Source organism: Gossypium hirsutum, chromosome A11, assembly GCF_007990345.1.
Source record: "Gossypium hirsutum isolate 1008001.06 chromosome A11, Gossypium_hirsutum_v2.1, whole genome shotgun sequence".
Classification (NCBI taxonomy): domain Eukaryota; kingdom Viridiplantae; phylum Streptophyta; class Magnoliopsida; order Malvales; family Malvaceae; genus Gossypium; species Gossypium hirsutum.
In genome coordinates, this window is record NC_053434.1 from 40698583 (window position 1) to 40842761 (window position 144179).

At 34.8% G+C, this 144179-nt stretch overlaps 2 protein-coding genes across 3 annotated transcripts; both read left to right on the plus strand.

The window, feature by feature from the left end:
- The first annotated feature begins 40299 nt into the window (after positions 1–40299).
- LOC107898358 (uncharacterized) lies at positions 40300–49293 on the plus strand. 2 transcript variants are annotated; one of them, XM_016823868.2, is made up of 12 exons: positions 40300–40719; positions 40821–41522; positions 41962–42063; positions 43554–43682; positions 43768–43920; positions 44025–44102; positions 45546–45638; positions 45723–45842; positions 46771–46848; positions 46990–47169; positions 48545–48646; positions 48732–49293. In XM_016823868.2, exons 1-12 carry the CDS (start codon positions 40642–40644, stop codon positions 48963–48965), a joined length of 2049 nt encoding a protein of 682 aa, XP_016679357.1. In that variant the 5' UTR covers positions 40300–40641; the 3' UTR covers positions 48966–49293. The 2 variants fall into 2 exon arrangements, with proteins under 2 accessions (XP_016679357.1, XP_016679361.1); XM_016823872.2 differs by lacking the exon at positions 41962–42063.
- Positions 49294–91046: 41753 nt separating this feature from the next.
- Positions 91047–101261, plus strand: LOC107898377 (protein CELLULOSE SYNTHASE INTERACTIVE 1; the record flags this gene model as incomplete). The annotated part of the gene is made up of 7 exons (XM_016823876.2): positions 91047–91175; positions 92036–92109; positions 92723–95780; positions 95968–98512; positions 99286–99740; positions 100553–100669; positions 100782–101261. Coding segments are annotated over 7 exons (6519 nt in total), but the record flags the coding sequence as incomplete, so codon positions are not given.
- Positions 101262–144179: the final 42918 nt, after the last annotated feature.

Sequence of the window (144179 nt, forward strand, 5' to 3'; positions counted from 1 at the left end):
TTCATACACAAAAGATCAACTTAGCCAAAGGCCGGTAGCTCATTTATCGACTGAGCGAATACAGATTTGTAAGGGATCAACTAATTCAAAGCACACACGAAACATACCTCATCGCTGGGATTTTACGAGCGTATTAATTTAAATTTTTACAGCAAGATCGCTCGTTCCCAAATCAAGCATCTTCGGGGTTTAGCCGGATATAACCACTCGCACAAGGCCTTCGGGTCTTAACCCGGATATGGTCACTAGCATAAATGCCTTCGGGACTTAGCCCGGATATAGTCGCTAGCATAAATGCCTTCGGATCTTAGTCCAGATGTAGTCGCTTAGCACAAAAGCCTTCGGGACTTAGCCCGGATATCATTCGAGTAACCATGCACATATATCAATAAATCATGACACATTCATATTTCATTTTCATTACCAAAGCTCAAACACAAGACACTTATCACATTTACAATTTCGGCTCAATAGCCACATACAAGAGCATGATTTTGATTTACTTAAGACATAGTCTAATCGAATCATAATTTAAGTCCCATTACTCGAAAACTTACCTCGGATGTTGTCGAACGATTCCGATGGCTATTCGACCACTTTTTCCTTCCCTTTATCGGATTTAGTTCCCCTTTGCTCTTGAGCTTAATTTAACAAATAAATTGATTTAATCATTTGAGCATCGAAAAGAGGAACTCAAGGCACTTGGCCCACATATATCCATTAGACATTAAAGTCACATATATACGGAATCATGAATCAAACTCAACACATTAGTTAATACTCTCCTTAGCCGAATTTTCTAAGTCAAGATAAAGCCTTCAATATGCTTACCTATGGCCGAACAACACATCAACCTATGTTCTCATTCATGTGGCCGATTATGCATGTCTATGTTGAGGCCAATTATATACTCAATACCACACACAAATGGAATACCTTTTACTAACTAATGCATTACATATTATAACTCAATACGCATCCATCATGTACTCCATAACCGAAACACCATCATATGTAAATATATACCTTGAGATATTGTATATGTCATACCAATACGTCATGTGCAAACATATATATATGTGCAAGAGCCGAATCTCAAAGTTGATTATAACTAAACATGAACATAAATCCAAAACACAAATCTTACCTACCATGCAATAAGCATAAATCATACTTATGGATATACCATGGCCGAATACATCACAACACCATACCATTTCAATTTTGGTCATGGTTAAACAAAGAACTTAATGTCTCACTCAAAAATGCTAAAAAGAAGATTCAAGAATCATCAATCCACCATCACATGCACCATTACAAAGCTTCACTTTTAGCATGCAAATGATATCAACACCAATCCACCTTGGTCGAATATCATCTCCATGACATAGTAAAGATTTGAACCATGGGCTATTTAGAACTCAAGCTAACTACTAAAACATGCATGCATCTCATGGAACATCATCAAACATACCTTAGTCTATCAAACCACCATGGCCGATTTCCTCAAAGCTCTTTTTCCTTCTTTTTCTTTCTCCTATTCAGCCAAGAACAACATGAGAGCTTTTTTTTTCTTTTTTTTTTGGTCATGCATGAGAATGATGAACACATTTTTTTCTCTTTGTTTTCTTCCTTCAATTTCTTATTAGTTTATTGCCCATGCTTCTTATTTTATTCTTCCATTAACACAACATGTTTCATGACATGTTTTGCCCATCATCCCTTGTCATGGCCGGCCACTAGTACTTAAATGGGGGGGGAAATTGACATGCAAGTCCACCCCTTTGATTACATGCACTATTAGGCCACTTGCATTTGCCTAGCACATTTCTAAATTTTCTCACATAAGTCCTATCAACTAAATTCACATGCAATTAACTAAATCGAAGCTTAAAACTTTCACACATTTATATTCACATATTTTAGGCAATAATTATCACATTCAAATAATTTGGTGACTCGGTCTAGCAGTCCCGAGACCGCTTTCCGACTAGGGTCACTTTAGGGCTGTCACAAATATTACTGAGGTTCGGAGCTTTTTGGGACTTGCCGGTTACTACCAACGGTTTGTAAAAGGTTTCTCGATGATAGCCACACCAATGACGAAACTACTTCAGAAAGATGTTAAGTTTGAATGGACAGAAAAGTGTCAGAAAAGTTTCGATCAATTGAAAACTCATTTGACGGAAGCTCCACTACTAGTGCAGCCCGAGTCAGGCAAGGAGTTCGTCATTTACAGTGATGCATCCTTACTTGGTTTGGGTTGTGTATTGATACAAGAAGGTCGAGTTGTAGCTTATGCGTCGAGGCAACTGAAGCCACATGAGAAAAATTATCCAACCCATGATCTCGAACTGGCTGCCATCGTATTCGCTTTGAAAATATGGCGACATTACTTATTTGGTGAGAAGTGCCATTTATATTCGGATCACAAAAGTCTCAAATATTTGATGACTCAAAGGGACTTGAATCTGCGACAAAGACGTTGGCTTGAGTTGTTAAAAGATTATGAGCTTGTCATTGACTATCACCCGGGAAAGGCTAATATGGTTGCGGATGCTTTGAGTCGTAAATCACTGTTTGCTTTACGAGCGATGAATGTACACTTGTCTGTTCTATCCGACAATGTGTTAGTAGCAGAATTAAAGGCTAGACCATTGTTGATTCATCAAATTCGTGAAGCTCAGAAGGTCGACGATGAATTGGTTGCAAAACGGGCTGAATGTGTTTCGAATAGGGAATCAGAGTTTCAAATTGATGACGACGATTGTTTGAGGTTCAGAAGTCGTTTGTGTGTTCCAAGAAATTCAGAACTTATTTCGATGATTCTGAACGAAGCTCATAGTAGCCGAATGTCAATTCACCCGGGGAGCACAAAAATGTACAACGATCTGAGACGTCAGTCTTGGTGGCATGGTATGAGACGAGACATTTCCGATTTTGTTTCGAAGTGTTTAATATGCCAACAAGTGAAAGTGGAACATCAAGTGCCTACGGGTTTACTCCAGCCGATCATGATACCTGAATGGAAATGGGATCGAGTCACGATGGATTTTGTGTCTAGGTTGCCATTGTCGACAAGTAAAAAAAGATGCGATTTGGGTTGTTGTTGATAGACTGACTAAGTCGGCTCATTTTATTCCCGTACGTACAGATTATTCACTGGATAAACTAGCTGAATTGTATGTTTCTCAGATTGTGAGATTACACGGGGTACCCATTTCTATTGTGTCGATAGAGATCCAAGATTCACCTCGCGATTTTGGAAGAAATTGCAAGAAGCTTTGGGTACCAAGTTGCACTTTAGCACCGCTTTTCATCCCCAAACCGATGGTCAATCCGAGTGGATAATTCAGATACTCGAGGATATGTTAAGATGTTGCATCCTTGAGTTTAGTGGTTCATGGGAACGGTATTTACCTTTGATTGAATTCGCTTACAACAATAGTTTTCAATCAAGTATTAAGATGGCACCTTATGAGGTTTTATATGGTCGTAAATGCCGTACACCATTGTTTTGGACCGAGCTCTGTGAAAGTAAAATTTTCGGAGTTGATTTGATTAAAGATGCTGAGCAGAAAGTAAAAATAATTCGTGAAAGTCTGAAGGCAGCATCCGATCGTCAGAAGTCGTACGCGGATTTAAAACGAAGAGATATTGAGTATCAGGTGGGAGACAAAGTGTTTCTTAAGGTTTCACCTTGGAAAAAGATACTCAGATTTGGTCGTAAGGGCAAACTGAGTCCGAGATCCATGGGCCGTATGAAATCTCCGAACGAGTTGGTCCAGTTGCATATAGGTTGCTTTTACCCCCTGAACTTGAAAGGATTCACAACGTTTTTCATGTTTCGATGCTTCGACGTTACAGATCTGATCCTTCGCACATAATTAGTCCATCAGATGTTGAAATTCAATCTGACTTGAGTTATGAAGAAGAACTGATTCGTATCCTAGCTCGTGAAGTGAAAGAGTTGTGAAACAAAAGGGTTCCGTTAGTAAAGGTGTTATGGCTCAAACACGGAATCGAAGAAGCTACTTGGGAAACCGAGAACTCCATGAAAGAACGATACCCAAACCTATTTGCCAGTAAGATTTTCGGGGACGAAAATTTCTTAAGTGGGGGAGAGTTGTGACAGCCCTAATTGACCCTAGTCGGGAAGTGGTTTCGGGACCACAAAGCCGAGTCATAAAAATAATTAGCTGTCATATTTGATGCTTATTATATGTATATATGCATGTGTGAAAATTTCATATTTGAATTTTGTTAATTGTAGGTGAATTTTAGTAAATAGGACTTATGTGAGAAAATTTAGAAATGTGCTAGGCAAATGTAAAGTGGCCTATTAATGCATGTTATAGAAATGATGGGTTTGCATGTCAAATTGCCCAAAATTTGAGCTAGTGGCAGGCCATGCTATGGGTCATAGCATATTTTAAGCATGGTGTGTTAATGTTTCATGTTGGAAAGAATAAAATAAAAGAGTTAGTAATAAAATAAGGGGATGAAGGATGAAGAAAAGAAAAAAGGGTATCACCTTGTTCTTCTTAGCCGTACAAGAATAAGAAAACGAGGGGGGGCATTCGGCCTTTTGAATGAAGAGAAGGTTAGTAAATTTTGTTAATCTTTCTTTTGAAATCTTAGTTTGTTCAGGTTAATCATCATGTTTTTCTTACCTAGCCATACTAAAATTTTGAATTTAGAGGGTTGGATGGAACTTTCGGTTATGGTATGTGTGAGAAGAACTTGATTTTTTTTCTTTCTTACCCTTAAGTTTTGATGGATAAAGAAACAAAAAGATTGTTAATGAAAGAAATTAATCTTGTTAAAACTTTAAACTAATAACACCCATGTGTGTGATAGCCGAACATAGACTTTGTTTAAAGTCTTGATCAAAGGCCGGTTAAGTGGTTTGAAATGGATATCTAAGGTGTTAAATAATAAAACTCTTGATGACTTGGGTTAAATAGCATTCGGTCATCTTAGGTTGATATTAAGGTAATGATCTTATACTAGTGATAGCCAAATTAAAGAATGCTTGATGTCATGAGTAAATGTTGTTCATGTTATTTGGATGAGAAATGGTAGTTAGGTGACGTAGAGTCTAGTAAATGAGCACATATGTGCATTAGTTGCTAAATGGAGAAAAATCGGCTAACAAGTGTGTACTAAGGCCGAATATGACTTGGAATATTATTGAGTGATGTATGTGTTTTGAATTGATGGAATGGAGAGGATGCTTTAATTGTGTTATGAACAATTATATGTTAAACTAAGGTTTGCTAAGCTAGCTATTAAGGTGAAGTGCAAATGTTAGTATTTGATTACTAGTGTATATATATGTGTATTCGCCGAGTTTTGAACTTGAAACAAAATGGTATTTAGTCAATACAAGTAACCATATTTGTGGAATGTATTAAGTAAATAATCGGCCTCAACATAGACATGCATATTCGGCCACATGAATGAATACATAGATTGATGTTGTACGTTCGGCTATAGGTAAGCATATTGATGGCCTTATCTTGACTTAGAAAATCGGCTAAAGGAGAATATTGGCTAAAATGTTGAATTTGATTCATCATTTCATACATATATGACTCTAATACCTAATATATATATGGGCTAAGTACCTTAAATTCCTCCTTGATGTTCAGAATGATTAAATCAATTTATTTGTTAAATTAAGCTCAAGAGCAAAGGGGGACTAAATCCGATAAAGGAAAGGAAAAGGTGATCGAATAGCCGTTGAAATCGTTCGACAGCATCCGAGGTAAGTTTTCGAGTAATGGAACTTAGATTATGACTCGATTAGATCATGTTATATAGCGAATCAAAACCATGCTCTTTGTATGTGGCTATTGAGCCGAAAATGGTAATGGTAGATAAGTGCCTTGTGTCTGAGTTCTAGTAATGATAACGAAATAAAAATGTGTTATGATTTGTGGACATATGTGCATGATTATTCAGATGATAACCGGGCTAAGACCCGAAGGCATTTGTGCGAGTTGCTATATCCGGGCTAAGACCCGAAGGCATTTGTGCGAGTTGCTATATCTAGGCTAAGACCCGGAGGCATTTGTGCAAGTTGCTGTATCCGGGCTAGGACTCGAAGGCATTTGTACGAGTTGTTATATCCGGCTAAATCCCGAAGATACTTGGGTTTGGAAGTGAGCGATCTTGCTGTAATAATTTCAATTAATACTCTCATAAAATCCAAACGATAAGGTATGTTTCGTACATGCATCGGAAAAGTCGATTCGTTTTAAATAGTATCCGTTAAATTGATTAACGAATTTTTGGCTTTTAGATAGGTTTGATACCTTGTGTATGAATATATTGGTTGAAGTGTAAAGTAAGTATGATTATGAAAATATGCATATATGAAGTTATTCATTTAGCTATATGAATGTTATACCTTAGCCGAAACTAATTTCATTATTCAAAACTTACTAAGCATTAAATGCTTATTCCGTTTCTTTGATTCTCTGTTTCATAGATTTTGGTTCGTCAGCTATCAGACTCGGGACTGTCAAAGTCGAAGTCGTCCACACTATCAAAGTCCTTGTGGTACTCTTTTAGTTGAACTCTGCTAATGGCATGTATAGGACTACCCTTTTGTTGTTAGTCAAGTACTTTGGTGTTGTATATATTTGGATAGCCATGCGAAAATGGCTTATATATTTTGAGCATAGTGTTATAATCATTTTGTATGTATATGGTTAATGAGAGGTGTGGATATGCTTGGCAATGATTGGCCATTGGAATGGTTAATCATGATCATATTTTGTGCTATATTTGCTAAAGGGCTAGTTGAATCATGGAAACTATGAAATAGGTAAAGTCTACCTTAAAGGCAGATGCAGACAGCAGCAGTGATGTAAATTTGAAATATCACTAAAAATAGTAGGAATGGAATTAAATAGTGAATAAATTTTGTAATATAACCTTGATGAATCTACTTTCATATGGAAGAAACGAAACGATCATATGAGTCGTAATTTAAGAGATATTTAAGTTTTCATGGAACAAGGCCAGAGCGATTTCTGGATCCCCTGATCTGACTTTGGAAATTCACTATAAATTAACCAGAGATAATTAGAAGACATGTCATATATTTATAGATTCCTTTTTGAGTCTAGTTTCTTTAGAAACAAATGGCATAAGTATTGAAGCCCTGTACAGGGAGATATATAAGTCGTAATGCATGAAGGTCAGAGCAGTCGAACCCTGAAACAGGGGAGACTTTAACTAATAAACTGTACTAATTGGCCCGACCAAAAATTTTAGAAAACAATTTGTAGATGGACTTATGGGTCTAGTTTCAGAAAACAATTACGGAACTGGTTTTCGAGTTTTGGAACTCGAGAAATGATTTTTAAGGTGACAGTGACGCAGTTAGTCAGCTTGTCTGGAAATTTTAAATGAACTGTGTTTTACAATGAAATAAGTCTGTTAACACCTCGTGTTCGACTTCGGCAACGGTCTCGGGCACGGGGCGTTACAATCCTCAATTATGATACAAACATATCATTTACCTATCAACATGCATGTGTTACACATTCCCACATTAAGCCAAGACTAGCCATACCATAGTTATCTTCGTGTCAATTTATTTCAACTTACCATCAAACTTCCATGTTCAAAGCATTATTATTTATCTCCATATTACACATTTAATTCATGGTCATAAAACATGCATTCAACACACATGACATATTGCCAACCATGCATGACAAACAAACATAATCATATCTTCACATCATAAGCAATAAATGATAACTTGACTAGCTATACTTACAAGCCATAATCAATATGAGCCACATCTCATGGCCATATACAATAGCTCAAAATAGGCCAATACATTTGGCCAAATCATAATAACACATTTCATAGAACTAGGTCCCTATACATGCCACTTACTTGATAATTCTAACATATGTAACAATATTCCAAAGGTATTGGCTTGATAGTGTGATGCTGCCTCCGACAATCTCTAACCCCAAGCTGACCTAACAACACTAAAAGAAACAGAAAAGAGGGAGTAAGCTTAAAGCTTAGTAAGTCCATATGAAAATAATAAGCAAATTATCAATATGATTCCATGGAAATATAATCATAATTAAACTTTTACTTATTTTCTGTTCATGTTGTTTTCTCTAGTCATAGTTACTAAATTATTTATAAATGGAGCTAAGAAACTCCAAATTAAGATCCGTAAATTTTCTCTGAAACTAGACTCATATATCTTTTTACCATAAAATTTCCAGAATTTTTGGTGTAGCCAAAAAGCACAATTTATTCTTTAACATTACCCTTCTTCTTCTGCTTGACAGCTTCAACCTTTCTTTACTAAAAATTGATTATTTCATAGTACAGGTTTCGATTAATGTTCTCGTCTATTTCTCTTGAAAATAGACTCATTAAGGATTTTAAGAATATAAATTATAACCCATAATTATTATTTTTTACAATTTTAATGATATTTCCAAGTCAAAATAGAGGATTTCGAAATCATTCTGACCCTGTCTCACAAAAATTCAAATATCTCATAATATGAAATTCTTTTGCTTACACAGTTTCCTTTATATGAAAATAGACTTTTGTTTACAAAAATAGACTCAAAAAGCTTTAATTTAACATCTTATTCAACCTCTAATTCAATTTCCACGATTTTTGGTGATTTTTTAAAGTTACACAACTGCTGCTATCCAAAACTGTTTTATTACAAATTTCACTCTTACATAATTTCACTTACTCCATTCCATCTTACCAAAAGTTCGCTCAACTATCGAGCACATTGCTCATAAATTTCCACAAACATATACTGTGACAGCCCTAAATTGACCATAGTCGGAAAGTGGTTTCGGGACCACGAAACTGAGCCATAAGAAAATAATTAACAGTCATATTTAATGCTTATTATATATGAATATGCACGTGTGTGACAGCCCAAAATTAACCCTAGTCGGGAAGTGGTTTCGGGACTGCTAAACCGAGTCACCGAAATGTTCGAATGTGATATTTATTGTCTAGAATATGTAATTATGAATGTGTGAAAATTTCAAGCTTCGATTTAGTCGATTGCATGTGAGTTTTAGTAAATAGGACTTATGTGAGAAAATTTTGAAATGTGATAGGTCAAAGCATAAGGACCTATTAGTGCATGTTGAAAAAGGGGGGACTTGCATGTCAATTTCCCCACTCTATTAGTAGTGGCCGGCCATGACAAGTATGGTAGACCAAGTGTGATGGGCAAGACATGTCATAGACATGTTGTGTTGGTGCATCATGGGTGGAAACAATAAAATAATGAGCATGGTAATTAAATAATGAAAGGGAGGAGTGATGAAAAAAAAGAATGGTCTCATCCATGCCCCCCATTGCCGTGAGTTAAAGAAAAGAAAAGAAAAATTTTGTTCATCCTTTTTCATCTTCTTTTGGCCGAAAATTCTAAGGAAGGAGGAAGGAGTTCTTGCTTCATGTTTGGTTTGGAAGAGGATTAGGAGGAGGTTTGGCCATACTTGTATCTAGATCAAGGTATGTTTGAGGTTGTGCCATGAGATTCATGCATGTTTTTAGTTGCTAGCTTGAGTTCTAATTAGCCCATGGTTCAAATCTTTGCTATGTCATGGGGATGATATTCGAACTAGGTGGATTTTGTGTTAATGTCATTGCATGCTAAATATGAAGCTTGTTAATGATGCATGTGATGGTGGATTGATGATTCTTGAATCTTCTTTTTAGCATTTTTGAATGAGCACATATGTGCATTAGTTGCTAGATGGAGAAGAATCGGCTAGCAAGTTGTGTGCTAAGGCCGAATATAATTTTTGTATATTAATGAGTAATGCATGTGTTAAATTGATGGAAAGGGAGAGGATGCTTTACTAGTGTATATATGTGTGTATTAGCCAAGTTTTGAACTTGAAACAAAATGGTGTTTAGTCAATACAAGTGACCATACTTGTAGAATGTAGTAAGTGTTGCAATCGGCCCCAACATAGACATGCATATTCGGCCATAGGAAGGAGATTGGTGTTGCATGTATTCGGTTAGAGGCAAGCATATTGATGCTTTTGTCTTGGCTTAGAAAATTCGGCCAAGGGGGAAAATTAGCTAAAATGTTGAGTTTGATTCATGATTCCGTACATATGTGACTTTAATGTCTAATGTATAAATATGGGCTAAGTGCCTTGTGTTCCTCTTTTCGATGCTCAAATGATTAAATCAATTTATTTGTTTAATTAAGCTCAAGAGCAAAGGGGAACTAAATCCGATAAAGGGAAGGAAAAAGTGGTCGAATAGCTATCGGAATCGTTCGACAACATCCGAGGTAAGTTCTTGAGTAATAGAGCTTAAATTATTATTTGATTAGATCATGTTTTAAGCAAATCAAAATCGTGCTCTTTGTGTGTGGCTATTGAGCCGAAATGGCAAGAGTGATAAGTGTCTTGTGTTTGAGTTTTGCTAATGAAAATGAAATACGAATGTGTCATGATTTATTGTTAAATGTGCATGGTTATTCGAATGATGTCCGGGCTAAGCCCCGAAGGCTTTGTGCTAAGTGACCATATCCGGACTAAGATCCGAAGGCATTTGTGCGAGTTACTAAATCCGGGTTAAGTCCCGAAGGCATTTGTGCGAGTTACTAAATCCGGGTTAAGTCCCGAAGGCATTTGTGCGAGTTACTATAACCGGGCTATGTCCCGAAGGCATTTGAACGAGTAGCTATATCCGGTTAAATTCCGAAGGTACGTGATTTGGGAATGAATGATCTTGCTGTAAAAATTTCAGTTAATACGCTTGAAACATCCCAACATTGAGGTATGTTTCGTATGTGCTTTGAATTAGTTGAGCCCTTACAAATAAGTATTCGCTCAGTTGATAAATGAGCTACCGGCCTTTGGCTAAGTTGATCTTTGTGTATGAATAAAAGGGTTGGTAATGTGAAGTAAGTATGGTATTGAAAAATTGTGCATATGAAATTATCCGTTTAGCTACATGAATGCTATACTTTTGTTGTGCTGGAATCCCTTGCTCAAAACTTACTAAGCATAAGTTGCTTACTCCGTCTCCTTGATTCTCTGTTTTATAGATTTTGGTTCTCCAGCTATCGGACTCGGGATTTTGAAGTCGAAGTCGCCCACACTATCAAAGCCCCCCCTTTTTGGTACAATTTTGGTTGAACTTCGAAATGGCATGTATAGGACTACCCTTTTGTTGTGGGTCATGGACCCTTTGGACTTGTATAATTTTGGATAGCCATGCGAAAATGGCTTATATATGTTTGAGTATAATGTTATAATCATTTGGTATGGATATGCTTAACAAGGATTGGCCATGGGAATGGTTAATCACTATCATAAATCGTGCTATTTATGCTAAAAGGGCTAGTTGAATCATGGAAACTATGAAATAGGTAAAGTCTACCTTAAAGGCAGATGCTGACAGTAGCAGTGATGTAGATTTGGAAAATCACGAAAAATAGTAGGAATGGAATTAAATAGTGAATAAATTATGTAAACGAACCTTGATGAATCTATTTTCATAGGAAAGTAACGAAACGATCATATGGACAGTATGTTAAGAGATATTCAGGTTCTCGTAAGACAGGGCCAGAACGGTTTCTGGATTCGATGTTTCGACTTTGGAAATTCATTATAAATTAACCAGAGATAATTAGGAGTCATGCCATATATGTATAGATTCCTCTTTGAGTCTAGTTTCTGTAGAAACAAACGACATCAGTATTGAAGCCCTGTACAGGGAGATATCCAAGTTGTAATGCGCAAAGGTCAGTGTGGTCGATCCCTGTAACATGGGAGACTTTGACTAATAAACTGTACTAATTGGCCCAACCAAAAATTCTAGAAAAAATATGTAGATGGGCATATGAGTCTAGTTTCAGGGAAAATTTATGGAACTGGATTCCGAGTTTCTGAACTCAAGATATGATTTTTAAAGCGACTAGTACGCAGATTGGCAGTGTCTGGGAAATTTTTTTTATAAGTGGTTTAAAGTCTGTTAACACCTCGTGTTCGACTCCGGTGACGGTCTCGGGTTTGGGGTGTTACATTTGATTGGTATCAGAGCTACGGTTTAGTCGATTCTAGGACTACCGTAATGCGTTGGGTCTAACTATACATGCCATTTTATGTGATCAATTGATAGTGTGGTGATTTCTGACATTTGCAAATGTGTTTATTTATAGTAATGGATCCCGATCCCGACCGAGCGGTAGCTGATGATCTTGAGAGTGTAGCGCCTGCTCCCGTACAAGGGACAGCGCCGGCGGACTCTCAACCTAATGCTAGTAACCCGAATGATGAAGCTAGACAAGCTTTCTATAGCGTGATGAATGATTGGTTCAACCAATACATTCGAACTAATACGGCTGTTCCACAACCTCCATTCCCGACTAATGCCACCCCCGCACCTACAATACCTCCGGAAACTGACCAAATAAGGTCAAATAAGCCCCAGTTGACAGAATCCGAAAACATGGGGCTACTGAATTTAAAGATACGGATAGCGACGATGCCAAGCAAGCTGAATTTTGGTTGGACAACACTATCCGGGTACTCGATGAGCTATCTTGTACACCCAATGAATGCCTAAAGTGTACTATCTCCTTGCTACGCGATTCTGCCTACTATTGGTGGAGTACTCTGACTTCTGTTGTGCCCCGAGAGTAAGTAACTTGGGAGTTTTTCCAAACTGAGTTTCGGAAAAAGTATATCAGTCAGAGATTTGTTGATCAAAAACGGAAGGAATTTCTTGAGCTAAAGCAAGGTTCTATGTCAGTTACTGATTACGAGCGAAAATTTGTTAGACTTAGTAGATACGCTCGGGAATGTGTTTCGCCCGAGGCTATCATGTGTAAACGCTTCGAGGATGGGCTGAATGAAGATATAAAAATGTTCGTTGGCATTCTTGAAATACGAGAGTTCGTAGTACTTGTCGAGCGAGCTTGTAAAGCCGAAGAGCTTAGAAAAGAAAAACAAAAAGTTGATGTGGGAACTGGAGAGTTTCATAAAAGATCCTCGGGAAAGTCTCTTCAACAGGCATCGAAGAAATTTTGAGATGATGTGGGCCGGTCTAGAGGCACTTCGGGCCTTTTTAGACGAGATCGTGATCGACCCCCTGTGGGTACACGAGGCACTTTGGTCGCCAGTGTTGGGAATGAACGTCGAGACAGAACGGAATGTCGATATTGCGGTAAATGGCATTCGGGGAGTTGTAGATTCCATGACCGCTCCTGTTACAAGTGCGGATCAGTTGACCACTTCATTAAAGATTGCCCGAGGTTGTCTGAACAGAATGTAAATCAGAGTGGGAAACCGGGTGCTACCACTGCTCGAGGTAGACCATCTAGAAATACGGGCAATGCTAGTGGTGGTCAGAGAGGATCTAGAGATGCTACGACCAGATCCGAGGCTCGTGCGCCTGCTAGAGCTTATGCTATACGTGCCCGCGAGGATGCTTCTTCGCCCGATGTTATTATCGGTACTTTTACTCTCTTTGATACTAATGTAATTGCTTTGATTGACCCCGGTTCTACTCATTCTTATATATGTGAAACCTTAGCATCCAGTAAGACTTTACCTATTGAGTCTACTGAGTTCGTAATTCGGGTGTCAAATCCCTTGGGTCGTTACGTGCTTGTCGACAAAGTGTGTAAGAAATGTCCCCTAGTGGTTCGAGGTTCCTGTTTTCTGGCGGACTTGATGCTTCTGCCGTTTGATGAATTTGATGTTATTCTCGGGTTGGATTGGTTGACCATGCATGATGCGGTTGTGAATTGCAAAAGCAAGACTATTGATTTGAGGTGTGCAAATAACGAAGTAATCCGAGTTGAGTCTACGGACTTGGATGGGTTGCCAACTGTAATATCCTCAATGTTGACTTAGAAATATGTAAGAAAAGGGTATGAAGCATACCTTGCGTATGTACTTGATAACAAGGAATTAGAAAAGAAACTTGAGTCGGTACCAGTAATTTGTGAATACCCAGATGTTTTTCCCGAAGAATTACCGGGTTTACCACCTGTTCGGGAGGTAGAGTTTGGTATTGAGCTTGTACCTGGAACTACGCCAATTTCGATAGCTCCGTATCGTATGGCACCAACTGAGTTAAAAGAATTGAAAGCTCAGTTGCAAGAGTTAACGGATAGAGGTTTCGCTCGACCAAGTTTCTCACCTTGGGGAGCACCAGTATTGTTCGTGAAAAAGAAGGACGGAACCATGAGGTTGTGCATTGACTATCGTCAGCTGAATAAAGTGACAATAAAGAACAAATATCAGTTACCGCATATCGATGATTTGTTCGACCAACTGAAGGGAGCCTCAGTGTTCTCAAAAACAGATTTGAGATCGGGCTATTATCAGTTGCGAATTCGAGATTCGGACATACCCAAAACTGTCTTCAGAACGAGATATGGTCACTACGAGTTCTTAGTGATGCCGTTTGGGCTCACTAATGCCCCTGCGGTATTTATGGATTTGATGAATCGGATCTTCAGACCATATTTGGATCGGTTCATAGTTGTGTTCATTGATGACATCTTGGTCTATTCTAGAGATGAGACCGAACATGCTGAGCACTTGAGACTAGTGTTGCAAATTTTGCGGGATAAGCAGTTATATGCTAAGTTCAGTAAGTGTGAGTTCTGGTTAAGAGAGGTTAGCTTCTTGGGTCATGTGGTATCTGCATCAGGTATTCGAGTTGACCCGAGCAAAATTTCAGCCATACTTAACTGGAAGCCTCCAAGAAATATTACCGAAGTTCGGAGCTTCCTGGGGCTCGCCGGTTATTACCGACGATTTGTCAAAGGTTTCTCGATGATAGCCACACCAATGACGAAGCTACTTCAAAAGGATGTTAAGTTCGAATGGACGGAGAAATGTCAGAACAGTTTCGATCAACTGAAAACTTATTTGACTGAAGCTCCAATTTTAGTGCAACCCGAATCAGGCAAAGAGTTTGTCATTTATAGTGACGCATCCCTACTTGGGTTGGGTTGCGTATTGATGCAAGAAGGTCGAGTGGTGGCCTATGCGTCGAGACAATTAAAGCCACATGAGAAAAATTATCCGACCTATGATCTTGAACTAGCTGCCATCGTATTTGCTTTAAAAATATGGCGACATTACTTATTTGGTGAAAAGTGCCATGTATTTTCGGATCACAAAAGTCTCAAATATTTGATGACTCAAAGAGACTTAAATCTGCGGCAAAGACGTTGGCTTGGGTTGTTGAAAGATTACGAGCTTGTCATTGATTACCACCCGGGAAAGGCTAATGTGGTTGCGGACGCCTTAAGCCGGAAATCATTGTTTGCTTTACGAGCGATGAATGTGCACTTGTCTGTTCTACCCGACAATGTGTTAGTAGCTGAATTAAAAGCCAAACCATTATTGATTCATCAAATTCGTGAAGCCCAGAAAGTTGATGATGAATTGGTTGCAAAACGGGCTGAGTGTGTTCCGAACAAGGAATCGGAGTTTCAAATTGATGATGATGATTGTTTGAGGTTCAGAAGTCGTTTGTGTGTTCCAAGGAATTCGGAACTCATTTCGATGATTCTGAACGAAGCCCATTGTAGCCGAATGTCAATTCACACGCGGAGTACGAAAATGTACAATGATTTGAAACGTCGGTTTTGGTGGCATGGTATGAAACGAGACATCTCCGACTTTGTTTCGAGATGTTTAATATGTCAACAAGTGAAAGCAGAACATCAAGTGCCTTCAGGATTACTTCAGCCGATCATGATACCCGAGTGGAAATGGGATCGAGTCACAATGGACTTTGTGTCCGGACTGCCATTGTCAGCAAATAAGAAAGATGCGATTTGGGTTGTTGTCGATAGACTGACTAAGTCGGCTCACTTTATCCCCGTGCGTACAGATTTTTCATTGGATAAACTAGCTGAATTGTACGTTTCTCAGATTGTGAGATTACACAAGGTACCTATTTCTATCGTGTCGGATAGAGATCCGAGATTCACCTCACGATTTTGGAGGAAATTGCAAGAAGCTTTGGGTACCAAGCTGCATTTTAGCACTGCTTTTCACCCCCAAACCGATGGTCAATCTGAGCGGATAATTCAGATACTTGAGGATATGTTGAGATGTTGCATCCTCGAGTTCAGTAGTTCATGGGAACGGTATTTACCTTTGATTGAATTCGCTTACAACAATAGTTTTTAATCAAGTATTAAGATGGCACCTTACGAGGCTTTGTACGGTCGTAAATGTCGTACACCATTGTTTTGGACCGAGCTCGGTGAAAGTAAAATTTTTGGAGTTGATTTGATTAAAGATGCCGAACAGAAAGTAAAGGTAATCCGTGAAAGTCTGAAGGCAGCCACAGATCGTCAAAAAATCGTATGCGGATTTGAAACGAAAAGACATTGAATATCAGGTGGGAGATAAAGTGTTTCTTAAAGTTTCGCCTTGGAAAAAGGTACTTAGATTTGGCCGTAAGGGCAAGTTGAGCCCGAGATTCATTGGGCCGTACGAAATCTCCGAACGAGTTGGTCCGGTTGCGTCTAGATTGATTTTGCCCCCTGAACTTGAAAAGATTCACGATGTCTTTCATGTTTCGATGCTTCGACGTTATAGATCCGATCCGTCACATGTGATTAATCCCTCAGAAGTTGAAATTCAATCTAACTTGAGTTATAAAGAAGAACCGATTCGTATCCTAGCTCGTGAAGTGAAAGAGTTGCGAAACAAAAGGGTTCCGTTAGTTAAGGTGTTATGGCTCAAACACGGGATCGAGGAAGCTACTTGGGAAACCGAAAGCTCGATGAAAGAACGATACCAAAACCTCTTTACCGGTAAGATTTTCGGGGACGAAAATTTCTTAAGTGGGGGAGAGTTGTGACAGCCCAAAATTGACCCTAGTCGGGAAGTGGTTTCGGGACCGCTAAACCGAGTCACCGAAATGTTCGAATGTGATATTTATTGTCTAGAATATGTAATTATGAATGTGTGAAAATTTCAAGCTTCGATTTAGTCGATTGCATGTGAGTTTTAGTAAATAGGACTTATGTGAGAAAATTTTGAAATGTGATAGGTCAAAGCATAAGGACCTATTAGTGCATGTTGAAAAAGGGGGGACTTGCATGTCAATTTCCCCCTCTATTAGTAGTGGCTGACCATGACAAGTATGGTAGACCAAGTGTGATGGGCAAGACATGTCATAGACATGTTGTGTTGGTGCATCATGGGTGGAAACAATAAAATAATGAGCATGGTAATTAAATAATGAAAGGGAGGAGTGATGAAAAAAAAAAAGAATGGTCTCATCCATGCCCCCCCTCCATTGCCGTGAGTTAAAGAAAAGAAAAGAAAAATTTTGTTCATCCTTTTTCATCTTCTTTTGGCCGAAAATTCTAAGGAAGGAGGAAGCAGTTCTTGCTTCATGTTTGGTTTGGAAGAGGATTAGGAGGAGGTTTGGCCATACTTGTATCTAGATCAAGGTATGTTTGAGGTTGTGCCATGAGATTCATGCATGTTTTTAGTTGCTAGCTTGAGTTCTAATTAGCCCATGGTTCAAATCTTTGCTATGTCATGGGGATGATATTCGGCCTAGGTGGATTTTGTGTTAATGCCATTGCATGCTAAATATGAAGCTTGTTAATGATGCATGTGATGGTGGATTGATGATTCTTGAATCTTCTTTTTAGCATTTTTGAGTGAGCACATATGTGCATTAGTTGCTAGATGGAGAAGAATCGGCTAGCAAGTTGTGTGCTAAGGCCGAATATAATTTTTGTATATTAATGAGTAATGCATGTGTTAAATTGATGGAAAGGGAGAGGATGCTTTACTAGTGTATATATGTGTGTATTAGCCAAGTTTTGAACTTGAAACAAAATGGTGTTTAGTCAATACATGACCATACTTGTAGAATGTAGTAAGTGTTGCAATCGGCCCCAACATAGACATGCATATTCGGCCATAGGAAGGAGATTGGTGTTGCATGTATTCGGTTAGAGGCAAGCATATTGATGCTTTTGTCTTGGCTTAGAAAATTCGGCCAAGGGGGAAAATTAGCTAAAATGTTGAGTTTGATTCATGATTCCGTACATATGTGACTTTAATGTCTAATGTATAAATATGGGCTAAGTGCCTTGTGTTCCTCTTTTCGATGCTCAAATGATTAAATCAATTTATTTGTTTAATTAAGCTCAAGAGCAAAGGGGAACTAAATCCGATAAAGGGAAGGAAAAAGTGGTCGAATAGCTATCGGAATCGTTCGACAACATCCGAGGTAAGTTCTTGAGTAATAGAGCTTAAATTATTATTTGATTAGATCATGTTTTAAGCAAATCAAAATCGTGCTCTTTGTGTGTGGCTATTGAGCCGAAATGGCAAGAGTGATAAGTGTCTTGTGTTTGAGTTTTGCTAATGAAAATGAAATACGAATGTGTCATGATTTATTGTTAAATGTGCATGGTTATTCGAATGATGTCCGGGCTAAGTCCCGAAGGCTTTGTGCTAAGTGACCATATCCGGACTAAGATCCGAAGGCATTTGTGCGAGTTACTAAATCCGGGTTAAGTCCCGAAGGCATTTGTGCGAGTTACTAAATCCGGGTTAAGTCCCGAAGGCATTTGTGCGAGTTACTATAACCGGGCTATGTCCCGAAGGCATTTGAACGAGTAGCTATATCCGGTTAAATTCCGAAGGTACGTGATTTGGGAATGAATGATCTTGCTGTAAAAATTTCAGTTAATACGCTTGAAACATCCCAACATTGAGGTATGTTTCGTATGTGCTTTGAATTAGTTGAGCCCTTACAAATAAGTATTCGCTCAGTTGATAAATGAGCTACCGGCCTTTGGCTAAGTTGATCTTTGTGTATGAATAAAAGGGTTGGTAATGTGAAGTAAGTATGGTATTGAAAAATTGTGCATATGAAATTATCCGTTTAGCTACATGAATGCTATACTTTTGTTGTGCTGGAATCCCTTGCTCAAAACTTACTAAGCATAAATTGCTTACTCCGTCTCCTTGATTCTCTGTTTTATAGATTTTGGTTCTCCAGCTATCGGACTCGGGATTTTGAAGTCGAAGTTGCCCACACTATCAAAGCCCCCCCCTTTTTGGTACAATTTTGGTTGAACTTCGAAATGGCATGTATAGGACTACCCTTTTGTTGTGGGTCATGGACCCTTTGGACTTGTATAATTTTGGATAGCCATGCGAAAATGGCTTATATATGTTTGAGTATAATGTTATAATCAATTGGTATGGATATGCTTAACAAGGATTGGCCATGAGAATGGTTAATCACTATCATAAATCGTGCTATTTATGCTAAAAGGGCTAGTTGAATCATGGAAACTATGAAATAGGTAAAGTCTACCTTAAAGGCAGATGCTGACAGCAGCAGTGATGTAGATTTGGAAAATCACTAAAAATAGTAGGAATGGAATTAAATAGTGAATAAATTATGTAAACGAACCTTGATGAATCTATTTTCATAGGAAAGTAACGAAACGATCATATGGACAGTATGTTAAGAGATATTCAGGTTCTCGTAAGACAGGGCCAGAACGGTTTCTGGATTCCCTGCTTCGACTTTGGAAATTCATTATAAATTAACCAGAGATAATTAGGAGTCATGCCATATATGTATAGATTCCTCTTTGAGTCTAGTTTCTATAGAAACAAACGACATCAGTATTGAAGCCCTGTACAGGGAGATATACAAGTCGTAATGTGCAAAGGTCAGTGTACTCGATCCCTGTAACATGGGAGACTTTGACTAATAAACTGTACTAATTTGCCCAACCAAAAATTTTAGAAAAAAATATGTAGATGGGCGTATGAGTCTAGTTTCAGGGAAAATTTACGGAACTGGATTCTGAGTTTCTGAACTCAAGATATGATTTTTAAAGCGACTAGTATGCAGATTGGCAGTGTCTGGGAAATTTTTTTTATAAGTGGTTTAAAGTCTGTTAACACCTCGTGTTCGACTCCGGTGACGGTCTCGGGTTCGGGGTGTTACAACGTGTGAAAATTTCATGCTTAAATTTCGTATATAGTATGTGAAATTTATCAAATAGGACTTGTGTGAGAAAATTTAGAAATGTGCTAGGCAAATGTTAAAGTGGCCTATTAAAGCATGTTAGAAAATGCTTGTACTTGCATGTCAAATTAGCCAAAATCTAGATGGTGGTCGGCCATGCTATGGGTTAAAACATATTATAAATATGTTATGTTAACATTTTGTGTTAAAAATAATAAAATAAAGGATATGGGTAATAAAATAATAGTGGTTAGTAGGAGGAGAAACCAAAGTTAGCTTAGGTTGCTCCTCCATTACCGTAACTAGAGGAAGAAGATGAAGAAAAATTCGGCCAAGGTGGTTCTCTAGATTAAGGTATGTTCAATGTTACTTTTGGAAGTTTATACATCCCTTGGATGATTAGTCTAAATTCTATCTAACTCATGGTTGGATTTAGGGTTGTTGGAGAGTTAGGATTCGGCTAAGAAGCTTAAAAATTTTAGTTTATGCCTTGATGCTATTAGCATGTTAGATATGTGGATGTGTTAAGTTGCTGGTTATGTTAGCATGAAAGTTGAGATTCTTAACTCATTTTGTTTGGAGGTGCCGAATTTAGATTTAAGAAGAGAATGGGTAATCGGTTGTGCTTGGTAGAATGGTGGATGAGTTGCCGAATGTGGTCTTTGGTTTGGGCATAAGAAATAATATTATGCATAGGTTTCGGTTTTGGTAGTACTTATATAAATATAATTAGTTCATTTTGATGGTTTGGCATGAGGTGATAAGTAAAAGTTTAAAGGTAGCTTAAGTTAATTGATACTCGCTAATTATTTCGAATTGAAGCTTTGTTAAGTTGTGAAATGAGTGGCCGAGAAAGAGCTATAGACTATTGCCAGATGTATGTTCGGTTAATAGAGTCTCCAAATTGATTATATGTGTGTGTGCTATTGGAAATTCAAAGGATTTTCGGCAGAATGTGGTTAGGGGTTAAGTCATGAGAACTTGGGGGTATTCATAGTTGGACCTTAAGATTTTGTACACTATGGCTATGTGAGTTAGGTGTTAAATAACTTAATTATGTGTATGTATGACCAAGTAAAATCGGCCACATGAGTAAAATGAGTTTGATATGTGATTGCCGAATGTGATTAACAAGTAAACCTTATTGGTAAAAATATTTAATACTTCTACTTGTATATATATTAAGCTCCAGGGCAAGGGGGATCAAAGTTGGATCGGGGAAAAGAGAAAGCAATAGAGTAATCAACCCACAACCGTTCCAAGATACCGAGGTAAGTCTTTGAGTAATGGAACTTAGTTTATGATTTGATTATGTCATGACATATAAGCATAACAAATAAACGGTGACATAACGATCCTACTTGAATTGTATATCGGGGTAATTAGTTATACTTATGACTAGTAGCCGAATGTGCATAGAGATCATGTTATAAAGCCAATCAAAATCATGCTCTTTGTATGTGGCTACTGAGCCGAAAATGGTAAGGGTTGATAAGTGTCTTGCGTTTGAGTTTTAGTAATGAAAATGAAATATGGATGTGTCGTGATTTATTGATATATGTGCATGATTATTCGGATGATAACCGGACTAAGATCCGAAGGCATTTGTGCTAGTGACTATATCCGGGCTAAGTCTCGAAGGCATTTGTGCGAGTTACTATATCCGGGCTAAGTCTCGAAGGCATTTGTGCGAGTTACTATATCCGGGCTAAGTCTCGAAGGCATTTGTGCGAGTTGCTATATCCGGCTAAATCTCGAAGGTACTTGGGTTTGGAAATGAGCGATCTTGCTATAATAACTTCAATTAATACGCTCATAAACCCAAACAATAAGGTATGTTTCGTATATGCACTGGAAAGGTTGATTCCTTTTTAAATAGTATTCACTTAATTGATTAACAAGCTTCCGGCCTTTAGTTAGGTTCGATTCTGAGTGCATGAATATAATGGTTGAAGCGTGAAGTAACCATGATTGTGGGAATATGCGTATATGCAATCATTCATTTAGTCTTACGAACGCTATACTTTAGTTGTAAATAATTTCATTACTTAAAACTTACTAAGCATCAAAATGTTTATTCTGTTGCTTTAATTCTCTGTTTTATAGATTTTGTTCGTCAGCTATAGGACTCGGGAGTGTCAAAGTCGAAGTCGTCCACACTATCTAAGCCCTTTTGGTACTCCTTTAGTTGAATTTTGATAATGGCATGTATAGGGCTGACTCTTGTTGTTATTTAAGTATCTTTTGGTAATGTATATTCGTATAGCCATGCGAAAAATGGCTCGTATATTTTGAGTATAACATTATGGTTATTTTGTATATATATGGTCTTATGACATGGTTATTAAGTGGTGTGGAAATGCTTGGTAATGATTAGCCATTGGAATGGCCGATCATGGTCCTATTGGTGCCACATACGTCATGGCTAATCGTGATTATACTTGAAAATAATGTATGTCAATTTACTAATTGATTCTTGGAAAATTATGAAATAGGTAAAATTTACCTTAAATATATGCTGACAGCAGCAGTGATGTGAATTTGAAAAATCACTAAAAATAGTAGGAATGGAATTAAATAGTGAATAAATTATGTAATCGAATCTTGATGAGTCTATTTTCATATGAAAGAAACGAAACAACCAAAAATTCTAGAAAAAAATTTGTGGATGGACATATGAGTCTAGTTTCAGGAAAAACTTACGTTTCGAGTTTTGGAACTCGAGATATGATTTTTAAAGTAACTGTGATGCAGTTAGCCAGCTTGTCTGGAAATTTTAAAATAAACTGTGTAAGTAAATGAATTAAGTCCGTTAACACCTCGTGCTCGACTCTGGCAACGGTCTCGGGTACGGGGTGTTACATATAAATGCACTTATTCATCACATGGTCTTGTTCACATGTATTTTCACTTAGTCGATTTCCCGTTGAACTCATCGGAATAATAACAGATACACAGTTGCCTACACATATTACCACCCTTGTAACTGAAGCTATCTAGTACTCATAGTAGCCTGCATTTAGTACTACACATGAGACCAATAATTCAATACACGTAGTAGCCTGAAGTTAGTACTACACACGTGAGCTAACCATCTGATACACATAGTAGCCTGCACTTAGTACTACACACACGATTGAAGTTGTCGGGTACGCATAGTAGACTGCACTTAGTACTACACATGCCACCTAACTATCTGGTACACGTAGTAGTCTGTACTTAGTACTACACATGTGACCTAAAACCATCTTCAACACATAGTAGCCTGCACATAGTACTACATATGTGTTCTCACAATGGATAATTTGTATCATTTCTATTCCGAATGTTCAACGGGGAAATTCCTCACTTTTCAACTTTTAACAAACTCATTCATAGTCTATTTCGATTACTAATTTACATCAAATGATCATTCTATAGGCAGACACATCTCATATAATAACGAAATATAATAACATGAAAAGAATTGATATATTATTTATATACAAACTTACCTCGAATGCGAGCACGGGTATTTATTTTGATTTAGTCCATAATCTCATTCATTCCCAATCTATGCCCGAATCTCATTTTCCTTGATCTATAATATCACATTTAGCTTAATAATTAGTCACATTATTCATTTGGGTGCAAAAATCATATTTTACAAATTTACATTTTGACCCCTAAACTTTCACATATTTGTACTTTTTCCCTAAGGCTCGTAAAATGTTTTTTATCCAATTTCCATACATCTTAAGCCTAGCCAAATCATTTTCATAACAATACCAGCCCCTAATTTCCACTAAAACCACTTTTATGATAAATTTTGTAACTTTTGCAAAACGGTCCTTTTGACAATTTCACCAAAAATCACTTAGTAAAAATTGTTTATTACACACTGAGCATTCATTTTATACCATTAGACATCAAAACACATGTATTTCATCGATGGGAAAATTTTTAAACACAAACCCTAGCTCAAAATATGGGTAGAAATGAGTAGGTCTTGTTACGAGGATTTCAAAAACATAAAAATCTTTAAAAAAAGGGCTAGAACGAACTTACAATCAAGCTTGGAAGCTTGAAAAACCCTAGATATGTCTTCTCCATGCAAGTTTCGGCCACGGGGTAGAAGATGGAAAAAAAATCGCTTTTAATTTGGTTTTTACTTCATTTTAATTACTAGATTACCAAAATGCCCTTAACTTAAAATATTTTCACCCATTTCATATCCATTTTTGTCCAAAACATTATCCAATGGTCTAATTACCATTTAAAGGCCTCCAATTTAAAATTTCATAACAATTAGACACCTCTAACATGTAAAGCTCAACTTTTGCACTTTTTACAATTTAGTCCTTTTGACGAAATTGAGTGCCCAAACGTCAAAATTTTTGAATGAAATTTTCACAAAATCATTCGGCGAAATTTTAGACCATAAAAATATAATAAAAAAATTTACCATGTCGAATTTGTGGTCCCAAAACCACTGTTCCGGCTAGGCCCTAATTCGGGATGTTACATTGAAAGGTTGTATGATTTCATGTTTTACAATCCTTCAAATGTATCCTATTTTGGAGACAATGAATATTAAGTTTATTGGGGATTTTAATTACAATAATAGAGATCAAAATAGGCAAATTGTGTTTGAAGAGGAATTATTAACATTCTTGCTACGATTATAGCTAAAAGTGATCAAGTAGCTTTACCTAACATTTTTCAATAGCCTCAAGTTTATGTGCCTAGGAAAAGATTAGTCAAAGAAAAGGGAAAGGTAATTTCGAATTAATATGTCATTTATCTCCACAATCATGAATCTTATAAGGGACTAAAAGATAATCCTATCACTTTTAGTCAAGTCTAGTCATGTCAAAACTCTAACAAATAGATTGAAGTCTATGGAGGACAATGACATTTTGGATCTTGTGCAGTTACCATATGGGTCAAAATCGATTGGTGGTATGTCACATCCTAAAATTCATGTTAGTGGACCAGATTCTGAAATTAGGATCATATTAATTAAATAAAATTATTATAAAACTAATCAAGATTAAAATTTAGGTTGGAAAATTAAAATTATGTGTTCAACTATTAATTTTCTAAAAACATATTTTAGAAATGAAATTAGATTTGAAAATAATTAAAGAAATGGGTTTTAATTTGAAATAAGGATTGATTTGAAAAGAGGTGAAAACTAAAAGTTTTTAAATGGTAATTTTTCCAAAATTTAAAAAATCAGTTTTCCCACTTGCCTATTTAAACCCGCAATCCTATTTTTCCCTTTCTTCTCATCATCAATTTGAAATTTCTCTCAAATCTAAATTTGAGTTTTTCTCTCGAAATTAACTCATCCATATTGATTTTCTAGCCTTCCAAACACCAATTCTTCCTTCAATTTTAAAGAGAATCCATGTTTTCTTTATCAATTTTTTCATTATTCTTCAAACTTTTTTTATCGAATTAGATCTACACTTCGTCGTTCTTCTCAAATTGAGGTAATATTCTGATTCTTAATTTAAATCTAAGCTTTCTTCTTCTTCTTTTTATAATTCAAAATTTGATTAACTATTACGAGATTTTAATAGATCTAAACCTTCCAAACCAAAAATTGGCTTAAAATGGTGAAACTGGAAATATTAAGTTACTTACTGTTTTAAATTGATTTTCAACTTATTTTTAACTAATTAGAAGGTTTGTAAACTCAATTTTATAAATCGTTAAAAGATTTTTACGAATTTAGACTTTTCCCTCTTTAATTGATCTTGTATGCTTAAATTTTTGAAAAAAATTAGATATAATACATTAGGTGATTTTGACATCTTAGATCTATAATAATATGATATTTAGGATCTCAAGAAACAATTTAGGGATTAGAAACAAAAATTGAGTGGGGAAATATCTTATTTTGGTTAACAAGTTAGATTTTGGTATTAGGACGGAAAATCATAGATCTACAATTTTGCTATAGATTGAATCTGATTAAGACTATAAATGATAAGTTTTTAATTTGTTTAATATGTATGCAAAGTGTCGGTTATCGGTTGGACCAGTAGCTTATCAGGTCGTATGAGATCATTGAGAGAGTTGGACGAGTAGCTTATTGGTTGGCTTTGCCATTTGAATTAGAAAAGATTCATAATGTATTTCATGTATCAATGTTATGATGGTATCGATCAAATCCTTCACATGTGATTTCACCCGCAGATGTTGAGATTCAGCCAGATATGACGTACAGTGAAGAACCGATTAGAGTTCTAGCTCGGGAAGTTAAAGAATTGAGGAATAAAAGTATATCTATAGTTAAAGTTCTCTGGCAACGACATGAAATTGAATAGGCTACCTGGGAACCGCAATAAGCTATGAAAGTGTAGTACCCAAACTTTTTCTCTGGTAAGATTTTCGGGGACCAAAATTCCTTTATGGGCAGAGTTGTAATAGTCCGTTTTCAATTAAATCAGAACAGTGGTTTCGGAACCACAAATTTGGCTAGTAAATTATTCTATGGGATTATATTAAGGTATTATTAAAATTTCATTAAGAAATTTTGGTGTTTGCATGATTAATTAAGTAAAAAAAGACTAAATCGTAAAAAATGTAAAAGTAGAGTTCTATTAGTTAAAAGGGTCAAATGGTTATGAAACCTTAAACTAAAGGACTTTAATGGTAAATAGACCAATTGATGTGGTAGTGGATGTTTATGGACATGGTTTTGATAAAATTATTAAAGTTTTTAAAGGTTAAAATTGTAACCGAGTAAATTAAGCTTAAACTAAATAAAACAAAATTTTTTATGTTCCCCATTCAATACCCTAAACTTATTTTAGCCATTAGAGAAGAGGGAGCATTCAGTCAAGCTTTGGTTGAGTGCATGGTGAGTTTTCAAGCCCCGTATTTAATGATTTTTATGTTTTCGGGATCATTTTAGCTTAGTCTAGCTAGCCCGAGGGTCAATTTGTAAAATTATTAAAGTTTGAGGGTTATACCATGAATATTCTTAAATGGTTTTTGATGTTGAGTGATAAACAAGTTTTACAAAGTGATTTTTTATAAAATTTAGAATTAGGGACTAATTTGTTAAAGGTATAAATTCTAGGGTTTTATTGTGAAATGTTGATAAATATGAGTTGTTTCAAGGTGTCTTGCATGTTTAGTTAACATGGATTTAGATTAAAACGGTCAGATTTTAAGTTGTAAGTCTAAGGACTAAATTGTGAAAAAGTTAAAATGTTAGGGGCAAAATAATATTTTTTTATAAATATGAAATGTGGGTTAAATTGAATACTTAAAGTGCTTAATTGAATATAATTATCTATTTAGATAAAGATAAACCACGTACGGACCTAGATCGATGAAAAGCAAAAGCTTTGGATTAGCTTGATTTAACTTCTATGCCCCTAATCGTCGAGGTAAGTTCATATGAATGATTATCGTCCTTATGTATTTAAATTGAATGTTATTATGTTATTTATAATGCAAATGATCAATGTATAAACCTATCAATACTATGATGAATTGACGGATATCGAGTCTCAGTTGAACCTTAGGAATTCGTAGGATACAAATGACATGTCATTAGGGATTTCATGTTTCGGGTGCTGGTCTTGAATGTTCTACTAATGGCTAAGGTCTTGCATTTGTTATGGAAATTCCACAGCTTGTGTGAGAAGCATCGTGTAGCTTACATTCTGACCCACAACTGGTGTAAGTAGGCCCATTTCACAACTTGTGTAAGCAGGCCCATTTCACAGCTCTTGTAAGCAATGATGTAAAGGAAAGGTTACGGTTATGTATGGCCACACTTTGTGTGAGCTTTCCCGAGTATCTGATGAAATTCTGGATGGTTCAACTGGTACGAAAAGGAAACGAAATGGTAAGTGTTCAAATGGAATGTATCATGAACTTATGGAAAGGAATTGTGATTTAAATTATGTGAATACATGTGTAAATTACCTGATATGGATGAATTCATTTGAACCATGTACAAAAATACTAACTTGTGAATCTGATGATGCCTTATAGGCATTATGCCAAGCTTATGGTTTTAGTTAGTATTACAATTATGCTATATGCATTATGTAAGAAATGGTAAGTTGTGTTTAAGTTTATACGAGCTGACTAAGCATTAATTGCTCACATAGTTTCTTTCCTATGTTTTATAGATTATTGAAAGCTCAATTTGGCTGGAAGCACATTTGAGATCTATCACACTATCCAACATAAATATCGGCAGTTTTTTTAATGTTTTGGCTAAAGTTATAATGGCATGTATAGGTTGAATTGTAAAGGTATTTTGTTGATGTTTAGTTGGTGTTTGGCTTGTATAAGTTGTGGAAGTTAACTTGGTTGGTACCATTTGATGCCATGTTAGATTATGTCATTTTGGTTACTTATGATGCATGTTTTAGATGACTCTTATGGTAAGTTTGGAATGATACGATAATGGTCATGCTTGTGGCATGTTTTGGAAGGTTTTGAACTAGAATTTGATCATTGAAATGTAGTAAAATTTTCATGATTAGGTAAGTGTTATTGTGTGCATTTATGGTGCCTTTGAAAGGCATATTGGTTAGTTGATTTAAGACTCTTGAAATGACAAATGTATGTATGTTTTGATAGGGTTTTGATGCCTTGAAATGTGTACAAATGATCCAAATGTTTATGCATGAAATGGTGTTGGAAACGGCTTGATTTTAGGTAAATTTGCGTCCACACAGCCTGAGACACGAGCATGTGACTTAACCATGTGAGACATACGGCCTAGCAACACGGCCATGTGTTATTTGGTGAATTCCTTAGGTTGCAAGTCAATGAGTTACATGGCCTAACACACGGCCTGGCACAAAGGCATGTGACCCTACTCGGAGAGTTACACGGGTGAGGACACGGGCTGGGACATGGCTGTGTGTCCCTAGTTTAAAGGTTACATAACTTGAGACACGAGCATGTGTCTCAGCTGTGTGAGGCACACGGCTTGGCCACAAGCCTGTGTGACCCCTATTTCCAATTTTTTATGACTTTTCTTAGACTTTTCAAATGGTTTCAAATTGGTCCCGAATTACTTCTATGCTATTTCTTGGGCCTCGAGGGCTCGATTTAGGGTCGACATGAATGTTTATGATTGGTTTTGATTTGAATATGTTATTGAATGATATTAAGTTTAAATGTTCTCAATAGTACAATAATACTCCGTAAGCCTAATCTAGCGATGGATACGGATATTGGGATAGTGTGGGGTGTTTGGGGCGTGTTAGCATTCGTGCTACACTTATATGGGATAGCGTTAGATTCTTTGAGTCATTTGGAGTATTTGAAGATCTGTTTATCCAATGCTTTATGTTTCTACATGTTTCATGGTCACAAAATGCCAATATATCAATATGAAATGCTATGAGTATGTTTAATGCAATGCCATGATTGATTGACATAGTATACTTTCTTTTACTTGGAGTATGTGTTTAATTGTGGCAATCTTTGAGCACTCACTGAACTTAAATAAGCTCACACTTTGTATGAATGTTTTGCAGCGAGAAAGCTATATTTAAGGAGGAGAAGTGACCAAGCTAAGTGATCCAAGCAAGGCATTCCTCTTGAGTATGTGTTATGACTTTTTGGCTATGAAAATAAATGCAATGTAGGGCCATACTTGAGGGAATGGGACCATACTTGAGGGAAATAAACTTTTTCATTTCATTGGTTTGTAAATAGACTTTTAATGACTGTTTTTGTAACAGTTCGTTTTTCAGTGATGTCGGAAATAGTAGTTTCAGAATCACAATCTAGATGAGTGAGACCGTAAATAATATTTATTAATATTTTTTTAGTTGATTATAGTGTTAATATGTCCCTAAAGTTAAGTGGTTTTAGAAATTAAGGTATCGGGACATCACTTCTATAAACCGAGCCCATAAATATTGGTTATATAGGGGTATTGAAATTTGGTTCAGAAATTTTAACATTTGGATAAATAATTAAAGAAAAAGGATTAAATCATAAAAGTTGTAAAACTTAATTTCTATTAATTTTTATTAACTAAAAAGCATAATTAAATATTGTTAAAGGTTTTAAATGGTAAATATACCATTTTTAGTAGTGTTGGTGTAACAGCCAGTTTTTAGTCAAATCAGAATAGTGGTTTTAGGGCCACAAATCCAAAGTTGAAATAATAGTTTTATTATTTTAATGTCTACAGTATGATAGGATGATTGTGTGAAATTTTCGTTAAGAAATTTTATCGTTTGAATGCTTAATTTGATAAAAAGGACTAAATCGCGTTAAGTGCAAAAGTGATGTTTTAATTAGTTAAGGTATTAAATGGCTATGATATTAAATAGTGGAGGTCTTTATGTGGTAATTATACCATTGTTAAATTGAGTGGACAAAGATGGACATTATTTAGATGATCTTAATGTTTTACCATTAAGGTTAAATTTGTAATTTGGTTATTAAATGTTAACTAAATAAAACAAAAACCAAATTTTTGATGTTATCATCTTCCTTAGCCGAAATTTGAAGAGAAGAAAAAGCCATAGTTAGGTTTTCATTCGGCCAAGCTCATATAGCTAATTAAGGTACAATTTTTGTCCCGTTTTTAATGATTTCTACGTTCTTGAGATCGTTGCAGCTTAATCTAGCTAGCCCAGGGACTATTTTGCAAAATTGTTAAAGGTTTAGGGTTTTTCCATTGATGAATGTTGGTCTATTTTGATGTTTAAAGATAGAATATGCATGCTTGTTGATAGATAAACAACATTTGTTAAGTGATTTTTAGTAAAATGTCCAAATAGGGATTAAATTGTGAAATGTGTAAAATTTAATGTTAATTTGTGAAATAAATGAAAAATATGGGCTACTAGGGACCTAATTAAAATTCAGATAGTATGGGTTTAGGTTAAATTGCATGAATTTTTATTTTTATGAAATAAGGACTAAATTGTAAAAATGTGAAATATTAAGGGCAATAGTGTAAAGTTTCCATAATGTGTATTTTGGACTAAATTGAATAGAATGATAATTAAATAAGTTAATTTTGATTACATTTAGATCAAGAAAAGCTAAATACGGATTTAGATTGAGGAAAGAACAAGGTTTCAGACTAATCGACTCGTTTCGTCTCTTTTTGCAATCGAGCTAAGTTCGTATGTAATAAGCATTGTTATAATTATGTTTTTAAATGCTTTAATATTGTATAAATTGTGAATATGACATTACGAACATGTTCGACGATGATTCGGCAAGTGTGAAATCTCGGTTGAACCTTAGGAATAGATTAGGATACAAATGACATGTCATTAGGGATTATGTGATTTGGGTGTTAGTCTGTATGTCTACCGGTGGCTTAGTTATCCAGCATGTGTTGCGGATACTCATCAGCTTGTGTGAGCAACACTGTGAAGCTTCGTCATGACCGTCAGCTTGTGTGGGCAGACCCATTGATAGCTCGAGAGTGAGCATTATATGTGATACGAGATTGAGATAGCTTCAGCTATATATGTGGCACTTAGGGTGCGAGATTCCCGAGTATCCAATAGTATTCCGAATGGTTCAACGGGTATATCAGAGATGTGGTTGAGTATGAATTTGGTACGAGATAGTACAGGTATGTACATGAATTGTACAAGCTTTGAAATGAGAAAATTTATGAAATTGATAACTAATTTGGTGAATGAAAATGTGGAAGGTTTGTGAATCATTGAGATATGTTATGTTGTGTTTTAATTGTTTATATTGTGCATATATGGTAAGTTTACTTTAATGCAATACGAACTTACTAAGCTTTATAGCTTACTCTGTTTATTTTTCCATATTTTATAGTGAAATCAAAGCTAGCTCGAATTCGAGAATCGTCGGAGACCTTATCACACTATCAAGCTATCATTTTGGTATTTTTGAATCTATGTTTTTGGTATATAGCATGTATAGGAAGTGTGGTCATTTTGTTTATGTTTTGGTAATGAATTTAGCCATTTGAGTTGGCTTGTAAATGTTAAGTGTTTGATGTGTGTATAGCCATGAGACTTGTCTTATTTTGGTATATTTTTTGTGTATATGTATATATGTGCAAATAGCTCTTGTTATGTGCTTGATGATGGATTGTAACTGCTTATGGTGAATGTTTGATATTTGAGATTAGTTTGCTTGTGAATTAGGTAAATTAAAGTTTATTGGAAAGCAACCATTTAAGTGATGTGAAAATGTAGAATTTGGCATAAATAGAATAACTTATTTATATACTTGTGAGTATTGTGGATAATGGTATAAAATTAGTATAAATTAAGCTTATTTGAGATTGGATGAAGGCATATTTATGCCACGTTTTGGTGCCACTTGTTTTGATATAGGTATATGCAAATTTGGGTGGCAAGATGGCTTGGTAAATAGCCTATTTTTGTCCACACAGACAGAGACACGGGAGTGTGCCTCACCTGTGTATAACACACGGTCAGGTTACACGGCCGTGTGTCCTCTGGTGCTGAATTAGAAATCAAGTCAGTATGCTCCACATGGCCTAACACACGGGCGTGTGACTTGGCCGTGTGGCATAAGTCACTATACCCTTCAGGTTTGGCACGGACTAACACACGGCCTGGCACATGGGCATGTGTAGCCATTTCGAAGGGCACACGGGTTGGTCACACGAGCATGTGGTTGGCCGTGTGACCCAAGTCAGAGAGTTACATGGGGTAGGACACGAGCTGGGACTCGACCATGTTATCCTATTTTGAATGTCCACACGGCCTGTGACACAAGTGTATGTCCCCTGTATTTTGTAAAATTTTCTAAGTTTTCCAGAAATTTCATAAGTTATCGGTGTAGTCCCAAACCACTTTTAAAGCATGTTTTGGGCCTCGTAGGCTCGTATTAGGGACAATGTGGTTGATGTTGAATGATGATTACATGGAATTGAAAATTTTATGTGAAATGTATGTTTAAATGTGTTATAAGCCCGGTAATGCTCCGTAACCCTATCCAACATTGAATATGGCTGAGGGGTGTTACAGTTAGACAGTTAATGGGGATTATTTAGTTAAAAAGTGATGCTATTATAATATAAAACATTATATTATATGTTAAAATAGTAAATAAAATAAGAATAGAAATTAAAATTATAATTATTCATCTTCTTCATCTTAACCGATTTAAAAAAGAGGGGAGAATGAGACGTAGCTCATGTCTAGCTTCAAGCTTCAATTGCTAAGTCATTTTTTATCGATTTCTAGTAATTTTTATGTTTTTTATATCGTTGCAACTAGGCCCAGCTAACCCATACCCTCGTTTTCAAAATTGTTTAAGATTTTGAAATTTACCATTGATGAATTCTAGGTATTTTTGAAGCTAAGTGATGAAATTGTAGTCTTGGTTAATGTTTAGAACTATTTTGAAAAGTTATTTTAGTTAGTTTTTAGTTAAATGATTAAGTTGTTAAAATATTAAAATTTACATGAAATTCTTATGAATTTTGAGTAATTTTGAACTGTTCTAAAATAAAAATAAATTTGGTTAGCATAATTGTTTGTGAAATTTTGTTAAATTTGGAAATTTGAGTTTAGGGATTAAATTGAAATAAATGTAAAAGTTTAAGGAAAATATGTAAATATTGAAAACTTAAGGGTCATATGCATAAAAGTGAATTGGAATATGTATTTAAATTTGAATTTAATTGTTATAGATCAAGATTTGATTCATAAGGAGGATAATTGAGGAAAATGAAAAATTGCATATTAGTCCTTCTGAGTCAACCGTTGGTAGGGGTGACGACTCAATTTAAAATTTTCTCAAATCGAGTCAAGTAAAATGGAATTTGAATCGAATTCAATCAAATATATTTGTTCGAGTTAAATTGAAAAATGATTTTGGTTTTTTTTTATTTTTATGTAATCTTTTTTTAAAACCTCTTTCTATAAAGTTTTTAAAAATGATCATACAAAGAAAAAATGAAGTAAACAAATAAAAGTAACTGATTAAAAAAGAATTAGAGGATTTTGATTTTTGGGGTAAAAGGGGAGAAATAAAATATTTATGGGGGATTTTGATTTTTGGAGTAAAAGGGGGAGGGAAAGTAAAAATTTTTGGAGGTGAGGGGGATAAAAAAATTGTGGGGATTTGATTTTTGGGGTAAAAGGGGAGGGAAAGTAAAAAAATTGAAGAGAAAAGGTAAAAAAAATTGAAGAAAAAGGGAAAGCAAAAAAAAATGATGAGAAGAGTTGGGGGAAGGGGTTGGGGGTAGGGTGGGGTAGTTTAATATTTAGTTTATTATAATTATTCGAGTTATTCAAATTCAAAAATTCAAATCGAACTCGAAATTCGAAAAAAAATTAAGTTGACTCAGTTAACTCGATTAGAATAATTCGAAATTTGAAATTTTTTCGATTTTTTCGAGTCGAATCAAATTTTGCTCACCCCTAACCGTTGGTATATATTAGGTAAGTTCGTGTTTTATTTTAAAATATTACATTTGAATTTATAAGATTAATTGTTAGCTTTATATATGTATTTATGTATTGATGATTATGATTGTTTTGATTTGAGAAAAGGAAAGGACTATTATTGAAATACATCATGGTATTATAATCGAAAATGAAAAGACCATGGTTGAAAGACACCATGGCATTACATTCAGTATTTATGAATCCACAAAAAGGTTGAAAAGGATGTATCCGAAAAGGATATCAAATGAAAAGGTTGAAAAGGATGTATCCGAAAAGGATATCAAATGAAAAGGATGAAAAAGATGTATCTAAAAAGGATATTAATGAAAAGGTCGAAAAAATATCAATGACAAGGTCGAAAATGATATTAATGAAAGGTCCGTATCTCATCTTCCAACCATTTGCTATTCAGGTAACATGTTTCAGGTGAGATATGTATTATAAGTTTGAATATGAGATAAATGTTTTGATTAGTATAGTTTGATAATGAATATTAATGTCTTGGTGTAATTATATGTTTCATATGTTTATAAATATGATATCTAGTTATGTTTGGAGTGTGTTTAGAGAATTAAATGGTGGATATATGATGTAAGTTTAAAGTATGAAATTATGGCATTGAGTTTGAGTTAATTTGGATGTTAACTTGTGGTACTAATGAGGGTACATTGGATAGACATTTAGATTAATTGATATATGTATGTTTTAGCATGTAATAGGGCTTGAATGTTGATTTGATAACTTGGTTTGTTTTGAGTTTGAGCCAAGCTTATATGTGTCTTAATGTCCTTAGTTGATGAATTGCAAATGAAAGTGAACATATATGGTATGACATTTATGTATGCTCTTACGAAAGTAGGTAAAGTATGGTTGAATGGTATGCTTTGAAATGGTTATTTGGTATATTTGATTTATGCTTATTGAGTCAAGTTGAGGTGTTAAATTGTGGTATCAATTGAAATTATATTGGTTAGGCTCCTAAGTTGGTTGATTTTGGTATGTTCTAGGTATGTTTTAAAGTGTTTTGGCCATATGAAAATGAATGGAAATGTTATGTTTGTTGTGCAAAAAAAGGTTAATGTTTTGGCTAGTTTTAAAGGAAACTTATGTTGCACTGGTTTGGGACACAGGCTGTCACATGGCCGTGTGCCACACACGATCACCTCACACGACCATATGTTTCAAGTCAGTATGCCACACAGTCTGGCACACAGTCTGCGACATGGCTGTGTAGCCCTGTTTCGAATACCCACATAGGCGGTCACATGGGTTGGGACACGACTGTGTGTCTAGATTTCAAATGTCTACATGGCCTGGGCTATGTCACACGGCCTAGCCGCACGACTGTGTAACCCTTGTTTTCAAGTTCTTTTTTTCCAAATTTTTCAATTTTGTTTCACAATGACCCCAAAATGTTTTGAACTATTTTTAGGGTCCCATAAGCTCGATTTAAGGCTTATAAGTGTATGTTTACTATAATTAAATTGTGTTATTGAATGTTATTAATTAAATTTCATGATTTTTTTATAGTAAGATAAATGTGCCGATTTGTACTATAATCTCTATAACCCTAATCTAACGTCGAAGACTGGTTAGGGGTTTTACAGATTTAAGGATTTTTTAACTTGATTTTATGTTTGATTGATGCTTGAGAATAATGTTTGAACATGTTTGATTTTGGTGGTGTTTGTATGGTATTGATATATATGTCTCTTAGTTAAGTACTTGATGTAAATGCTTAGATCGTAGGTTGGATGTCTTGATATGTTTATAATAGCCAAATGGTATGAAATGAACCTATATTGCACTTCAAAATGCATTATTTGCATATTTGGCATGTTGAGTAAATGAAATGAAAACTTAGGTTTACATGCTAGCATAATCTTTTACTTAGGATGTTTAAAATGTATTGATAGATGTTGTAGTGTAACTGAGACCAATTTATATGATCTATGTATGCCATATGACATGTTAAGATAGATATTTTTTATCAAATGCATGAGATGGTATGATAAGTTGGATGCCAAAGTGTTTCTGTAGAAACTGCTGGTGACATCACGACGATATTTATATGATGTTGCGATGAGGGATTGACGTTAGAACGCCCTTTTTTGTGTCATCGTGATGAGGGGCAATGTCTAGGTCGCATCATGATGAGGGGTTCGCGTGGTCACAACGTGGCAAACTGTCGGCTTTGGGAAAGTTTACTAGTCTTGCAGTTTAGTCTTAGATTTTATACAATGAAATTGGAGTCCTTAAATGTCATGAATTGCTAAGAAAATTTTCATGATGATATTTATATGTTTAATTTCATAAATTTACTTTTAATTTTGCAAAAATATTTTTTGAATATTTTGCCAAATTTTACAATTTAGTCTTTAAACCTTTGTTTTAAAAATTACTTGGGTTTTACTTGCCGGTTTTAGTTGATTTTTTTTTCAAATATTGTTTTAATAATACCTTATAAACTAAATGCATGTTTAATTTAATGCTTCACAAATGATTTGTGTGTCATATGTAAAACGATGATTTTACCCCTGATTGTTATTTTGATGATTTTTGCTAGAAAAGCATGATTCAAGGGTCTATATGTTTATTTTTACTTGATGATTGATTGCTATGCATGAATATTGTATAGTGTAAATGGTGGTTTTGTGGTGTGATCAATGGTCAATAAGGAGGTCACGTAAGTGACTAATGTGACGTTCCGGATTCGGGTTGATCCATCTTAGTTGGGTTTGAGGCACCACATGATAAATGGATTTTCAAAACCATACGTAATTGAAACGATAACATCACAAAAAAATAAAGCATGCCTAGTTACCAAGGGATTCACTCAAAAGGAAGGTATAAATTTAAAGAGACTTTTTTTTCTGATATTGACGAATGGCTCATTTAAAATCATCTTGAAACTTGTAACTTATTATGGTTTAGAGTTATAACAAATGGATGTAAAGACAACATTTTTCAAGGAAGACATTGAGGAAACAATATACATGGTGCGACCAAAGAACTTTGAGTCCAAAGATTTAAAGCACCTTGTATGTAAACTTAAGAAGTCCATTTATGGTTCAAATAGGCATCTCGATATTGGTACAAAAAATTTGATAAGGTGACAACTTTTTGGGGTTTAAAGAAAAAATCATTGATTAATGCATTTATATCAAGTTACTGGGAGCAAGTTCGTTATCCTTGTGATACATGTAGATGACATTCTATTGGCAACCACTGATGTAGGCGTATTTCACAATGTTTTTAGAACCAGAATTACTGGGTTCAACCACCGGTTCAAAATAATAATAAAAAAACTAATATAAATATATTTTAAATAAAATTAAAAGACCATTCCTTTTTTTTTATTATCTTAGAAATGTTTTTCATTACCTTGATTCCCGTGCAAGCTTTCTCAATTCGATGTTTTTCAAATCAACCAATTCACTTTAATTTTCTAATTTTCTAATTTCCAACCCAATTTAAGACTATCAATTTTTAATACTTAAGAAAAAATTCCATTTTTAGTTATTTATTATTTTAAGTCTTTAACTTGTCAACTCTTATTTATTCTCCTTTTTTCCATTCTCCAGATTGTTTTTCTTTTCTTACATTATTCTTATTATTTTTTTTGTGTCAATTCATCATCATCTTCCTTTCTCTTTCGCCTATTTTCCTTACCAATGATGAAGCCAAGAAGAGTTTCATTATTTACCTATTTTTTCAAATCTCTCAAAATATAAAAATATAAAGATTGTTGTGGTTTCTTAGTTCATAGTCATTCTTTCTTTTAAGCCACTTTAGAAAATGGAGAAGACTTTTGACTTCTCGGTTTATCGATATCACACTGCTTAGATTAGAGTTTTTTAAAATTCTTTTTTAAATTAATTTTGGGCTAGCTAAAGGTTGGGAGTTATTTTTTAGGGACTAGTTGGATTGGGTAATAGTTTTTTTTTTTCTTTTTCAGTTTGGGCTAGATGAAAATGGCTCTAATTCAACCGATTTTTTATCAGTTTGTGGTTGATGATTTAATAACGATTCAAAGCTGTTTGCATTTCAAACAACTTAATAATTATCATTAGACCGGTGTATTAATCAGTTCTGAGTCTAGTTAGTTCAATCAGCTGATTCAATTTAAACAACATTGATATTGCATGAAACAAAGAGATTGTTGTCTAGCAAATTTCAAATGAAAGATCATGGTAAGGCATTTTATGTTTTAGGTATATAGATTCATATGTATTGTACCAAAAGTATACTTAGACTACTGCAAGAGGCTTTATATTAATAAGCTGCTCAATAGATTTTACATGCAAAATTGTGCACTAAGAGATACAATGGTGATAATTTTATTTTGCTCCAATGTCCAAGGACAGACATAAAGAAGAAAGAGATTAAAAAAATCCCATATGTATTAGCACTGTAAAGTTTCATGTATGCACAAATTTATACGCATCCACATTGTGGGAATGTTAGGCAAATATTTAAGTAATCCAGGAATGGAACATTAGAAAGCAATAAAATGGCTTATAAGATATCTTCTAATAACTAAAGACGACATGCTTGTTTATAAAAAAAAATTATTTAGAGATCTTGAGGTATTCTAATTCGGATTTGTATTCGGATTTGTTGGATGTTTATATAGTATGAGACCGATATCAAGTAATATTCTTATGATGGCTGGAAAAGCTATTTTTTGAAAAAATGCCAAACAAATAGTTAAGGCTTCTCCAACATAGAAGCTAAAGTTACTATCTGATGTAAGATATCAAATCAAGGAATATGACATTGGAAATTTATCATAGGGTTGCATATAATTGATGGTATAAAAATGCCATTATAAAAAGAAAGACTTTAAGAGACATATACACATCAAATTCTAGTTGTGAAAGAAAGAGTTTAAGAGACATTTAGTGTCAATAGAGCATATTAATAAAAACTCAATGATTGCGGAAGATTTGCCACCTAAAGTATTTTATGGGCATGTGGCTCATGTGGATGTTAAACCATTTGACGAGTTATTTCATCGAGTTTATTGTTTTACTTACGCTTTTGACATGTTTACCTTTTTTCTTTTCTTTTTTTTTTATAAACTAAGGTTTTATTGAATATTTTGAAAAGCAAAAAAAAAAAATCATTTCTATCATGGATTTACATAAAGTATTAGGAAGCGTATGAGTGTTCAACCATAAGGCAAGATATAAAAAAGTTTCCCATGAACTTTTCATATTATATATCCATATTTGATTCACATAATTAATTTGATTAATATTGTGAACCATTGATGGATTTAATTATGAATATATGTTATTAAGACCACTTTGGTCCTATATATATTAGTAAAATTAATGGATTAGATTGTTTTGGAATATTTCAATTACAATAACAAATGTTTTTGCACACTAAAATTTTAGCTATGTACAATTCTTTAGAGATTGATAGCAGTTAATGGATTCACATATTGTAATAGGTTAATTGTCAATTTAAAAGAGTTCGATTATTTGACCTAATATGGTGTTAAATAATTTGAGGTTATAGAAATATGATTTGATTTGGTATGTTTAAACATTCAATATTCTTTAGTTATAGTTGATAGACCCATAACTCAGAAGATTTTGATTACTTCAACGATTTCTCGCATGGATCAAAAATAAGTCTTTTATTATTGTCTATTTATTCACTTTTATTTTAGTAAAACAAATAATTCCATGAATGTAGTTTTTTTTTATTATCATAAAATTCAAAATTTTAATTGTAAAATAACAAAAAATAAATCTAATTTTGATCCAAAATCCAAGTAATAAATGGGACAACTAAGATTTTTAACTCCTTATTTCAATCTACAAATTACACATATCATGCATATTCAATTTTCACATAATGGGAGCAAGAAAAATGTCTCTGTATTATGAAAGGGAGACTCTGCTCGGTAAAATAAGATAGTTCCACCCTGTAGGTCGCACGCTACCATACTTTCAATTTCGGACTCCGAGTTCCAAGCCCCCAACGGCGATTCCCATTTGGCACCCGCCTTGGCTCCCCGATTGGATTGGTCGCTACCCACAACAAATTGTTTCAATGCCAATTCCCTAACTCCTCCTTTCTAGCCCTCACTTCCTTTTTCCGTAATTTTCACAAACACCTTACCTAATATTAGATTCAAAATCCCAATTAGAAAAAGGGAAAAACCAACAGCATGCTTCGAAGGTCAATTTTGGAATTATCACGTCACCGAGGGTCTCCTCGGAAAATACCAAGGCAGATTATATCCCAGGTAAATTCAACTGTTTTTCGGTTTCATTATGAATTTTCTAGTTCCAATGGAGTTCCCTTATCTATAATTGTTCGGTTTTATAATGTATGGTTAAAATGTAGTGTTCATCACCGTTTCTTTATTCGAGAAAGCAATTTTCGACCTCTCCTGGAGAAAATCCTACTCCAAAACCTGGTTCATCTGGTGGTCCGCCTGAATCAAATAGTGGGTTTTCAAGAGTTGTCCTTGGCAGTGCTGTTATTGTTGGTGCTGCGTTGGTTGCTTACCAAGCTGGATACTTAGATCAATATTTTGGTCAAGTGCCCAATGATTCTGTTGATTCAGCGAAAATTGGTTTTGATGGTAAAGATGAAAATGATGTGCAAGTTGTTACTTCTCACGATGAAGAAATTAAAGGACAATCTAATTTAGACTTGCACGAGCAAGAAGATGCAACGCGTATCAGTCTTCCTCCTCAGCTTGAAACTTCGAGTGAAACCCCTAGTGTAAACCACCCTAATGTGGAAGTTAAGGTGGAAGTTAAGTCGAATGACTCGAATGAAACACTTGGAAATAGCTCAACGTCAGGACCAGAAAAGCCGTTGCCAGAATATTCTCAGAGCAGCTTGCCATCTGCTGATCACAGTGCAGATGCTGCTGTATCCGCTGAGGGGAATGTTGAAAAGGCTGGGTCTGAAACTGCACCAATACCAAACAAGGAAATTCGCGATATTCAATTGGATACCCAATCAAGTGCATCCCTTGGGGAAAAGGAGACAAAAGCTGTAGAACCTCATTCTCATGCTACTGAAGACAGACCGCAGGTGCTCTTTTCTGTGCATTCTATATTTATGTTCACACTGATTGCTTGGGCTTATAGATGTTATGAAAGTTTGAAGAATGGCTCAGCATCCATGCTTGGTTTCTATCTTTTTCGGTATAATTTGAAAGCAAGTGATTAGTCTTGTGTTAAAGGTGGATCAAATGCACTTTAATATGAACTAAATATAGATTGCCCTGTTATTGCTAGTACGTTTTTGCTGCTAGATTACTGCCTCTCATTAAACCAATCATAACAGCTACACTCCTTACAAACATCACGGGCACATCACATGTGTATCTATGCTCATTCTTATTTCTTCCAATGTAATTTACTTGGATCTTCAAATTTGAGAGCCTTTGTTAAGTTTTTGCATGGGTGCATAAAGAAATGCTTCAGTATGTTAGACAACCACAGTCAATTTTGGTGGCCTGTTGTTGCAGGATGAAATAAGTAAAGGTACAGAAGCACCTAGTTTTGCCCTTGAAGAAAGCCAAATAAAAGCTGTGCCTTTTCTGCATCCCAGTATAGCAGACATATCTCAGGCATCTTTCTTTTTCTCTTCGGTTTCTCTTCTTAGCACTCTACATTTCAGTTGCTTCTGATTTGTAAACTCATGGAATTTCAGTATGAGCCATTGTTATTTTTTGAAGGCCGTTAAATGAAACTTATTAAGACTCTCCTTGTCTCTATGACTTTTCATGTTTTATTGTCTGAGTTTCATAGAAGGTTTGATCTTCCAAGAAATTGGCTTAGGATTGCGTATCTGAGTAATTAAAGCTTATTTTATGTCTTTGTGCTTGGGAATGACTGTCAACGGAGGTGATAAAGCGCAAGCAGATCCTATTCTTTGTATTAATATATATACAGATACACATAGTACTATTGCTTCAGGATGACAAAGAACCTCTTAGTCAAGGAAAAGGCTTTATAGGGAGGTTTTATCCCCTAAGAAATTGGCTTAGGGTTGCAGAATCTCTTTTATGTCTCTGCTTATATGGGGGAATACTGTGCCAGCCTTTTCTAGGCTTTCTGTACATTCCTGTAATCAATACTGAAAGAATAATCTCTTTATCAAGGTATATTTGTCCTGCACTGGCTCAATGTAAGACCCAATTTTGGTGTTCTACTGTTGCTGGATGAACAAAGTAAAGGCGCAAAAGCGTCTAGTTTAGCCCCTGAAGAAAGTCTAATAAAAAATTTGCCATCTTTGCATCCCACTATAGCAGACATTACCCCAGATATCTTTGTTTCCCTCATTGGTTTCTCTTTTTAACACCTGACCTTCATGGAATTCCTATGTGAACCATTGTTATTATTTGAAGGCTGGCTAGTGAAACTTATTAAAATTTCCTTATCTCTTTGGTTTTTCATGTTTCATTGTCTGATTTTTCTTAACATTGGAATCCACCTCGTTCTTATTATGTTCTTCTGCACATTGTTGGTTTAAAGGATAGAAAGAAGTATGATTTGACAGCTTCTTGCTTCTTTATGTATGTATAAGTATTCTGTATTTTAGATGCTGTTAAGCTTATTGATATATAGCCAATGCTTCAAGACGACAAAAAAACCACTTCATTTCCTTGTTTGGTTTCTAGGCAGGGAAAGGCTCTGTATAGGGAGGTTTGATCCCCCAAGAAACGGCTTATAATTGGACATCCGAGGATTAAAGCTTCTTTTATGTCTTTGTGTTTAATTGGGGAAGACTGTTAATTGAGATGTCGAAAGCACAGTTGTGCTTTTCTTTTGTATTGGGTTATATATCTTCAGGATGGCAAATGGCCACTGCATTTCCTTGTCTATCTTCTAGGCTAGGAAAGGCTTTGTGGGAGGTTTGATTCCCTAAGAAGCTGGCTTAGGGTTTCAACATCTTTTCATGTTTTTCTTTAAATGGGGAAGACTGGGCATGTGAGAGTCGCAAAAGCACGAGATATTCTTTGTAATTCTGTTAATATATATATGTATGTATATGTACTTTCTTCCTAATCTTTACCAGACTTGATAGAAGACCTCATTATGTGCTCCTTCGCTGCAGGCTAAACCAACTGAAGATAAAGGAGCTCCAAGTTCTCTTCTTGATGCCTATCACCTTAGGGACAAGGCAGATGAAAGCTATTTATCTTCTCTAAATAGAAAATATGAGCAGCTTTCTAAAGAAACAGAGGTCGTTTACCTACTTATTATTTAAAGCATATGATAAAGGAGAGTGTAAACTATCACTAAGTTTTCATTTCTTTTTAACATGTTAGGGTTTTGGTACAGCAGTTGAGGAACTAAATGAGGGATATTTATCGAAGGATGGAAAATTAATTCTCGGTTTCCTCCAAGCCATTCATGCTGCCGAAAAATGGCAAGCTGAGCTGGATGCACATGCTTTTGCTCAAGAAAAAGAAGTATTGAAGGTCTGAAGTTTGAACTATCTTGGTTCCTACATCTTAATTTCTGCAACTTTATCTTGGCCATGCCTTACTATTTATTCATACTTTTGTTTCCCTTCCCTCTTTAGGAGAAATATGAAAAGGAATTAAGGAATTCAAGAACTAGGGAACTAATGCGTACAGAAGAGGCAGCCATATTGGATAAGGTTATAGCTGTTTTTCATATTTTTATTGTTTTTATTTATGTTACTCGAACTTGGGTGTGTGCTGGGTATGTGTTACAAGATGGGTATGTTCAATTTTTTTCTCAATTTTTCCATGCATTTGAAGGGTTGTAGTGGGTCATATCCAAGATCATGTCCCAATATATGTTGAGCACTGGTGTCAATATGGGTACTTCAAAAAATGAAAAGTTGAGGCAGCGTAGTCTTTTACTATGTTAAATTTCTCATGATTGATTGCTATGCTCTTTGTCACCGCTTCTCAGCTTTATGCCATTGCCTGATCAATTCATGATCCTGCTTCCTCTTTTCTCTTGCTCTTCCTTTGCAAATCAATCACTTATGTCATTACTCGTGACTCATTGGGGCTCTTGTTTTTATTATATCTTTCAAAATGAATTTTTTCTCACCACTAAAACTTGGTCAGTTCTGAGATTGGCCAAGGTGCCTTCCTTTCTCCATTTTTTTGTTGCTATGTAAAAATAGCAAGTTAAGGTCTTCCTTGGGTTTGTCATTACAAGAATTTCTTTCATGGCTTTTAGTGAATGAGGAAATAATTACATAATTATTGTCTCTTTTTATGGTGCTTGTTTTTCAGACTTCTTCTGTGCTCTTTGTAAATTTTTTTTCTTTCTTTTTGCTCCATTATGTGAATTCAAATGAACTCTTCCAGGAATATTTCTTTTTGAACTTTTTACTGATACCCTGGATCCTATTTGGTCTGTAGTACCTTTCTTTTTAATGCTGCTACATAGTTCTCCCATCCACAGCTTATGCTTTAATCATATGGTGAATCCACTTGTTCTTTGTGTCTGTAGAGTCTGTATGTCTGGATTGAATATGAGGCAGACTGGGTCGGTTGTCACTCTGTCTAAACACAAACAAGTTGATTAAAAGTTTAGTTTGTTATAGTACTTGCTGACCAGCATTGTAGAAATGTGCATCCTAGGTAGTAATTTATAGGTGAAGCTCTAAGATTTCCCATCTTAAAGAAGATAATTATCCCATATAACGGAGACAATGTAATTTTTGTTATAGATGTCTATGAATTTGGATTTCCTGTCTTGAGTGTCATATGGCCAGAAGAAAGTGTTATTTGTATCAGTTTGGAACAATGTCAATCTGTTTGTAAGGCTTAAGTAAAGCTAAAACTATGAATTAACCTGGGACAATCCGTCTTTATCAGTTCTCTGAATTATTATGCTGGTTAGGGAAATTACACAAGTACCTTTATCAATCAACTTAAGCTAATTCTTTAAGCGTATGCTTCTTTTGTGGTGATTACCTTGGAAAGTCACAGTTTAGTTCAAATGGAGTATACTTGTCTTTTGCCCTCTAAAGTGGTAAAAAATGAAGTAAAAAAGAAGAGAAGTTATTCTATTATTTTGTGGATTCAAGCTGCTAAGAATTTCAGTTTATCACTTCCAGGAATTAAAGAGAGAAAGAACAAAGGCAGCAGCTGCTCTAAAATCACTTCAAGAAAAAATGGAAGAGCAGCTGAGGATGGAACTTGAAGAAAAGGTAAGTAGTTTTGTGTTAACAAAGAAGTTCTGTTGCATAATTTCATAGTCATGAAATCAAGTTCTTAGCTCTTGGTTGTTGCAGGAAAGGGAAGCTGAACTGAAGTTACAAAAAGCTCAGGAGCTTGGAAAAGCAGAACTAGCTGCAGCAATTGCAAACGAGAAAGCAGCACAGATTGAAAAATTGGCAGAAGCAAATCTTAATGTAAGCTATCTCCTGGTGGATAATTTTATGAAAAAAACTGCACAGAAACCAACATTTCTACTGTTTAGAATGAAAAATGAACTACAAAATAAATGCTTTTTAGTGATATTAGATATTGACAGCACAAGGAAATTTTAAGTTACGATGCCAGGTCTCAATTGATGGGTTGGAAATTTAAACCTCTTGGCTTGTACTTTGCAGCATATGGCATGCAGGGGATGGGTGATAATCCAAATGTCAATACATGATATATTGATGCTTTTAGCTTTGTTTGCTGCTGTATCAACTTCCATACTTTCTGTCTTATGTATGGTGATGCTCCTTGTGTTTGATAGACATTCTTGTGCATTTAAATATATTTAAATCATTCATGAAAAATGAAGATCCATTGTTTTGAAAATTGAATTCATTAAAAGTAATTATTAACCACAAGCTAATTAAAGAGCCTCTTATGCAATTTCTAGCTGAAAATCAAAGATTTGGCCATTAAAATTACCTGAATATGATCTTTTTATGGAATTTGTTAATTGATGATCCAAACGGTAAATGAAATTTCCAACATTATAGATACCAAATGAAAGTTTGAGTAGTAATACATATTTTTGGAGGAAGATTTAAAAGCTAGAATACCTTCTAATATATTCTTTGAATTCTTTTGAGGATGAATGAGCTTGAGTTCAGTTAAAAAATAGTCTTCTAAATGGGAAGCTGCTTCTAGTTTATCAGTTAAAACCGTTCACATAAATGCATTTCTCAGTTTATTGGTTGTTGGTTATGAAGATGAATCTGATATTGGAGCCATAAACATGTTTTATTATGCTTCATATATGCTCGACTAGTTATTTTCTTAATCCGTATTGTTTATTACTATTCAGCACTATGGATGTGATTGGAGGTGCTAATCATGGCATGGGTTATTCTTTTGTAGATAAATGCCTTATGTATGGCATTTTATGCACGATCTGAAGAGGCGCACAAAAGTCATTCTGTTCACAAGCTTGCTCTGGTACCTTCCCAACCTTAACTGTTCTTATCTTCTAGTTTTAGTTGGAGTCTGCGTCATGTTATATAGTGATTGACTCCTAGTTGTAATTTTCTGAACTCATAAATTATTGGCACATAAATTGAATGCTCTTGGGTCCTGCAGGGAGCACTTGCACTAGAGGATGCACTTTCTAAAGGATTACCAATCCAAAAAGAAATAGATGCTCTGCGCACCTACCTTGAAGGTACTGAAAAGGATTCAGTGTTGGATTTGGTGCTTTCGTCTCTTCCAGAAGAAACACGGTACCATGGTACCCACACTGTACTACAGTTGAATCAAAAGGCAAGTGTTTCCGTAAATTTAGAAATATATTTAATGAATTCTGAGTCCTTTTGAATGATCAAATCTATACTTTTGGCTATATGGTTGATAGTTTGCTTGCTGAATTTTTTGTAGGAACTGTATGCTTTACTTTTGGCGATATTTTCATAGAATGAAACAATTTGATTTTAAATGATTTTATAGAGGCAGGCTAAAAGTATGTAAAATAATAGTTTTTTTTTTCCAAAAATTAAAAGCTTGGAGGAAGAATATGCCTGACATTGTTCACATACACCCCTTTAGGTGTTGTAGATTCTTTTTTTCCTGATGAGATCCTAATAATCCCCCATTGCTCTAGAAAACAAGTATTTCCTTTAAGATTGTTTCATTGTTTTAACTAGCAAAAAATTATCTGAAAGTTGAAAATTGTTAAATAAATTTATCAAAGATGCTCTGTACCCCCTTTTACTTGCGTATCCATTTCTCAGTTTCCTCCTTGTTATTGTTACTGAAAATTGCTCCTATTTAATTAGGATTGGTTTGTAATCATATTGCATTGAGAAATAGAGACTATGTAGGTTGGTTGGCAGACAAATTTGCCAAGGTCTGAATTTTTAATCCTAAATTTCTTCAATCTTTAAAGAGCACACTATTGCTAAGATGTTATTCTGGATGGTCAACAAGAGAGGCTTCTTGCTGGAACTCCTTCATTGGGATCTGTACACTATAACAACATTAAGAATCCACTTCAGTTGGGAGGCTTGGCGCTGGTTAAAGAATTACACCCCACAAAAAGGGGTGGGGGAAAAATATGGTATTCATATAAAAGCAACCTGGAAGGAGGTTTGCTTCTTGTTTCAGAGTTGCCGGTTCATTTTTATTCTGAACATGCTCAACCTAACATCAAATGGAAATAAAGGATTTTATGAGGATTCAGAATTGAGACTAATCTTGAAAAGCTAGCCAAGTATGAAGAGATAGGAGTGGTTTGATTCAATGGGTTAAGACCTGATGAGCAAAATGCTTGTCAAGAAATGCTTTTTCATGGTTGGTCTCATTTTGTATAGGAAAAAAAGGAAGTATTACTCCTCTTAGGCACCACATGATCTGCCATTCGGACATAAATCGTCTTACCTAGATCTCTGATGCATCTAAGTGGCATCAGCCTATCACTGGTCTGCTGGAACTTCCTAAGTTATCTTCTCACTAGCACCTTAGCTATGGTATGTGTACTGAGGCAAAAGTTTGAGGTTTCATCTAGTTAGTTTTATGAGTTTATTTTGATGATTGACTAGAATACTGTAAAAGTTGCTAAAATTTAGTTATTGATGTGACTAACATTTCAAGTTTTTGTAGCCTCAACCATGCTGTTATCTGACATATGTTCTTTTTGCAGTTCAATGCATTGAAAGGGACCCTAAGGCACTTCAGCCTAATTCCACCAGGTGGTGGTGGCATCTTGACACATTGTTTAGCACATATTGCATCCTGGTTAAAGGTATAAAACAATAGGATTTATCTTTCAATAATTATAGATATAAGCCACCAAAACAATCTCATGCTTGCCTTTGACCATCTTTTAGGTGAAGGAAGTCGACCAATCTGGTGAAGGGATTGAGTCTTTAATCGGTAGAGTTGACAAATACTTGGCTGAAGGAAAGCTCGCTGAAGCGGCAACCGTCCTTGAGCAAGGTGTCAAAGGTAGCCAAGCAGAGGAGATTGTCAATGATTGGGTGAAGCAAGCGAGGAATAGAGCCATCACTGAGCAAGCTTTAACTGCACTCCAATCATATGCTACTTGCATTAGTCTTACCTAATCTCCAGTCCTCAACACATGGCTCAAACAATATCTTGGGTTTGGAATTTACAAATCTCACAATGCATATTATTTTTCTTAAAAATTGTGTAGATTGTCCGTGGCCCTCTAAATAAAAAATTTTGGCTGTCTTTACCGAGAAAGGTCCATATTTTTTCATCTCTTCATAGATACTGTTAGTAGGCCTTTGTGGTGGAATGTTGAAATAAACTATAGGATTATTGGGAGCAAGAGGGTCAATATAGAGTGAATTTCTTGATATCTTTTGAAGATATTGCAACATGTATGGTTGATGATGTATCATTTTCTTGAAATATTTTTCTCAACTATTTCTAGTTTTAATCAGAATTTTCTTATTTGCAGCTCAGTTGACATAAATAAATATCCATCGTAAGTTGTAACAACCTAATACTGATTCAACATATTTTGCTTCAGTTATGAGAATGGCCATTGCAACCAACAGCTTTTCCAAGTGGAAATTTCAGTTTTCTTTATGTAGAAGATATATACCTTTCAACTAAATTGTGAAAATATTTGGTATAGTACAAGTCGAGTTTTTATACTCTGAAAACAGAGCTAAAAAGTTGACAATTGTTTGATAGGTGAAGCTAAGAAATAGTCATATATCATTAATTGATATTTAAAAAATAAAAAATAAAAAAAATAAATGAGACACATGGTGACTTTTTAACCTCACTTAAAACTCATCCTCTTCTATCAAATAATAATCCATAGGGAATATTTAAAAATAATTTTTTACATCTTAGCCCCCTTAATCAATAAATGGATCCTGTGTATTATAAGAACTACATACATGCAGAGGTTCTTTTATTCTTTTTGGGTCGAATTATAAAAATTTTAATGTTAATAAAATAGTAAAAAAAATGTTAATGGTGGATACTATATGTACTATAATAGGAACTGAATTATTTCTTCCAAAGTGCTTTTAAATGAATTCCAGTTGTTCCTTGCCTTCCGCTACCAAGTCCATCTGTCCATGTGCTTCAAGATTCTACAACATGGGTAGTTTTTATTTCTTTTTTTTTTTCTTTAGCTTACATCACTGAAGTAAAATTGATGAGCATGTCCTCATTTTAATTTAATAACTTTTTTCTTGTTCCAAGAGTGATAAAAAAAATTTAATACTAATTAATTGTTCGTGTTATTTAAATAACCATTGTTCCAAATAATTCTTAATTGCTCAATTAATTAGACGCAAGTTTATGGGTTTGGTTCTTCTTACATGTATACGAAAATTCAACTTGAAGAAACCACTGCCATACATGCATTCTTAAGTCCTAACAAGACTCATCCACTGATTGACAAATACAAATTTTCAACTAAAATATGAAATGATGTGGGTACCATCTTAATCAAAATTTAATTATTGCAGTCCCAATCATTAAAGGTGAGAAATCAACTTCCATGAAAGAAATATTAAACAAAATTCGAGTTAAAAAGAATATTAATTTAGAACAAGGGTGTCCTTAAGCCAAAATCCCAAAGGATGTCACAACTCAACCAATTTTAGCTATGATTTCGATGTTTCCAACAAACAACCTTTTCTAGTGAATGTTATAATGTCCCAATTTTTCAAAGGGCCCATCCATCTTCCCATTTGAAAATTAAAATAACAATGAAAAGAAAGAATGATCTTGGCTTTAGAAATAAGATTTTAATACCATCATGCTTTGTGCTTTTCCTCCCACTAAGTTAAAAATATTACAATAAGTTTTTATGTTAAAATTTTTAAAATTTTATTTCAATTATTTTAAATAATTTAATTAATTAAATTTTATAAAAATATATTTAGATTAAATTTTAAAAATTTTATTTATAGCAAAATTTTAAAAAATAAGAGATCAAAGTTAAAAAATTTTAAATCACAATAGATGTAATGGGGCAAAGAGATTATTATTAAATATAATACATATATTACTTATATGTTAGAACAAGATAAATGTTACAATGTAACATACACAGAAGTATTGCATGATGTTGCAATACTATGAAAAACACTAGGAGCGATATTGCATGAGCTAATCAATTAATAGTGATTATGACTTGTATTTGTTCTGATTAAATTATTTACTTATATACCTGTTAATATAGGATTTATTTGTAGTGAGAAGCTAGATGATTTAGAATGTATAAAATATATGAGTCTTTCTTTTCTCCTTAGTATTGATTGAGATAATTGGAAGAATTATGAATGTGAACTAAGGGATATATTTGGTAATGTAATTTTTATTATTAGGAGTGAATTTTGTCAAAGAGGTTATTTAAAGGGAAAACATTTTCCATTGAAGACATGGTTTTGAGTGAACAAAAATAAGTTTTTGGAGAAACAATTTCTTAAATGCATTTGAAAAATTTGTTTATACTTTTAGGAGTGTATTTGTAATCTTTATTAGGAAAGATAAGAGTGCTTAAGAGAGTACACTAATAATGTGCATCACTAGAGCTACAATAATTCTTGTATTAATCGGGTTGTAATTAATAGTTGTACTGTTGACTTGTTAGTACACTCGATCTTTAGGTAGGATCACACAAATGTAGCTATGTTCACCAAACTATGTAAACAACAATTGGTGTAATTGTGTACTATGCTTTCAGTTGTTTTTCAATGTTACATGTAGTGTTTCAACCGTCACAACAACTCAGTGTAAAACCTCACATAACCAAACAATTTCACTTGGTATCAGAACCTATCACCAAAAGTATTTGGATTGATCGTGTCTAATTGACTATAGATAGAGTCCCACCTTTCAAAGAAAATTACATATAGAGTTCCTAAAAGAAGGTAGTTCAATCTCATGTCTCCTTTTGTTGAATGGATCCAATTATACACACTAGAAAGGTCAGACAAAAGCTTTTATTAAAGCCATTAATGATAAGGCCTAGAGAGTTGTCTTAAAAGGTTAGACAGTACCTAAAACAATCAATATAGATGGCACCAAACCATAAAAAAATGAAGAAACTTGAACCTCCTATGAAGAAAAAATTGCAAACTAAAATTCTAATACCTTTAATGAAATTTTTAATGTTGTGGATACTTATCAATTCAAACTTATTCCAAAGTTTGTGTCAGCAAAAGAGGCCTAACACATTCTAGAAAACCTAACATGAAAGAATCTCATTTTTCAAAATGCCTAAGTTGTAAATGCTTACTTCTTGGTTTGAAAGTCTTAGAATACTTGGAGATATGAATTTGACACAAAACTTGGTGACATTTCTAATGAATTTTGCTCTGGGTGAACAATATTTTGAGGTAAAAGTTGGTTTGAAAAGTGCTAAGATTTTGTTAGAAAGATTTGTTATCGAGTTTGTAGCTATAAAGGAACCAAAGAATCAACACCATGAAATTGGATGAACTATTTGGTTTATCACAAACTTTTGAAATGAACTTAGAAGAAATTAGAAGAGAGAAGGTGAAGGTTGGAAACAATGTTGCCTTTTAATGTTAAAAGCTCTATTGCAACAGATGCCCAACCTCTACTTCACTTGAAGATCTAGAAGAAACTTTAGTACTTCTCACCAAAAACTTTAACAATGCTTTCAAAAATTTCTCTAAGAAAGGGAAAATCAGATGCGATAGCTTGGCAACATGAACAAATGGAGATTTGTGGTAATTGAATAGAAGCATCAAAAGAAGAAAAAAGGGAGTCCAATTTCATGAATGTGAAGGATTTGGTTACATTCAAGCAACGTGTGCTAACATGTTCAAGAAAAAAGAAGAAAATTTTCAATGTCACCTGTGACAGAGATACAATGAGTGAAGAAGGAGAAAATGAAGAGCATGTAAGCAATTATGTTGCTTTTATAACCAAGTAAAAAATTCTCGTTTCAAATGTTGCAACATTATTTGAAACAGAATCAGAAGATACAAGTAACAATGATGATGACACTTCTGGTGTAGAGTTGGAGGAAAGATACATAGTCATGCTAGATAAGTAGGATAGGGTATGCAAAGTTAACAAGTCCTAAGGGAGGAAATCACAAATCTTAAGAAAGAGAATGCTAATAGATACAATAAAAAAGAGAGATACTCTTTTTGTTGACCGAGAAGGTTAATTGAAATACATAAAGAAAAACCTAAATGCAGCACAATTCATCTTAAATAAGTATGATGAAATCCTTATAGTATGAAGGTCATAGAAATACCACATAGTACTTGATATATTGGAGAATCCTTCTCATCATAGTACTTGATATATTGGAGAATCCTTCTCATCAAGGGTAAATAAGTTGTTGAACTTTTTTAGAATTCTCAAAAGAAGAGGAAAAAGGCTAATTTTTCATTGTTGTGAAGTTTCTAGACACATTAGGCTATGATGTTACAAGTTTTAAAATGACTTGAGATGTGGATGTCATATTGCACAAAATGTTTTGACAGGGAGAATAATGAGGACTTAACAAGAAAATTATAGGTCAGGAAAAATCATAACTGTTTACTGGTTAGACATTTTTTTCACTAAAGGCAACTACTAACAATAGATGGTATTTTGATATTGGTTACTCCTTACACACAACCAGAGATACAAAATTCCTTTAAGGAAATTTAGAGTTACAATGAAGGAAGGGTTACCTTTGAGATAACATGAAAGGAAAGAATCTTGAAAAAAAATACTATAAATATTGAAAGGCTTACAAAACTAAAGAATGTGTTCTTGGTGAAAGGTCGTAAAGTTAGTCTTATTAGCAATAGTCAACTTTGTTATCAAAACCTACTTATCAAATTTACAAAGGAATGATGTGAAGTTTTAGATCATTCAAATAAACAAGATATGGAAAGAGCTAGAAATTTTGACAAAATTTATGAGGTGAATAATATGGTAAAATGCCTTAAAGTCACAAACGATGGTATAGAGATTTTGTAACACCCCTAAACCGTAACCGTCATCGGATTAAGGTTACGAGGCATTACCAGATAGACAGAACATTTCAGATCAATTTAGAATCACTGATATCACATACCATTAATACTTAGGCAATCATCAACAATTCATCTCTTACGAAGGTCTACGAGACCTAAAACATACTTTTAAGGATAGTCGGGACTAAATCGAACACATTCATAAATTTCAGAACTCAAAAAATTTTTCAATTCTGTTGAGGTCACACGTCCGTGTGACCAGCCCGTGTGTCTCACACGGGCACCAGACATGCCCATGTGAACCAGTCGTGCCAAAACAAGGCATACATACTGACTTTCACCCACTGCCAACAGACACGCCCGTGTGCTATGGCCGTGTGATACTTAGCTAGCTACTGACTTAAGTCCACAGCCATATGACACGCCCATGTGTCTTAACCGTGTGGTCATAGGAGGTTACTGCTTTGCATACACGGCCACAAAGCACGCCCGTGTGCCTTGGTCGTGTGGCACAATGCAGGCTTGGTATAAGCCAAATGGCCACCCCTATTTGGGTCATTCTTACCAGCAATATTAAACAACATTCATGCCAAAATTTTCAACCAATTCCATGCTTAAAATGACCAAATCATATTAGATCATAAAACATTACAAGCATACACTATTTGGCATCACCAACCAAATACCAAAACTATGCACAAACATAACATTTGCTTGCCAACTCTCATGGCATAACATATATACATATCAAAGCTTAAATATATAAACATTCTAGCCTATACATGCCATACTTAAAATATTTAAACTTTTAAAAGTACCAAAATAAGTTCGATAGTGTAGCGACAATCCTCGACTATCCCCAAGCCTTCAGTAGCTACGATAACTGTAAAACAGACAGAAATCACACAGAGTAAGCTACAAAGAACTTAGTAAGCCATTTCATAGAATAGTTCATGAGCCTAACCATGCCCATTTACTCGCATACATGTCATGCTTCATTTTCAAATTCCATACATACTTCACATTCATTATTTCACAGAAACAGAGTCTTTCATATTCAGAAATTTAGTACGATACAAACGTACCTGTATAGATTATACATTTCATATATTCATTTTGATATCTCGTACTCTATCATCAGACAGTTTAGAAACGATACAGATACTCATAAATAGGTACAATGCCGACATCCCAGACTTGGTCTTACATGTAATTTAGTATCGATGCCTCTGTCCCAGACAGGGTCTTACACGAAATCAAATACGATGCTTATGTCCCAGACATGGTCTTACACGTAAATCTCAAATCGAGGCCTGTGTCCCAAACACGATCTTACACAATATCTCAGATTAATATTCACATTCCTTTAAATACATACAGAGCTTTTCAGATACTAGCATATTATCAGAATTTAATCGAAATTCATTTATCAAGATTTCAAGGCCTTCCAATACAGATTACAGTTTGTATGCGTAGAATTTAGTCAATTTAACATGTAATTGTAATTTGACTTACCTCGTACGGATTTTGGACGGAACGAGTCTACTATTCAACTATTTTGGACTTCCCTCGATATAAGTCTGATTTTCTTTGTTCTTGATCTATTACAATTCAAATTCAACCATTCAATCATTCATTTCATTCAAAATAATCCATGAACACATATTTAGGGCACTTTGCATTTTAACCCTTACATTATGACACTTTGACAATTTAGTCCATTTTTCACAAAATCACAAATATGCAAAATTCACCAAGACTATAGCTTGGCCGAATATACATAGCTTCCATACAAGCCCAAATAACATATTTAATTCACAATTTAGTCCTTCAAAACCTCATTTTTACAAATTAGCCCAAATATCTCTATTCCATAAAAAATTCAAGAACAAAGCATGATAATCTCACATATATCTTTCATAATTCATATAACAACATTACAAAGCTCATATAATCATCAATGGCACATTTCATGATATTCAACAAAAATAGAAATACAGACATGGGTTTTGAAGGACACGAAGCAACGATCACAGAAACGTAAAAATTATCAAAAACCGAACAAAATAGACTAACCTATTCACCATGCAATGGCAGAATACTTTAAAGCTTTAATGGCTTTTTTTTTCTTTTAACTTTTAGCAATACAAGATGACAATGGCCATTTTTTTATGTTTTGTTTTATTATAACAACTTTAATAAACATTTTCCCATTTTGCCTTTGACTAATAAACATTAAACTTACCAACTACATGTCCATATTTGTCCATGCATTAGTACAATGGTCCAATTGCATCATAAGGACTTTATACTTAAAAATCCACTTCACATAGGCACTTTATCAATCAGCACACAACTTTTACATTTTACGCGATTAGATCTTATTTCATAAATTAACACAGAAACAGACAAATTAAATCACAGAAACTTCGCAGATATAAATTCACATATCACAGACACAGAAAAATAATATTAAAATATTTTTCAAAATCAGTTACGTGGTCTCAAAACCACTGTTCTGACTAGGTCTAAATCAGACTGTTACAGATTTAGCATGAATAATTAAAGCATGTGAATTATAGATGCCTTAAGAGAATGATTAGGTATGGTACAGTTTGAGGATTGTGCAAATTTTCTAGAGCAATAACTTGTCCTTATGGAGATTTCCTTATGGGAAGGTATATCGAGTATCTATAGGGCCTATACAGAATGAAAGCCTTAAATAAAAAGAGGATGTGTTTGTTTGCATTGGTTATTTCTCTAGTTTCACTTGAGTTGATTTTTAAAGGAGAAATGAAAGGGTTTTAATGTGTTCAAAAAGCTATGCATCAAATTGATGAATGACATGGAGAAAATGCTTGAAAAGGTTTGTAAAATAAGAAGTGATCATGCTATGGAGTTTAAAAATAGCCAGTCTCTTGATTTCTACAACCTAGTAGGTTAGTTACAAGTTTCTCACCAAAAATTCCTTAACACAACGGAGTAGTAGAAAGGAAGAATATGATTGCTCAAGTCAAAGGGGCTATCTTATTGATTATAGGTAGAAGTAATAAACAGTACCAATTCTGTTGCAAATAATGCCATTCTTTGACTAAAAGCTAGGATAAACCCTTATAAATTTGGAAAGGAAGGAAGCCTACTATAAGTCAAAACGTTCCAACATTTTGGAATAATCTAATGTAGAGGATAAACCCAATTAGACAACAAACAAAGTGAAGAAAATAAGAATTGGAAAGATCGAACACATACATTGTACGCAGAAAAACTCCTCAAAAGAGGATAAAAAACCATGAGAGAAAAGAGATTTCATTATAATAATGAAGGGTACAAAAGATAAACATAATTAAAAGAAAAATTCGAAGCCCCACAAAAAAACCCTTTGAAACAAAGAACAAAGTTCTCTCAATCTAAAAAATTTTTGTTGTGTAAAACCTAGAGTAACTAAGGCCTATTTATAGGTTAAAATTCGTAGCATATATGACTAAAACAACTCTAGGTTATTCAAAGTTTAAGTGAAAAACTAAAAATAAAGTTTAAGTGGGAGAAGAAAAGCCAAAATAAACTCTAGTAAAAATAAGAGGCATTCTCCCACATCTAATGTCTCTAAGAAGATCTTAAAAATTGAAGGGTTGACACCATCTATTGTACTAGTTGAAGTAATAATTGAGAGGCAAGCTACCAAGAATAGTATTCTAGATGAACAAGATGTTATTATATTGACTTTTCTTGAATTTAAATTGTCAAAAAATAGTGAATGAAAAGGGAAAAAGGCTTATGAAGACTTCTACAATTAAGATAAAATAGAAGAAATTGAATGAAGAAAGGGCTAACAAATTCAAGGTTATATTTGAACAAACTCTTAATGGTAAATGTCCTTCTTATTATGTAGTTCTCTCTTAAGAACTAAAATAAGTATGAAGTATGCAAGCTTGCACAAGATTGTTTTAAATAACTAGTGCATTCTCTCTACTTTACCACATTGAACAATAATTTAGGTGTGTTTATGCATAAGAGTAACATGATAACTTTTAATCTTGGCACTACAATCATTAACCAAATTATTGCCGACTTAGAATCTAGTTTAGTGTTTCAAATCTTTGTCTTTCTATTCCCTCATTTGCAAAGTTATAATAAAGCAACATTGTGTTAATACTAAGTATGATCATCTTGAATGATCTACTCCTCTAATGATAATATCTGATAAGTGAAAACATGACAAGCAGGTGGATGATACTGCTCGAACATATGCTAAAGAAAATGTTGACGTAGACAAGGTTCTCTGGATCATGCTGATCAAAATGTCATATTTAATGTCCAAAAGTTGGTCCACTTCGAAACGTTATTGTTGCTAATAAGGCTCGAATGATATCTTATGTGGAAAATCATATCAAAATTATCAATCTTGAGTTATAAAGGCTAGCCAAGGCCAAGAAAGAAGCACTTAAGTTCTTCATAAATCTAAATGGGCACACAAATAAGGAGGAGCCTCTTAGATTTTCGGAAAAAAAAAGAAAGGTAGAGATGGAGTTGAGGAAGAGGATATATTGTATGATATTTTTTGCATAACGTTTAACCACTAGTAATTCTACTTATATTATTTTTGGTTTCTATTGTAATGAAAATTGTTATCGTTAAATGTTGTTTGATGATACTTGTAGATGCAACTTGATAGAGGGACTATGTTATTTTTAATGATTGACATGGATTCATATGCTACATCTATCTAGTTTCCTTAGTTTCTTTATTTTTTTTCTATGGATTATGTTTGTATTTGCTATAGAATTTTTCTTTTCAAAAATACCAACTAAAGAGATTATTAGAACAAGACAAGTGTCATGACAAAGTGTTGCATATAGCATTACAATATCATAAGAAACACAATGAGCAACATTGCTAGTGCAAATAATTTGTTGGTAAAATTTGACTTGTATTTTGTTTGCTTAATTTATTTATTTATATAGTTGCAACAAATAACTTATTTGTAATGAAAAAATAGATTATTTAGAATCCAAAAAATATTAAATTTATTCTTTTCTTTTCAAAAGGATATAGTTGGAAATAATTTGAAAGATCAGGGATATGATCTGAGACATATATTTGACATCCTAATTCCTATTATCAAGGGGATGGCTTCTATTAGATTAACCATTTTTTTTCGAAAATATTGTTTTAAGGAACAACATCCTTCATTGAAGACATGATTTTAAATGAGCATAAATAAATTCTTTGAAGAACAGTTTGTTAACTGCATTTGATAAATTTGTTTACTCCTTTATGAATTCATTTGTAACCTTCAGTGTAACACCCTATACCCGTAACCCACGCTGGGCGGGGTATAAGGCATTACCTAACTTGATCTCATGCATACAACCAATCTCAAATTACCGAGACTTAGTCCAAATTAAAACTTTTTCGATTTCTACTTTAATCTTCTTATTATGGGCCTACGAGTCTCAAATCGATCGTTGAAAACTATTCAAAACCATTCCGGGTCTTTAACCCAACATTAAGAAATTCGCCTTTAAAACAGGGCACACGCCCGTGTGGGAGGGTAGCACGCCCGTGTTACCATTTCGACATGGTCCTGCTGATAGCCTGTGTGGCTCAGACAGCCTAAGCACCCTGGGACACACCCGTGTCCCACACCCGTGTAGAATTAATTTCTAATTCTCACCTACAGGGATTTTCACACGGCCAGACACATGCCCGAGTTAATGGCCCGTGTCCCTCACACGACCATGACACCCCTGTGTCCTAGCCTGTGTGTAAAAACATGGACATTCTGTTTCTGACGTCAGCATACTCAAGATGTCACACGACCAAGGAACATGCCCGTGTGCTAGGTTGTGTCCTTTACACGGTTGAGACAGACGACCGTGTCTCTGCCCATACATTTATTACCATGCATACTGACTTGAAATTTTTACGTGCAGGGGACACACAACCGGCCTACATGCCCATGAGGCAGACCGTGTGTCACACACGGCCTAGACACATGTCTGTGTGCCTACCCATGTGGACAATATAAGGCTATTTACCTAGCTTCATTGCCACATTTACATACCTAGTTTCATACACATGTCAACCAATACCAACACGAGCATAATTTCTATAATCAAATCAGCCACAATAGACATTCATTCAACCATGATCATGCATCTTTTGTAAATTCTAAATGAAGGTTAGCTATCATTCAAAGCTTAATACAAATTGAAGTGTTTCCAACCTAAGCCGACACAATTGGCCAATTCTCAAAGATACAAAATCATAAAGTCTAAGTCCTATACATGCCATATTCAAAAATATAAATCCAATTATACCGAATACTTCTGTTGATAGTGTGATCGATATCTCTGACTTCAGTGATCCTTGAGCTAGTTAGGCAGCACTGTAAGAAAAGTGAAAGAAAAGGGAGTAAGCATAAAAGCTTAGTAAGGTGCAAATAAATAGATATACAACAACAATTTATCAATAATCAACATGCTCATAACACAAAGGTAGGCATAAGCACAACTTACTCATTACCATCCATACAAGTCACACATTATATATTGAGCTCACATCTCATAGTACCAAATAGGTACCTGTACCACTCACCATAAAGTTATACTTTTCTTCATTAACTTAAAATCAGGACTCTCACTGTTGAACCATTCAAAACGCTATCGGACATTCCATAAGCCCCTAACATGGGGTAAGTTGCAGATGCCATGTCCCAGACATGGTCTTACACTGGCTATCATCATCTAGGCTGATGCCATGTCCCAGACATGGTCTTACACTAGCTCTCACATATCCATGTCGACACCATGTCCTAGACATGGTATTACACTGACACATCTCGTAGCCGATGCATGTCCCAGACATGTCTTACACTGGCTTACATCTCGAGGCCGATGCATGTCCCATGAACTATTCGGAACACTATCAGACATTCCATAAGCCCCTAACATGGGGTAAGTTGCCGATGCCATGTCTCAAACATGGTTTTCCACTGACTATCATCATCTAGGCCGATGCCATGTCCCAGACATGTCTTACACTGGCTTACATCTCGAGGCTGATGCATGTCCCAGACATGTCTTACACTAGCACTCGTCTTAATGACGTTGCCATGTTCCGGACATGGTCTTACACTAGCTCTCATAATGTGGCCGATGCATGTCCCAGACATGTCTTACACTAGCTCACGTACGTGACCCAATTGTCATGGCATGAATATCCGATTTACTTCCTAAGATTCCAACATGAGTCTTAATATCTCAATTTCTATATACATTCTCAGTTCCACAATTAAGCGATTTATGCTATATTGATTTTTTAATAATTCAAACACATATGGCAACAATATAGTTGTATTATTTACATACAATAATATAGTTGTACCTCAGATTATAAAAGGTACATGACTAGTCGGTTTAGTCGATTTGCTTAGCTTTTCTCCGGTCTAGGTTTGGATTTAGAAATTCTTGATCTAAAATAGCAAAACATACTTATTTAATCACTAAATAAAATTAAGCAATTAAAAGTTCACATCTTCGGTAAAATGACCATTTTACCCCTATTCTCAAACATCGATTTTTATCGAATTTCTTCGCATCTTAAGCTTAGCTAAACTCTTTTTACTCTTATAACAACCCAAAATTCTCTCTATTTCACACATTTATCACTTATTTTACAACTTGTGCAAAATAGTCCATTTTGGTGTTTTCATGGTAACACCTTTCACAAAAGTTGTCTATTACACAACTAAGACTCATATTCTTCCATAAAATTTCAGAAAACCCCCTAAATGCTCTCATGGAAAAACCCTATACCTTCAACCATTTTTCAAGATAGTCCCCTCATTTGAAAGCTCATGCTTCAAGGGTATCAAAAATGCAAAAATCATCAACAAAGGATATGGAAATCACTTACTTGTGAGTGCTTCAAGTTGCTGAAAATTTTTAAGCTCTCAAACCCCCTTCCATGGCTAATTTTCGGTGGAGAAAAGAGATGAGTAAGGGATGATATCATTCTTCTTTTTTTTTATAATTCTATTTTAGTCAAAATTGGTCACCTAGCCCAACAAATTTTGAAAATTTTGACCACATATGTCTCCTATGGCTGGCCACTCTATTTCTAGGGGTCTAATTGCCCTTTAAAATCCCCCAATTTTAGTTTCTAATAAAATAACACATTTAGCTTTCAAATTAGGACTTTTGCACTTTATGCGATTTAGTATTTTTTCGCAATTGTGCTCACAAACGTTAAAATTAGCTCACCAAATTTTTCATGCACTATTATAAACATGCTATGAATCCATTTTAATAATAAAATAATCTCTCTGATTTCGGATTTGTTGTCCCAATACCACTATTCTGACTAGCCCCAAAATCGGGCTGTTACATACAGAACAAAAGTCAAAATGTTTAAGAGAGTTAACTAATAGTGTGTGACACTAAGGCTACAATAATTATTGGATTCATTTGGTTGTAAATAAGACGTGTGCTATTTACTTGTTGGTGGATTCAATCTTTGGGCAATACCCTACAAACATAGGTGTGTTTATTGAGTTGAGTAAACAATATGTGGTGTGCTTTTGCATGTTTTAAACTATTGTTTTTAGTCTTACAAATAGTGTTTCATAGTTAGAGCAACTCATGTAACAATTCATATTTGTTGATGGTAGAAAGTTGGAGGAGACTAGAGAGGTAATTCACCTAGTGGGCCAAGAATCATAATAGAGGTTCTAAGATATAGAGGAGCTTGGTGTCATCAGGGAAGGTGGATGGACAAGTAAGTGAAGTTGTTGTCTTGGATCTATTAATTGTAGAGATGTATTTAAGAGAGACATTTTAGGGCACTTGTCCTTTTTTGTTTGGTAGGTCATTACTTGAGCCGTTAGCCTAAGTCTCCTTATTAGCTCGATGATGCAAATAGATGTGACACAGTTACATGGTATGTCAATGACAAGTAACAACTATCTTGTCAAACAGAGCCCACAAATTGGTGAAGTGGTTGAGCTTGGTGTAGCCTTGCTTCTTAGTGAGGTGTAGTATGTTGATAAAATCAGTTTAGAAAATTATTATTATTATAGTTACAGTGAAAATTTCAAAATTTTTATAAAATTGAGCGCTTTTATAATATTTATTGTAGTAACCCCTAACCAGAAATATACATCTGTTTTGTGCGAGGCGAACTCAAGTCAATATTGACTTTCAACTGAGTGACCTTCTCCGCTATCCTTACACCACGAATCACGTCGAGTGTAGGCTCGAGCAACAAGAAAAAAACACAAAAAATAAATTATTTACTTACTTTTAGTAGGAAAGTAAGTTCTCTCTATAAATTGGTAAAACTCGTAATTCGTAGAAAATATAATTCATTCTATGTAAATAAATTACTACTATTTTCTGACAGAATAATGATGTTTGAATGTTGTGTATTTAGCTCAGTCGATGCTCTATATTTATAAGGAGAAGTATAAGAGTTTTGGTTGAATAATTCATTGATAAATAATATTAATTAAATAGGAAATACAATCCTACTCCAACTAGAGTTTTGGTTGAATAAGTGCTTGTGTTTCCTATTAGGGTTACCCTCCTCGTACTTCCTACTAGGGTTACTTCTCTTCATACTATTATGAGGGCTAATTCGGCCTCCCATGTATCGAGTCTAATTATATATTCCTTTTAGAATTTTTACCCATCACTTTATAATTTAATCCAACCCAATATTTATTTTCTATTTCCTAAAATAAATATTATTTAATCAATTAATTAAATTAACTGAATTAATTTATAGAGTAAATAATTTTCTCAACCTAATTCTAATTCTGTTAAAGTCATAACAACTTTACTATAACAGAATCTATGAGGAAATATATTTAATTTCCTTATTCAACAAATATCATAATGACTAATTAATTTAATTCCATCTTCGAACTTCAATTATTTAATTATAATTAATTAAATAAAAATTCGATGAATCTTAAATTAATTCTCAAGTCATTTTCGTACTTAGTGTCACCGCAGATTGTGATTCATGGGATCTATTTTCTTACTTCATCACTTCTATTCATTTCCATCTATTGGTTCTACATGTAATTCATTTTTTGTTATCTCGGGCTAGCGAAGGAACCAATTGGACATATATAATTAGGTATTAAATAATTTATAATTAAGTTTTGGTTTTTTGCCTATTAATTATCAAAATTATTTAGTCACAAAGTTATTCCACTAAAATATTGTGACTGGGCTTTCCCTTATTATATACCATTACAAAAGCTATGCAATAAGTGCTCATCCAATGACCTTGTCATAAGTGTGTTACCCTTATAGGGTATCCTTGATCTCTTTGGGATAAATTTATTTTTCCAATATGATCTTATTTTGTCTCATCATAATCATTACATTTTCTTTCATGAAAAGTTAATTACTATCAAATAGTAATCAAATCATTTATCACAAAGATAAATGACCTGTGACAATGTTTACTTTTCATCTATCATGTAATGTCGATGAGAGGGTATCATTTACCCTTTAGTTTAGCTTTGAATTTCACTATTGTGGAATGATGCTATATACTGCAGAAGTCCTAAACTCAATGGACCAAATTTTAGTTTCTTATCTTTTTGAACCTAAGCTTTTATTTACATCAAAGTATACGAGTCACACATATGTAGTCCATCACTTGCTCAGGATAAATGTATGTAACACTATGAATGTCACAAGTGAATAAATCCACAAACAGATCTAGGATCTATTCTACTTGGGCCATATCTAATGTACTGTCAATCTAGTTAGTCACATCTATGTCTATATCTTCTAGGAGTCATTCGCTCCAATACCCAAGACAATGTATCTCTCCAATGGGAATCGAGAAATGAAAAATTAGTCATTCAAATAATTTTCTCATTTCTGGTTAGACTAAGGAAATGTTTAAATTATGTATTAATACAAGTTGTTTTTCTATATTATAATCTAACCACGTAATACCGCTTAGTGTTAGTTAAACGTTAGATAAGTAGTGAGACAAATTTTTTCTCTTATTTTGCTTAACATGCAAAAACCATTGAGGACAATATAAAAATGAGATTAATTTAATTAAAATATATTTTATTAAAAATATTATTCAAAAAAGACAAGTATACATAGAAAAAAATGGTACACTAAGGGCACTAGACCCCAACATAGTACTTGGTGGAGTAATCTCCTTAGGGTGTATATCTAACATTGTTTTGAATTTTAGTATGCCTAGGAATTGCCTCTAGTCAAAAGGGAGTTTTTAAAGTGACATCCCATAAGACAAAGATATTTAAGTGAGGTACTTTACTTGTGTGGTACTGTGTAGGATGGGTTAGTTTTGAAAAAAAATTTAATTTTGAATTTGTAACTATTGATTTAGTGGGGATGTAACTTAAGGAAATGTGTGCTAGATGTTACCTAAGAAGTACATGTTATAGCTGTTATGATAAGTTATGGGCTATATAGAGGATTGTGGTTGGCTTTTATTTCCATTATTAAGGAAACATGTGCATGTTGTGTGCAAAATGCATATGTGTGGTGTAAAAGAGAATATTTGAGCATATCTTATAAATAGGGGCACTTCCATTCCTTTCTTTACAAATATCATAAATTTCTTTTGCAAATTTGTTCTTATAGTCTCTTTCCTTCCTTTGTTTGTTCTTTAAAGGTTTTTCGCTTCTTTGTAACATTTGTGTTAGGTGAGTTTTCTTGTCCTTTCTTAATCATATTTTTTTATGTTGTGTCTGTAACACCCAATACCCATAACCCACGCTGGGGTAGAGTACAAGGCATTACCTAACGTGATCTCATGTACACAAACAATCTCGAGTCACCCAGGCTCGGTCCAATTTAAATCTTTTTCAATTTCTACTTTAATCTTCTTATTATGGGCCTACGAGCCCCAAATCGACCATTGGAAACTAATCGGGACTATACCGGGTCCTTAAACCAACTATGAAAATTTTGTCCTTAAAACATGGCACACGCCCGTGTCCTTTACTCGTGTGAAATTAATTTCTAATTCACACCTACAGGGGTTTTCACACGGCCAGACACACACCCGTGTTGATGGCCCGTGTCCCTTATACGGCCAGGACACGCCTGTGTGTTAGCCAGTGTGCAAAAACCTAGGTATTCTATTTCTAACGTCAGCATTCCCAAAATGACACACGGTCATGGAACACGCCCGTGTACTAGGCCGTGTTCTCCACACAACTGAGACACACAGCCGTGTCTCTGCTCGTGTTTTTATTACCATGCATACTAACTTGAAATTTTTACGTGCAGGGGACACATGGCCGGACTACACACCCATGGGGCAGACCGTGTGCCACACATGGCCTAGACACACACCCGTGTGTCTATCCATGTGGACAATATAAGGCTATTTACCAAGCTTCATTGCCACCTTTACATACCTAGTTCCATGCAAATACCAACCAAAGACAAAACAAGCACAATTCATACAACCAAATCAGTCACAATAGACATTTGTTCAACTATGAAAATGCATCTTTTATAAAAATCAAAATGAATATTAGCCATCAATCAAGGCTTAATACAAAATGAAGAGTTTCCAACCCAAGCCAACACATTTGGCCAATTCTCAAAGTCATAAAATAATAAAGTCTAAACCCTATGCATGCCATATTCAAAAATATAAATCAAACTATACCGAATGCTTCGGTCGATAGTGTGATCAATATCTCTGACTCCTGGTGATCCTTTGGCTAGTTAGGCGGCACTATAAGAAAAATGAAAAGAAAAGAGAGTAAGCATAAAAGCTTAGTAAGTTGCACATAAATAATTATACGACAACAATTTATCAATAATCAACATGTTCATAACACAAGGGTGGGCATAAGCACAACTTACTCGTTACCATCTATACAAGTCACATATTATGTAATGATCTCATATCTCATACGTACCAAATAGGTACCTGTACCACTCACCACAAGGTTATACTTTTCTTCATTAACCTAAAATCATGCCTCTCGTCATTGAACCATTCAGAACACTATCAGATATTCCATAAGCCTCAAACAAGGGGTAAGTTACTGATGTCATGTCCCGGATATGGTCTTACACTGGCTATCATCATCGAGGCCGATGCCATGTCCCAGACATGGTCTTATACTAGCTATCATCATCGAGGCCGATGCCATGTCCCAGACATGGTCTTACATTGACACATCTCGTAGCCAATACATGTTCTAGACATGTCTTACACTGGTTTACGTCTCGAGGTCGATGCATGTCCCAGGCATGTCTTACACTAGCACTCGTCTCAATGTCGATGCCATGTCCCAGACATGGTCTTACACTGGCTCACACCAATGACTCAAATGTCATGGCAAGAATATTCGATTTACTTCCTAAGGTTCCAACGTGAATTCTACTATCTCAATGATCATTACACATTCTTAATTCCTTAATTAAGCAATTCATGCCATATCTATTCAATGAAAATTTAAACACATATAGTAGCAATGTAGTTGTATTATTTACATACAACTTACCTCAGATTACAAAACGTATATGACTAGTCGATTTAGTCGATTTGCTTGGCTTTCCCCCGGTCTAGGTTCAGATTTGACAATTCTTGATCTATATTAGCAAAATACACTTATTTAGTCACTAAATTCAATTAGGCAAATCAAAATTCACATCTTCGATAAAATGACCATTTTGCCACTAGACTTTGACAAAAATGACTATTTTACCCCTATGCTCGAAAATTAATTTTTATTGAATTTCTTTGCATCTCAAGCCTAGCTGAACTCTCTTTACTCTTATAAAAACTCCAAATTCACTATATTTCACACATTTATCGACTATTTTACAACTTGTGCAAAATAGTCCCTTTAGGTGTTTTCATGCTAACACTTTTCAGAAAAGTTATCATTACACTACTAAGGCTCATATTCTTCCATAAAAACTCAGAAAACATCATGAATCCTTTCATGGAAAAACTCAAAACCCTTAACCATTTTGCAAAATGGACCCCTCATTTGAAAGCTCATGCTTTTAGGGTCTCAAAAATGTAAAAATCATTAAGAGAAACTATCAAAATCACTTACTTGAGAGGGCTCAAAGTTGCTAAAATTTTTGAAGCTTTCAAACCCCTACAATGGTTGATATTTTCGGCTAAGAAGAGAGAAAATATAATAGCTTTTCCTTTTTGTTTTATTAAAAATACAACTAGTCAAAATTGGTGACCTAAGCTTCACCTAATTTTGACCTTCTCTCCAATTTGTCTCCCATGGCCGGTCAAGCTATTTTATAAGGGTCTAATTGCCCTTTAAAGACCCCCAATTTTGGTTCTCTAGCTATTTAACATCCTTAGCTATCAAATTAGGACTTTTGCACTTTATGCGATTTAGTCCTTTTTCGCAATTGAGCTCACAAACGTCAAAGTTAACTTACCAAATTTTTCATGCATTCCTAAAAACATAATATAACATTAAAATAATAATAAAATAATTTATTTAAATTTAAATTTGTGGTCCCGAGACCACTATTATGACTAGGCCCTATATCGAGCTGTTACAAATCTCCCCCTTAGGGATTTTCGTCCCCGAAAATCTTACCGGTGAATAAGTTTGGGTATTGGTCTCTCATAGTCTCCTTAGGTTCCCATGTGGCTTCCTCGACTCCATGTCTATGCCATAAGACTTTCACAAGTGCTATACTCTTATTCATTAACTGTTTGACTTTCGGAGCCAAAATCTTGATTGGCTCTTCGCGATAAGTCATGTCCGGAAGAATTTCAACCTTTGTCGACTCACTCACATGCGAAGGGTCTGATCTATATCGACGTAACATGGATACATGAAGCACGTCCTGAATCTTTTCCAATTCTAGTGGTAAAACCAACCGATAGGCAACTGGTCCTACCCTTTTGGTAACCTCATAGGGTCCTATGAAACAAGAACTCAACTTGTCTTTTCTACCAAATCTAAGGACCTTCCTCCACGAGGATACTTTCAAAAATACCTTATCATCGACTTGAACTTAATTTCCTTTCATTTCAAGTCCGCGTAGGTTTTCTGTCTATTCGAGTAGACTTTCAAGTAGTCACGAAACACTTTAACTTTCTTTTCAATATTTTTGACTAAATCGACCCCGTGAATCTGGTTCTCTCTCAGTTCAGTCCAGTATAAGGGTGTTCGACACTTTCGCCCATAGAAAACCTCATAAGGTGTCGTTTTCAGACTTGTCTGATAACTGTTATTGTAGGTAAATTCAACCAATGGTAAGTACCTTTCCCAACTTTCTTGAAACTCGAGAACACAACACTGCAACATATCTTTTAAAATTTGAATCAATCTTTCTGATTGTTTGTCAGTTTACGGGTGAAATGCTGTGCTAAAGCTCAATTTGGTTCCCAATGCCTCTTGTAACTTCTTCCAAAACCTCGAGGTAAATCTAGGGTCTCGATCTAAGATAATCGACAATGACACTCCATAAAGCCTCACAATCTCAGAAATGTACAAGTCGGCTAATCTCTCAAGGGAGTAGTTGGTACGTACTTGTATAAAATGTGCCGACTTAGTTAGCCTATCCACAACAACCCATATGCATCCTTTTTCTTCAGGGTTATTGGCAAACCCATCACAAAATCTATAGTGATCCGATCCCATTTCCACTCGGGGACTATGACAGGCTGAAGTAGACCCGAAGGTACTTGGTGTTCAGCCTTTACTTGCTGACACACTAGGCACTTAGACACAAACTCTGAAATGTCTCTTTTCATTCTTGACCACCAATACATTTTCTTAAGGTCGTTATACATTTTCACATTACCCAGGTGGACGGACAAAAAACAACTATGTGCCTCTCGAAGAATCTTTTGAATAAGCTCATTGTCCTTGGGTACACAAACTCTGTCTTTAAACATTAAACATCCATCGGTACAAATACAAAACTTGGACTCATTTTCCGTCTCGCACTGAGCTATCTTAGCTTGCAATTCCTTATCACCTTTTTGTGTTTGGCAGATCTCTTGTAGAAATGTCGGTCTAGCTCTCAACTGTGCTAAAATTGAACCATCGTTAGACACGGTCAACTGAGTATTCATAGCTCTCAATGCAAATAATGATTTTCTACTCAAAGCGTTGGCGACTACATTCGCCTTTCCCGAATGGTAGTCGATAATCAACTCATAATCCTTTATTAACTCTAACCATCGATGTTGCCACAAATTTAAATCCTTTTGAGTCATCAAATACTTAAGACTCTTATGATCGGTAAATACTCAACATTTCTCTCCATACAAATGGTGTCTCTAAATTTTCAGCATGAACACGATGGCGGCCAACTCTAAATCGTGCGTCGGGTAGTTTTTCTCAGGTGGCTTCAGCTATCTTGAAGCGTAAGCTATGACTTTAACTTCTTGCATAAGCACGTACCCCAAACCATTCAAGGAGGCGTCACTATATAACACAAACTCCTTGCCCGACTTTGGTTGCACTAAAACTAGGGCTTCGGTCAACAAAGCCTATAACTTCTCAAAACTCTGTTGGCACTTTTCTGTCTATTTGAACTTGACATCTTTTTGCAGTAGTCTTGTCATCGGGGTAGCTATCATAGAGAATCCATTTACAAACCGTCTATAGTATCCGCCCAAACCCAAAAAGCTTCAGACCTCTGTCACATTCCTCAGGTGTTTCCATTCCACAATAGCCAAGATCTTGCTTAAGTCAACTCTTATCCCGTCACTCGACACAATGTGTCCTTCAAACCCGACCTCATTAAGTCAAAATTCACTCTTACTAAACTTGGCGTATAACTTCTTGTCTCTTAAGGTTTGCAACACAACTCTTTGATGCTCCGTGTGCTCGCTCTCATCAAGTATATAAATCAGTATGTTATCAATAAAGACGACGATAAACTTATCCAGATATGGCCTGGAAATGCGATTCATCAGATCCATAAAAACCATCCGGGCATTAGTCAACCCAAAAGGCAGAACGAGGAACTCAAAATGCCCATATCTTGTCCAAAACGCTGTCTTCAGCATATCTTGCTCTTTAACCCTTAGCTGATAGTAGCTAGACCTCAGATCGATCTTGGAAAATACAGTGGCCCCCTTTAACTGATCAAACAGATCATCAATCCTTTGCAAAGGATATTTTTTCTTCACTGTTACCTTGTTGAGCTGCCTATAGTCGATGCATTACTTCATTGATCCATCTTTTTTCTTCACAAAGAGTACTGGAGCACCCCACGGGGAAAAGCTCAGTCTCGTGAAGCCCTTGTCCGTTAACTCTTGCAACTGTGCTTTCAACTCCTTCAATTCCATTGGAGCCATCCTATACGGAGCAATTGAGATAGGTACTATTCTAGGGACCAACTCAATTCCAAACTCGACTTCACTCACTGGAGGTAATACAGGTAATTCCTCTGGAAATACATCTGTAAACTCACGAACCACTGGTGCTGATTCAATTTTTAACTCAGACACTTGAGTATTCAGCACGAAAGCTAAGTAGGACTCATATCCTTTTATGAAATACTTCTCAGCGGTCAACAACGATATTATTACAGGCAGATTATCTGGCTCACTTGGCCTAACCCGAAGAACATTCCCGTCTTCACATTTCAACTTAATAACTTTCCTCCCACAGTCCATTACAACACTATGAGAAGTCAACCAATCCATTCCAAGAATTACATCAAACTCATTAAATGGCAATAACATCAAGTTAGCTAGAAAATAATGACCTCTGATTGTCAAAGGACAATTCCTACACACTTGGTCCACTAGTACATATCTGCCTAAAGGGTTAGACACTTTGATCACAAACCCAGTGGACTCTACTAGCATGCTCATATGAGGTACCAATTCTATAAAAATATAAGAGTGGGTAAATCTCGGGTCAATTAATGCAACAAAAAATATATCATGGATAGAAAAAGTACCCGTGATCACATCGAGAGACTCTGCCTTTTCGTTGGCACGAACAGCATAGGTCATTGCAAGCGCTCTGTCCTCGAACCTCACCGTAGCATCTTTTGTCGCACCCCTACTGCTAGCCCCACTCCCAGGATTTCTTTTCTGTCTACCCCTCAACGAAGCACTACTTGCCTTTACTTTTTGCTTCTTTTCTCTTTCTTCCATCTCAAGACAATCACGGATAAAGTGGTCTAGTGATCCACAATTGAAGCAGCCCCTCTTGTTTCCTCGACACTCGCCAAAATGATGCCTACCACATTGCGAGCATTTTGGCCTATTTGGTCGAGCGCTACCGACGCTTGCGACCGAAGTGGTCTAGGCTCTCAAAGTTTTGTTCTGTTGATTCTTGTTTCTATTCGAAAACCCCTCCGAAGCATTCGATTGGGTAGTGAATTCCTTCGATCTCTTAGACGAGGACTGATGTGATTTCCCCATCTGTCTCTTCTTTGAGTCTCGAGACTCTAAAGCCGTTTTCTGTCTTTCCTTAATCAACTCTTCTGCTTTACAGGCTCTTTCAACAAGTGCTACAAATTCTCGTAGCTCTAAGATGCCAACAAACACTCGGATGTCTTCTTATAATTTGTACTACACTCTCATTGAGTTAGTTAAAGTGATGTCAAATGACATTATATGGCTATGTGTTGGTATGATCTCATGAATCCTATACTAGTTGAGATGAGGAACTTCACTTTCAATTTAACAATTACTATTTTTTCCATCCAATTGATGGGTCTACCAAAAATAGTATTATAAGCTAATGACTGTACTAGCAAAAATTCCACTATCTTAATAGTTGTGCGCTAGCCATCGCTGATTGTAATTGGATGGGCAATGGATCTTTTGACCTTAATAGGGTGATTGGAAAAGATGTAGGTAGGGTTTTCCTTTTTAATACTGATTCTTTAAAACCTATTTTTCTAAATGCTTCCTAATGGAAAACCTTTATTATGCTTCCAATATCTATTTGTATTCTTTTCTATTTAAATTAAATGACAGTTGTCACGACTATCAAAGAATAATTGGTTTCCATATCAAGAACACTAGTTTCATCTCTTTCATCAAAACCCACTTATCAACATTGTGTTGGGCAGAGTTTCTTAAATGTGGGTATCGGTAGACGTCACTCTTTAAGTACGTTTTTTCTCTTTGGATTGGACATTGCCCATTCCTCATTAATGCCTAGCATAACATTTATCACCCATTTGACTAGTTGCTTACTCCATGCTCTTTCTTCTTTTGATTTAAGAGAAGTGCCAACTTTTTATTATCCATGTAATGAAAGGATTATGTTACATATTCCTTCAACCATTTGCAGCTTTTAAATAAAAAAATTCTTTAGATTTATGCTTGGTACGTTACAAAAGTGGCATCTATAGAATCTCTTTTATATTGACCAAGCCTCACGACGAGCTTACCAAAAATAACATTATAAGCTTATGGGTGTACTAACAAAAATTCCACCATCTCAATTGTTATGTGACGGCCATCATCGATTGTAATTGGTAGGGCAATGGATCTTTTGACCTTAATAGGTTGATTGGAAAATATGTAGGTAGGTTTTCCTTCTTGATATTGATTCTTTAATACCCATTTTCTAAATGTTTCCTAATGTAAAACTTTTATTGTGCTTTCAATATCTATTTGTACTCTTTTCAATTTAAATCCAACAATAGTTGTCGTGACAACCAAAGAATCATTTTTGTCCACATTAAGAACAGTAGTTTCATCTCTTTCATCAAAACCCACTTATTAACATTGTGTTGGGTAGAGTTTCTTAAATGGGGGTATTGATAGACATCACTCTTCAAGTACATTTTTGTGACATCTTGAATTAGAGCCTAGTCAGAACAGTGGTTTTGAGACCACAAATCTAAAGTAGAAATAATTATTTTATGATTCTTATGAGGTCTATGATATGATTGCATGCTTGTGTGAAAGTTTCATGAAGAAATTCTATTGAGAAAGTGTCCAATTTGATATTTACGACTAAATTGCAAAATGTGAGTTCTAGAAGCTTTAAACATAATGTGTGTCCATCTTCCTCCTCCGTAGCCAAAATTCTCAATGAGCCATAGCTATGGTTTTTTTCATCTTTTCAAGCTCGATTGTAAGTACACCCTAGCCTCGTTTTTTAATGTTCTTTATGTTTTTGAGATCTTTGAAGCATGATCTAGCTATTTATACCATTATTTTGAGCTAGGTTTCATGTTCAAAAACTTACCCATGTGTGACATGCATGTATTTTGGTGTTTAATGGAGGAATATGAAAGTTTGATGCATGATAAACATCTTTTACTAAGTAGTTTTTCATGAAAAAACACCTAAAAAGGACCTTTTTGTAAAAGTTACAAAATAGGTGGTTAAAAATCTAATTTGATAGAAAATGTGGGTTGATATGAGTATGATATAAGTTCGGCTAGGCTTGAATATCAAAGAAAATGAACACATTTCATTTTAAGAGCCTAGGGGCTAAGTTGTAATTATGTGAAAGTTTAGGGATAAAATTGTAATTTTTCAAAAGTATGATTTATGGACTATTTTGAACAATGTGATAATTAAATAAGTGAAATTTACTGTTATAGATTAAGAAAAACGGAGTCCAGACCTAAACTGAGGAAAGAACAAGGTTGTGGACTAAATCGAATAGTAGCCATATTTTGGGTGCCAAGGTAAGTTTGTGTGTAAATAATGCAACTTTACATTATTATGTATTTAATGCTTTAATATTGCATGAATTGTATAATTGTCTTTATGGATTTAATTAATGATGACTCGATGACGATTCAATGAGTTCGATACCTCAAAATCCCGGTTGAACCTTAGGAATAGTCAGGATACAAATGTCATGACATTAGGGTTATGTATGATCCCATGTAAGACCATGTCTGGGACATGGCTTTGGCATCAATATGTAATTTCGTGCGAGACCATAGCTGGTTATTGGCATCGATATGTGATCCCATGTCAGACCATGTCTGGGACATGGCATTGGCATCGATATGTGATCCCATGTAAGACCATATCTAGGATATGGCATTGGCATACTACCATGTGTCTGAGAGTTCCCAAGTATCCTTTAGTATTCCAAGTGGTTCAATGGGTAATCCAACAATTATGTCAAGGAGATGACAATGTATGATCATGTTGAAAGAATACAGGTACGTACACAAAGCTCATAAACATTGAGATTATGAATCGATGAGACCTCAAAAGAAGTGAATGAATGAATTATGATCCAGAGTTTTATTGTACATTATGTAAATGGCATGACTTAAAATGCACCAATGATACTTGATGAGATTGTGATAAATATTATTGTGTTATGTGTATAATATTTCATGGTTAATGTTGTTTAATTATTTACATGCAAACTTACTAAGCTTTATGCTTACTCCATTTTCTTTTCCATTTCCTTATAGTGTCACCAAGCTAGCTCGAGGATCAAAAGACATCGGAGCTCGATTCACACTATCAAACTAATCTTTTGGGTATAGTGAATTTAAGTATTTTGATTATGGCATGTACAGAGACTTGGTATTTTTATTGTATGTCATATTGGTTTAGCCAAGTGTGTTGGCTTATAATGATTTGATGATTCATTTTGTATATGGCCATGAGATATGGCTCATATTAATTAAGGGGATGTAACCATATTCATAAATGCATGTATGTGCTATGTTCACTCATGTTGTGGTTAAATCCATTTGGCATTGATGAATTATGGATATGATTATATATGTTTGATGATGGAAATATGAGTAAATGACATAATAAAAACTAGGGCATGAATGTATGAAATGGAAGTAAATTGATGTTTCATATTGCATGTGAATTTAGTAAGCTTGGTCTAAATAAAATATGAAATCTTAAGCAAGTATAAATTGATAATAAGTTGACTTGCATGAGCCATGATTATGAATGTGTAAGTGAGAATGTGTCATTAAGGGTGACAAAAGGCTTGGAATATAGCCTTAAAGTTGTCCACACGGGTAGACATAGGGCATGTGTCTAGGCTGTGTGTGACACACGGTCTGCCCTATGGGCGTGTGCTCTGGCTGTGTGTCCCCTGCACCCTATTACATGCAAAACATAATGCTAAGTAGTAAACAAATAGGTAGAGACACGGCCGTGTATCTCAGCCATGTAAAAGACACAGCCGCAGGACATGGGCATGTGCCCAGGTCGTGTGAAATTTGCACTTAATTTTTGGAATTTAATTCGCCACATAGCCTAAGCACACGGGCGTGTGTCTTGGCCGTGTGACCCTAATTGTATTGATGACGTCATAAATAAAGAGTTACACGGGCTGAGGACAAGGACATGTCCTAAGCCATACGGGCGTGTGTGACCACATTGCCTACCCACACGGGCGTGTGACCCTATTTCATGATAATTTTCTAAGTTTTCTCAAAGTTTTCTAAAGTTCTCAGTTTAGTCTCGAACTATACCCGATGTATGTTTTGGGTCTCGTAGGCCCATATGAGGGACAATTTGCATAGGTATGAATGGATTTAATTTGAACGAAATTTTTATGACCTGATTTTGTATGCTGCTTGTGATTAAGTCTGGTAATGCCTCATATCCTGTCTCGGCGTCTGGCACGGGTAAGGGGTGTTACAGTTTTTTCTTTTAGGATTGGACATTGCCCTTTCCTAATTAGTGCCTAACATAACATTTATCACCCATTTGACTAGTTGTTTGCTTCATGTTCTTCTCTTGATTCAAAGGAAGTGCCAACTTTTTATTATCCATGTAATGAAGGGACTATGCTGCATATTCTTTCAACTATTCCTTGTACAATGTTGATTCAATTGTATCTTTTAAATAAACACAATATTTAGTTTTGTGCTTGGTGTATTACAAAATTAGCATCTATGGGCAAAATGTCTTTTAGATTGATCGACCCTCAATGACAAAAGGGCTTTAAAATTCCTTAATTCTCTCTATTTCACTAAGGATATATGTTGACGAAGCATTAAAAGGGTTGTCAGTTTCAAACTTGTTATAAGGTGCTTTATTTACTTTCCTTTTTGGCTATTAGCATTGGATTTGGTGCCCTAAGTGTAGTATTTTTGTCTATGTATACTTGTATTTTTTTCGAATAGATTGGTTTAATAAAATTATGTAGTTGCCCGTTTTTAGTGAAATCGAAACAATGGTTTCGAGACCATAATTCTGACGAGTGAATTATTATTTTATTATTATTTTAATGTCTATGGGATTATAGTAAGGTTGTATTAAAATTTCATTAAGAAATTTTGATGTTTGCATATTAATTAAGTACAATGGACTAAATCATAAAAAGTGTAAAAGTAGAGTTCTATTAGTTAAAAGGGCTAAATAACTATGGAAATAGAAGTAAATGGACTTAAATGGTAATTATACCATTCATAAGGTTAGTGGATGTGCATGGCATGGTTTTATTGAAATTTTGGAAGTTTTTAAAGGGTAATAATTATAGCCTAAAGTGAATAAAACAAAATTGTTCATATTCTTCATTCATCAAAACTAGACCAAATTTAGCCATTAAAGGAGGGGAGGATTCGGTTAAGCTTTATTCTCTTGCATGGTATGATTTTGAGTCCTATTTTTAATGATTTTAGGTTTTTGAGTTTGTTGTAGCTTAATCTAGCTAACTAGGGGTTAATTTGTAAAACTATTAAAGGTTGAGGGTTATTCCATGAAATTTTTTTAAGTAGGTTTTGATGTTAAATGATAGATTATGCATTTTTGTTGAAAAATAAACTAATTTTGTTAAGTGAATTTTGATGAAAATAGTAATTAGGGATTAACTTGTTAAAATGTGAAACTATAGGTTTTATTGTGAAATTATGGTAATTATAAGTTGTTTCAAGGTCCTTTGTATATGTGATTAAATTGGATTTAAGTTAAAATGGTTAAATTACAAGATATGAACTTAAAGACTAAATTGTGAAAAGTTAAAATATTAGGGACAAATTGGTAACTTTGCATAAATATGAGTTATGGATGAAATTGAATATTAGAAGTACTAAATTGATTGAAATTACTTATCTAGATCAAGATAAGCCATGAACGTTCCTAGATCGAGGTAAAGCAAAAGTTTTGGATTAGTTCGATTTAACTTCTACGCCTCTAGTCGTCAAAGTAAGTTCGTATAAATGGTTATCGTATTACTTTTATTTAAATTGTATGTTATTATGTTATTTATAATGTGAATTGGTCGATGTAGAAACAAATCAATGGTATGACGGTTATAGAGTCCCGGTTGAACTTTGGGAATTCGTAAGATACAAATGACATGTCATTAGGGATTTCATGTTTTGGGTGCTGGTCTTGAATATCCTACTGATGGCTGAGATCCATCATTTATATCAGATTCTCCACAGCTTGTGTGAGCAGTATCATATAGCTTATTTCGACCCACAGTTCATGTGAGCAAACCCATTTAACAGCTCATGTGAGCAATGATGTAAATGAAAGGTTACGATTATATGTTAAGGCATACTTTGTGTGAGCTTTCCTGAGTATTCAATAAAATTCTAAATGGTTTAACGAGCAAGAAAAGGGTTTGAAATGGTAAGTCTTCAAATGGAATTATGCATAAGTTTATGGAAAGAATGCATGAATCAAATGATGTATTTTATATGGAAAATGACTTATCATATTGTTGGTTCAATTGAGATATGTACAAATGTGCTAACTTGTGTATTGATGGTGACGTATAGGCTTATGCCAAGCTTATGGTTTGGATTATATTATGCTTATGCTTTATATTATGCAATTGAAATGGTAAGTTATGTTTTATTTGCGAGCTTACTAAGCATTAATTGCTTACGTAGTTTCTTTCCTATGTTTTATAGATTATTGGAAGCTTCAGTTTGGAAGCTCGTCGAAAATCTATCACACTATCCACCAATTATATTGGTAGATTTTGAATGTTTTGGCCAAGGTTTATAATGACATGTATAGGTTGACTTGTTATGTTATTTTGGTGAATGGTTCGTTGGTGTTTTCCATGTATAAGTTTTGAAACTTATCTTGGTTTGGTACCATTTGATGCTTTGTCAAATTGTGTCAACTTGATTATGCTACTATGCATATTTAAATGGATCTTATGGTATGTTTGAAATGATGTGTTAATGGTTAAGTTTGTGGCATTATTGGGTAAATGTTGAACTAGATTTTAATGATTGAAAAATGGCATAATTGACTTGTTTAGATATGTAACATTTAGTTGTTGATTGAGGTTCCTTTGAATGGCAATATTGGTTAGTTGTGTTAAGATTTTAAAATGACATTTTGATGTGTGTTTAGGTGATGCTTAGGTCCCTTTATTGTGTGCAAATTAGTTTGAGAAGTTAAGCATGATATGGTATGGAAATGGTTTGATTCTAGGTGAATTTTAGGTCCACACGGCCTAAGACACAGACATGTGACTCAACCGTGTGAGACGCACAACCTGGTGACATGGCCATGTGTCACTTGATGATTTCCTTAGGTTGCAAGGCAATGAGTTACATGACCTAGCACACGGCCTGGCATACGGGTGTGTGGAGCAACTCGGAGAGCTACACAACCTAGCACATTGGCGTGTGACATGGGCGTGTAACCTTACTCAAAGAGTTACAGGTGGAGATACGGGCTGGGACATGGCCGTGTGTCCCTCGTTCGAAGTTTACATGGTCTAAGACATGGGCGTGTGTCTCAACTGTGTGAGGCACACAGCTTGGCCACACGGCCGTGTGACCCCTATTTTCAAAATTTTGTGACTTTTTCCTAGACTTTCCAAATGAATTCAAATTGGTCCCAAATCATTTCTAAGCTATTTGTAGGGCCCCGAGGGCTTGATCTAGGGACATTGTGTATGTATATGATTGGTTTACCATTTGTTTATGTTAATGAATAAGGTTAAGTTTAAATGTTTTCAATTGTATGGTAATGCTCTATAACCCCAATCTGACGACGGACACGATTTAGGGGTGTTACAAATTATCCATGAATTACATTAATACCCTTCATATATTGTCCTCAATGGTTTTTGCACGCAAAGAAAAATAAAAGAAAATATTAGCTAAATGATTTTCTAATGTTTAACTAATACTAAGAGATATTACCTGGTTTGATTGTAATATGACAAGACAACTTATATTAGTAGATGAAACTAAACATGTCCTTAGTCTAATCGAAAATGAGAAAACCAATTGAAAGACTAATATGTCATCTATCAAGTCCGATGGGGAGATGCTTCATCTTGAGCATTGGAGCGGATGACTCCCAAAAGATAAGAGACATAAATGTGACTAACATTAAATCGTATAAGATCTAAGTAGAATAGATCTTAAATTCGTTTATGGATTTATTCACTTGTAACATTTATAGTGTGACATACCTTAATCTTGAGGGATGATGGACTCTATGTGACTCATATACTTTGATGTAATTAAAAACTTTATTTGAAATAGATAAGGAACCGAAAGTTGGTGCATTGGGTATATGACTTCTGCAATATGTTGCATCATTCACAATAGTGAAATTCATAGTCCTAGGCATGGGTAAATGATATCCTCTCATTGTCACTACATGATAGATGAAAAGTAAAATGTCGTCACAGGTCGTTTGCCTTTGTGATAAACGACTTAATAACTATTTAATAATTATTAACTTTTCATGAAGGAAGATGTAATAGTTACTATTAGATAAAATAAGATCAAATTGGGAGAACGAATTTATCCCAAAAAGATTAAGGATATCCTATGAGGGTAACACACTTATGACAAGGTCAATGGACGAGCATTGGTCGAGTAGCTTTCGTAATGATATGTAATCGGGGAGAGCACGGTCAAGATTCTATAATGGAATAACTTTATGACTAAATGAATGATTAATAGGTAAAAAGGAAAAAATTAATTATAAATCATTTAAGCCCTAATTATATATGTTGAGTTGGTCCTTTTACTAGCTCATTGAAACCATAATGAATTGCATATAGAATCAAATGCATAGAAATGGATAGAAATGATAAAGTTAGATAAATAAGTTACATTAAAAAATGAATTCTGTTTCTCACTAAGTATGAAAATGACTTGAAAATTAATTTAAGTTTTTTGAATTATTATTTAATCAAATAGTTGAAGTATGAAAAATGGAATTAAATTAATTGGTCATCATGAACCCATTGAATATGGACAGTGAATATATTTTTCATAGATTCTTTTACGGTAAAGTTTCCATGAGTTAATGGAATTAGAATTGGGTTGAGAAAATTATTTAATTAGAAAAATAATTTAATAAATAATATTTATTTTGGGAAATATAAAAATTTATATTGGGTTGGATTAAATTATAAAGTTTTGGATTAAAAGTCTAAGAAACATATAATTAGACCCAATACATGATAGATCCAATTCTACCCCCTTATTCCTTGTAGAACTAAGGTACTAAAAGTACTAGTTTTTCTATCAAATAACTATTATTTGTATTCTACTAATTCAACAACGATTTTTATCTCTCCCTATAAATAGATGACATTGGTAGGGCAAAAAATAACTATTTTGAGATATTGTTATTCTGCCCAGAAATAGTAAGAATTAATTTTCTAAGTATAAATTCTATTTTCTAGGAATAACAATTCTACTATTTTCTATTAAAAGAAATTTACTTTTCTACTGAAAGTAAGAAAATTATTTCTAGTTTTGTGTTTGATTTGTGATTGTTCGTGCCCACATTCGAAGCGATTAATGTTACAAGAATAACAAAGAATGTCATTCAGTTGAAAGTTAGGAACATCAAGGATCCGTCTCTAACGAAGCATAGGTATTTTTCGAGAAAGGTTTATTACTATAAATATCATAAATCGTCCAAGTTTTCAAATTTTTATTTTTTCACTATTATAGAAAATCGTTTTTAAACTGGGAATTTTTGTCACATCCCAAAACTGGCCTAAAAGTTTCAAGGGTAAAATATGAATTTTAGCCCATATGTGTTCAGAATTTCATAATCATAGTACCCGTTAGTGTTTTCAACAATGGCTTTTAGAAAATTAATTAAATCAATTTTTGAGAATGAGATTTAAATACCTTTAATTTTGAAAATAGGATAGATTTGTAAAAAAGAGTCAAACTTGTGAGTTTTTAAAGGCAATTAGACCAAAATTTAAAATTCAACCTAAAACCCCTTATCTCCAGGTTTTATTTTCACGATAGTTTTCTCCAACTATATGCTCTTGTTCTCCCTTGCTCCCCAAGCTCCTTTCTTACACTTTTTGTTTTTTAAACCTTAATTCTATTGATTTTTTTCATCCTCATAGCATTAATCTACATAATATTTCAAGAAAACACCTCAAAATCTCATTGATTTCATTATCTTCCTCACTTGTGAGTTTTCTCAGATTCGCGTCAAAAGTTTATTTTTCTCCCATCAAAGGTGACTGTTGATCTTTCTATTGATTTTAGATATTATATAGCCTTTAAAATTGAGCTTTCACTCATTAAATTGCATGTTTTGATAAAAAAAAGTCAAAAATTGGGTCGTTAATGGAAAATCTCAGATTTTTGAGCAAAAACATGATGTCAAAGTGTTATTCAATTAGTTTTGACATGATTAGAAGGTTTCCAAAACAAATTTAAGGTTCCGTTAAAGATTTATCAAGTTTTAATGAATTTTCGTCATAGTAGCCATTGTAGTCAATTAATTTCGATACTATGAATTTAGAGATTTTGTGTAGTTTAAAGGTTGGGAATTACTTGTAGATGAATATGTAGATCAATGAAATTCGCTTCATGCAAAAAGATTAAGCTTAGATCGAGATATTAGAATTCTAAGTCTTCTATGTCGAAGGTGTCGGTTACAAGAGAACTTAGCTTAGGCTTATGTTTTTGCCTGTTTGAGGTAAGTCATTAGCTGATTGTTGGTTGTGTATTTGTGTGGTTTGACTTGTTAAAGCGTCAAAGTCGATATGACCTTCAACGAGTAGAGACAAAGGCAAGGAAAAGCTTGTTTAAGAATTAGGCTACTTGGCGAAAGTATATTCGATGAGTATTTTGGAATTGCTACTCATAAATGATTCATTGTGTTAATTGAGAGTTTAGAGGTAGCCTAAAACCCTATTCTAAATTTCGAGTGTAAGTGTTCTCTTACCTATGCTTAACATGTGATAAATGTGCTTATGTGGTTGTGATAAATGTGCTTAACTGAGATATGTTCGGTGTGATAGAGAGTGTTAGCTATATGCTTCACTTATGGGACAGGTTCAACTCTATGAGTCATTTGGCATGTTGGAGATCCATGTATCCAATGAGTGGTGATAGTGCCCACTTTTATGTTTCATAACCTCAAGTGCCAAATTATCATTATTTATGACTGCTATATAAAGTGATATATGCTTAAATGCTTATGTAATTACCATGAAAATGAACTAATATGTTTTGTATGAGTAAATATAATATGACAGCAAAGTTAAGACTGTTATAATTATGCTATTTAGTTGTTGTTAATGCATAATGATTTGTTTGCGTGGTAGTTATTCTGCGCATTCACTGAGCTTGTTAAGCTTATCTACTCCTTTTAAACCCTTGCAAATAAGAAGTGTTGATGCAAGCAGTGTGGCCTTCAAGGGGTGATCCAAACTAAAACTTTAATAGCTATTTGTAGGTGTTTATTTGATTATTTATGTTTTGGGGAATAAAAGCAATGTGGTAGACTATATGCTATGACTATTAAGTTGATTACATGTTTATCTTGCTTAGAACTTATGGACTTAAAGTATGTTTTATTATTTTCTTGCTTCTTCATGATTATGATGTTTTTGGTGCCCATTTTATGAGGTGAATAATACATGATGTTTGTGGTTAAGTTGGTATGGATTATATGCTTGAAACTGTTGTATTATTATGGTCTGGAGTGAATGTATCAATATTTTTGTTTTAAAAACAATACTTCAGTGATTTTTGAAAGTGCAGGAAATTAGTTTTGTATGTTGGTATCGATATTTTATCACAATTATTGATACTCGAGGTAAAATTATCGGTATTTTTCTAGTGGTACAGATAATTTTCGAGTATTTGGTTTTTAAACGAGAAACAGTAAGCAGTTTTGGTATCTATTTTTCAAGCGGTATCGATACCACTTGAGAGAAATATCGATACCACGCCTTCAATATTGATACCTACGTAACTATTTTGGAAATTTTGCTAAGTGGTCCTAATGCATGTTAATTTTATTTATATGTTCACTCAATTTATGCTTAGCATATTTTAATTAAAAGCAAAGATTGTATGACTTATAATTCGCATGAATTTTAAATAAAGAAGACGTTTGGTTAGTCATGTGATAGTGTGTAATATTTATGATGCGTGACGGTGGTGTAGCGTCCTAGTATTAAGGCTCGGTGATCGGGCTGGTTATAGGTTGTTATAATTTTTCCAACAATTGGTGCTACGAATCATGCCTGTCAGATCTTTAGCGTTGGGGGAGTTGGTAGGGCTAAATAAATGTTGCCCTCCATGCGTATTCAAAGCTAGGATTCTCTGGTGGTCATACAAAAGGGGATGTCCTTTGTGTGGCATATCAAATCTATGCTAGGGGAGTTGATGAAGGATTTAAACGCCTCTATGTTAGTCGATTTCATTTTTTTAGTTTATGTGTACCTATGGGCTTTCTCGTAAAGGGTGAATAACTTGTTTGATTTTATCATCTATTAAAGCGTACTTGAAATGTTGCGATCAACACCTACGATAAATGCTTGAATAGGCCACTCAACTGTAAACCATTTGACTTCAGTGTTTGTAATGCCTTCAACTCGACCCGATTCACCAAATTCGGATTTTAGGTGTTACTTCACAATACTAGACATAATTTTCAAAATAATCTTCTAGTACTCTTGACTTAAAACATTTTTCTTATTACTTCATCTAAATTTGAGTATCTAAAGAAAAAAAGAAATGTATTTAAAAGTAATATAATACATTAAACTTGTCACTATATCTTTTACAATGTAAATGTTTACTAAAGACAGACTCTTTAAGGTTTAATCCTACAATATGCTACTTTTCTATATAGTCCATTATATGCATAATAACTCGATCTGTAGCTTCCTTGGCGTATTCCTGGCATCGTCCCTTTTGACTAACTTATCCATCCAATAATACTTGAAATATAAATGTCACACTTATAAGTTACACAAACTTAGTGAATTTGAAATACAAATTACCTTTAAACCTTTCATGTTGAACTCTTTATCCTGATTATTTAGATTACCCATGTTTGTCTTTGGCGGATACCTTCACATCATCAGAAAAACACATGCTTATATGCCACATACTTCCTTAACATGTTATCTTTCGTTTAACTAAATGGCTAACTCTATATCTTACCAAACAATACTACATTTTTTCCTCTTAAAACATCAAATATACTTCTTAAGAGAATATCTCTATAGCACCCACTTTCCACAGATTTCCTTTTTACATATCCGTAAACAATTTTCCCAAAACGGTCGTTCACAAACATTTGTTCACTGGTGGACACTTACTATCTGAACTCTCATTTGGCAGATTCCTATGTTGATGTTTGATATTATCAGACTATCAATCAAATCATTTCACAGTTCAATACCCAACATATGCTTGTATGGATAGTGGACTATCCAGACCATTCAGATGAGATCTATAAGATCCTCGAACAAAACACAACACTATTCAGATATGGCGGGTTCTAGATAACTTGAACTTAACCCTACATAGTATAGACAGCTTAGACCAATAGATACTTATATCTTTCATAATTGCGAATATGCTTGATTCTAAACTAACAGATTACCATGGCGGATACCTTCATTGAATGTATAGATACATACTTCTTTTCAGGAAACTTCCCTTGAGACTCATTCAATTGCAGCACAAAACTAATCAAACCAACATAAATTTAGACATATCATACCTTATCATAGAAATATCTATCAAAGAACACTTAGAGTGTACCCAAAACTTACTACAAAGGTGAAGCATAATTCACCATATAAACTTATCAGAGTATGTCATAAAGGCAACATACATGAGTACTCCATAAAGGCCAACAGAATGAGCCATAAAGGCTAAAAAAAATGTGCCACAAAGGCCATATAGATTATGGCACAAAAGCTATACAAAATGCGCCACAAAAAGCTATACATAATGCGACCCAAGTGCCCCACGTACTGTCATGTTTGCGATATGGATTTGCCTAAACTCACATAGCATGAGGTTACCCATCATTACCTTAGGACATGTAAAAAACCCTAGTAGATAAATACAACTCATTCGCTCTTTCCAGAATATGCCATGTCCATGAAATTTTTTTAGAATTGTCATACCCAAATTCGTGTTTACTATCCCGACAGACTTTATCGAATACCACTACGGTGTCAAGACTCACATCACATCATCTCCCAACACTCCATTACACCTCAATTCTCCCACATTTTCAATTACGCATCATATATCTAATATAAGTACACATTACGGTAAGCTATACTCATTTTCTTAACCAAATCATACTTCAGTGCATGTTTCACACACATCAACATGATCATAAATCATAATATACATCCTAGACACCTACACATAGTTGCTTCATAGAATCACATACACCTATGCATACAATTCGTAACATACTTGACTCACAAGGACGCTACATCAAGATTACATATATATCTTTAGGAGTTATTCAAGTACTCATGCATCGTTACTAGAATATCGATCTCAAGGGAACTATCTAGAAGGACTTGTAGGAGTTGATATTAGAAACTCACCTAATAAAGTTTGAAGCTCCAAACTCAGACATCCTTCTCGACCCAACGATAACAATTGCTTAAAGAACACAATTCACCATTAAAACCCATTTACATACATATTGCTAATATTTCAATCACAGATAACCCCCATGCAAGGTCTTGTATTCATAACTTATTATTTATATAATTTTTAATAATCTATTCTTTCAAAAACTTATAGGCAAAGCTATAATACTTACCAGGAAGTGGAATAACCACTGATTAAATCAAAACCTTTAACTTTCAGTTTAATAGAGAAAAGATACAATTAGATTTAAGAAAAAAATCAATGAGTAATATTGAAGAAAGAAGAATCTTTCTCAAAACCCTTCACACACACACCAACACACACACACACACACACACACACACACACACATATATATATATAACCCATTCTCGCTTAGTAGAACTTAACAAGTGTCACTTAATTTAGAATTTTTCCTTTTTTATAGCCTACAAATTTTGAGAGAAACATAAATGAAAATCCTACATAATGGATATTAGACAAGTCAATCTAGTTACTCCCTAACCAGGTCACTTTACAACCCAAGTAGCACAATACTCAGACAAATAAGGCATACTATACATTTGACGGTAACTCATACCATAGTTACCTTATCTCTTACACATTCTTTTTCTTTAAATAGTAGAATAACCTGAAGTAGAATCTTTACTTACTTACACAATGGTTACTATACGCCCACATATATTCGCCAGCAAAAGCAATTAGGCGGATTACGCTTCTCCAAATAGATAATTTCACTATTACATGCCTTAAGCTTAGATCCGCTAGACTTGGGGTGTGATAGTGTTATTACATTAAATCTGTGAATAAACTCACTGAGCGACTCACCCTTCTTTTTTTGATAGAAAGTGACTGTACTAGGCTTTGCAGTAATGTTTTGTTAGTGAGGAGTCTATTCATGAATAAGTTAGATACCACGACCTTGCATGGTCATTGAGTGTCATGGGGAAGGCTCAACACTTTAAAGTATCAAAGGCACTCAAAATATTCTTGTAACTATTGTATTAGACAAGGTGGTCTTGATTGTCATTCTAACCATCATATACCTCTTTCAGCATTTTAAAGGTTGGAGACATGTATTCTACTGCTATTTCTAAGGTATAAGGTTTGTTGAAGAAATTTTATTCCATATTTATCAATTTTGACTTATTGAAAGATTGTGTTTATTTTCTTAAAGCTTGTATCTAGTAGCTATTGGGGGTTCAACATATGTGGTTGGTATTGTGGGTATGTAATTGGATTTATTTGCTTATAGGGAAATGACTAGGCAGTGTCTTCATTTTGTACTTCTGGTTGTGAGGCATGTGGTTGGGGGTTCTAGTTTGCTCTTAATTTTGCAATGATTTTCTCATTGTGTAGATTTATTTCTTATTGTTGTTGATAGAGTTGTTCTTGTGTCAAGAGATGTTCTTCAAGGATTTTCATTTTCTTTTTGGATTTCTTTGAGTGATTGAGAACTAGTGTTGGTGTTTTGAGAGGTTTAATCCTTAAGGAAAGAGTAAGGGTGGGTTTGGGAGGGATATGGCTACTGGTTTGGATAAGCAACATAGTACCTAGGTGGTGAGTGGTTCGAGCAAGCCATGTAGTAAGGATAATATGGGTTATAAGGGTTGTACAGACCGTAATGATGACTTGTGTGAGATTAAGGCTATGATTGTTGATAGGATAATCAAGTTTAGTCCAGGGTTGTTTGAGTTTGAGGTAGAGGTTGTAGATTCAACCTTTGATGTTCTTTTTTGTTGGTAAGGATATCATAGTTGGAATAAGTCATGTTGTCTATGCTTACTAAACCAATTGTTTATGAATGAAATTGGAGGGGGTTAGATAGATTATTCACCTAGCGGGCCAATTGCCGTAAGTGATATTCTAAGAGATGGAAGAGCTTAGTGTTGTTGGAAAACAGGGAGAGATTGGTTGGTGGAGTTGTTGTCTTGACTCCGGTGACTTTGGACATGTATTTAATGGAGATGTTCATAGGCTACTTACCACTCTTAATTGGTAGCCTATCACTTGAGTCGCATAATGTAAATATCTTTTTTTAATAAACTCATTATAGGTTCTAATTTTTTTGGCACAATAAATTGAACTACCCATAGCCCATCCTTAACGCATAAATGGGAGGATAATGTGCTTTAGCGCAATCGAACCCATAACTTCATGTATTGACAACAATATTTATATCAATTGAGTTAATAGTCAATCGACACGTAAATATATATTTTTATTAGATGGACAATATAACTTGATGTGATGCGCTTGTAGATTGACAAAATGGTTGAGGGTGGCTGTACTTGGTAAAGTATGTCTAACACACATAAGACAAATCCATTTTCATATATTTATCATATTTATTAATTAATTAATTTTCGAGTATTTTTCCTTTATATCATTTTAAAATTAAAAAATTATTTGTGACCATTTTCATTTTGTTCCGTAAGCCCTTTGTTTTACTTTTATCCCTTTTCTTGATTACAAGGTTAGTTCTCACTTTCCTTCGAGTCTTCCAAAAAAGAAATTTGAATTTCTCATATGATATTACTGTTTTTAGTAAATATATTTGTAAACATGATATATTATATATCTAATAAATATATATTTGATTATATTATCCAAAAAATTATTTTCTGATATTTATGTTTAGATTTATACCTAAACTAGTAATATAAAAAAATAGTACAATAGAATTTGCCTCTGGTGTAAAAATTAGAATCAATATGCTGAACTTAAATCAGATGAATTAATTGCAGTAGAGTAGGATTGTTCTTCCATAGCCAATTGTTTAGTAAATTACTGATCAAGCCAAATGGTTTTATTTTTCCTTTAATTTTTAATCATAAATTTAAAAAAAGGTTAAATATCTGACAGTCTAACTATTACTTACAAAAAAAGAAAAGTTGATTAATGTGTTATTCTTTTATTGTTTTTATTCAATAATATATAAAAAGAAAAGTAAGCAGGAAAGGGTATATTGGTAATTGGAATAAAATTTCTGCTGTGGTAGTAACAGAATAACAAGGAATATTATTAGGAACAAATTAATAATAATTATAATTAGGTGTATCTTACTGTTTACCAATAAGACAATGAATATTTTGGAAAAGAAAAACAACAACAAACCAATGAATATCCATTTCCAGCCAACTAAGAGAGAGAAAAAGATGCTGGCTTACCTACTTGGCCGCTTGGGTTGCTTAAACTGAAGCTGCATGGTTTTCTTATTATCTTTTTCATTTTAAAATAATATTTTAAAGTTTTTGTCTTAAACAATTAAAATTTAATAACAATAAAATATAACATAAGTAACACATTTAAAAATTTTATGCAATACAAATCATTATACTACCAAATTAATAAATATATAAATATTTTAAATAGGTTTACTGCATTAATATATATAAATTATTGAAAATTTTATTTAAAAAAATTAATTATAAACTGAACCTATTTTTTTTTTGTAAAATCATGATTTACACTCAAATTATTATTGAGAAAGATGAATACCCAATAATAAACCATAATTTAAAATTTTATAGGTACTTTTATTCTTTTAATTTTGATAATTAAAATCTATTCAGCTTTAATTATTAAATAAAAAATTAAAAATTAAAAGTAGAATAATTATAAAATGGGAGCATAAGTATACCTTTTAAAAAAAAAAAAGCTCTTTAGAGTTTAGAAGAGAAGAAGCTGAGCCGAGAAGCAGAGCTTTCAAGTTGTCGGTGGTCCAGTGAAAGCGTCGGCTGTGTGAGCTGTGAGTGAACTGAAAACAAAACACAACCTCCGCTCTTTTTTCTTTTCACAGAAAAAAAATAAATTAAAAACGAAAAACAGAAAGACAAGAAGAAGTAGAAGAAGCATTACCCAAAAAAAAAAAAAAAGGAAAATCAATTTCTCTCTCTCTCCGTCTTTAATATCTCTCTCATCGTTGGCTTCTCTTCTACGAAATTGATAGATAGAAGCACTCCAAATCAAGGAGACTAAGCTCATTCTTCCTTCATTTCTCTCTCTTGAAGGTTTGCCTTCACTTTCTCTTTCTTTTTTCCATCTACATTTCTATTTTCATCATTCGGTGTCGTTTCTTCCAAATCTAAGCTCCTCATTTTTTTCTCCTTTAATCCCTCTTCGATCTGCTATCTACTGACTTTCAATTTGGTAAAATTTCAGTTGATTTTAATGGAAAATGATACAAAATCAGTGCGATGGAAATGTGATCTTTTGCTCTACCCCTTTTTGAACTTTCAGTTTACTAGTATTAGATGTATTGGTTTATTGTTCTTTTGAAGTCGAATGTTTTGTTGAATTATCATGATTTTTGCTTGATCTGGACTTTTTTTTATTTAGAAATTCGTATTTAACTTATTTCTTTTACTTTTTGGCAGGGGATTTTAATGTTTTGACGACGCGTAGCGGCTGGATCTGACAAGGGGCTAAGGTTTATTATTTTTTCTTTCAAGATTCAGCGAATTTTGCAATAAAAGCAAAGCTGGCGGCGACAGTGTCTTGGAGGTTCGCTGCCAACAATGGCAGCGGCCTTGCTGCTAATGATGTGGTGTGTTTCTAAATTTTCATGCTTAGTTTTGGGATGATTTAAAGGATATGGTTTGTGAATGTATTGATATGATACATTTATGAAGTTTAAGGTGGTTGATGTGTTTTGATCTCATTTTCATCATTGTTAATAAATAAATGCGTCCTTTTAGTAGAATTTGTTTTCTATAAGATTGGAGAATGATTGCTTCTTTCCTTCGATATGGAAATGCGGTCTAACAATGATGAAACCTAAAATAGATTTGGATTTGGACACTCGGAAATTTTATTGCCAATTTGTTGGCTGAAGATCACTTCTATTTGAAATTTATCAAGAGCCACTTATTCCGAAATTTAATATGTGATTTTCAAATATACGTTCTTCAAAATAATATACTTTGAGGTGAAGGTGTCATTAATATGCATTAATGCTACACCTACCGGTTCATTTCATTTCTCTAAAAGTTTGCCATTAGCAATGGAGTTTAGTTCAAAGACATATGCTGAGCAACAATATGACAATGTGTATTCTCTGGTTTTCTCATACTAGAATGTGACAGGTAATTACCAGTATCTCTGTCCCCAAAACAACGAACAGAGGAATGAAATGCTGCATGTCTACTTTCAACTTTCTCTAAGCCCTAGAATAATCGGCCGAGTTGGGAATATTTTTTGATTGTTTCAGAACTAAATTCTGCAATGCTTTCTTGTTAATGATTTCCATACACTTTCTTAAGTATAGCTTCTCACTATAATCATATAGCTTGTTTTTATTATTTTTACATGGCTACTTTCATTCACCTGTTGATGACTTGTTATAATCAATTGAATAAATTTGAATTTTTAACATCGTTACCTTTTTTATGTCTCTCATGGTTGCAGGACAAAAATGGGGATGCAAAACTTCAAGATTCCGAGCCGCCAACTCCACATTCAGTTATAAAAATGGGTCTGAGGTTAGTGTGAGCTTTATTGTAACATACTTTTATGCAAGGACACAAGGTGCATTGCATTGAAGAGTTTAGAACAATGTGGATAAGTCTGGGCAGGGAGCTGCTTACTAGATTTAGAGCAGTCCGAAATTTGCAAACAGCATAAAGTTTAGCTAACTGTTTAGTTAGAACATGGCAGTCTTGGCACGAGAGAGAGGGATAGGAGAGCACTGGTACCAATTTCCACCAGCAGAGGTGTTGAACCTCCTTTAAGTTTTTGTTCAATGTCCCTGTATTGCTCACCAGTTGTTTTTCTTTTATTACCAAAAAAAAAAAATGCTTATCACTGTCTTTGAATTGGATTCTATTTTCATAGGCCTCATTAGCTTTTTATTTGAGTATTTTGGTTTGCTGTCATAGGCCTTGTATTCTTTTCCTGTTGCTTCTGAACTATAACTGATGGAGAGTATCTACTTTAGCACCACTCCATTTGTTTTGGTAACGTTTAGTACCAGTTCATTGATGTACAAGATAATATTATCTTTCCTCATTCTTTTATCATTTACTTATTTTACATGCTATGATTATTAGCTATTATAATTCTTTATAGACCATCTTATGCTTAAATCATCTGTAGGGATCGTACTAGTAGCATGGAGGATCCAGATGGGACATTGGCAAGTGTTGCACAATGCATTGAGCAGTTGCGGCAGAGTTCCTCATCTGTACAAGAGAAAGAGAATTCTTTGAGGCAGTTGCTGGAACTCATTGATACACGTGAACATGCTTTTAGTGCTGTTGGATCTCACTCTCAGGCTGTTCCAGTTCTTGTCTCTCTTCTCCGATCAGGATCTCTTGGAGTGAAGATTCAAGCTGCAACTGTTTTGGGCTCGCTTTGTAAGGAGAATGAGCTAAGGGTTAAAGTTTTGCTTGGGGGCTGCATACCACCGTTGCTTGGTCTCCTCAAGTCCAGCTCAGCAGAAGGTCAAATTGCAGCAGCAAAGACCATCTATGCTGTTTCACAAGGTGGTGCCAAGGATCATGTTGGATCAAAGATTTTTTCAACTGAGGGAGTTGTTCCAGTGCTTTGGAAGCTGCTAAAGAATGGGCTTAAGACAGGAGAATTGGTTGATAACTTGTTGACTGGAGCATTAAAAAATCTCTCAAGCAGCACTGAGGGATTTTGGTCGGCGACAGTTCAGGCTGGAGGAGTTGATATACTTGTAAAGTTGCTCATAACTGGACAGTCAAGCACTCAAGTTAATGTATGCTTTCTTCTTGCCTGTATGATGATGGAGGATGCATCTGTTTGTTCCAAGATATTGGCTGCTGAAGCTACTAAACAGTTGCTTAAACTGTTAGGGCCTGGTAATGAAGCCACTGTTAGAGCTGAGGCTGCAGGTGCTCTTAAGTCTCTTTCTGCTCAGTGCAAAGAAGCTAGAAAGGAAATAGCTAACTCCAATGGTATTCCTGCTTTAATAAATGCTACAATTGCTCCTTCAAAAGAATTCATGCAAGGTGAGCATGCTCAAGCATTGCAGGAGAATGCTATGTGTGCTTTGGCAAACATTTCTGGTGGTTTATCATGTGTCATCTCAAGTCTTGGTCAAAGCCTTGAGTCATGTTCTTCACCTGCTCAGACTGCCGACACACTTGGGGCTTTGGCTTCGGCTTTAATGATTTATGATGGAAATGCAGAATCTACTAGAGCATCAGATCCTCTGGTTATTGAGCAGACTTTAGTTAATCAGTTCCAACCTCGCTTACCATTCCTTGTGAAAGAACGTACAATAGAAGCGCTAGCTAGTTTGTATGGGAATAGTATACTCTCACTTAAACTAGCAAATTCTGATGCCAAAAGGTTGCTTGTCGGATTGATCACAATGACAACCAATGAACTTCAGGAAGAGCTTATAAGAGCTCTCCTCGCACTTTGCAACAACGAAGGAAGTCTATGGCGTGCTCTTCAAGGTCGTGAAGGTGTTCAGCTGTTGATATCACTTCTTGGTTTATCATCAGAACAACAACAGGAATGTGCGGTTGCGCTGCTTTGCTTTCTATCTAATGAAAATGATGAAAGTAAGTGGGCCATTACTGCTGCCGGTGGCATTCCTCCTCTTGTTCAAATTCTAGAAACAGGTTCCGTGAAGGCCAAGGAAGATTCTGCATTGATCCTCAAGAATCTATGCAATCACAGTGAAGATATATGTGCATGTGTTGAAAGTGCTGATGCTGTTCCTGCACTATTATGGCTGCTTAAGAATGGGAGCTCAAATGGGAAAGAAATTGCGGCAAAGACATTGAACCATTTAATTCATAAATCTGACACTGCTACTATCAGTCAGCTCAGTGCATTATTAACCAGTGATCTACCTGAATCTAAAGTGTATGTTTTGGATGCTTTAAGAAGTATGCTTTCAGTGGTCCCCTTCCATGATATATCACGTGAAGGTAGTGCTGCAAATGATGCAATTGAGACCATGATTAAAATATTGAGCTCAAGTAAAGAAGAAACTCAAGCAAAGTCAGCATCGGCTTTAGCTGGGATATTTGAAACCAGAAAGGACCTGCGTGAAAGTAACATTGCTGTAAAAACTCTCGGTTCAGTCATGAAGCTGCTAAATGTTGAATCGGAAAACATCTTATTAGAGTCGTGTCGCTGCCTTGCTGCAATATTTCTTTCAATTAAGGAGAACAGGGATGTGGCTGCTTTTGCCCGAGATGCAATGTCTCCCTTAGTTTCACTTTCCACTTCTTCAGTTCTGGAAGTTGCAGAGCAGGCTGTATGTGCTCTAGCAAATCTTATGTTGGATGCTGAGATATCGGAGATAGCGATTACTGAGCAAATTATTCTGCCTTCTACAAGGGTTTTACATGAAGGAACTGTTTCTGGGAAGACTCATGCAGCAGCAGCCATAGCACGACTGCTCCATTCAAGGCGAGTTGATTATGCCATTACTGATTGTGTGAACCGTGCTGGGTCAGTTCTTGCATTAGTTTCTTTTCTAGAATCTTCCAGAGGTGGATCTGCTGCCATTGGAGAGGCACTAGATGCTCTTGCTATTCTGTCAAGATCAGAATCAGCCAGTGGACAAATAAAACCTACATGGGCAGTTTTAGCTGAATTTCCAGAAAACATATCTCCAATAGTTTCATCCATTGCTGATGCAACACCCTTGTTACAGGATAAAGCTATTGAGATATTGTCACGACTTTGCCATGATCAACCTGTTGTTCTAGGAGAGACTGTTGCTAGTGCTTCTGAGTGCATACCATCAATTGCTAGAAGGGTGATCAATTCCACAAACTTAAAGGTCAAAATTGGCGGTACTGCACTTCTGATATGTGCCGCAAAAGTTAATCACCATAAAATGGTGGAAGATCTCAATCAATTAAATTCTTCCATATATCTAATTGAATCGCTTGTTACAATGCTTGGTTCTCGAGAGACTTCATTGGCAAATCCAGCAGATGATGATCAAGATGCCATTAGCATATGTAGGCATGCTAAAGGAGAAGACAGGAATGGGGAATCTGATGCTTGCACATCAGTTATTTCCGGTGCAAATTTGGCTATATGGCTTCTTTCTGTCCTTGCTTGTCATGATGAAAAGAGTAAAATCACAATAATGGAAGCTGGAGCAGTTGAAGTTGTCACTGAGAGAATCTCCCAACGATCTTCCCAATATGCTCAGGTATTCAATCCTATTCTTAATTGTTTATATAACATTGATAAGTAGAGAACTTATGTTGCTTACAACTATATATAAAATTTCTCAGAGATGACATTGATATTATTCCCTGTTTCCCTATTCTGCAATTGAGGTTATATTCCCTCATACTTTTATTTGAAAATGCACGATTCTCTGCGGTAATTTGCAGATTGATTTTAAGGAAGATAACAGCATATGGATTTGTGCATTATTGCTAGCGATCTTATTCCAAGATAGAGATATCATTCGGGCACATGAAACAATGAAATCTATACCAGTACTTGCAAATCTGGTGAAGTCAGAGGTTCCGGCGAACAGATATTTTGCTGCACAAGCAATAGCCAGTTTAGTCTGTAATGGTAGCCGAGGGACTCTCCTATCTGTTGCAAATTCAGGGGCTGCTGGTGGTCTTATCTCCTTGCTTGGCGGTGCTGATGCTGATATACAAGAGCTTCTTGAATTGTCTGAGGAGTTTGCTTTGATACGGTACCCAGATCAAGTTGCTCTTGAGAGGTTATTTAGAGTTGAAGACATTAGGGTTGGTGCTACTTCTCGAAAAGCAATACCTGCCCTTGTTGATCTACTTAAACCAATTCCGGACCGCCCTGGTGCACCTTTCCTGTCCCTTGGGCTTCTGATTCAGCTTGCAAAAGACAGTGCATCAAATAAGATTGTTATGGTGGAATCCGGGGCTTTAGAAGCTCTGACTAAGTATCTCTCTCTGAGCCCTCAAGATGCAACAGAGGAAGCTGCTACTGATCTATTGGGGATCCTATTTAGCAGTGCTGAAATTCGAAGACATGAGGCAGCATTTGGTGCTGTTAGTCAACTTGTAGCAGTCTTACGTCTCGGAGGAAGAGCTGCTAGGTTTAGTGCTGCTAAAGCATTAGAAAGCCTATTCTCTGCTGACCATATCAGAAATGCGGAGACTGCCCGGCAAGCTGTTCAACCCTTGGTTGAGATTCTTAATACTGGAATGGAGAGAGAGCAGCATGCTGCTATTGCAGCATTAGTTAGGCTGTTGAGTGAAAATCTTTCTAGGGCACTTGCTGCTGCTGATGTTGAAATGAACGCAGTGGATGTTCTTTGCAGAATCCTCTCAACAAATTGTTCAATGGAACTGAAGGGAGATGCTGCTGAGTTGTGTTGTGTTCTTTTTGCTAATACAAGAATCAGGTCCACTATGGCTGCAGCTCGTTGTGTTGAGCCTCTAGTGTCTCTCCTTGTAACTGAATTCAGTCCTGCTCATCACTCAGTTGTCCGTGCATTAGATAAACTTGTGGATGATGAACAACTGGCAGAACTAGTTGCTGCACATGGTGCTGTAATACCTCTTGTAGGTCTTCTTGATGGTAAGAATTACATGCTTCATGAGGCTGTTTCAAGAGCTCTTGTGAAGTTAGGGAAAGACAGGCCTGCTTGTAAGATGGAAATGGTGAAAGCTGGGGTAATTGAAAGCGTACTTGATATCCTTCATGAAGCGCCAGATTTCTTATGTGCTGCTTTTGTGGAATTGCTTCGGATACTGACAAATAATGCTACTATAGCTAAAGGACCGTCTGCTGCAAAAGTGGTTGAGCCCCTTTTTCAGTTGTTGTCAAGATCAGAATTTGGGCCTGATGGACAACATAGTGCATTACAGGTCCTTGTAAATATTCTGGAGCATCCACAGTGTCGTGCTGATTATACACTGACCTCTCACCAAGCTATAGAACCACTTATCCCACTTCTTGATTCTCCTGCTCCTGCAGTTCAGCAGTTGGCAGCAGAGCTTCTATCGCATCTGCTCCTGGAAGAACGTCTTCAGAAGGATGCAGTCATACAACAAGTAATTAGTCCCCTTATAAGAATTCTTGGTTCTGGCATACATATCTTGCAACAGAGAGCTGTAAAGGCTCTTGTTAGCATTGCACTAATATGGCCAAACGAAATTGCAAAAGAGGGTGGTGTCAGTGAGCTGTCCAAAGTGATATTGCAAGCTGATCCTTCTCTCCCACACGCTTTATGGGAATCAGCTGCCTCAGTTTTAGCTAGCATTCTGCAATTCAGTTCTGAATTTTATCTAGAAGTTCCTGTTGCTGTTTTGGTAAGGTTGCTGCATTCTGGCTCTGAGGCCACTGTGATTGGTGCATTGAATGCTCTTCTGGTATTAGAGAGTGATGATGGAACCAGTGCTGAAGCAATGGCTGAAAGTGGTGCTATAGAGGCCCTCTTAGAACTTCTCAGATCTCATCAGTGTGAGGAAACAGCTGCAAGACTGCTGGAAGTATTACTCAATAATGTGAAGATCAGAGAAACAAAAGTAACTAAAACTGCAATTGTACCACTATCCCAATATCTATTGGATCCTCAAACCCAAGCTCAGCAGGCAAGGCTTTTGGCAACATTGGCTCTTGGTGACCTTTTTCAGAATGAGGCACTTGCTCGAAGTGCTGATGCTGTTTCAGCTTGTCGTGCTCTTGTTAATGTGCTTGAAGACCAACCAACAGAAGAAATGAAAGTGGTAGCCATATGTGCTCTGCAGAATCTTGTAATGTATAGCCGATCAAATAAGAGAGCAGTTGCTGAGGCTGGTGGTGTTCAGGTTGTATTGGATCTAATAGGTTCAAGTGATCCAGATACATCCATTCAAGCTGCTATGTTTGTTAAACTTCTATTTTCTAACAATACCATTCAAGAGTATGCTTCTAGTGAAACAGTACGAGCCATAACTGGTAAGTTCTCTAGCTCTGTTGGACTTCGGTGTGTGTGCGTGCGTGTATATGGCCAAAATGAGGAGAAATCACTTAAAAAGTGCATCTTTAATTTGTGAAGGTTTCCATTACCATGCCTACTTTATGGTTATATTGCATATATATTTTTTCTTTTCGTTTCTAGAAGTATGGTTCACAAACCTTATGGTTATAACATTTTGAAAGAGCCCCTATGTTAACAGTCTGTTAGGATTTCAGTTCTCTTTGTGCTTCCAGTTTGATTGGTAGTTCTATCTGCATTATGACTTTTTGTGGGTGCTAGTAGTAGTGGACGCACTCCTTAAAAGATTTGAGTGTCACTGGAACATATCACATAAGGTGAACAGAATTATAGAACTCAAAAATGTATTTTACTGATGCAATAATTCCATCTGTGAGTTTTCCTATTTTCATAGTCTATGAATAATATATTTATGTTATGGTTGTTGCACTGCAGCTATATAAAATGAGCTGCATGGTAAATTGTCTTATTTTTTGCGCCCAGTCATTGTGTAGCTGAGCAATAATCACAGTTCTAAGAGTGTGTGTGTGTATACGCTTTAGTTTTCTTTATCAAGGGTAACATCCTCAGGAAGAACCAACAAACAAGATATCTTATTCCAAGACCATCAGTGCATTGAAATTAATTTATTTTTCCTTTTATCAATTTGTTTTCCAGTAGTATTGGTGACCCGTTGTTCTTTAGATGGTGTTTCCATGCAAGCTTTTTCTTAACTTCTGTTCATATTTCACAGCTGCTATTGAAAAGGATTTATGGGCCAGTGGAACTGTCAATGAGGAGTATCTAAAAGCTCTAAATTCTTTATTTAGCAACTTCCCACGTTTGAGAGCAACTGAGCCTGCAACACTTAGCATTCCCCATTTGGTTACATCCCTCAAAACAGGTTCCGAGGCAACTCAAGAAGCTGCTTTGGATGGTCTTTTTCTGCTGAGGCAAGCTTGGTCAGCGTGCCCAGCTGAAGTTTCTAGAGCTCAATCAGTTGCTGCTGCAGATGCAATTCCATTGCTGCAGTACTTAATCCAGTCTGGCCCACCTAGATTTCAGGAGAAGGCAGAATTTCTATTGCAGTGTTTACCTGGGACATTGGTGGTTATAATCAAGCGTGGTAACAATATGAAGCAATCAGTAGGAAACCCAAGTGTCTATTGCAAACTTACTCTTGGCAACACTCCACGTCGGCAGACCAAGGTAAGATGCTTCCGTATCCTTCTTCATCCTCTTATATGTAACTGTGATTTTAATTAGGGATCTTCTATTTCTGAATTTTTAAGTTATCACCTAAGTTTTTGGTAGAACTAAACAATTTGTTAATAAGCAGCCTTTACGTCCCTACAGTGTTTTGAGTCTCAGCTCCTTAGTCCTTGTTAAGTGGTGTGGTCCCACAGAAGTTAAATTGCTTACTAATTTTAGGTTGGATAACACAGTATCACAATCTAAGTTTATTATGTTCTATTCATTTGTTGCCCTATTGTGAGTTTGTCCACATGTAGCCCTTACCGAGCTACACCGGAGAGGGAATGTTGAATAATATAATCCGACATCTGTTAAATATTGACTATTGAGTTTAATATAATCTTAACTTCAGATTGAGTTTGAGTCACTTCACCTATTATTAATTGATTTTAGGTTGGATGCTTAACAGCCCTCGTAACTACTAGTGTCCTACAAAGTGACTTGTATATATAGAGAGAGGTGAAGCTCTTTAAAAAGCTGCCAGTATACGGCTACATGATATTACTGATGTTTGGTTTTGAATCATTAAGCCAGCTCTTAAGAGTTAAGATTAAATGAAAGGGGATTTTTTCCCCTCGATACATGGTCGATTGACTCCAAAACTTTGGTGGTTCTGCTGGATAAACTTTAAACAATCTAGATGAATATGCGTTCCATCTATTTGTGCTGGTTTGAAAATCATTTTAAACACTCATGTATGTTATCTATTGGCATCTCTTCACCTTGTTTAATCTGTACTTATGCTTAACTTATTTGTTACATTTCAGATTGTATCAACTGGTCCTAATCCAGAGTGGGGTGAAAGTTTTGCGTGGACTTTTGAGAGTCCTCCAAAAGGCCAGAAGCTGCACATATCTTGCAAGAACAAGAGCAAAATGGGGAAGGTAAGTACATCATAAGAATTAAGAATTATTTGTTTTTTTGTTTATCGATGGTTAGATTGGGTGTTTTACTAGTTGTTTCTAAATTCCATTTGATTCTTCTTTGCAAAAACAGAGTTCCTTTGGAAAAGTTACAATCCAAATTGATCGAGTTGTAATGCTTGGATCGGTAGCTGGTGAGTACACGTTATTGCCTCAAAGTAAAAGCGGGCCATCACGGAATTTGGAAATCGAATTCCAGTGGTCTAACAAGTGAAGAAGATGAGAGAGATAATTATCACCATTATTATTATTATTACTATTATTATTTTTCCCGGAAATTTGATGATTGATCAAGTAGGGAACATACGTTTTGGTTTTTCCAATTTTATATCATAATATTACAGTGTACATAGTCTACCGGAGATTTTGACGTCTGTAGAAATGTTTTATTGTTTCAAAAATAGTGATTTGTGAAAGTATTCATTTAATTTGTAATCTGATTTTTCCTTTGCATTTATTTCTGTAGAGGACACAGGCTATTTTTGCTTTGTAATTCTTTGTTGGTGTGTGCTTTGTCAAATTTGAGAGCAAAATAAGGATATCTTGAATTCAACTTATGTTTTCATGTAATTATTCTTTCCCTTCTTCCTCCCCCACCCCTTTTTGTTTCACTGGGCAATCTAACTTTTTACATTTCAGAATGTTATTTTATATTAAAACTAGTTTGCACCCTATTAATTAAATTATATTTAGAATGTTTTTTTATGCATTTGTTAATATGATTTCGAAATTAAAGTATAATAATTTATGAGTTTAAATTTAAAAACATCATAATTGATATCAGAATCAATTTTTTTTAAAAATTCATAATATTTTATACATAATATACATTTAAGCTAATAACATTAATCTAACAAATCAATGTTTACATTCGAAAATAAAACTTCTAATTTAATATGCAATATCCTATTTTTTTGTCATGCAAGTTTTTACAAATATTGAAGTTTGTGTGTCAGAAACAATACAAATTATTTATTTGTGTTATAATTTTTTAATGTAAGTGTTATGGTGCTAGAATTTTAATTTTGTAATTAGTGCGGTTTTAGGTAATTTTTTTGGGTTCAAGTCTGCCTAAGTTAACTTTATTCTCGAAAAAGAGAAATTTCATTGAAAATAAAGCGGAAGTAACTCAAAGACAAAAGAAGCAACGAGAGAGTAGAAAAAGTCAAAATAAAGTTACATGTGCATAGTGTTTGAGTGAATACTCTTTGAATGAAATACATGAGATGACTACAAATGAGGAGGAAAACCTCTATTTGTAGTTGAGCTCCCTCATATCTAACGGTATAGTTTACTTTGCATCGACGGTCTAAATTAAAACCTATCTACAATTGAGATTCTTAAGGGACAATTCTTTAAGATTACTAAATCAAATCTTGTAAGCTTATAAATCTTTTAACATTAGTTTCCATATTTGCCTGGCAACTTTAGTTTTCCTTAAGTGTTTCACTCGGCCACCAATGTTTTAAATAGATGGATTTCTCTACATGTTCCACAAATTGGGCTAGTTTAAACGGGATGGATGAGCCTCATTTAATCTTTTGACCTCCATGAGACATTCTGTGCACATTCGTCAAGGGCGTTCTCATAACACTTCGATCCACCAAGGGATTTTAAACTTTAACCACAAATTCAGTGAATTCAGTTGGTAAATTTTTAACAGACACTAAATTCGTGCATATGTATGAATGTGTGGAACCAGTATCAATCAATGTAGTAATATCAGCATCAAGTAGAGAAAATGCACTAGTAATGAAGCCTGGTGCAGAGGCATATTCTCTGGCACGAATAGCATATGTCCTTGTAGGTGCTCGTGCCTCAGATCTAACTGCTGTATCCCTGGTAGTAACTTGACTACCACTAACGTTGCCGGGGTGGTCTACCCCTCGAAATAGGATTACTAGGCTTTGGTCAACTCTTTTTGGTCAATCTCTGAGAAAATGGTTAAATGAACCACATCCAAAACAAGCTCCACTTCTAGACTGACATTCCCCATCATAAAATTTGTTACAATGTTTACATTTTAGTTTGGGATTACCAACACTACCCACACTGTTCATAGATGGAGATGAAGACCTTGGGTTAGAACGTTGAGAGCCCCGCTCTCTTCCAGAATATCCCGTAGAGGTGGTAACACGATCATAATACTTCTTTAATTTCTTAGAAGCAAATGATTGTGACTTACTCATAATTCATTTTCAAGAAACCCGAGCCACTCTTTCAGCTTGTTTCTTTTCCTTACTCAATTCCTCAGCTTTGTGTGCTCTACCGGCTAACACTGCAAATTCCCTTATTTTGAGAATTCCGATCAATAACTTGATATCTTCACTTAAACCCTCTTCAAAGCCTTTACACATCTCAGCCTTGATCAGAACCCATCCTCTGGCATATTTGCTCAACCGAAAAAATTCTGTTCATACTTAGACACCGTCATATTTCCCTGCTTGAGTTATAAACATTCTTTCTTTTTCTGATCCATGAATCTCCAACTAACATATTTCTTTCTAAATTCAGCCTGGAAGAATTCCCATATAACATTTTCTCTCGGTACCACTGAAGTTATGGTATTCCACTAATGATAAGTTGTATCTTTCAGTAGAGATACTGTACATTTTAGACATTCAGCAAACGTACAAAATAATTCATCAAAAATCCGGATGATATTTTCCAACCAAAATTCAGCCCTTTCCGGATCATCATCTGCAGTAGCCCTAAATTTATCTGCCCCATGCTTACGGATTTTATCTATCGGAGGCTTACCTGTTCTAGCGGGTTCAGCACCCTGTAGTACCTCAGGAACCGGTTGGGGAGTAGGTGGGAGAGGTTGTTGTACAGCGGGATTTGTTTTTAAATATTCAGTAAACCATTCATTCATCATTTGAAAGAAGACTTGTTTTCCCCCTCACTTCGGCCCTCAGACACGGGCCTTTCACTACCAGACGAAGACACAACTTTTTGAACTGAAGCTGAAACATTGCCCTCAACTTCCTCAGATTCAGCTTTAGCTCAGTTGGATGACATTACTATATGAAAAATACATTTAAATGATCAAGAGTCATCACAATATCACAATTTATATAATGGCATGTATAGCTAAACTCGTGTTTGCTACGTTAAATTTAATAATTGGCTAAACCATAGTTCTGATACCACTAAATGTAACACTCCTAACTTATATCCTTTGTTGGAACAGGGTTTCAGAGCATTACCAAAATTTTTAGAACATTTTACAAATAATTCCTGTAAATTACTATTCATTAACCTAGATTATCCAAAACTTCCCTTAATTGGACCCTCGAGGCCTAATATGAGCATTAGAATTGAGTCAGGACTTAATTTGGAACTCTTTTCGTGAAATTACAAAAATTTTCCAAGGTGTAGGGCTCACATGCCCGTATGGTCCAAGGGACACGCCCGTGTGACCTTGGGACACGCTCGTGCTAGAGGTCGTGTTTGACCCCGTGTAACTCTCTGACTTGTGTACACGGCCATGCCACAAGCCTGTGTGCTAGGCCGTGTGATTATTTAATTCAATTCGAAATTAGGTGCAGGTTACATACGACCAAGACACACGTTCGTATTCTAGGCCGTGTGTGGACGCACGCCCGTGTGCTCAATTCTGAGCATTCTGTTTCTCAAAATTAAGATGTAGGGGACACACGGCCTAACTGCATGCCCATGTACCCATGTACCCGGCCGTGTGTCACACATGGTCTAGACACACGCCCGTGTGTCTGCCCGTGCGGACAAAATAAAGCCATTTCTAGCTTCATTTCTCACCCAAAGTCACACCCATAACTTGCACTTAAACTCACATCCAAATACCAACCAATTCAAGCATTCAAATTAAGCAAATTCCATCATTCAACAAGGCATATCATTACTTGCATACATGTTTATAATCATACCTTGGTATATTCCATATGTTAGACATAATTTGGTCAACTACTTAACATATATATGCATATATATATAGCTACCATAGCATGGCAATACAAGTACATCAAAACAACTATTACTAGCCAGTCCAATGGTCAGGTTACAAGCATTATTATCAAGCCACTAATGGTCAAGTTGTCCTATACATGCCATTATACCAAAATGATTTTACTAAGTATACCTAAAATAAGCTAGTTGATAGTGTGACGATACTCCAATAATCTCCAACCTTCGCGAGCTTCCGAGCACTATAAGACAGGGGAAATAAAGCGAAGTAAGCATTACATGCTTAGTAAATTTGTATAACAGAAACTAAACTTACCAATCACGTTTATTAAATCTAAGCATACAATATCATGTTTTCCATCCATTTGGCATAATTTCCTAAACACATGCATTCAATCAAACATGTCAGTTACAAAATATTCATATACATCAAGTAAGTATAGATGAGCTCATCATGTAATATTTTTTCATGTCATTATCATTTCATCTCATAATTCTCATACCATGTCAAGATTTTTATGTCTGTTGAATCATTGAAATCCCGATGGATGTTCAAATGGTACACTCGAGGTGCACGATTCAATAACCCGTCAATTCTTATTCAAGAGTACCCATTAGGGCACTTAATCAAAGAACACACTCTCGAGCCACATATCATATAATGGGATTACCAGTCCAGGCTAAATCCTTTATATAACGTATGCTCCAAAGAGTTCAGTTAGGATTACTAGTCTAGGCTAAACCCTAATTGTAACATATACTCGAGAGGTATCGTGTCAGGATTACCTGTCTGGGGTAAATCCTTTCTATAATGAGGTCAACAGGATTACTCGTCCAAGCTAAATCCCCTCAGTAACAAATGCAGGACCTCATTCATTTTGGGAAAGCACATATATTCATCGGAATTCAAGATTCGAACGAGACTTAACCCTTTTTCACCATTTCAAGCATGTATTCAATTTTTCATTATAGCAATCAAATAATTCAAATCAATATAAGTCATATTTCATACAAACACAACATCCAATTAAACATATTCACATGCTTATTAAGTTACACGAACTTACCTCGACACTTGTTCGCATAAGTAATCTACTAATCCGAAAACTTTTCTTTTCCTCGATCTAACCTCGAATGTGATTTGTCTGGATCTATATAAATAGCTTTAATAATAAATTTCTCATATTTCATACTCATTTGGACTCAATATTCGTTCTAGGAAAAATTAGCATTTTACCCCTAACTTTTCCATAGATTCCAATTTCGTCCTTAGGCTCGAAAAATGAAACTTGTGCAATTTACTCCCTTTTCCAAGCCTAACCAAAATCCCATTACAAAATTTACTGTACATGTATTCAGAAAAATTCAAAATTTTTCATCAAATTTCACAACTTTACATTTTAGTCCCTAAATCATGTTTTCATAAAAAAATCACTTTGTAAAAGTTGTTTATCTATCAACAACCTTTCATTTTCTACCATAAATTTCAAATTTTCAGTACATTCATCCATGACCCAAATTTCATACCTTGATAACTTTTTAAATTAATCCCCCAAATAGATGGATTAGACTATCTCGATTCTAAAAATATAAAAATTACTAAAAATGGGACTTGATTTCATACCTTTTTAAGCTTGGAAAGTTTTCTTCCTCTCTCCTAGGGTTTCCATAGAAATTTTGGAGAAGAAGAAATGAAAATAAGATGATAATTTCTTTTTAATTAATTATCATCTTTTAATTTTTGTGATTTCCAATTTAATCCCTACTCTTTTCTAATTTTTCCATGGATGAGTCACCCAAAAATCTACATAATTTTCTTTAAGGGTCTAATTACCATATAAGGACCTTTAGTTTTGAATTCCATAGCTATTTAATCCTCATAACTACTAGAATTCAACTTTTTCATTTTATGCGATTTAGTCCTTCTTGTAATTCAACACTTAATCGATAAAATTTTCGTATCAAAATTTCCACACGACATGTCTATCATAATAAAGACCATATAATAAAATAAAAATAAACTTTATTTTTGGATCAAATTTGTGGTCCCGAAACCACTGTTTTGACTTCACTGAAAAATGGGCTATTACATCACTCGTGTAAGTCTTTGAGTAGGGTCACACGCTCGTGTGACAGGCTATGTAACTTTCTGAGTTGCCCTACACACCCGTGTGCCAGGTTGTGTGCTAGGTTGTGTAACTCATTGACTTGTATCGTTTGAAATCCCCAGATGACATAAGAACGTGTCGCCAGGCTGTGTGCCTTACACCGGTTGAGTCACACGCCCATGTGTCAAGCCGTGTGAACCTAAAATTTACCTAAATTCAAACCATTTCAAAACCATTTCATGCATAACCTTTCAACCCATTTAAGCACACTTTAAAGGGACCTAAACATCGCCCAAACACATATCAAAATACCATTTGAAGAATCCTAATTCAAATAACCAATATGCCATTCAAAGGTGCCACAATTAACATCCAAACATAACGTATCAAGACAAGCCAACAACATTTTAGTTCATGTATATAATCTAATTCAAAACATTTACCAAAACCTATCTCAAATAACCATTTTCATAACATCATAAAATACCAGCATGGAACCTTATATACAAGCATTTGGAAGTACCCAAAATGACAATACTTGGTGAAGCATTAAAGTACACCAACCCAACCATAACTTTCAAAGCATAAACATACCAAAAACACCAATACAAAACATCCTATGCCCTTCAACCCTATATTCATCTATATATACATGCCACTACCCTAAGAGTCACAAAAACTACTAACTTAGATGGATAGTGTGAGTCAGTTGAATGATCCTTCCAAAGTTTCAACGACGATTACCTACAAAATAATCCACAAAAATCAATAAGTTTACAGTGCGACAGTTCGATTTTGGGTCTAGTCGGAACAGTGGTTTCAGGATCACAAATTTGACGTGGAAAAATTTATTTTTCTTATATTTTTATGCTCTAAAGTTTTATGGAATGATTCTATGAAAATTTTGTTTGAAAATTTTGACGTTTGAGCACTCAATTTAGCAAAAAGGACTAAATTGCAAAAGTGCAAAACTTGAGTTTTATAAGCTAGAGGTGTCTAATTGCTATGAAATTTTAAATTAGAGGTCCTTAGATGGTAATCAGACCATTACTTAAGTTTGTGGACAAAAATGGACTTGGAGTAAGAGAAATTTTAGTGTTTTAAGAAAAGACATTTTGGTCATTTGGAAATTAAATGAATTAAAAAGAAAAAATCTTGTCCATCTTCTTCTCCCATGGCTGAAATTCTCAAGAGAGGACATAGCTAGGGTTTTTTCATCTTCCAAGCTCTATTGTAAGTCCGTTCTAGCCTCATTTTTAATGATTTTCATGTTTTCGAGATCCTTACAACCTAATCTAGCTTATTCAAGGACTAACTTGAAAGAAAGATGACGTTTAAAATTTTACCCATGTTAGATCTTTGTTTATTTTGATGTCTAATAGTAGAAAATGCATGTTTGGTGTTAGATAAACAACATTTACTAAGTGATTTTTGATGAAAATGTCAAAAATGACCTATTTGTAAAGGTTACAAAAATGAGTAGGAAAATTGTGATTAAATGAAAAATGTGGGCTGGTATGAGTGTTAAAATAGTTCGGTTAGGCTTGGGTTTCGAAGAAATTGAATACATTTCATTTTACGAGCCTAGGGACTAAATTGTAAAAATGTGAAACATTAAGGGAAAAAATGTAATTTTGCCATAATATGATTTTTGGACTGAATTAAACAATTTTAGTATTAAATTAATTAATTTTTTCATTATAGATCAAGAAAAACGAGGCTCGAACCTAGATCGGGGGAAAAACAAAGTGTTTGACGATTAGGTCAAATTCTACTATTTTTGTACCGAGGTAAGTTCGTATGTAAATAATGCATTGTTATATTTATGTTTTAAATGCTTTAATATTGTATGAATTGTGATTGACTCTTTGGACGTATTCGAAAAAGTTTCAACAAGCAAGAATTCCCGGTTGAGCCTTAGGAATAGAATAGGATACGAGTGACATGTCACTAGGAACCCATGAGTTTATGTGATCCAGGTGCTGGTCTCGTACGTCCTACCAGTGGCTGGGTAGTCCAGCATGAGTTGCGGATACCTGGCAGCTTGTGTGAGCAGCACTATGTAGCCACGTCCCGGTTGACAGCTTGTGTGAGCAGGCCCGTGAATAGCTCGAAAACGAGCCCATATGTATTATGAAATATGAGGTAGCTTTGCCTACATATATGGAACTTATGTGCAAGATTTTTGAGTATCCATTAATATTCCAAGTGTTCAATGGGAATGTTAAAGTTGTGAAAGACTATGGTTATGTTGTGAGTTGGTACAGGTATGTACATAAAACTCATACGTAATGAGCTCGATATGTATTGAAACCTTGGTAAGGTTGTGATTAAGTAAGTTATGACTATAAGATTTTAATGACATTCATGCTAATTTTCATCATGTTAATTGTATGTTAAATGTGTGGTTATGATGCTTATTATTTGCATAGGAACTTACTAAGCTTTATAGCTTACTCCCCTTCCTTTCCCTTGTCTTATAGTGTGACCAAGCTAGCTCGGAGATCCACTCACACTATCAACAATTATTTTGGTACCAATGATTTCAACATTTTTAGTTATGGCATGTATAGGGGACTTGGTCATTTTGTTATGTGGCATAATTGATTTGGACAAATGTGTTGGCTTATATTGGTTGAAAGTTCATTTTGTATAAGGCCATTTGAAATTGGTTACTATTGGTATAAGCAATTTATATGATGATGTCTTTCATGAATGTGGGAGTTTACATGATTTGAGTTGATGGGTATGTGATGTTCGTGTATGATAGATGGTAGTATGTGACTGATGTGTTGATGTCTTGGTTATGGCTGATTTGGTTGTATCTATATGCTTGGATTGGTGCTTTGTTATGTTGTGTAGGTGTGTGCATTAAAGGGTGACAAAAAGGCTTGGTAAATAGCCTTATTTTTCTCCAAACGGGTAGACACACGGGCATGTGTTTAAGCCGTGTGTCCCCTGCACCCTAATTTTTGCAAAACAGAATGCTCAGAATTGAGAACACAGGCAGAGACACGGGCGTGTGTCTCAGCCGCGTGGATGACATGGCCTTAGGCAAGGGCGTATGCCCTAGGTGTGTAAAATCTACTCCTATTTAATGAAAAATCATAAATTTTAAATCGACCAGACGGCCTAGCACACGGGCATGTGACTTGGCCGTGTGTCTTCAATTTGTTATTGGGTGACAAACAGTGAGTTACAAGGGTTCGGGACACAAGCGTGTGTGACCACACGGCCTGCCCACACGAGCATGTCCCATATCCACACGGGCATATGACCCCTGTTTAGTGAAAAATTTTCTAAGTTTTGTGAAATTTTCTTAAGTTCTTGGTTTAGTCCTGAACCACTTCCAAAGCATGTTTTGGGCCTCGCAGGCTCGTAATATGGACATTTTGATTGAATATGAATGGTTTTAATTTGGACGCAAATGTATAACTTGAAATTTTATGTTTGTTCGTGTGTTAAGTTCTGAAGTGTGTTAAGTTCGGAAATTCCTCGTACCCTGTTTCGGTGTTGAATTCGGGTAAGGGATGTTACATACAAAGCTTAGTAAGGACATAGCATAACACTTAATCTAAATACAATTAAATATAGTTCATATAATATTTGATTCAGAGTTATCAGAGTACATAAGTGCAATCAGGGGTACTGAAGTACAATCAGGGGCACGAAAGTGCAATCATGGGTATCGAAGTACAAACAGGGGCACATAAGTGCAATTAGGGGTACCGGAGTACAAATAGGGGCACGTAAGTGCAATCATTCAATAATTAACTATGAACATTTAATTAAAGAACTATATTATAAGAATGCAAGTAGAAATTCATTTACGTATTGAAACACTATGAACTTACCTACAATTTAGTTACGGTCAATACACACGGACTATTCTGCTATTTTCCCTTTTTCTCGGTTATTGTCTCTTTTATTCAAATCTTGATCTATATAATAATTAAATAGAAAATATTAATCTCATACACATATCTCATTCTATTCAATGCATATGACTATGACTCTTATCTTTTCATTAATACACATTTCTCTAAACTTTTACAACTTTTGCAATTTAGTCCTTTAACCAGAAAATCATCAAATTGACCATTTTCATAGAATCAAATTATAGTTGATTACTTTAGGCCCTTTAACAGTCCGTATTACAAATCAAATTCATCATCGAACCTTGATGTTTTGACATTTTAACAATTTAATCCTTAAATCAAAATCTAACAAAAAATCACTTCACAAAACAACCAAATATCACAATTGAAGCTTCAAATATATAATTATCATCACACATATTCAAGGTTAATCAGTGGCAACTTCTAAAATTTTTAATAGATTAAAAAATGGAGGTACGAGCTAGATGTACTTAGTTGCAATGATCTCAAAAACATAAAATTTACTAAAAACGGTTAACAAATACATACCATGCATTCAACATCAAGCTTGACCAAAGCAAAGGGTTTAAAAATGGTGTTTATTCTAATTTTCAGTGGAGAGCAAGACAATTTTTAGAAGACGATGATTTTTTTATTTAGTTTACTTAAGTTTAATTATCAATTTACCTTTTTATCCTTTAAATAAACATTCATTTAAGTTTATTTAAGATCCAATACCGTCCATTAGCTTATTACATGGCATAATTACCATATGAATCCCTCCTCAATTTAGAATTAAACCATCCAATCACTATAACTCAATTGTGGCTAATTTTACATCTTTTACAATATGGTCCTTTTTCTTAAATTAACTAGGTAAACATTAAAATTTCATTACCAAAATTTAATACGACTCTAATGACCTTATAAGTATTATATAAATAACATTTATGAGTCAGCACGATAGAAATCTGTGGTCTCGAAACCACTATCTCGTCACCACTTATAAATGGGTTGTTACATCGTCCCCTATGTCAGCTTGTCTGCAGTAGAAGAGCACCTTTGCATCGCTTCAACATTGGAACCGAGTGACTCCAACACAAATTCCCTGAGCTGCTCTTCCATCAGTCCAACTTTACAGTGCATCCCCCGACTACTTTGAGTGTTTCCCTTAAATCCTCTATGGATTCCTCAAGATTGACTACTCAACTTTCCAAACCCAACAACATCTCAATCTGATCGAATAGCTTTCCTGTAACAGCCCTAATTCGATCCTAGTCGGAATGTGGTTTTGGGACCACAAAATCGAGTCATAAAATTTAGTTAAAATTTTATTTGCATATCTTATATGTGTGATAGTACTTGTACAAAAATTTGATGTTTTAATTTTATATTAGGAATGTGAATTTTGCTTGAAAGGATCTAGTTGAAAAACTTGGAAAATTATGATAGGTAAATAAGTAAGGACCAAATAGTATTAAAGTGGGAAAGTGTTGTCCTTGCATGTCAAATTAGCCAAACTAAAGCATAGTGGCCGGCCATGCTATGGGTGGAAACATGTCTCCAACATGTTATGCTAGTGATGTATGTTAAGAAAAATAAAATAATGAGTCTAGCTATACATGCCTTAATGTTAATGTTTAAATGTGTGATGACTTCTGACGGTTAAAATGTTTTTGTTTTGATTAGTAAATGGACCCCGGTGTAGAAGGAACCTTAGCGGATGACGTTGAGAGCGTAGCGGCTGCTCCTGCACAAGGGACGCCGCCTGTTGAACCTCAGTCATCTGCGAATAATCAAGGTGAGGGGGCTAAACAAGCCTTCTTTACCATGATGAATGAATGGGTCGCGCAGTATGCCCGAACCAATCCGGCAGTCCAACAATTCCCGAATTTGAATAATCCACCCCCGGAGCCAGTAATGCCATCAGTTACTGATCCTGTGAGGCTGAGTAAGCCACCTGTAGACTTGATTAGGAAGCGCGGGGCTGAGGAGTTCAGGGCCATAGTTACTGATGATGCTGAAAGGGCCGAGTTCTGGCTTGATAACACCATTCGGGTGTTTGATGAACTGTCATGCACACCCGATGAATGTCTAAAGTGTGCTATATCCTTGTTGCGGGACTCAGCCTACTATTGGTGGAGGACCCTGATTTCCATAGTCCCAAACGAACGAGTAACTTGGGACTTCTTTCAGACGGAATTTCGAAAGAAATATATTAGTCAACGGTTCATTGATCAAAAGCGTAAGGAATTCTTGGAACTCAAGCAAGGCCGTATGACAGTATCTGAATACGAACATGAATTCGTAAGACTCAGTAGGTATGCCCGGGAGTGTGTAACTGATGAGGTTGCTATGTGCAAAAGATTCGAAGAAGGATTGAATGAAGATTTAAAGCTACTAATGGGTATTTTGGAAATAAAAGAATTCGTAACACTAGTCGAACGAGCCTGCAAGGCGGAAGAACTTGGAAAGGAGAAGAAGAAGGCTGAATTTGAAGCTAGAGACTATCGTAAAAGATGGACGGGTAAAGCTCCGTTCTCAGTCGTAAAGAAGTTCAGGGAGGACACTAATAAGTCGAGGACGACTGCGGGAATTTCCATCAGAGCAAGACCATCGACGGACTCCCGAGCTACTTCGGTAGCTAGTGTGGGCAATAATCGTCTAGAGAAACCTGAATGTCCCCAATGCGGGAGACGACACCTAGGTGAATGTTGGGGTAAGTCTATTAACAGGGCCTGTTACGGATGCGGTTCGAAGGACCACTTCATTAGAGATTGTACGGAGCTTGATGAGAAGAATAAGATTCAGGGTGCAAGACCTAGTGGAGTGACAACTAGAGGTAGACCACCGAGAATTTTGGGAGGTAGGGGTGGTAGTCAGAGAGGGGCCTCTGATACGGCTGTTCGAGCCGAGAACCGTACTCCTGCTAGAGCTTATGCCATCCGCGCACGAGAGGAGGCATCCTCCCCTGACGTCATCACTGGTACCTTCACTCTCTTTGATACTAATGTGATTGCATTGATTGACCCTGGCTCTACTCATTCATATGTATGCGAAACCTTAGCATCCAGTAAGACTCTACCTGTTGAGTCTACTGAGTTCGTAATTCGAGTGTCAAACCCTTTGGGTCAATGCGTATTTGTTGATAAAGTGTGTAAGAGATGCCCTCTAATAATCCGAGAATCCTGTTTTCCGGCCGATTTGATGCTTTTGCCGTTTGACGAATTTGATGTTATTCTTGGTTTGGATTGGTTGACCGCGCATGATGCGGTTGTGAATTGCAAAAGCAAGACTATTGATTTGAGGTGCGTAAATAACGAGATAATCCGAGTTGAGTCTGCGGACTTAAGGGGGTTGCCAGCTGTAATATCAGCAATGTTGGCCCAGAAATATGTGAGAAAAGGGTGCGAAGCATACCTTGCGTATGTACTTGATGACAAAGAGTTAGAAAAGAAACCCGAATCTGTGCCGGTGATTTGTGAATACCCGGATGTTTTTCCTGAAGGATTACCGGGTTTACCACCTGTTCGGGAGGTAGAGTTTGGTATTGAGCTTGTACCTGGGACAACGCCGATTTCAATAGCTCCGTATCGTATGGCACCAACCGAGTTAAAAGAGTTAAAAGCTCAGTTGCAAGAATTGACGGATAGAGGTTTTGCTCGACCAAGTTTCTCACCTTGGGGTGCACCAGTATTGTTCGTGAAAAAGAAGGACGGAACCATGAGGTTGTGCATTGACTATCGTCAACTGAATAAAGTGACGATAAAGAACAAATATCCGTTGCCGCGCATCGATGATTTGTTCGACCAACTGAAGGGAGCCTCAGTGTTCTCAAAAATAGATTTGAGATCGGGCTATTATCAGTTGCGAATTAGAGATTCGGACATACCCAAAACTGCTTTCAGAACGAGGTACGGTCACTACGAGTTCTTAGTGATGCCGTTTGGGCTCACTAATGCCCTGCAGTATTTATGGATTTGATGAATCGGATCTTCAGACCATATTTGGATCGGTTCGTAGTTGTGTTCATTGATGACATCTTGGTCTATTCAAGAGATGAGATCGAACATGCTGAACACTTGAGATTAATGTTGCAAGTTTTGCGGGATAAGCAGTTATATGCTAAGTTCAGTAAGTGTGAGTTCTGGTTAAGAGAGGTTAGCTTCTTGGGTCATGTGGTATCCGCATCGGGTATTCGAGTTGACCCGAGCAAAATTTCAGCCATACTTAACTGGAAGCCTCCGAGAAATGTTACCGAAGTTCGGAGCTTCCTAGGGCTCGCCGGTTATTACCGACGATTTGTCAAAGGTTTCTCGATGATAGCCACACCAATGACGAAGCTACTTCAAAAGGATGTTAAGTTCGAATGGACGGAGAAATGTCAGAAAAGTTTCGATCAACTGAAAACTCATTTGACTGAAGTACCAATTTTAGTGCAACCCGAATCAGGCAAAGAGTTTGTCATTTATAGTGACGCATCCCTACTTGGGTTGGGTTGCGTGTTGATGCAAGAAGGTCGAGTTGTGGCCTATGCGTCGAGACAATTGAAGCCACACGAGAGAAATATCCGACCCACGACCTCGAACTAGTTGCCATCGTATTTGCTTTAAAAATATGGCGACATTATTTATTTGGTGAGAAGTGCCATGTATTTTCGGATCACAAAAGTCTCAAATATTTGATGACTCAGCGAGACTTGAATCTGCGACAAAGACGTTGGCTTGAATTGTTGAAAGATTACGAGCTTGTCATTGATTACCACCCGGGAAAGGCTAATGTGGTTGCGGACGCCTTAAGCCGGAAATCATTGTTTGCTTTACGAGCGATGAATGTGTACTTGTTTGTTCTACCCGACAATGTGTTAGTAGCTGAATTAAAAGCCAAACCATTGTTGATTCATCAAATTCGTGAAGCCCAGAAAGTTGATGATGAATTGGTTGCAAAACGGGCTGAGTGTGTTCTGAACAAGGAATCGGAGTTTCGAATGGATGATGATGATTGTTTGAGGTTTAGAAGTCGTTTGTGTGTTCCAAGGAATTCGGAACTTATTTCGATGATTTTGAATGAGGCTCATAGTGGCCGAATGTCTATCCACCCGGGTAGTACTAAAATGTACAACGATCTGAAACGTCAGTTTTGGTGGCATGGTATGAAACGAGACATCTCTGACTTTGTTTCGAGATGCTTAATATGTCAACAAGTGAAAGTAGAACATCAAGTGCCTTCAGGATTACTTCAGCCGATCATGATACCCGAGTGGAAATGGGATCGAGTCACAATGGACTTTGTGTCCGGGCTGCCATTGTCAGCAAGTAAGAAGGATGCGATTTGGGTTGTTGTCGATCGACTGACTAAGTCGGCTCACTTTATCCCCGTGCGTACGGATTTTTCATTGGATAAACTAGCTGAATTGTACGTTTCTCAGATTGTGAGATTACATGGAGTACCTATTTCTATTGTGTCAGATAGAGACCCAAGATTTACATCGCGATTTTGGAAGAAATTGCAAGAAGCTTTGGGTACCAAGCTGCATTTTAGCACTGCTTTTCACCCCCAAACCGATGGTCAATCTGAACGAACAATTCAGATACTCGAGGATATGTTGAGATGTTGCGTCTTAGAGTTCTGTGGTTCATGGGAAAGATATTTGCCTTTGATTGAATTTGCTTATAACAATAGCTTTCAATCAAGCATTAAGATGGCACCTTACGAGGCTTTATACGGTCGCAAGTGCCGTACCCCATTATTTTGGACTGAACTTAGTGAAAGTAAAATCTTTGGGGTTGATTTGATTAAGGATGCCGAGCAGAAAGTCCGAGTAATTCGCGAAAGTTTGAAAGCCGCTTCGAATCGTCAAAAGTCGTATGCGGATTTGAAAAGAAAAGACATTGAATATCAGGTTGGAGATAAAGTATTTCTCAAAGTTTTACCCTGGAAGAAGGTGCTTAGATTTGGTCGTAAGGGCAAATTGAGTCCGAGATTCATCGGCCCGTACGAAGTATCCGAACGAGTTGGACGAGTTGCATACCGATTAATTTTGCCCCCTGAGCTTGAAAAGATTCACGACGTCTTTCATGTTTCGATGCTTCGACGCTATCGATCTGATCCATCGCACATAATTAGCCCATCAGAGGTTGAAATTCAAGCCGATATGAGTTATGAAGAAGAACCGATACGTATCCTAGCTCGTGAAGTGAAGGAGTTGCGAAACAAAAGGGTTCCGTTAGTGAAGGTGTTATGGCTCAAACATGGGATCGAGGAAGCTACTTGGGAAACCGAGAGCTCGATGAAAGAACGATACCCAAACCTATTTACCGGTAAGATTTTCGGGGACGAAAATTTCTTAAGTGGGGGAGAGTTGTAACAGCCCTAATTCGACCCTAGTCGGAATGTGGTTTCGGGACCACAAAACCGAGTCATAAAATTTAGTTAAAATTTTATTTGCATATCTTATATGTGTGATAGTACTTGTACAAAAATTTGATGTTTTAATTTTATATTAGGAATGTGAATTTTGCTTGAAAGGATCTAGTTGAAAGACTTGGAAAATTATGATAGGTAAATAAATAAGGACCAAATAGTATTAAAGTGGGAAAGTGTTGTCCTTGCATGTCAAATTAGCCAAACTAAAGCATAGTGGCCGGCCATGCTATGGGTGGAAACATGTCTCCAACATGTTATGCTAGTGATGTATGTTAAGAAAAATAAAATAATGAGCATGGTGATTAAATAATGAAAGGAAGGGTGATGAAAAAAAAATAATATGGTCTCATCCATACCCCTTGTTGCCGTGAATTGAAGAAAGAAAAAAAAAAGTGTTCATTCTTGAACATCTTTGGCCGAATAGAGGAAGGAAAGGAAGGGGAAAAGCTTGAGAAAATCGGCTATGGTGGTTTGCTAGACTAAGGTATGTTTGATGTTGTCCTTGAGATGCATGCATGTTTTAGTAATTGACTTGAGTTCTAAATAGCCCATGTTCAAATCTTGAATCTTGTTGGTAACATGAGCAATCGGTCATGAGAAAGTGTTCAAGAAATGGTTGTTGTTCATGTTATTTGGATGAGAAATGGTGAGTTTTGTTGTTTCATGTTAAAGTTAGGTGAATGATGATAGAGGAGTGTTTGAACTATAAAAAGAATCGGCTACCTTGTTATGAGCTAGGGCCGAATGTGAGTTTGGTTGTGTTTGAATATTACATGCTTGGTAGAATGGTGGATGAAGGTGCCGAATGTATGTTGGATTGATAGAGTCTCCAAATTGATTTTATGTGTGTATGGATGACCGAATATACGTGGTCACATGAGTAAGGAAATGAGTTATTTGATATGTGGTAAAAGTTAAGTACTAAATCGAAGGTTGCTAAAATTACCATTTCTTTAGCCGAATATGTGTTTGATCAATGAAGGAATTGTTGAAGAATATAGGTGAACTTGGTGAGAGTATTCGGCTTAGTGTATAAATGATATAAAGATTTTAGGAAATTGTTTTGGTTAGGTGTATGTATGATTAAGTATATTCGGCAATATACTTAAAGTGGGTACATGATATTACATTATAATTATTGAGCTTAAGTATATGGATATGTGTATATGTGGTCATATAATGACATTTTGGTTTGCAAATTTAATGATATGTGATTGCCGAATGTGATAAATAAATTCATGTTATTGGGTTAAATATTGAATACTCTTATTTGTATTATTTAAGCTCAAGAACCTAAAGGAGAGGCGTCCAACAAGGGGAAATCGAAGGTCATCGAGTAGGCGATTCGGAATTATTTTACCCAACATAAAGTAAGTCATTAAGCATATAGTTGGTATTAATTCAAATGGTCATAACGTTTATGTAATGATGCTGAATGGAATGAATAAATATATATATATGCATGTACGTATGTGGTGATGAAAGTGTTGAATGAAAAGAAAAGAGGTGAGATGTATTGAGTTGTTGATCTTGGCACTAAATGTGCGGGTATAAACATTTATGACCATGAGATTGGCGCTAAGTGTGCGGGTTTAAATTGTGCAGCACTAAGTGTGCGAATTGAATATGTAGCACTAAGTGTGCGAGTTTGACTATGTAGCACTAAGTGTGCGAGTTGACTATGTAGCACTAAGTGTGCGAGTATGATTATGTAGCACTAAGTGTGCGAGTTGATTATATAGCACTGAGTGTACGGACTTAATATGTTCTTGAATCATTATGGACACTAAGTGTGCGACACTATTGAGTCGATCACGGACAGCGGATCGGGTAAGTATCTTGAGCTCATGGCTAATAGGTGCTATGTCTATATTTGGAGTTGAGCTTGGTAAGTTTGAACCCATGTGACGAATATACTTGAAGTCACGTACATAAGATTTATCGTGGAATGGGTGAAAGGCCGTTTAGTTGTATGATTGTAACGAAAATAAAATGATTTATGAAAATGCCTCGAATATCCTATTGATGAGTATATGGAATGTGAATGCATGATTTGGTATGAGATTGAACCGATAGGTCGGAGGAACTATGGTATGGTTCGGTATGGATGGAGTAACTAGCCTCGTTCCATTTTGTTTCCTCTTGTGATAATGTTATTAATGGATGGTAGTGTATTGCTTATGACTTACTGAGTTATAAACTCACTCGGTGTTTCCTTGTCACCCATACTAGGTTTCTTGGACTCGTCTCTTTTTGCGTGGTCGGGTCGTCATCGAAGTCATCACACCGGATAGCAAGTTTTGGTACTTTCTTCTTAGTTGGCTTAGGAGAACATTTCGGCATATATAGGCTATTATGTTGTGTTTGAACTTTGGTATGTAACCTTTTAGCCATGCGAAAATGGCATAAATGTTCGGTTGGGTTTGGATTCATACGTTAGGTCGCAAATCTTGATAATTCGACCTTTTTATGCCATACGTCATGGTTGATTATTTTGGTGTTAAAATTCATGATATGGCAATAGTGTAGTAGGGGGAAGTTTGACAATGATTAGCCTTTGGCATGGTTAGTCATGATCATAATTTGTGATATGCATGATGAATTATTAGTTAGATCAAGGAGTAAACACGAAGTGGGCATAGTTGCTTTCGTAACAGATGCTGGCAGCAGCAGTGACATGAGATTGAAAAATCACTAAAAATAGTAGGAGTGGAATTAATTGATGAATAAATTATGTAATCGAAGTTCGATGAGTCTATTTTCATATAGAAGTAACGAAAGGATCATATGGACAGTATGTTAAGAGATAATCAGGTTCTCGTGGGACAGGGCCAGAACGGTTTCTGGATTCCCTGCTCCGACTTTGGAAATTCATTATAAATTAACCAGAGATAATTAGGAGTCATACCATATATGTATAGATTCCTCTCTGAGTCTAGTTTCTATAGAAATAAACGGCATCAGTATGGAAGTTCTGTACAGGGAGATATCCAGGTCGTAATGCGCAAAGGTCAGTGTAGTCGACCCCAGTAACATGGGAGAATTTGACTAATAAACTGTACTAATTGGCCAGACCAAAAATTCTAGAAAAAAATATGTAGATGGGAATATGAGTCTAGTTTCAGGGAAAATTCACGGAACTGGATTTTGAGTTCCAGAGCTCAAGATATGATTTTTAAAGCGACTAGTACGCAGATTGACAGCTTGTCTGGAAAAATTTTAATAAGTGGTTTGAAGTCTGTTAACACCTCGTGTTCAACTCCGGCGACGGCCTCGGGTTCGGGGTGTTACATTTCCCACCTCTCCTACGGGTCTCCATAGACTCAATCTGATCATCTTCTCGTTTCATCATCTCAATCGAAGCCTTCGAACCTTAGCTCAGATTCCAACTATCACAGAGTTAGAACTTTAGTCTTGCAACCTGTGCAGCCTTAGGCAATTTCTTGGGTTCAAATTTTCCTAAGTCAACCTTACTCACAAAAAAGTAAGAATTCTCAAGGGAAATTCTCCAAGGCATCAAAAATAAAGTGGAAGCAACTTAAAGACAAAGAAGCAACTAGGAAACATAAAAAGCCACAAGAAAGTAATGCTCACAAGGTGTTTGAGTAAATGCTTTAAAAGTATTCTCTTACTTTGAATGGAATACAAGGGATGATTACAAATGAAGGGGATGACCTCTATTTATAGTGAAGCTCCCCCAAATTCAACGGTATAGTTTACTTTACATCGACAGTCAATATTAAAGCTTATTTACAATTGGGATTCTTAAGGAATTTACACAAACCTTTAAGATAACAAAATCAAATCTTATATGATTACAAATCTTCCAAAATAAGTTTTATATTTGCCATGAAAATTGTAGTTTTCCTTAAGTGCTTCATTTAGCCACCAAAACTTAAAGTAGATGGGTTTCTTCATATGTTCTACAAATCAGGCTAGTTCAAGTAGGTTAAATGAATCTCATTTAATCAATTGATCTCCATGAGATGTTATGCGCACAATAGAAGGGTTTAGAAAATTTTAATCGTACCTAATGTACTTAAAATTATGAAATTTTAATAATATTTTTGTAAAAATTAAATTGTTTTAAAAAAATTGTTTTAATTTTTAAATTATGTGTGATAACTTGCATACTAATTATGAAAATTTTAATTTTAGTAATAAAGTTTTTAAAAACCTATTTCAAAGTTACAAAATTTTAATATTAATAATATTTTTGTAAAAATTAAATTGTATTTAAATTTTTTTATTAATTCTGTATAATTTTTAAGAGATAAGTCTTTTTATTTTAAAAAACAATAGAAATATGCATATAGTAAGATTTGAATTTGAATCAATTGCATTAGTAATGTCTTTAATATACCACTAAGCTAAACCTTTATTTTAATATTTTTATACATTTTAATTTTATTATGCACATTATTATTTCCAATAATTGTATATCTATATTATTATTTAAGCTCTTAACTAAGTTGGTATCATAAGTCAACCAGGTACCAACTTGATTAGGTAAATTACAGAACCACCCTTTCATAATTAAAATAAGTTATATTATTTGAGTATATTTTAGTCTTTTCATTTTAACAATAATCAATAAAAATATACATAAAGTGAGATTTGAACCCACATCAATTGGATTAGTAAAACCTTAAACTTACTGCTCAACCAAAGCTTCATTTTGATATATTTTATACAGTTTTATTTTAATATGCAGAATTTATTATTTCCATTAGTTGTATACCTTACTATTATTTAATTTTTTATTGACTTGGTGTCACAAGTCAACCGAACACCAACTCGGTTAGGAAAATTAACAAAATGTCCTTCCATAATTGAAGTAAATTATATTATTCAAGGGTATTTTGGTCTTATCATTTTAACAAAAACCAATGAAAATGTACATATGGTGAGACTTGAATTCGTATGAATTGAATTAGTAAAATCTTGAATTTACCACTCATCTAAAATTTTATTTTAATATTTATATACATTTTAATTTATTATGCACACTTTACTACATCCATCATTTGTATATATAAATATATTTCATGTGTTGTTATTAATTAGTTTCGAACCATTTGTTTCATTATTTATTCTATGTTATTTTTAAACACACATTTATATTCTATATTTGTGGTTTCCACATGCATATGCATGTGATAGAATTTTTATTTTTGATAATTCTTGTAATATATCTTGCTAAAAAAATTATTTTTGTAATATCATTTCTTACTTTTGTTTTAAAAAAAGTACACAAATCATTTTTGGTATATTGCATTAGGGTTTAGTAATATTTTTAAGGTAAAAAACACTCGTAGTTACCTAACAATTGGTAGATTTCTTTATTGGTCACCTTGTTAGATCTGATGTCCTAAGTGTAGTAAATTCGTTTTGTATACTTATATTTTTGAACAAATTGATTTAATAATAATATTCATTAATTACATTAATAACCTTTGTATATTGTCTTCAATAAATTTTGCATGCAAAGCAAAATTGAAACAAATATTGGTTCGCTGGCTATCTAACGTTTAACTAATAATAAGTGGTACTACGTGGTCGGGTCGTAATACGAAAAGACAACTTGTATTAGTAGATGAACCTAAACATGTCTTTAGTCTAATGAGAAATGAGCAAACCGATTGAAAGACTGATATGTCATCTATTAAGTCCAATAGGGGAGATATTTTGTCTTGAGCATTAGAGTGGATGACTCCAAAGAAGATAGAGACATAGATATGACTGACTGAACTGACAATACATGGAATAGGACCCAAGTAGAATATATCAAAGCCTGAGTTCAAATAGATAAGGAACCGGAAGCTGGTGCATTAGGGATACAACTTCTGCAGTATGTAGCATCATTCACAATATTTGAGTTCATAGACCAAGAAATGGGTAAATGATATCCTCCAATTGGCATTATATGATAGATGAAAAACAAACGTGGTCACAAGTTGTTTATCTTTGTGATAAATGACTTAACTACTATTTAATAGTAATTGATTTTTCATGAAGAAAGATGTAATGATTACCATGAGATAAAATAAGATCATATAGGGAGAACGACTTTATCCCAAAAAGTTAAAGATATCTTATAAAAGTAACACACTTATGAAAAAGTCATTAGACAAGCACTGATTAAGTAGCTCTCGTAATGACATGTAATAAGGGAGAGCTCAGTCATGATACTATAGTGGAATGACTTCGTAACTAAATAAGTTTATAACTAATAGGTAAAAATCTTAAACTTAATTATAAATTATTTGAGCCCTAATTACATATGTCCAATTGACCCCTTAGCTCGTTGGAACTATATATGAATTGCATGTAGAATCAAATGAACAGAAATGGATGGAAATGATGAAGTTGGAGAAATGGGTCACATTCGTAAATGGATGTATTTTCTCACTTAGTATAGAAATCGTAAATGAATGTATTTTCTCACTTAGTATAGAAATGACTTGAGAATTAATTTAAGTTTTTTGAATTATTATTTAATTAAATATTTGAAGTTCAAAATTGGAATTAAATTAATTAGTCATTGTAAATCTATTGAATATGAAAATTAAATATATTTTCTCATAGATTCTTTTACGATAAAGTTGTCAGGACTTTAAGGAATTAGAATTGGGTCGAGAAAATTATTTAATTGAAAAAAATTGATTTATCTAATCAAATTAATTAACAAATAATATTTATTTTGGGAAATAAAAAACATGTATTGGATTGGATTAAATTATAAAGTGTTGAGTTAAAAGTTTAGGAAGCACATATAATTGGACCCAATACAAGAGAGACCCAATTCCCCTCATATTACATGTGAGGGACAACAACCCTAGTGTATTTAACAAGGGTGTGCCCCTTTCTTCTCATTGGGCTAGAAGGTTGTTTTTTATCAAATAAATATTATTTGTGTTTTAATAATTCAACCGGGATTTTCCTATCTCTCCATATAAATGGATGACACTGGTAGAGCTATTTAGACAACATAAGTTTCACATAACTTTGAGATATTGTTATTTTGTTAAAAAAATAGAGAGAGTTTATTTTCTAAATATAAAATTTATTTTCTAAGAATCACAATTCTATTGGTTTGTATTGAGAGAAAATTACTTTCCTACTAAAAGTAATAAATTGTTTCTGGTTATATGTTTGGTTTGTGATTGTTCGAGCTTACACTCAAAGTAATTCTTGGTGTGAGAATAGCGAAGAAGGTCATTTGGTCGAAAGCTAGGAATGTTTAGGATCCATCCTGTTCAAAGCACAAGTACTTTTCGAAAAAAATTTATTACTATAAATATCACAAACCGACTCAGTTTTCAAATTTTAATTTTTTCGCTGTGACAAAAAACCTTTTCTAAACTAGATTTTCTCAACACACCCAACTATGAGAAGTTACAAAAATGGTCATCCAACTATTCGATTTTTTCTTTTTTGGTCACTAGCCATTAAATGGATGAAGAAATGATGTGACAACTTTTAAAATTGGCATAATAACAACTTTAACCCTTAACATTTATACATTGTGTCAATTTGCTCTTGATTCCAAAAATTTAACCTTCAAAAATTACACATTGTGTAATTTGGTCCTTTCTTTTTCAATTTTGCTTTTCTTTATGACTCTTTCACCTAAAAAGCTAAAAAAAATAAATTAAACCTATCAACTAAATTTGAAAAAAAATATACCAAAAATGGAAACACTAAAAAAATCCAAGATAATAATTTTCATCTTCTTATTCTTTTAAAATTAACATTTAATGTCACAAATAAAAGTAAAACAGCAAAATAAGAGACCAAATAACATAATGTGTGAATATTGAGGGTTATTTTTTTTGGAATCAAGATTAAATTGACACAATGTGTAAATGTTGAGGGTTAAAGTTTCTATTATATGAATATTAAAAATTTTCAAGTTATTTTTCTGTTAGTAATTTAACGGGTGGTGACCAAAAATGAAAAAATCATATAATTTGATGACCATTTTGGAACTTTTCATAGTTGAGTGACCAAAAACATTACTTAATAGTTGGGTGACTACCAATCTAATTTATCATTTTTGCAGAAAAAAATTGATGTAATATTTATTATGAATTTTTTTATATTAATTAATAACTTAAAAAATATTTCTAACAAACCAATAAGTAGTTGGAAGAAGTGGAAGTGAACTTCTTTCCGAGGCATTCGAACCAAGTTTGAATCTTGGAGTAGACATTGTTGGGAGAGTTTCACTTGAATACCACCTTGGCCTGAACAGGACTATACTTAGATCATTTAGCCTGACTAAAACTATACTTAGATCGTAAAATGGATGAGGACACTTGTATTTATACAAAAAAATTCAAAAAAAGTAGGTTTTTTGTTGTTAAGATTTGTTAAGATTTAAAAAAATATATTTAATTATTTATTTTTTAATTAAAAGGCAAGGAAAGTTAAAGATCCTAGTAAGTACAGTCACTAGTATGTGTAAACCCATTGAATAATGTACAAGCAAATTCCACACCATAGGTATAGGAGTAATATATCTATGTAAACCATTAACCTATGCACTTGAAGCTTTGGACATGAAATCCACCACTTGATTTGCTTCCCTTAGTATATGTCTGATCTTCACTTCCCATTGTCTTCAAATTGCTTCCTTGATGTATAAAACCAAGCAACAATTTGTTCCCCTCTCAAGAGTGGTCTTCTTAGCATTTAGAACACGAAATTGAAGTTGACCCAATTTTCCTATTAAAACCAAGAAGCCAACTAACTTGTGAATCCCTAATAACTCCACTAAGTGAAACATGGTTTGTGGCTCTATATATTGACCTGTCTACATTAATCTTCACCCATCCATGTAATTTCCCAGCTTTAGCAATATGATATTGAAGTGTCCACTTTACCTCGAATACAAGTTCAACACGGACAAGGATATTCAGCAGGATTGACACCAGATTAAGCGTAACTTGTAGGATGTAATTTGCAAGGAAGTTTAGACCCCAAGTGCTTCATAGCATAAAAACAACCATGCGACTTTGTATCAATGTATTCATGTTGACTTTGAGACCTTCTGACCCTCTCTTTTGGGTTTAGGTTTAGTCAAGGCTCAAATTTTATGATACAGAGTCAGTATTACACCTAGATTTCTTAAATAATATTTGGTTTTTGTTGTTTTGATATCTTCTAGCAAACTATACCAAACAAGGTTCACCATAATCCTTCATCAAGTTATATATTGTATTCATTTATGATATTAACAACAATCTACCCTCTTAATGAGTTGGACAAAAGACTATTATAATGCTCTTTAAGGACAAGATTCAACCATCATGCATTCACCAAGTTGCAATCCTTCAATATTTGCAAATTTGACTCTTTAATATTATCACAAACCCCACAAGAAGAGTCATCAATCATCCGTTTATTGCAACGCTCACAATTAGTAAGAATTTTTCAAAAATGTAAGTCTGCATGGATACAATTTAAAATTTTTAATACATCTAGGATCAATTTGGCTAATTAACAAAACTAGATAATCGATAATCTATTACTTAGACATGTTTTGATATACTTTGGCAAGTTAGAGATTGGCAAGTTAGAGAAGTTGATTTGCGATTAAACTCAAATTGTTTGCAAGGAACTACACTCATTTATGAAAATAAACATATCTTGAACTGCAAAATTGTAAACTTGGTGATTCAAAAATCATTGTTAAGAGGACTTGAATATTTACAATTTAGGAACAAGAATTGCCCCAAAATGTGGTAAGAAAGTCATGGAAATTTAGGTTAAAGTTACCATTATGAAACCCAACGATTAATCTCAAAAATCTTGCAAGGAACTACATTACTTTATAAACAACATATCTTGGGATGCATGCCACAAAATTAGGATATTCAAAATTTTTTTCAAAGATAACTTGAAGCTCTACAATTTAGGCACCAAAATCACCCCAAAAGCTAGTTTGAGCATAATGAAAAGTCTAGTCAAAGTTAAATTTACAAAATCCTACAAGATTGGTTTCAAGTTCTCACATAACTTTAATCATTTCTTTCAATTGATAAGATCTTTGCTTGCAAGTATTTTGTAACACCCCTAACCCGTCTCTGTCAATGGATTAGGGTTGTGGAGTATTACAACACATATTGAATCAAATGACAACATAAAACAATTCAATTATTAATTTAAATATCAAATATTCAAAACCAATCATCATTCATAGCATATATACGATTATGGGCCTTATATCAAGCTTACAGAACCTAAAAATCATTCGAAACAATGAGGGACTAATTTGAACTAAAATAGAAAAATGTAAAAAAATTGAAAACAAGGTTCACATGGTTGCGTGGCCGGGTTGTGTGACAAATCCCAAGTCGTGTGGCCAAACTGTGTATAGTTCAAAAATACGATCACACAGTCGTGTTGCCAGACTGTGTGCCTAACTGTGAGTAATTCAAAATAGGGGCATATAACAGCCCAATTTCAGAGAAATCGAAACAGTGGTCTTGGGAGCCAAAAAATAAAATTTATTTTTATTTCATAATATTATCCATATTATACAAGAAATATCGTGTGAAAATTTTAAAAAGGAAATTTTATCAATTATGTGCTTAATTACGAGAAGGACCAAATCGCATAAAATGCAAAAGTTGGATTCTAGTAGCTAGAAGGATCAAATAGCTATGGAAATCAAAATTAAGGTCCTTATATGGTAATTAGAACATTAATAAAAATTATGTTGATAGTTCTGGATGATTCATCCAAGGAAAATGAGAAAAAGGCTAGGGACTAAATGGGAAAGTGAAAATTTTAATTAATTAAAAAAGATGAAAAGAAAATAAAAATCATATTTTCTCATCTTATTCCCCAAAATAAACATGAAAACCCTAGGAGAGAGAGAAGAAACTTTCATGGCCAAATTGGGTAAGTTTCCTTGTCCCATTTTTAGTAATTTTGATATTTTTGGAATCAGGATAGCTTAATCTCTCTATTTGGGGGATTAATTTGAAAAGTTATCAAAGTATGAAAATGGGTCATGGATGTATATGTTGGAAATTAAAATTTATGGTAGAAATTGAAAGACAATTGATAGATAAAGAAATTTTACAAAGTGATTTTTGATGAAAACATGATTTAGGGTCTAAAATGAAAAGTTGTAAAAGTTGATGAAAAATTTTGAAATTTTATGAATACATGTGCTGTAAAATTTTTAATGGGGTTTTGGTTAGGCTTGGAATAGGGAGTAATTTGCACAAGTTTCATTTTCTGAGCCTAGGGACGAAAATGGAATTTATGAAAAAGTTAGGGGCAAATTAGTAATTTTTCCTAGGTTAAAAATTTAGTCCACATGAATGTGAAATATGATAAATTGATGTTAAATTTACTCGTACAGATCCGGATAGACCAAATTCAGAGTTAGAACGAGGATGAAGAAACTGTCAGATTAGTAGATTTTATGTACACGAACCTTTGTCGAGGTAAGTTCGTGTAACTAAATTGTATATGTTTTTATGCTTGATTTAAATGTTTAGTTTTTTTAATTTTATCAATGTCATAAATATGTGAAATGATTACCTACTCGATATAGCCCGATAAATGAAAATGCCCGATAAAATGGTAAATGAATAAAATGTTACTTGTATACTTGACATAAATGTGGAATGTGTTTTACTCGAATTACATAAATGTTACGGAGGTATGGAATAATAAAATGCTCGATAATGCTTGAAAAGTGTGTAAATCCAGGTTGAATAAATGGAAAATCGATGGATATGTGATTTCCCGAAACGAAAGAGGTCCTGCATTTGTTATGGATAGGATTTAGCTCGGATGAGTAATCCTTCGACCTCAATTCTAATAGGATTTAGCCCGGATGGGTAATCCTGATATAAGTCCTCTCGATCATATAATATGGATTGGATTTAGCCCAGTCGGGTAATCCAGATCAAGCTCTTTAGAGTATGTGTCATAAAAAGGATTTAGTTTGGACTGGTAATCCTGTAGTATATATATATGTGGCTCGAGAGTGTACTCTCTAAAATTTTACCTTATGGGTACCATTGAATATGAATTGATGGATCCTGATTCATACGCGCCGAATGTATTACTTATGTATCCACAGGTAATTCAAATAAATTCAACAGGTAAGGTTCTGACAGGGGCAAATATAAATTTAAGACAAATTGACATGGAATGGTGTATATGATATGGAAATATGACATGAAAGAATATTACATGAAATGCAAGAAAATGATGATACATGACAAGTGGTATATGAAATATGGGATGATGATATTTGTACATGGAAACTATTTGATGAGAATGTTCATTCTTGATTATAGACTTGTACACCTAGAGTGTACTAATCATGACTTTGATATTCCAAATAGTATGGGTAAAGTTTTGATGCGAAATGATATAAACTCAAAATAAACTATTATGAAATTATACTTGAAATAATGAGATGAATTATGTATGTTGAATGAATACATGATGTGGAAAGCATATGTGCTTGGAAACTTGATTATTGTTGAGCCCATTCATGTCTTGGTATTACTATGGAATATATGATTAACAAGGGCAATGAGGATGTGTGTAGGGCTTGAGATCAAAGTGGTTGATTATACCTTGCTTAGTTACCTAAAATAGGATGAATGGTAAGTTAAGTATCGTGTTATACGAACTTACTAAGCATTTTATGCTTACTCTGTTTTATTTTCCCTTGTTTTAGAGTAACCAGAAGCTCGTTGGATTGGAAGCTTGGCTGAGATCACTCACACTATTCATCGGACCATGTCGGTATAGTATGGTAATTCAATTGCTGTTGTAATGGCATGTATAGGATATGTTGGCCATATTGGCATGTAAATGTAAATGATGCTTATAATCTAGCCATTGGAATGGCTAGTAATGATTGTTTTGATATACTTGTAATGGCATATTATGTTGGCCACATATATGTTAAGTAGTTGATCAAATTGTGCATGAACAGATGCAACATTTATTGTATTGAAAGGCTAGTAAATTATGATAAATGGAATTACTGAAGTCTGGTTGACTCATGAGTGGTATTGCTCTATCATACTTGGGTTTTCTAATTTATCATGATTGATGTTTTAACAACCCAATTTCGGTGAAACCAGAACAGTTGTTTTGGGGCCACAAATCGGAGCTGAAAAATATAATTTATTTTTATTTTATTATATGGTTTGTAATATGATAGAAATGCAATGTGGAAATTTTGAAAAGAAAATTTTATCGATTATGTGCTTAATTACGAGAAGGACCAAATCGTATAAAATGTAAAAGTTGGATTCTCGTAGCTAGAAGGATCAATTAGCTATGAAATTCAAAACTTGAGGTCCTTATATGGTAATTAGGCCATTAATGAAAGTATGTAGATATTTTGAAATGACTCATCTATGGAAAAATAAAAAAAGGCTAAGGACTAAATTGGAAAGATGAAAAGTTATTATATGACAAATTAATTAAATGAAAAAAATAATTTCATATCATCTTCCCCAAATATTTCCATGGAACCCTAGGAGAGAGGAAGAAGACTTATCAAGCTTATTTGGGTAAGTAATCAAGCCCCGTTTTTAGTAATTTTTATATTTTTGAAATTGGGATAGTCTAATCTATCTATTTGGGGGATTAATTTGAAAAGTTATCAAGGTATGAAAAATGGGTCATGGATGCATATGCTGGAAATTAGAAATTTACGGTAGAAAATGAAAGATTTGATAGATAAACAACTTTTACAAAGTGATTTTTGATGAAAAATTGTTTAGGGACTAAAATGTAAAATTGTAAAATTTGATGAAAACTCCTGAAACTTCATGAATACATGTGCTGTAAAATTTGTAATGGGGCTTTGGTTAGGCTTGGAATAAGGAGTAATTTGCACAAGTTTTATTTTCCGAGCCTAGGGGCGAAATTAGAATTTATAGAAAAGTTAGAGGCAAAATGGTAATTTTTCTTAGGACATAAATTGAGTCCAAATAAATATGAAATGTGATAAATTGATGTTAAATTTACTTGTACAGATCCGGGTAGACCAAATTTGGAGTTAGAACGAGGAAAATGTTAGATTAGTAGATGTTTGTACGCGAATACTTGTCAAGGTAAGTTCGTGTAACTAAATTATGTTTATTTATATGCTTGTTTTGAGATTATGTAAATTTTATAAATGTCATATATGTATGTGAAATGATTACATATTCGATCAAGCTCGATAAATAAAAATGTTCAAATTAAATGATAACGTGAATGTGTATCGAATGAAACAATAATGTGCAAAAGGTGTGAAGATGGACTAAACGAAGATATCTATCTATTAGTTATGATTTTGGAGATTAAAGAAATGGTAGTGCTTGTTGAACGAGCATGTAAAGCTGAAGAATTAAGTAAAGAGAAAAGAAAAGCTGATTCTGAAGCCAGAGATACTAGAAAGAGATCTTCGAGTAGATCATTTCAGTCTATGTCAAAGAAATTTCGAGATGATCAAAGCCGTCCAAATGCTAATGTAGGACATTCAAATCGAGATCGAGCTAGATCATATTCAAACTTCAGAGTCCTTACTACTTTTGTTGCAAGTGTTGGGAATGTCCGATCTGAGAGACCTGAATGTAAACACTATGGTAAAAGGCATCCGGGAAATTGTAGATTGAATGACCGAGCCTATTTTTGATGTGGATCTCTGGACCATTTTGTAGGAGATTGTTCTGAACTTGCTGAGCAAGAGAATGTACAGAATTCGAGACCGAGCAACACCTCAGCTAGAGGTAAACCTTCTAGAAATTTGAGAAATACAAGTGGTGGTCAAAGAGCTACTAGGGATACTACTGTTAGATCTGAGGCCAGAGCACCTGCCAGAGCCTATGCTATCCGAGCTCTTGAGGAAGCCTCGTCTCCAGACCTGATTACTGGTACTTTTACTCTTTATGATACTTCTGTGATTGCATTGATAGACCCTGGATCAACGCATTCTTATATCTGTAGGAATTTAGTGCACAGTAAGACTTTTCCTGTAGAGTGTATTGAATTCGTAATTAGAGTATCGAACCCCTTATGCAAAAGTGTCCTGGTTGATAAAGTCTACAAGAATTGCCAGTTAATGATTCAAGATGTTTGTTTTCCTATTGATCTGATGCTTTTTCCTTTTGACGAATTTGATATAATTCTAGGAATGGATTGATTAACTCTGCATGATGCTATTGTGAATTGTAAATGAAAAGTCATTGATCTAAGGTACAAGAATGATGAGATAATTCAAATTGAGTCTAGTGATCTGAATGGACTACCAGCTATGATATCTATAATGAAAGCAAGAAAATATGTGAAGAAAGGCTATGAAGCCTACTTAGCTTATGTGTTAGCTTCAAAAGTGAATGATAAGAAAGTTGAATCAGTGCCTGTTGTCTGTGAATTCTTTGATGTGTTTCCTGAAGAACTACCTAGTTTACGTCCGATTCGAGAAGTCGAGTTTGGCATTGAATTAGCACCTGGTACTACTCCGCTTTCAATAGCTCCGTATAAAATAGCTTTGCTCGAGTTAAAAGAATTAAAATCTCAGTTGCAAGAATTGACCGATTGAAGGTTTGCTAGACCAAGTTTTTCACCATGGGGTGCTCTTGTTCTGTTTGTGAAAAAGAAAGATGGCACAATGAGAATGTGTATTGATTACCGACAGCTTAACAAAGTGACTATAAAGAACAAATATCCTCTGCCTCGAATTGATGACTTATTCGATCAATTGAAAGGTGCTACTGTATTTTCAAAGATAGATCTGAGATCGGGTTACTATCAGTTGTGGGTAAAAGACTCTGACATTCTGAAAACTACTTTCAGAACGAGGTATGGGCATTATGAATTTTTTGTTATGCCTTTTGGTTTAACGAATACACCTGTTGTGTTTATGGATTTAATAAATAGAATTTTCAGACCGTATCTTGATCAATTTGTTGTTGTATTCATTGATGATGTTTTGATTTATTCACATGATGAATCTGAGCATGCTGAACATCTAAAAATAGTGCTACAGACTCTGCGAGATAAACAGTTGTAAGCAAAGTTTAGTAAATGTGAATTCTGGTTGCAAGAAGTTGGTTTTTTGGGTCATATTGTATCAGCTTTCGGTATCCGAGTTGATCCAAGCAAGATTTCAACCTAGATTGGAAGCCTTCGAGGAATGTATCTGAAGGCTACAGTTTTTTGGGACTTGCCGGTTATTACAAATGATTTGTAAAAGGTTTCTCTGCGATAGAAACTCCGCTAACAAAATTGCTTCAGAAAGATGTGAAATTTGAATGGTCTGAGAAATGTCAGAAAATTTTTGATCGGTTAAAAGCTTTGTTAACTGAAGCTCCGGTACTGGTACAACCTGAGTCAGGTAAAGAATTCGTTGTTTACAGCGATGCTTCATTGAATGGACTCGGTTGTGTTTTAATGCAAGAAGGGAAAGTTGTTGCTTATGCTTCGAGACAATTAAAGCCGCATGAGAAGAACTATCCGACACACGACCTTGAGTTAGCTGCCATTGTATTTGCTTTAAAGATCTGGCGTCACTATCTATTTGGTGAGAAATGTCACGTGTTTTCTGATCATAAATGTCTGAAGTATTTAATGACGCAAAAAGATTTGAATTTGCGACAGAGAAGATGGTTAGAACTGTTAAAAGACTACAAACTTGTGATTGATTATCACCCGGGAAAAGAAAATGTGGTTGTTGATGCTTTGAGTTGAAAATCATTATTTGCAATGAATGCTCATTTAGATTTGCCTGATAATGGTTTAGTTTTAGCTGAATTAAAAGTGAGACCTTTGTTTTTACAACAGATTATCGAAGCTCAGAAGGTTGATAATGAGATTATGGCTAAACGAACTCAGTGTAATTCTGATTCTAGATTTTGAATAGATGATGATGATGATTGTCTTAGGTTCAGAAATAGACTTTGTGTTCCAAGAAATCCGGGTTTGATTCAAACAATTTTGAGTGAAGCTCACAGTAGTAGATTTTCTATACATCCGGGAAGTATGAAAATGTATAATGATTTGAAACAACTATATTGGTGGCCGGGAATTAAAAAAGTTAAAGTTAAAGCTGAACATTAGGTGCCATCTGGGTTATTACAACCGATTATGATTCCAGAATGGAAATGGGATCGAGTGACCATGGATTTTGTTTCGGGTTTGCCTCTGTCTCCGAAAAAGAAAGACGCAATTTGGGTTATAGTTGATCGTTTAACGAAATCAGCTCATTTTATTCCGATTCGGTTTGATTATTTGCTTGATAAGCTAGCTGAGTTGTATATTTCTGTTATTGAGAGATTGCATGGTGTGCCATTGTCAATAGTGTCTAATAGAGACCCGAGATTTACATCGCGATTTTGGAAGAAATTGCAAGATGCTCTGGGTATTAAATTACATTTTAGCACCGCTTTTCATCCGCAAACAGATGGTCAATCAGAACGGATTATTCAGATACTCGAGGATATGTTGAGATGTTGCATTCTCGAGTTTGAAGGTGTGTGGGAACAATATCTACCTTTGATTGAATTCGCTTATAATAATAGCTTTCAATAGAGCATCAAAATGGCACCGTACGAAGCCTTATATGGTAGAAAGTGTAAAACTCCATTATACTGGTCTGAGCTCAATGAGAATAAGATTTACGATATTGATTTGATAAAAGAATCCGAGATAGTCTGAAAGCTGCCTTTGATCGTCAGAAATCTTATGCGGATTTAAAACGAAAAGATATCAAATTTGAGATCGGTGATAAAGTGTTTCTGAAAGTGTCTTCGTGGAAGAAACTGCTCCGATTTGGTAAAAAGCGGAAGTTGAGTCCGAGGTTCATTAGACCGTATGAAATCATCAAGCGAGTTGGATCGGTTACTTATAGATTGAGGCTACCATCTGAGTTAGAAAAGATACATAATGTATTTCACGTATCGATGCTTCAACGGTACAGATTTGATCTGTCCCATGTGATATCCTCTTCTGAAATTGAGATTTAATTTGATATGAGTTACGAAGAAAAGCCGATTCGTATTTTAGCTTATGAGATTAAAAAGTTACGAGACCAGAAAATTCCGTTAGTTAAAGTGATGTGGCATTGATACGGAGTAAAAGAGGCTACGTGGGAGCCTGAGGATGCAATGAGACAACAATATCCGAATCTGTTTAACGGTAAGATTTTTGGGGATGAAAATCCCTAATGGGGGAGAATTGTAACAGTTTGGTTTTGACCCTGGTCAGAATAGTGGTTTCGGGACCACAAATCTGAGTCTGAAAAATATTTTTAATATTATTTTCTGTGTTTATGATATGTGAATTTACATCTGTGAAATTTCTGTGATTAATTATGAAAAAAGTTTAAATCGCATAAAGTGTAAAAGTTGAGTGCTAGATGCTAAAGCAGCTATTTGGCTTGACTTTTAAAATAAAGGTCCTTGCATGCATTTATCTTAGTGGTGGACAAACATGGACATATAGTTGGTAAGTTTAATGTTTATTATTCAAGGGTAAAATGGGAAAGAGTAAAATAATTAGTGATATAATATAATAAAACATGTTAATGGATGAAATGTTCATCCACACTTGCCGAAATTCAAAGAGAAAGAAAAGAAATAAAAGCATTTAGGGTTCGGCTAGATTAAAGCTCAATTACGATTAAGAACAAAGAAAATTGGACTTAGATCGGGGGAAGTCCAAAATAGTTGAATAGTTGACTTATTTTATCAGAAATCCGTCTGAGGTAAGTCAAATTACAATTACGTGTTTATTGAAATAAATTCTGCACATATAAACTGTAATCTGTATTGGATGGTTTTGAGTGCCGGATGAATATATTTGGAGTAAAGTATGATGATATGTTAGTATCTGAAAAGCTCTGTATGTATCTAAGAAAAGTTGACACCTGTCTGAGACATCGTGTAAGACCGTGTCTGGGACATAGGCCTCGATTGAGATTTATGTATAAGACCATGTCTGGGACATCAGCATCGTATCTGATTTCGTGTAAGACCTTGTTTGGGACAGAGGCATTGATATTGAATTACATGTAAGACCACGTCCGGGATGTCGACATTGTACTTGATTATGAGCATCTGTATCATTTCTGAATTGTCTGATGATAGCGTACGAAATATGAGTATATGAATTGTATAACCTATGCAGGTACGTTTGTATCGTACTAAATTTCTGAATATGAAAAAAAACTCTATCTCTATGAAATATGTATAGAATTGGAAATGAAGCCTGACATATATGCAAACAAAGGAGCACGGTTAAGCTTATGAATTATTATTTGAAATGGTTATGAATCTTTATGTTTAATTTGCACTTATGTGCTTTAGTAGTTAGACCAATTGTATTTGGCTTACTAAGCTCTTTGTAGCTTACTCTGTATGATTACTGCCTGTTTTACAGTTATTGTAGCTACTGAAGGCTCGGGGATAGTCGAGGATCGTCACCACATTATCGAACTCATTTTGGTACTTTTGAAAGTGTACACATTTTAAAGTATGGCATGTATAGGCTAGAAGGTCTATGTATTAAGTTTTGATGCGTATATATTATGCCATGAGAGATGGCTAGCAAATGAAATGTTGTATATAGTTTAGTATTTGGTTGATGGTGCCAAATGATGTATGGTTGTAGTGTTTTATGAGCTAATATGTTTTTGTTATAATGAATCATGTTTTGAGCATGGAATTGGTTGAAAATTTAAGTTGAAATGTTGTCTATTATGGCTTGAATGGATGACCTCTAAAAGGGATGGCAAATCGGCTTAAATCAAGCTGCTTGGTGCCACACGGTCAGGGTACACGGGCTTGTCATATGGCCGTGGGCTAAAGTCAGTAGCTAGCTAAGTATCACACGACCATAGCACACGGGCGTGCCTATTGGCTGTGTGTGAAAGTCAGTATGGTTACCCTGTTTTGGCACGGCTAGTTCAAATGGGTGTGTCTGATCCCCTTGTGAGGCACAGGGCCTGGTTACACGGGCGTGTGACCTCAACAGAATTGAAAAATTTTCTATGTTCTGAATTTTATGAATGTGTTCGGTTTAGCTCTAACCGTTCTTAAACTATGTTTTAGGTTTCATAGACTATCTTAAGAGATGACTGCTTATGAAATGATATTAAATAATATCTGTGATTCTGAATTGGTCTGAAATGTTTTGTCTGTCTGGTAATGCCTCGTAACCCTAATCCGATGTCAGTTATGGGTTAGGGGTGTTACATATTTACTCCTAAGGTTCAATCGGGATTTCACGCTCGTCGGACATAGCTGAACATGCTCTATGGTCAATAGTAATTCATACAATAATAAAGTATTTGAAAAATAATTGAAAACAATGCACTATTTGCATACGAACTTACCTTGACATAAAAATGGCAAAAAAGACCTAACCGTCAAATACTCATTTTCCTTCGTTCTAGGTCTGAACCTCGTTTTTCTTGATCTATAATATCACATTTAACTTATTTAGTCATTATACTATTGAAATCAGTCCAAAATCACATTATGGCAAAAATTACATTTTTACCCCTAAAGTTTCACATTTTTACATTTTAGTCCCTAGGCTCGTAAAATGATTTTCATCAAATTTCTTCATTACCCAAGCCTACCCGAATATTTATTGTACTCATACCAGCCCACATTTTTCATTAAATCACACTTTTACTACTTATTTTATAACTTTTACAAATAGATCCTTTTAGGCATTTTTATCAAAAATCACTTAATAAAAGTCGTTTATCAAACATCAAACACACATTTTCTACCATTAGACATCAAAATACACAAATATCCTTCATGGGTAAAATTTTAGACTTTGATTATGTCTTAAATTAGTGGTAGAAATAGATAGATCATGTTACGAGGATTTAAAAAACATAAAAATCATTAATAAAGGGGCTAGAACGGACTTACAATCGAGCTTGGAAGCTTGAAAAACCCTAGCCATGGGAGGAAGATGGACAAAAATTTGCTTTTCATTTGGCTTTTTAATTCATTTAATTACCATATTACTAAAATGCCCTTAATGAAAAACTTTAGAAACATACATAACCATGTCCATTTTTGTCCAACAACTTATCCAATGGTCTAATTACCATTTAAGGACCTCTAATTTAAAATTTCATAACAATTAGATACATCTAGCATGTGGAACTCAACTTTTGCACTTTTTACAATTTAGTCCATTTGACTAAATTGAGTGCCCAAACATCAAAATTTTTGAACGAAATTTTCATGAAATCATTCCATAAAATTGTAGACCATAAAAATATAATAAAAATAAATTTTTATACGTCAGATTTTTGGTTCCGAAACCACTCTTCTGACTAGACCTAAAACTGGGCTGTTACAACTCTCCCCCTTTAGGGATACTAGAAATGAGATTAGAGGAACGTTCTCGTAGTTTCCTCTACTTCGTCGAAGAGTCCTATTCAAGGGCAATACTTCCAGAAGCACTCTGTCATCGATCTGGAATCCAATATCTTAAATTTTCAAATCTGTATACTATTTATGTTAGTCTGAAGTTGCTTTCAATTTTCATGAATCACTTTCATCTTTTTCCTCAGAATCACAAATCAATTCCACTTTGTATGTCTTTTTCCAATTACCTCGAACTCTAAAACATAGTGTCGGAGCATATCGTCAAAGATCTGAATTACTCTCTCAGGCTTACCTTCAAGCTAAAGATGAATTACATTGCCAAGATGCAACTGCATACTCAAATTATATTCCCGATCCCCAGAACGTCTTTTTCAAATAATTGCATATTTATTACTCCCTAAATGAACAAACGAGCTACTACTGAGTCTCGTACAACATTTTCTGTATAAGTCTGGATAATTCATTGTGCGAATTCTATCTCGGAGTAATAATAACAGAAATCAGAATCAAAGGTTGTCTCACATTGTACTCGTTTAGTTTACCACTTACTATCACAGTCTTGAGGTTTTCAATCTTGCAAAGAAAACATCGCTTTTGCTTTTTAATTTAGCTAGATTCAGACTTCCATAAAACTATCCGTCTATTCACTCATAAATATATAGGATTTTATTTTCTTCCCTGAGGACAAACTTAAATGCATATAACTCAAATTATCTTTCAACTAACCAGCTCGCCCAGATAGAAACAACAGAGTCGATCTCAACTATTGAATAATAACATATCAAATTACTCCTTTCTTCATGCTGTTAAACAACTCAAACATACAATCTTTTATAATTCCCTTAACATGCTAATCAAAGATCTTTTACAATTGCATTAGCTCAAGAAAACAAAATATCCTGATTGAACTCATTGATCTTAATCAAACTTACCTGAGAAAAGGAAACTATCATACAATTTGAGATTGAGCTTCCACTATTTATACTTTTACCGATATCAATTCCTTTCACGAAAATTAGAGAAATACTGATACCAGAATCACCATGTTCTTATGATCGAACCAGAAATACACCCATAATAGTCATGGTTATCATAAGCCAAAGAACACACTTTAAAGATGAGCCATGATTGATAATTTACAAAATAAGGATGATAAGAAAACCAAGATAAAGAAATCCAAGATGCGATTCCATACTGGAAGTTCGAGAACATAACTCATAAGAAAATAATAAAGATCTTGATGACTCGGAGAAAACCAAAAGAAAAACAATGCCTACACACTCTGAAATCAATTTTAACAGAGATAATATATTTTCCAAATATATATATATAAAACAAAACAACATCTAGTAGAAACAGGAGGATAGCCTCACATAAATTTTCACCATCGACTTTTATTCCAAGCATAATAGAATAGAATTCCAAAGAGAGAGATAAGATATACTGATCATCAACCAACCAGACCAATAGTGCTTTGATCTAACATTATAATCAACTAGCACTCTCATACGATAAGAATTTCATTAGAAAATGAGTAATCACATATATCTCTGAGGATAAATGAATATATAAAATACCCAGAAGAGATCATTATATTCTATTCAATTACAACTGTTACACTCAGACATCTTTACGATTCAAAAATCATTTCTCTGACCAATTCTGTCATCACTAATCCCGTATTATTCCATTCACTAACGAAAATCAGTCCTGAAGAAATTCCAGCAACTACATACTTTAGACATCATAGTTGAATGAGTCGATTAGCCGAGATTAACTTTTTCTTTAACCGTCATACTACAAAATCTGAATGATCCTTAGAATAACCCGGCATCTTTTCCAAAACTGTATTCACTTGCCAAACTATCCTCAACTCTGTCCACATTATTAGTTATTCTGCTACTAAACTCTTTAGTCTCTCACTTATGAGCTCATTCAACATAAACCTCATGAAATTTCGCTATAAAATACCACATTGGAAAGGGGATGAGGTCGTAAAGCCTCTAACTCGACTCTCATATATACACACATGTGACATAACATTCATCATCATCATAGTATCATCATAGTTATATCATTCACTTCAAGAAAAACAACATACATATTTAAAATACACGAACTTTTCGATTAACTTATTCAAACAAATGCACACATATATATATACATTCCATAAATTTTAAGTAAGTTTTCTCATCACATTTACTTAATCAAACAAGTCAGGCACATAACATCATATGAATGCCAAACAAACATGGATGCTTATCACAATATAAACTTTCATTTCGTGTCACTTTTCCATATTTCAAGAATAATTCCCATAAACTATTGTAATTTTGATGGATAGTCGGGTAGTATACCCAAGGATGCTTGTCTACAATCCGTCAGGACATATTCAAAAGTGCCCTTTTAGCACATATTCATAGAGCACACTCTAAATCCACATACGATATAGCAGGATTGCCAGTCCCGACTAAATCCTTTTCATAACATTTATAACATTTTATCTGTAACACCCTTTGCCCATATCCCTCCCCGGAACAGGGTCTGAGGTGTTACCCGACTTAAAATCAATCAATCACACAAAAACCGTGTCATAAAATTTCAATCAATTTAAAAGTTTTATTTTCACATGCAATCTGTCCTATATATGGGCTTAGGAGACCCAAAACATATATTTGGGGTGGTTCGGGACTAAATGGGGAATTTAAGAAAACTTGAAAAATTCATACTTTAATCATTATAAACTCATCATGTAATACCATAGCACATACATGCATAATTAAAATGGGTTAACAACCCCATAATCAAAATAGGCCAACACATATGGTTAAAGCCATATCACAAACTGTGACACCCCTAATTTGACCCTAGTCGAAAAGTGGTTTCAGGACCACAAAAATCGAGTCATTAAAATAATTAACCGTCATAGTTGATGCTTATTATATGTATATATGCATGTGTAAAAATTTCATGTTTGAATTTTGTTAATTGTAAGTGAATTTTATTAATTAGGACTTATGTGAGAAAATTTAGAAATGTGCTAGGCAAATGTAAAGTGGCCTATTAACGCATGTTATGAAAATGATGGGTTTGCATGTCAAATTACCCAAAATTAAAGCTAGTGGCCGGCCATGCTATGGGGTGAAACATGTTGGAAATATGTTGTGTTAGTGTGTTATGTTAGAAAGAATGAAATAAGAGGTTAGTAATAAAGTAATGAAAAGAGAGGGGTGATGAAAACAAAGTTGTCTCATCCATGCCCCCCCTCCATTGCCGTGAATTGAAGGAAGAAAACAAAAGAAAAAGAAAAAAAAATGTTCATCTTCTTCTCCTACCTCTCTCAAGCCGAAACTAACCAAGAAATGGAAGAAAGCACACCTAAGGCATTCGGCCATCTTGTGTGGGGAATTAAGGTATGATATCATGTGATTCTTTTGGAAATTTTGTGAAGTTGAGTTTGTTTTGGTGCTCATAACATGACCCATGTGTTAATTTTTGAGTTTGTGTTGCAAGAAACATTTGGTTATGTCCTTATATGTCAAATTGATGATAAATTTTTGATATTTGGTGAATGAATATGGGTTTCGGTCATGGTAGATAACAAAGAATGTGGTTGTTGTTCTTGTTAATTTGGATGAATTTTTGGTGGATAGGTGCTTGAATCAAACAAATGATCATGTGTGTACACCAGGTGCTAGTTGAGAAGAATCAGTCACTATATTGGAGGCCATTGCCGAATATGAGTTTAGTTATTGAGAGTGATGAATGTGTTTTGAGTTGATGGAATAAAAGAATGCTTCAAGATGTGTCACAACAAATTATATGTTAAGCTAAGGCTGTTAAATTATCAATCTTTCTTCCTAGCCGAATATGTGTTTATAAAGTTGAGTTGTTAAATAGATTTTGAAGTTAGCCCATGTATTTATTTTTGAATTTAAGAAGAATGATACATTTGACTATGCTTTGATGTGCTTGAATTGTTGTTATGTGAATAAATATTTGTTTGATGATATATATATGTATTCGGCAATGGGATAAAATGTGTATTAAGGTAAGTTTCATGGTGATTATGCTTGTGATGTTGGGTTAATATTCGGCATTGAGTAATGTGGGGTAAGGTGATTAATCGGCTATGAAATTAGCTAAATTGAATAGGTATGTTTAATGATATGCTTAGTATAATGTATGATCTTATAACTCGGTTTGGTATTGAGATAAAGGTTAGATGTATGATTGGATTTTGGTATGTGTTAAATTGGTTAATCAAAGATTAAATGATATGTGATTGCCAAATGTGATTGTTAAGTGAATAATATTAGTTAAGTACTTAAGCAATCTATTGTTTTACTTAAGCTTAAGAGCAAAAAGGATCAAAGTCGGATAGGGGAAAAGAGAAAGTAAACGAATAGCCGTGGACATCTAATCGTCGACCACTTCTGAGGTAAGTTTTAAGTGATTAAACGTTGAGTAAATTCAATCATAATAGGACATAATGAGTTGATTTAATAAGATATGATGTGGCCATGATATGTCTTAAACTCAAATGGTAAGTTCATAAGTGTTTGGACTTGGAAATTTAAGAGCAAATTGTAATAATTTGCTTTGGACAGCAGCAGTAACGTGATTTTAGAAAATCACTATAAATTTTTGGTGTGAAATTATAGGCTGAATAAAATATGTAATCAAAGCTTAGTTAGTCTAGTTTCTTATAAAAGAGACCATGGAAGCAAAGAAATTTCCTATAAAGAGATATTTAAAGTTGTGTGGGGCAGTGCAGAATGACTCCGAAATCCCCTATTCTGTTTTTGGAAAATCATTATAATTTGTACAAAAATGGTTATAAGATAAGATTTATATGCTTAGACTCCTTAATGAGTCTAGTTTCAAATGAAATCAAATATAACACATTATGAATTCTGTACAATGAAAAATTTGATTCGTAGTGAAGAGTGGTCAGATTAGTCAAACAGTGAAACAGGGGAAACTTTAAGAAAAATATGGTATTGATTGGCCAAACCTAAAATTCTGGAAATTTTATGGATGGAAGATATACGAGTCTATATTTAGGGAAAATTAACAGAAAGTGATTTGGAGTTTTGTAGCTCCAGTTATAAATAATTTAGTGACTATTGCTCAGGAAAATAGCTCCTAGTGAATATGTGATTTTGTTGTAAACATGGATAAAACTTGTTTTAGTTGCTCATAAGCTATTGATTAAACCCATACGTGAATTCTAAATCGTGATATTGTAAAACGATATATGAGTGTTAGACGGATCTTTGATATTAAAATTTGTGAAATTGTAAGTTTATGAGTATTCGATTATGAAATGATAGTATGGTGTGAAATTGAATTATTCACTAGAAAATGATTGATGTAGATTCGGCCAAGACAAAGTGTATACATGATAGTATATGTGGTATGTGAAGTATATTTGGATAATTGTGATGTGAATACATGAAAATTTATATTTTGATTTAGGATTTTATGTGATGAATGTGAATGTGTATATATGAGATAAGGCCGAATGGCCAATGTGATGAATGTGAACATGCATATATGTGATAAGGCCGAATGGCCAATGTGATGAATGTGAGCATGCATATGTGTGATAAGGCCGAATGGCCAATGTGGTGAATATGAACATGCATATATGTGATAAGGCCGAATGGCCAATGTGATGAATGTGAGCATGCATATGTGTGATAAGGCCAAATGG

What these genes read in the sequence shown, in the direction of transcription:
- LOC107898358 (XM_016823868.2), top strand. Translation starts at nt 40,642, where the DNA reads ATGCTTCGAAGGTCAATTTTGGAATTATCACGTCACCGAGGGTCTCCT. An exon ending in GGATGGAACTTGAAGAAAAG is followed by an intron (nt 45,639 to 45,722) that starts GTAAGTAGTTTT and finishes TGGTTGTTGCAG; the next exon opens with GAAAGGGAAGCTGAACTGAA. An exon ending in CTGTTCACAAGCTTGCTCTG is followed by an intron (nt 46,849 to 46,989) that starts GTACCTTCCCAA and finishes TGGGTCCTGCAG; the next exon opens with GGAGCACTTGCACTAGAGGA.